Source organism: Lepidochelys kempii, chromosome 6 (assembly GCF_965140265.1).
Source record: "Lepidochelys kempii isolate rLepKem1 chromosome 6, rLepKem1.hap2, whole genome shotgun sequence".
NCBI lineage: Eukaryota > Metazoa > Chordata > Testudines > Cheloniidae > Lepidochelys > Lepidochelys kempii.
The window spans coordinates 59,079,517-59,204,677 of NC_133261.1; the positions used below are offsets into that span (position 1 = coordinate 59,079,517).

A 125,161-nucleotide genomic window follows, 5' to 3' on the forward strand; every position below is an offset into this window, starting at 1 on the left:
CAGTCCTTGCCTACAGACAGCCCCCCAACCTGAAGCAAATACTCACCAGCAACCACATACCACACAACAGAACCACTAACCCAGGAACCTATCCTTGCAACAAAACCCGTTGCCAACTGTGCCCACACATCTATTCAGGGGACACCATCATAGGGCCTAATAACGTCAGCCACACTATCAGAGGCTCGTTCACCTGCACATCTACCAATGTGATATATGCCATCATGTGCCAGCAATGGCCCTCTGCCATGTATATTGGTCAAACTGGACAGTCTCTACGTAAAAGAATAAATGGACACAAATCAGATGTCAAGAATTATAACATTCATAAACCAGTTGGAGAACACTTCAATCTCTCTGGTCACGCGATTACAGACATGAAAGTTGCTATATTACAACAAAAAAACTTGAAATCCAGACTCCAGCGAGAAACTGTTGAATTGGAATTCATTTGCAAATTGGATACAATTAACTTAGGCTTGAATAGAGACTGGGAGTGGCTAAATCATTATGCAAGGTAGCCTGTTTCCTCTTGTTTTTTCCTACCCCCCCCTCCCGATGATCTTGTTAAACCCTGGATTTGTGCTGGAAATGGCCCACCTTGATTATCATACACATTGTAAGGAGAGTGATCACTTTAGATAAGCTATTACCAGCAGGAGAGTGGGGTGGGGGGAGATATTTTTTCATGCTTTGTGTGTATAAAAAGATCTTCTACACTTTCCACAGTATGTATCCGATGAGGTGAGCTGTAGCTCACGAAAGCTTATGCTTAAATAAATTGGTTAGTCTCTAAGGTGCCACAAATACTCCTTTTCTTTTCACACCTTCCTGTCAACTGGGCCATCCTGAAATGGGCCATCCTGATTATCACTACAAAAGCTTTCTTCTCCTGCTGATAATAGCCCACCTTAATTGATTAGTCTCATTACAGTTGGTATGGCAACACCCATTGTTTCATGTTCTCTGTGTATATATATCTTCCTACTGTATTTTCCACTGCATGCATCTGATGAAGTGGGCTTTAGACAACAAAAGCTCATGCTCAAATAAATTGGTTAGGCTCTAAGGTGCCACAAGTACTCCTCGGTTTTTTTGTATTCGGTGTTGCTCAGGCCATGTTGGTCCCAGGATATTAGGGTATGTCTACACAGCAAAGACGACGCCCGAGCCCAGAAGCCTACACAGCAATGAAAGAGCCCCACAGCCCAAGCCCCACAAGCCTGAGTTGGCTGGCATGGGCCAGCCACAGGTATTTCTTTGCTGTGTAGACATACCCGTAGGGCTTGTCTACACTACACAGCTTTTAGCGACAAGGCTGTGTCAACACAGACTTGTCGCTAAAAGTCAGCATGTGTGAACGCTCTTTTGAGGTATTTTGTCAGAACTTTTGCTGACAAAATACTTCCAGCCCCACGAGTGGCATAAGCTTTGTCAGCAGGAGAGTGTTCCTGCCGACAAAGCCGCGTTCACCCAGCTGCTTGCGTTGGCAAAACTTTTGTCTTTCACGGATACTTAAAAAAGCCCTCCCACGAAAGACAAAAGTTTTGGTGATAACTGTGCAGTGTAGATATACCCTTAGAGGGACAAGGTGGGTGAGGTAATAGCTTTTAATGGACCAACTTCTGTTGGTGAGAGAAACAAGCTTTCAAGCTTACACAGAGCTCTTCTTCAGGTCTGGGGAAAGTACTCAGTGTCACAGCTAAATACAAGGTGGAACAGATTGTTTAGCATAAGTAGTTAACACATATTTTGAGGGATCATTCAAGGTGAAGTGCCCCTGCCCAGAGGGTATGATATGGAAATTAGATTTGCTAATCCCCACAGGTTTTGTTTATCCATAATCAGAGAGCCTGCTTAGCACTCATTCAGCTGGCAATTTAGAAAGTGCACATGCTCAGAACTACACCTTAAAGAGAAGTTGAAGGGGTTTTAGTAAGTGTGTCTCAGGATAGAAATTGTTTGTTCCATTTGGATTCTGTTAATTTTCTTTCAGACCCATTCTTGCTGATTTTATGTGTGGTAGATGAGGCTCTCTAATTATATTCTGTAATGAATGCATTTTTATAAATAGCATCAATTGTTCTACTGGGACACACTAATCTGAATCGGTTCTGGCTGAGTGTTTTGAAATCCCTGTCCCCTTCCCCTGACTTCCGTACACACCAAGACTATTTTCCAAAAATATAATTCCAGTTGGGTGCTTTTTGGTTTACAGACTAGGACACTGGGTGCTGCTCCTGGCTCTGCCCCTAACCTGCTGTATGACCTTCGACAATTCACTTCACATCTCAGTGTCTCTGTGTTCCCCTCCCCTGCTCCCTCACTCCCTCCTCACACCCTACCCCCTGGTTACTCTTTGTCTGTCTTGCCTATTTCATTCATAAGTTCTTTGGGTCTGGGACTGTCTTGTGTGTGTACAGTGCCCAGCACACTGAGCCCCAATCTTAGCTTGAACCTACACACATTGCTGTAATAAAAATAATAATCTGATGATTTAAAATACTCCATGATTTCAAGGACAAAATTTTGTACATGCCCAGCTAGTGGAGCTCTGATGCATATGTGTGTAAGCAGGGTCTGAATGAACTCTCCTCTGACAGCTAGTTGGAGAGGGGGAGAGACTTCAGTAGCAAACTGTATTTACATGAACACACCTACGCTACCAAGGTATCCTGCAGATAGAGCTGTGTTGCTCAAAGTGATCAACTTTGGCTGGTGTTGGGTTACAAATCACTTTAGTACTGAATGCAGGAGCAGTGAAATGTTGTTGTCTTTATTGTATGAATAAAGGGGAGCAGAACTGTGCTTAACCTGTCCCAAATGAGGGGGTCACCCTCAGCTGAAAGGACCTTGTTAAGCCAGGGGTCCCACTGTTCAAAGCTATACCTGAATAGATTTCATTAGGAGCCTTTTGTTATTTCAAGTACTCAATAAAAGCTGAAGTCACTTGTGGTGGGGCCATGTTTCTGCCCAGCCTGCTGAGAGTTTAAAAACCATTAAGGACTTGCCTACACTGGCAATTTACAGCACTTTGAAAAAACGCACCCGTGAGCGCAGCAAGTTTCAGCGCTGTAAAGCGCCAGTGTAGACAGTGCACCAGCGCTGGGAGCTACGCCCCTCGTGGAGGTGGGTTTTTTAGAGCACTGGGAGAGCTCTCTCCCAGCACTCTGCTAGGACCACACAAGCCACACTAACACACACATTAGCGTTGCTAGTGTAGACTAGCCCTAAGAGACTGGCCTACAGAGGTCACAGCAGAGAGGGAGATGGCAGCAGAAGGTAACTGACAGGTGGACGGCGAAAGTGGCAAGCAGTTGGCTGGTGGGAGTGACTGGCAGGGCAGCCAGGAACAGCAGCTGGCAGGGTGGGCAGGTGGCAAGGAACCACGGCTGGCGGGGTGGTTAGCCAGAGCAAGTGTTCAGATGGCAGAGCAAGCAAGATGCCTTCTTCCCTGGGTGGGAGGTCAACTCTGACAGATGCACCTCTGAACCCTGGGTCCTCACTGACCAAGGACAACCACTGTGAGTGGGGTATGGATGGAACAGAGGGGGGCACAGAAAAGGAACTTTTGGTTGTAGAACTCAAGAACATGAGGTGGAAGGCACTGCCCCATGCACTCTGGAGTGGGTGTCCTGTTCTCCATTTTATTATTATGAATCTTGCTTGTGGCATTTTCCCTAATTAATGTCTGTTGACTTCCCTCCTTTCATTAAAAGTTCTTTTCTACACTCAGACTCTGTGCTTGCGAGTTGGGAAGTATTGCCTCTTAGAGGCACCCAGGAGTGGTGTGTAATTTTTCCCAGACTACTGGGTGGGGCTCAAGCCAGTTCTGTGTTGCACTGTTGAAAAGGAACCCCTAGATATTGAACCTGTCCCTGATTGCTGCCGGCTCCACCTGGCAGAAGGGTTACATGTGCAAATTGAGGGTTGTGTACACCAGCCCTGATTGTTCCATTGTTAGCCTGAGATACTTGCTGCCCAAGTTGGGCATGTGTAAGCAGAGACAGGGTGGGCTCCACCCTGACATCTGGTGGTGAGGTGTGGCAAGTTGTGGAAAAGAACTTCAGGGGCTGATCTCATTTGCATAGGCACACCCACCCCGCCTAGAATGAGGCCATAACTGCCCAAATGGTCACTTTGGCTGTTGTGGGATCTCCAGTGTCTCTGTTATTGGGGCGGGAAGAATAAATTGTTATTACCCTGATTATGGGAACTGTACTTAGCCTTTTTGTTATGATGGAGGACTCACCATCAACTGAGTAGCACTCACTAGGCAAGGGACATGGGTTCCAAAACTCTGTGAATTGAGAGAGACTTGAGACAGGTATTAGTGCCTGGTGGTGTAGGCCCCTTTGTGAGGGCCTGAAGCACCAATTGCACGTGTGTCTCTCTCCACTGTGGAATGTCAGAGCTAATTTTGGGTCTATTAAGAGTTTTGTTACAGGTACTGTGCTGAATTCACTTCAGCCTTATGGTGCACCAGCACTAAGGCTCCCACTACTATGAGCTGAAATCACTGAGAGCTGAAATCACTGAGCACTGTGTCAAGTAGTGGGGAGCCAGACGATCTAGTGTGCAGCGGTGCTATTCGTGAGACGGCGGGGTGAGCAGAGCTGTTCGTGAGACAGCAGTTTGTTCGTGAGACAGCGGTGTGTTCGTGAGACGGCGAGCTGTGCAGAGCGGAGCCGGTCGTGAGACAGCGGTGTGTTCATGAGACAGCGAGCTGAGCAGAGCTGTTCGTGAGACGGCGAGCTGTGCAGAGCGGAGCCGGTCGTAGTGGAGCGGAGCCGTTCGTGAGACAGCGGAGCAGAGCCCTGTGGGGCAGTCAGCTTCAGGACACGTAAGGTGCCCCTTACCTCTTTCCCCCACACCCAGGCACATTTTAGCCAGACTGGGGAGTAACACTGCAGATGAACTTTTGAACTCTGGGGCTGGACTTTTGGGACTTTGGGTGATTTGTGGATTGCTGGACTCAAGAGATGTTTGGGTTCTGGGACTCAAGAACCTGAGGGAAAGGATGTGGCCCAATTTTTCTGGGGTGGGTCGTTGCTCATGGTTTGGTTAATGAACACTAGTTGTGGTGTTTCCCCAATTTAATGCTGATGTTGTTTACCTCATGTTATTAAAGATTCTCTATTACACCAAGACTCTGTGCTTGCGAGAGGGGAAGTATTGCCTCTTTGAGGCGCCCAGGGGGTGTGTAAGATTTTCCCAGGTCACTGGGTGGGGGCTCGAGCCAGTTTTGCATTTGCTTTGATGAGAGGGAACCCCTGTGTACTGAACCCGGCCCTTGCTGCTATCAACTTGGCCTGGCAGAAGGGTTACACATGTATTGGAGGTCACAACCTCGGCCAAAGGAGGAAATGGGAACTCCTTGTATTACTCAATAGCAGTCCTTCTGACAATTACTAAAGAGTTGGCAGGTTGAAAGGAAGTTCTGACCAGTCCTTCTGGTTGGGGAGGATGAGAGCGGGAAAGCAAAGCTTTAGAGTTGGACGTGAGGACAGGCGAGGAAGGGAAGATCTTGGTGGGGTAGTGAGCAGAGGCCAATCCAGGGGGACAGTTCAAGACAGAAGGCAGCCATGGTGCCCACACAGATGCTACATTAGGATCTCTTCAGTCTTTTGGTTGCTTCTAATTGCAACACTTGCACTATCAAGCATCCTTGCCCTCTTGTCTGCTTTGTGCATCAAAGCCTGGATGTGAGATCCAAAATCGCAGAGCTCAGCATAGGGAATAGAAGGCACCACACCAGGACCAGGCTTCCAACAGCTCATTAGCAAAGAGTTTAGTGTAAAAACCCTGGCAGATCCCCATGAGCAGTTGGCTTTATTGAGAGGCCCAGGCTGTATCCTGCTATTACATGGGGAGCAAACACAGTATTGCTGCAGAGATAAAGAGCTCCTTGGCACTGACAGAAAGACACATGTACAGTCGGGTTTCAGAGCTGAGCTGTTTCATCCAGCCAGAGAGCTGCAGTTCTCTTCGAGGGACCTGGTGACATGGGAGACAGCAAAGGGGCAGCAGGGCTTCTGAGTGTATAATTGCTTTGGGTTCTCTCTGATGCCGATCTCTGTCACATTTATAGATAAGGCTCAGAGGCAGGCAGACACTCAGGCTGCACAGTAGGCCTGAGGGCTCCACTGCTAGGAGTATTAACTACAGTATTGTCACTGTTCCTAGACCCATATGTAAGGAAGGAACCCCCACTTAGCTCTGGGGCTCACACCCAGCTCTGCAATACTTGCTCTATCCATCCCCTGAGTGTACCCTCTGTGTAGACTGAGGTTATGTCCCTACATGCCCCTGGTAGAAAACTGTGAAGGCCAAGGTTGCCTCCACAAAAGGCACAGTGTGAGATCCTGGCTGAAGAATATTTATAGGTCTGGATGCCTGGTATCTGACTGTTCATATCCCATGTATGGGACACCATATGGGCAGTTGGCAGGAGACTGCACCTGCAGGCTAGGGCTATGTCCCTACAACTGTGTGCAGGCTGAAGCCATCTGGCTCACGGACATAGCCCAGGCCCCTGGTGGGAAGAACATTCCTCCAGAACAGTTCAGCAGAATGACTGACCTTGCATGAAAACCAAGCAGCTCTCGATGCAGCAGAAGATACACACATTTTGGTGTCTGTCTTTATATGGCAGCAAGGAAGATGCAGAGATCAAATCTCAGGTTTGCTCCATCTCTGAGCTAGCATTTTCCAGAGTGACTGATTCATAAGCGCTCAATTTGTGCATGCAGCTCCACCTGGAGTGTATATTTAATGGTTCAATATACCATACCTCTCACTGGTTCCTGTGTTAGCTACTCATCCCGGTATTGAAGGCTGCCACCCTCCCCGAACAGTCATTTCATTAAAGGAATTTCCTTTCTCTGATTACCTCTTTATGCACTTAGTATTTTCTGCGCCGATCACAGATCAGTCTGCCACCACAATACCTAAAGCAATTAATAAGCCTCATCTGGCAGCGGCAGCAAACTGAGTCTGAAGAAAGGGATCTCATTGCTTCACACATTTCGCTGCTGTCACTGGCTATCTGATCCTTCAGGCTACAGGTACCGTCTCCTCGACTCCCATCACTGTACTACGTCCGCAGCCATTACCCTCCTGCGCACAAGGTTTGGTACACTCTGTATACCAGATGGGATTGGTTCCTCCTGGTCCCACCTCCTCCTGAGAAGGATAAGGATTTGAATCATAGGATCATGGAAGAGAAATATGGGAAAGATTGGTTGGACCAATGAGTCCGTTCTACAGCGAGTATGGGGAGAAATGTTGATGATTTTTCCCCTTCCTTTTTTTCTCCCCTCTCTGCCCCCACTATGGGGGAAAAGGAGAGTGAAACTCAGGCTGCATGGCAGCCCTGTCCCTGGTCTTGAAATGGAATGATTGTGCATTCTCACCAATGTGAGAGCTCTGTGGATAGGAGGGACCCACACTTTGGGGAAAATGCAAAAAAACAACAACAACATTTTTTGTTTGACTCTAAAAGAGCCAAGCATTTGCATTTCAATTCATTTAAATGAAAAAAAAATCTGTAACCCTTTCAGGCCCTGAACAGCTTAGCTCTCAGATCTCCAAACACACAGCTTATGCCCCAACATTGGCATTAGATCGCCACTCCATTTTTTCCCACCCTCTGCCATGCTTCATGCTTTCCTCCAGGCTGCCCCCTGTGCATAGAATGAGCTTCCCATCTCAGTGTGCCAGACCCCCACATTCTCATTCAGATCAGCCAACTGGCCTCTGCACCCTAACATTAGGGTAACATAGCAGAGAACATTGGGTCAGTCGGAGCTCAATGGACACTCCAACAAGAGTGAAATGCAAACGTCCAGTGCAAGCCTCGGGCTCTCTTGAAACCGGAGGGCTTGCAGACAGTCTCTTATCACAGAAGCTGTGTGGCTCATGTTGAAGGTATTGAACATGAGCTACACCTATGCCTTGACAGCTTTCAGACAATGCCTGTTCTGCATGTTCCTGGCTGTCCAGGGGCCTCTCTGCAAGTTTTGTCCTGAAACCAAAATTTCTGGTTTAAAAGTGATATTTTCAAGTGCTGTCAAATCCACGTGCACTGATTTGAGATTAGAAGTGTTGTCAAGGAAATTAGCATTAATTAAATAGAGGGAAGATTAAAGACACTAATCAGTGGTTAGGTTAATATAATTATGTTCCTCTACCATTTCCTGAACAGTAGGACTGAATGAGCAATGAAAGGGCTTCAGCTCTCTCTCCCCAAACTTCCCCACATCCATTCCCACATTTGTGTCCCTTTGTCTAAAAATGCCTCCACTGTGCTGAGGCCAGGATGGGGAGCTGGGAATGAATATGCTCAGTTCATGACACAGGCACATGGTGCTGAGAGGGAGCTCGCTCCCTGCCACAGGAATACAATGCAAAGGCCAGGGTGAGGAGCTGGAAAGGGGCATGTGTGGTGCATGGAATAGGAACCCCAGGAGTGGGGATAAGAAGATCCACTGAGGTGAATGGAGTAGTTCACCCCTCAGAGATAGGTTCAGGCTGTAGTCATCTTCAGGGGGTGTTCTTATTTACCAGAGAACACCTAATTCAGATGAATAGGCAACTTCACGCTTCCCTAAGCCTCCTCTGCTGCAGGTGGATGTTTAGAGCCCCTTCCCTATGCATAACATGGTTACACCTAAAACTTAGGTCAACCTATCTACATTGCTCAGGGTTGTGACATGTTCACACCCTGGGCACCATAGTTAGGTCAACCTAACCCCTGGTGTAGACCTGGCTAGGTCAAATGGGAAGATTCTTCCATCAACCTAGCTATCTTCTCTTGGAAAGGTGGAATACCTACATCCATGGAAAAACTCCATCCATCAATGTAGGAAACATCTACACTAGGCACTACAGTGGCAAAGCTGCAGCACAGTAGTTGTGCTGTTGTAGTGGCTGTAATATAGACATACCCCAAGCCCAGACACTCTCCAGTCCTTTCCTGCCTCCAGCTTGTACATGTACGCCTCACAGCATCGCCACCTTCCAACCTCCCCATGGCCTTCTCATGCTTACCAGAGCCACGGAGTGGCCAGGAGATGGGTGGAGTTGGTGGGAGGAGGTCTCAAAGCAGCAATGGTATGGGGCTGGGGCTGAGAGACAGCAGGGGCTGTGGGTGTGTTCAGAGCAATGGGCATGATGAGGAGAACATTGGATGTGTTGGAGCGGTGTCAGAGTAGTAGTGGAGAAATCTAAGCAGTGAGGAGGAACGTGGAGGTGTTGGAGCAGTGCAAGGAAGAGCGGGATACAGAGCTGTATAATGGGGGACTTCAGCTCTGTCCCCAAAATAGCCCCCATACCCATGACCCCATGTCTGTCTCTCATTTAAAATCTGTCCCCACTGAATCTATGCTAGTCCCTGCATTCTTCCTGCATCTTCTCCCCAGCCTTCAGATTCCATGCTGACACCTGCCTCTCTGTGAGGAGGTGGGCTGTAGAGGGAGAACCAGGCTGTTCTGGAAAAGGAGCGAGACATGAGATGAGGTGATGATGCAGGGGTAGCGAAGGGACTAATATGCAGCCAGTGCATTCTGTGGCTGGGGTAATCACTACTAAGAGACAGCAGCAGGAGGGAGCTTGACTGTGATGCATGGGGATACGGAGACATTATTTTTTGAATCAAGAAAATTAAATGTACAAAAGCTTCGTTAACACAGAGTTAAGCTTGCCTGGTACTGCCTTGTTCCCTTCCACAGTGCAGAGAGTGGTTAAACTCAAGCATCAGAAAACCAGGAAATACAAAGCTAAGGTACACACCTCTCCTGCAATACAAACTTGATGCTGGCCTCTTTGAGTGATGCCCCAGCTACCAGTAACATACTCACTAGTACTCTGTCCTTACAGATGCCATAGAATATTCTGAGAACAGAGCACATGAGCACTGGAGGACCAAGGCATTCTGCCCACAAGAACACCTGGGTTTCTCAGTTCTCTATATTGTGCCTGCTTGTGAACACTTCAGGACAGAGACTTCCTCTTGGTCTGAGCATGCTTTGCCTGCTGTAAAGTGTCAGGAATAGCTACAGTGCTTTATAAATAAACGTATCATGCTTAGAGCTCAGCAGTCCCAGTGTCTTTGCGCCAGCCCTTTGGCTTTGTGTGTTGAGGGAATCAGAAGTGTGTTTCCATCCAGATTCCTGCCCTTATCACTTGGGGATTGTGAACTTCTCCCAACAGCTGGGAAGTCAGGGGATGAGAAGGGAGCCTTCACCTTCTTGTCCTGTAACTGGCAGTCTCCAGATCTCCTGCTCAATACTTCTTGCCATGGTCTGCAATATTCCATTGATATAAAGCCCTGCTGAAAGTCTCAGTCAATAAGTTGTTTGCTGCATGTGCTTCAATGTGTTAGCAGTGATGCTGAGGGAAAAAAAAGCCATGAGTTCCTCTGGCAGGCTGCTTGAGTTTTTAAATTGGTAACAGCGGCCCCAGACTATGTTAAGGGATTATCTGCATCGCCCAGTGTGAGTTGCTGATAAAGAGGTAAGTGAAGCTGATGATACTGTAAATAGCCCAGATAGTGCAAGGGACAGGGAGTCTGTTCTCCCTGTGGAAGCATGCAAGAGGAATACTATCACAGGGCTATCTTATGGCTTTAAGTAGCTGGCCATATTGAAGGGGCTTAAAGTGGGCCATGCAACAGCCATAGTCCAAGAAGGAATTCTAGCTGAGTTCCTTTGGGGAAAGCACATTTTGGAGCTCTGATAACCTTTGACAAGTGCAGCCATGTGGTATGGTGGGTGGGGGTGGTCAGGGCACTCCCTTGCCCCCTTTGGGAGATCTAGCAATGGCTCTAGCCTAGTATAATACAGTCCCTACTCTGCTGGCTCCTACCCATAGGTGTAAGGAGTAGATTCCTTGCACAGTCTTTCTACTCAACTCACACACCCACAGGGCCATCCTCCTTCTGGCCCTGAGTCTCAGTGATGGCATGAGATGCCAGGGGATGTGCTCTGTGCATGTAGGGCTTTTACAGGTAGTGACAAATGAACTAGTTTGGGATAGGCTAAGATTTTTCATCTTTCCTGCTGAACTTAAATCAAACCTAAATCTGCAGCCGTTGAGGAGGGAAAATGTGGTCAATTCTGTTAATGTTTTGCCCGTCTCTGTATTTCCTGCTCCTGGCCAAGACCAGAAGCACCAGTGTGTTGGGAGAGGCTACTGTTGCAGTATTTATCACCTAATAGGAAGTACCAGAAGAGTCTCTTCTTGGAGAGACTTCTTGTGAGCCCAGTTTTGCAGACCCACTAGTCTGAGACAGTCCACTGAAGGTTCTGAGATGTCTCTCTGAATGAGAGTCTGGGCTATTCGAAGTTCAGCCCTTACTAATTATAGGACTGATTCTCTTCCCCCTATACCATCACACTCCATGCTTCCTGATTGAAAACCAGGTGCTTTAGTCTGGAGAGGTTGCCTTATTTGGCTATCACTGCCCCAGACAAGAGAGTCCTGCCTATGGTAGGGAGTACACTGTGGAAATTACCACAAGGCATCAGCCAATCTGCATTCTCAGTACTTGGATGTCATTCTCAGGCTCACTTTTGGGGAGCACTTCCCGGAGTGCTAAATAGTAATATGGCCCTACCCTGAACTGTCTGTGTTGATGGCAGGCAAAGTAACACACAAGTCACTCTGGCTCCCAGGCTTGAGGATGTGATTTCGCCTCCCAACTTCTAGAAGTTGGTCCAATAAAAGATATTAACTCATCCACCTTGTCTCTCAGTGTATGGCTTTGCATTCCTGAGGATTCAGATCTCTTGAATGGTGGAAAGGAGCTCCCCCACATTACTGATATTTACCTACCCCCATTTGCCTCCTCTACCCTTTTGTCAGCTTCTCACATAAACTTCTCTGCCTCATCTTTCACACTGAGCCTTATACATAGAGCACCATACCTCAACTGATCCAAAATGCCACAACCAACTCCACTATCCAATCCCTTCACAACACCATTCTCTGCCATGATGCCTATAAGAAATAACTGAATGAATCAAGGCTCAGTTGAGGAGCAGATTGGATAGCTAGCTCTTATTTTATTGGTTTACAATAATACATTGCAAATGTAGCTATGTATACAAATACTGTCAATATCTTCCTGTCTAGCCAACCTATCTTCATCTTGTATCCATCTTCCTCTCCAACCCCCTTCATGTCTCACTTGTCACCTTAGCTTGTAAACTCTTTAGGGCAGGGATTTGTTTCCTTCTCTGTTTGGACAGCAGCCAGCACAACAGGTTCTAATCCTGACTGGGAAATCAGGATACTATTGTAACATAGTAAATAATTGCCCTGTGTGTATGGGGGGGGGAATGGTGCTTACACCCAACTGTACAGCTCCCTGCACTTCTTGTAATGCCATTTTTCTCCAGAAAGTTTAGTCCCCAAAGCCCCTTTCTCACCCATCTGGGCAGAGGAAAATTCCAAAGCACCCAGAACAGGTCTATAGAGTAGCGGAGAGAATTATTCTTTCCAGCAAGTTATCATGCAAAGAATGTATGTTTGGTGTCCAAGGGAAGACAGAGAAGGGTTAACTTCTCTCTGGTGTGCCTCCTTCAGCTCTGATATCTGAACTACATCCAAATCTTCAGCAGCTCACTACAGACTCATTCCATGTCAGCATAACCTGCACACACATACCCCCAGGGCTCTGAAATACTTGATAAGTGCATCTCATGGAAGCATTGAGGTGCTGTGACTACCCCTTCCAAGAAGAGATCTAAGGCTGTTGTATTTTGGCTGATCACTTACAACTTACCGAAAAATCTTTCCTGGTTCAAAAAGTTACACAAACATTGAAAGAGATCTTATCAAATAGCAGCTCACCAGCAGTGACTTCTGCAGTCCCACTTTGTGTAGACAAACCCAGATTCCTCCTGCAGCCCACACCCCACAAAGCTGGGCTGCCAAAGTACAGGGTCTTTTTGATCAGTTGTATAAGGAAGTATCAAGATTTCTCTCTGTCCATGCTTCAGAGATGGCGGTCCCACCCAGATGGGGTCTGCTTTTATTGTGTAGTTCCATTCCTGACACTCATGCTGCAGGGGGTAAGATCCTTGAACACAGTGAATTGCAACATATTGACTTTGTGATGCAAGGTGAAGCTCATAATGTTACCCAAACTCTTTTCTCAAACACTCGCTCACATGCCATCCCACTTAAATGGTCATTAGAGGCACCACCCAATGGCTAGTCTTTGAAGAGGTAACATAGCAAATGATACAGAGACTGATCAGAATGCTCATTGTTGCTGCATGGATTGAAGGTAATTCTTGCACCTCTTACAATCCTGGTTTTGCAGATGGATTATCTGCCCAAATCAGAAACCACATGGAGGGATTGCTCACTGCGCACCCAATAGCTTTGTATGCACAAGGTTTCTGCCTGATCACACCCAGGAAGACCCCAGTCCCCACTGGTAAATTAAAGCAGATTCACAAACTAATTGTAAGCAATAAAGGACCTTGTTTGCTGAGAATAAAATGTATAAAATGGACATTGCTGAAAGGAGATTTCTCATTGCTGATCAGAGACCCGCACTTATTAAAGAATTACAGCTTTATTACAAAAAGGTAATGAGGCATTTTATAGTAGTGGGCACATGGTAAGCCTGATGTACTGGATAAGAAACCTCCACAGAGCGTTCAGGAACAAATCTTACTTCCGGGAATGTTACTGCTTTTCATAAGTATCTCGCTGAACAATTTTCAGCCCATCGTTTCTTTGCAACTGTTTGCTTCAGCTCTTCACTGTGATTGTTCATGTGCGATTGGCCAGCTAAATCAAAAGGTGGTGCTTCATCTCCCTGAATGGATGTCTGAACCTTCTAGAAGTACATAGTAATGACTAGCAGAGAGGTGAATATTTAATCTCGCACTGGATATACATTTTCAGACAAATAACGATTCGTGCTGAACAGTGTGAAGCTTTAGGTGTTTCTGAACATTTTCACCAAATTAAGCTCAAAGGTAGAGCTGCTTGCAATTTTTTGAAACTTCCAAATTTCAATTATTTTTTTTCCATGAAAAATGAAAAACTTTCAGCAATTTTCAACCAGCCCTACTCCAAAGGTTGGTTTGTTTAAAATCACCAAGTGAAAGTGTTTTCAAACTTAACTGTAGTAGAAGCTTCCCAGAATCCACTTCTTTCTATATAATGTGGGGAATGGGAAAGTGTGAGAGGAGGACTCCAATTAGCCAATAAGGGTTCTGGATCATGTGCAGAGATGCAGTATAACCACATAGCTCAGGATACATTCAGAATTTGGAGAAATATCTGCTTTCCTTAGAAGTCACTTGCTCTGACATTAGCCTCATGCCTCACAACACATCCCACAGTGGATGCAAGGTGAGCTCTGTAGAGACTGGGGCATGAAATCATGCACAAATGAGGCCCTTCAGAGGAGACCCCTATAGAAACAGGTCCCTGGAACAAAAGGCAGTTTCCTGTTACATGGAGCTAATTCCCTAATATGCCTCAGCAGCTTTGCCTGAGGGAAAGGCCACTGAGTTTCCCATGGCAACGTATTAGCATTTAATAACATGCAGCAAGAGCACCAGCTGCCCTTGATAACACCAATGAAAGGTGGGGCTGCGAGGAAAGATCATCTCATCATTGCTCTGCTTCTCCTCGGTCTCCTGTTTGCTTTTACATCAGACTTTGGTCTGACTCTGTCTCTCGGTTCAGCTCCTCACCCCCACCCTTCCCTCCCCAGGCTAGCAAGTCTTGGGGTTCAATGGAATCAACCTGCTCAGTCCTCTGGGGAGGGCCAGCAGTGCCTCTCAGTGCTCATCAGCAGCCCAGGCTGACAGGAGCTGGCCGAGCTGTTGAGCCGTGTCTTAGAGCAGGGGCTCCCAAACTGTGATACATGTACCTCTGATGGTCCAGGAGCTTGTTGGAAACGCTAAAAAAGTATCTCTGTTTCCAACAAGCCATTGTCACATGCACAGCAGCATGCCAGAAAATGCCTATGAAGCAAGATGTGCTCTCTTGGCCACTGTCAGTCCTTAATGGTGAAGGACATAACGGTGTTGTGCACTGTGGTGGTGCAGATGTATTCTCATCTGGTGCACAGCCAGCTGGCTTTCTGCAAGGCCTAGGCTTCAGTCTTCACTGAGCCATATAGCTTGAGCACTGAGGGAACTCACCAGGTTCCATATCGCTCCACCAGAGCTCCTCTTCTCTGAAAAGATGCATGTGTATGGGCTGGGTCTCAGTGACTTTAAAACCTGTAGCCTCAAGGAGTCTTGAGACCAACACCCACCCCCAACCGGCCTTCCACAAGAAGATGCTGCAGAGCAGAAGCTCCCCCTGCACTCCCTGTCCCACAGCAGCTACATCTTGGCCCCTGCAAGGCCGAGAGGCAGGAGGCACCTAGAGAATTCCCTCCTGTCTCTACATGGAAATTGGTTGTGGGGGGAGGGGGTCAGCTGGATCCAGTGGATAAAAGCCTGGCTACTGGCCTAAGGAGAACCACCTGGCCCTTCAGCAGCAGAGCAGTGACTGGCTGCAATCTGAGCCTCTTCCCAGCCAGGGGCAGGCTGTGCAGTTGGCCCAGCATCCAAGGACCCTGCTTGGTAGAGGGCCAGAGCTGCTGAGGAGCAAGAGGCCTCCTGTAGCTGAAGCTGCCCTGATGCCCAGGTAAACCCCCCCCACTTCCAGCCAAGGCTCCCTCACCTCTCTACCACCCCCCTCTGACCCTCTCCCCAGTCCTTTCACACAGAGTCCTACCCCAGAGCCCGCCAGCACTCGTTAGAACCCCTACCCTCCAGCCCCACATCCTCTAGTCCTCCCATCTATATTCTTCCAGCCAAGCTCCCTTCTAACTTTCCCCATACAAATCTCCACCAGCCAGGCCACCTTCAGCCAGGCAGGCATATTCCCTGGACATGGCTCAGGCCTTGGCTAACACAAGGAGTTTGTGTGTGCTCAGAAATCCTCATCCCCCTTCAGCCTGCTCATCTGAATACTTTGGTACCACTTGTTTCAGTTTGCACATGATTGTGAAAGTTCTGTATTTGTGAATATAACTGTGAATTCAGCTACAGATAAGTGGCTAACTAGGGGTAGCTTCAAAAGAAAACAGAGAGAAATGCAACAAAGACCTCTTGATGAAATATGCAGTACTGTGAATCAGACGTAAGTGGAAAAAAAACTGAAGCGATTTCAGGCACTGCTGGTTGTCTTCCAGCTACAAGTAATAAACAGCACAAAGTTGTTAGGTGGTGTGATCCCAGCTACTCATTGTTTGGATTTACTTTGCATAATGGAAAAAAAGTGAAGCCGTGCCTCCGTGGGTTATTTGCTAGGAACCGTTATCCAATCATGCAGTGAGACCTTCCCTACTTCAGCATCACCTTAATGCAAAGCACAGTTCTTTTAAAAGACGAACCACTATATTTTTAAGAAGAAAGCTAAGTGAATTGAAAGACAGCAAAAAAACCCCAAAATGCTCTCACTAGCATTAATGTGAAGGCCCTAGAAGTGTCACACCATGTACGCTTGACGGTTGCTCAAACTGGGAAACCTCAGACAATTGGTGAGGCTCATGGGTTACCTGCAGCAAAAGACATTGTGGTGTTGATTCTTCGGGGTAAAGATGCAAACCAGCTTGGTGTCATTTCTTTATCTAACAACAGGGTGTCGAGAAGAATTCTAGACATGGTTTCTCAAGGAAAGGAAAAGCTCATCGAAAATGCAGAGTAAGTTCTTTAATTGGATATATGAAAGTACTGATATCACAAATTTTGCTCAGCTTCATATATATATATATATATATATATATATATATATATATATATATAAAGGATTGAATCAGAAATGACAGTTAAAGAAAAGTTCTTGTTTTAGTTGGTTCTATCAAGGTGCACAGTGGCAGAGGAAATTTTGAACGAGCTTATCGCAGCAAATTGTGTGGAATGGCAAATCCGCATTGGTGTGTGCGCCGACAGATCATGCACAATGAATGGGAAATTTGGAGGTGTTTTGGCAAAAATTTAAGTGGTGGTGGTGCCTAATGCTACATTCTCTCTCTGCAATAATCATTTCAAGGCATTAATTTAAAAAAAAGAAAAAAAGCCTATCAATCTAAACATCATTCTGGATCAGACTATAGAGGTGGTCAGTTCTATGTAAGCACAAGCATTGAACTCAGGCTTGTTTTCTATTTTGTGCAATGAAATGGGAACTGATCATCAAGAACTACTTCTCCATGTAGAATTGAGATGGTGATCATGTGGGACAAGGAATCATTTGTTATGGGACAAAGGGCAGTTGCCCCCCTCAGACTTTGGTGCCCCCTCACTGACTTTTCATAGGTCTGCATGCTCCATTATGTATTCTGCATTTTCCCTTGCCCCACATCCCCTGCCTTTTCAGGGCATAATATAATCACATATAACATCCTATATACTGACACAAATTTGCCCCACCCCCATATTTTTCTGAGATGACACCCCTGATGTGGGAAGGTGTTGACTTGTCTCTTTGAACAGCTGTTCTGAGGTACAAGTTTTCCTTGGTGATTTTAGTTTTGACAGTGCTGATTGCTTTGCGGATGAGCTGTGGTTGTCAAGATCTAGCCTGTTTCGCTGATTTGTTCACACTTCTCAATGAACTGAATGCTGGTTTACAGGGACTGACAATGACACCTTTTAATGTTCTTGCCAAAACAAGGGAAACGATAAAGAAACTGCAGTTTTGTAGCTCAGAAAGAAGAAAAAGGGAATTGCCAATCACTCCCAACTTCAGAGTTTCCTCGCTGGAAATGAATTGAAAATTCATCTTGATCTCATTGCTGACATAAAAGAACATTGCCTGAATTTGGTTCCCAGGTTTAACAAATACTTTCCCAACAAACAAAATCTATTTCCAATAGAAGACACCTTGCCAATTGACTTCTTGGCAAAGGGAAAGGAAGAGGTGATGTCATGATGGTGAAATCAAGCTTGAATTCGACAAAATGCAACTCTGTGACTTTTGGTTAAGAAAAGAGGAGTTTAGCCTGATACTGGACAGAGCTTTGAAATTTTTTGTGCCCTTCAGCATTTAATACCTCAGCTAGACTGATTTTCCTGCCTCGATCACCATTAGAAACAAATGGAATCATAGAAATGTAGGGCTGGAAGGGACCTCAAGTGGTCATCTACTCTATCACCCCATTCTGAGAAAGGATTAAATATACCTAGACCATCCCTGGCACGTGTTTGTCTAACCTGTTCTTAAAAACCCCCAGTGATGAGGTTCCCACAACCTCTCTAGGTAACCTGTTCCGGTGCTTAACTATCCTTACGGATAGAAAGTTTTTCCTAATATCCAATACAAATCCCCCTTGATGCTGATTAAGACCATTACTTTTTGCCTTGCCATGGTGGACATGGAGAAAAATTGATCAGGGATGAACCTCAGTGCAGAACTGGACCTTCAGCTCAAGCTCACCCATAACTCCCCTGACATAAAGCTCACCCCAAACCCACCTGACATAAAGCAAACTTATTAATGGCACATTCTTGCTTTCTCTGAGAGCTACTCAAAATGTTTTGTATTGTTCTTGATTTAAATTTTGTAAAAAGGTAAGCATGGCAAACTTTGGCTCATATTCAACAATAATACAGTTAACAATTAGTAGGAGCTTCAAATTTAAAGTAGACGAGTTAAAAAAGTCATACCAGTGACTTAGTTCAGGGCATACTGAAATATATCAAGTCATCATTTGACATATAATTATTTCTTGTAATCTGAGTAATAGGAAAGACTTAATAATAATGGTTGCTTCATTTCGACAGGTTTCAGAGTAAGAGCCATGTTAGTCTGTATTCGCAAAAAGAAAAGGAGGACTTGTGGCACCTTAGAGACTAACCAATTTATTTGAGCATAAGCTTTTGTGAGCTACAGCTCACTTCATCGGATGCATCCGATGAAGTGAGCTGTAGCTCACGAAAGTTTATGCTCAAATAAATTGGTTAGTCTCTAAGGTGCCACAAGTACTCCTTTTCTGGTTGCTTCATTTTGTTTCTTTTTGTTCACGGTCCAAACACCTACTGTTTTAAAAACAATGTTATATTCAAGCATTGTAGGCATTTATTTTAGAGTTTAGAAATGCCCATTAAGACTTAAAATAAATGTGCATAGAAAGGAGAGATTTGCCTGGGGCACTTCAAACATCAATTTCTTAGCCCTGGTCTACACTAGGACTTTAGGTCGAATTTAGCAGCATTAAATCGATGTAAACCTGCACCCGTCCACACGATGAAGCCCTTTATTTCGACTTAAAGGGCTCTTAAAATCGATTTCCTTACTCCACCCCTGACAAGTGGATTAGCGCTTAAATCGGCCTTGCCGGCTCGAATTTGGGGTACTGTGGACACAATTCGATGGTATTGGCCTCCGGGAGCTATCCCAGAGTGCTCCATTGTGACCGCTCTGGACAGCACTCTCAACTCAGATGCACTGGCCAGGTAGACAGGAAAAGAACCGCGAACTTTTGAATCTCATTTCCTGTTTGGCCAGCGTGGCAAGCTGCAAGTGACCATGCAGAGCTCATCAGCACAGGTGACCATGATGGAGTCCCAGAATCGCAAAAGAGCTCCAGCATGGACCAAACGGGAGGTACGGGATCTGATCGCTGTTTGGGGAGAGGAATCCGTGCTATCAGAACTCCGTTCCAGTTTTCGAAATGCCAAAACCTTTGTCAAAATCTCCCAGGGCATGAAGGACAGAGGCCATAACAGGGACCCGAAGCAGTGCCGCGTGAAACTGAAGGAGCTGAGGCAAGCCTACCAGAAAACCAGAGAGGCAAACGGCCGCTCCGGGTCAGAGCCCCAAACATGCCGCTTCTATGATGAGCTGCATGCCATTTTAGGGGGTTCAGCCACCACTACCCCAGCCGTGTTGTTTGACTCCTTCAGTGGAGATGGAGGCAATACGGAAGCAGGTTTTGGAGACGAAGAAGAAGATGATGAGGTTGTAGATAGCTCAAAGCAAGCAAGCGGAGAAACCGGTTTTCCCGACAGCCAGGAACTGTTTCTCACCCTGGACCTGGAGACAGTACCCCCCGAACCCACCCAAGGCTGCCTCCTGGACCCAGCCGGCGGAGAAGGGACCTCTGGTGAGTGTACCTTTTAAAATACTATACATGGTTTAAAAGCAAACATGTGAAAGGATTACTTTGCCCTGGCATTTGCGGTTCTCCTAGATGTACTCCTAAAGCCTTTGCAAAAGGTTTCTGGGGAGGGCAGCCTTATTGCGTCCTTCATGGTAGGACACTTTACCACTCCAGGCCAGTAACACGTACTCGGGAATCATTGTACAACAAAGCATTGCAGTGTATGTTTGCTGGCATTCAAACAACATCCGTTCTTTATCTCTCTGTGTTATCCTCAGGAGAGTGAGATATAATTCATGGTCACCTGGTTGAAATAGAGTGCTTTTCTTCAGGGGACACTCAGAGGAGCCCATTCCTGTTGGGCTGTTTGCCTGTGGCTAAACAGAAATGTTCCCCACTGTTAGCCACAGGGAGGGGGAAAGATTGAGGGGGTAGCCACGCGGTGGGAGGAGGCAAAATGCGACCTTGTAACGAAAGCACATGTGCTATGTATGTAATGTTAACAGCAAGGTTTACCCTGAAAGAGTGTAGCCACTGTTTTATAAAATGTGTCTTTTTAAATACCGCTGTCCCTTTTTTTTCCTCCACCAGCTGCATATGTTTCAATGATCACAGGATCTTCTCCTTCCCAGAGGCTAGTGAAGCTTAGAAAGAAAAAAAAACGCACTCGCGATGAAATGTTCTCCGAGCTCATGCTGTCCTCCCACACTGACAGAGCACAGACGACTGCATGGAGGCAAATAATGTCAGAGTGCAGAAAAGCACAAAATGACCGGGAGGAGAGGTGGCGGGCTGAAGAGAGTAAGTGGCGGGCTGAAGAGAGGGCTGAAGCTCAAATGTGGCGGCAGCGTGATGAGAGGAGGCAGGATTCAATGCTGAGGCTGCTGGAGGACCAAACCAGAATGCTCCAGTGCATGGTTGAGCTGCAGCAAAGGCAGCTGGAGCACAGACTGCCACTACAGCTCCTGTGTAACCAACCGCCCTCCTCCCCAAGTTCCATAGCCTCCTCACCCAGACTCCCAAGAATGGCCGGAGGCCCCCCCACCGCAACCAGCCACTCCACCACAGAGGATTGCCCAAAAAAAAGAAGGCTGTCATTCAATAAATTTTAAAGTTGTAAACTTTTAAAGTGCTGTGTGGCATTTTCCTTCCCTCCTCCACCACCTCTCCTGGGCTACCTTAGTAGTCATCCCCCTATTTGTGTGATGAATGCATGAATGTGAAGCAACAATGACTTTATTGCCTCTGCAAGCGGTGATTGAAGGGAGGAGGGGCAGGTGGTTAGCTTACAGGGAAGTAGAGTGAACCAAGGGGCGGGGGGTTTCATCAAGGAGAAACAAACAGAACTTTCACACCGTAGCCTGGCCAGTCATGAAACTGGTTTTCAAAGCTTCTCTGATGCGTACCGCGCCCTCCTGTGCTCTTCTAACCGCCCTGGTGTCTGGCTGCGCGTAACCAGCAGCCAGGCGATTTGCCTCAACCTCCCACCCCGCCATAAACGTCTCCCCCTTACTCTCACAGATATTGTGGAGCACACAGCAAGCAGTAATAACAGTGGGAATATTGGTTTCGCTGAGGTCTAAGCGAGTCAGTAAACTGCACCAGCGCGCCTTTAAACGTCCAAATGCACATTCTACCACCATTCTGCCCTTGCTCAGCCTGTAGTTGAACAGCTCCTGACTACTGTCCAGGCTGCCTGTGTACGGCTTCATGAGCCATGGCATTAAGGGGTAGGCTGGGTCCCCAAGGATAACTATAGGCATTTCAACATCCCCAACAGTTATTTTCTGATCTGGGAATAAAGTCCCTTCCTGCAGCTTTTGAAACAGACCAGAGTTCCTGAAGATGCGAGCATCATGTACCTTTCCTGGCCATCCCACGTTGATGTTGGTGAAACGTCCCTTGTGATCCACCAGAGCTTGCAGCACTATTGAAAAGTACCCCTTGCGGTTTATGTACTCGGCGGCTTGGTGCTCCGGTGCCAAGATAGGGATATGGGTTCTGTCTATGGCCCCACCACAGTTAGGGAATCCCATTGCAGCAAAGCCATCCACTATGACCTGCACATTTCCCAGGGTCACTACCCTTGATATCAGCAGATCTTTGATTGCGTGGGCTACTTGCATCACAGTAGCCCCCACAGTAGATTTGCCCACTCCAAATTGATTCCCAACTGACCAGTAGCTGTCTGGCGTTGCAAGCTTCCACAGGGCTATCACCACTCGCTTCTCAGCTGTGAGGGCTGCTCTCATCTTGGTATTCATGCGCCTCAGGGCAGGGGAAAGCAAGTCACAAAGTTCCATGAAAGTGCCCTTACGCATGCGAAAGTTTCGCAGCCACTGGGAATTGTCCCAGACCCGCAACACTATGCGGTCCCACCACTCTGTGCTTGTTTCCCGAGCCCAGAATCGGCGTTCCACAGCATGAACCTGCCCCATTAGCACCATGATGCATGCATTGGCAGGGCCCATGCTTTCAGAGAAATCTGTGTCCATGCCTGATCACTCATGTGACCGCGCTGACGTCGCCTCCTCGCCTGGTATCGCTTTGCCAGGTTCTGGTGCTGCATATACTGCTGGATAATGCGTGTGGTGTTTAATGTGCTCCTAATTTCCAAAGTGAGCTGAGCGGCCTCCATGCTTGCCTTGGTATGGCGTCTGCACAGAAAAAAGGCGTGGAATGATTGTCTGCCGTTGCTCTGACGGAGGGAGGGGCTTCTGATGACACGGCTTACAGGGTTGGCTTCAGGGAGCTAAAATCAACAAAGGGGGTGTTTTTACATCAAGGAGTATTTCAGGCAGGACTTCACGGAGGGTTCCAATAAGAAATGGTGCACCTAAGTTATCGTTCTTATTGGAACAAGGAGGTTAGCCTGGCCTCTGATTGATGCATGGCTAGATTTACCTCGCTGCACCTTCTCTGTGAGTGACTGCAGTGTGACCTAGAGGAATGGGTCCCCTAGACAGGGGAGAAGGCAAATGAGTACAAAACAAATCTGGTCTATTTCTTGTTTTGATCCACTCCATCTATCTTTTACATCTTTGGCTGGCAGCAGACGGTGCAGAAGGACTGCATGCCATCCACATCTCATGGCTGCTTGGCAGAAGATGGTACAGTACGACTGCTAGCCATCCTCATCTCTTGCCTGCCTGGCAGAAGATGGTACAATACAACTGCTAGCAATCCTCATCTCTTGCCTGCCCGGCAGAAGATGGTACAGTACGACTGCTAGCAATCCGTATCGCCTGCCTGCTCACCATAAGACGGTTCAATAGGACTGACTGCAGGACTAAAGAGAATGACCTGGTCAAGTCACTCCAAATTTAGTCCCTGTGCCCATGTCTGCCCAGGCGCTCCCAGCCGACGTGGCCAGGAGCACCTCGGACACGACGAGGACGACTACCAGTCATACTGCACCATCTGCTGCCAGAAGGCAATGGGTTGCTGCTACTGTGTAGCAATGCTGTACCGTGTCTGCCAGCACCCAGGAGACATACGGTGACGGTTACCTGAGCGGGCTCCATGCTTGCCGTGGTATGGCATCTGCACAGGTAACTCAGGAAAAAAGGCGCGAAACGATTGTCTGCCCTTGCTTTCACGGAGGGAGGGAGGGAACGGGGGCCTGACGATATGTACCCAGAACCACCCGCGACAATGTTTTAGCCCCATCAGGCATTGGGATCTCAACCCAGAATTCCAATGGGCAGCGGAGACTGTGGGAACTGTGGGATAGCTCCCTACAGTGCAACACTCCGGAAGTCGACGCTTGCCTCGGTACTGTGGAAGCGCTCCGCTGAGTTAATGCACTTAGAGCATTTTCTGTGGGGACACACACACTCGAATATATAAAACCGATTTCTAAAAAAACAACTTCTATAACTTTGACCTTATTCCGTACTGTAGACATACCCTTAAGATGGTGGTACGTGAACGAATAAAGCTGGGGAATGGCTGTCTTAGTGCATACGGTACAGTGGGCCTCAGAGTGTGGAGGTCACTCTTTCTTGGCATGCCCTGCTCCTCAGTCCACTTTCTCCTATATCAGACTCCCCCAATTCATTTGAAACAAGAGATAGGCTCAAACCACAGCAATGAGAGCTGGATTTCCAACACCACAGTTCTGACAGGGTGTTTGGATATGGGGTTTCCTTTCAATCTCATTTCTAGTTTGGTGTCCGAGGGGGAATCCATAGCTGGGTCTGTTGATCAGAGTTCTCTGTTGTTTGGTATTCGCTGGACAGGGAGAAGGCTGTCAGATTAGCAGCATTCCCTTGGCAGGTAAAACTTTTAGATGATGTCATTACCTGACGCTACTCCTGCAGGAGTGTCACAGGGTGGCTGATCCCTTTAAATGAAGGAGGTCCAGCACCCCTGTGCCAGAACAGGTGCTCCCAATTTGGTCAATTAAGAAAGTGGGGCAGCCTGAGGCAATAAAGGAGGTTCTTGGTAGAAGGCTGAAGAGGGGTTTGCTGGCTGACCTTCCCAAGCTGGAGGTCTGAAGGCAGGAGAGCAGCAAAGCAGTAGAGGGAGTTTCCTGCTGACTTCCAAGCTGGAGAGTTGGAGCTGAGGGCTGGAAAGGGCTGAACGCTGGGGAACAGCAGAGGGGAGGTAACACTGATGTCTCCATGCTGGTGTGCTGGAGCCAGAGGGCTCGAGAGGGCTAAGGGCCAGGAGAACAGTGAAAGGGCCAGGAGAACAGGGACCTGTCTGAGATGAGAGCTGACAGAACAAGGGGAGTTAAGGATGCTTCCCTAGTAAGAATGCTTCCCGCAGAGGGACTGGGTGGGTTCAGGCTCAGAAGAGTGGGGTTAAATTCCAGGTGGAGGGGCTGGGGATGGCAGTCCTAGAAGAAGGACAAGAAGAGGCCCTAAGAAGAGCATGGATGTGGTAGAAGACACCAGAGTGTGGTATCTGCTATGTCAATGTATGAGATTTTAAGGGCTATATGCACGGGGGTGATCAATGGACTATATTTTGGAACTTTTGTTATGGATTATTTGCACTTTGTTTTTGTAATAAGCTGGCCACCAAGAGGGTGTTACTGAGGTGGCCACTGACGCATCCCCAGAATACTGGACATTCTGCTGCTCCCAGGAACAGCATAGGCCCACCCTCGCCTGCGTGACCCTGCCAGCCCGACCTCCCGTGCACCATGTGCAGGAGGTCACACTGGTGGAGTGGTACACTCTTCAAAATGGCATCTTCCCTGTGTGATACTAGACAAAACCATGTCCGTTTGTGTCACAATACTGGACAGGGGAAAAACCACAGAAAGAGAGGACTGTCGGGCTTAATACTGTGTATTAGTGAGGCAAGACAGCCTGTTGTGGCATCCTTAGGGGCCTGAGAAGGGCAGTGCGATGGTAACCTGGGTGGTAGGGCACCCAGCTGCAAGACAGTGCTCAGGGATGAAAAGAATCATTCACAGGGAGACATGGGGAGATTAAGGGATTGTGTACTGGTTGTGGGGCAGGAGGGCAGATTATGTATGGGTAGTAAAGGGGTGGCAGATTAATTGTGAGTACGGAGAGTGAAGCCAGGAAAGTATATAACTCCTCCTGTGTCATCCCTTGCTGCCCCCATACTTCCCATTTCTAATCAACACCTAATTATTATATTCATGTATTGTCTATTTTTCTGCTAAAACCAAAACCCTGAGCTAACACTCTGACAACCAAACAGCAACACAAGTTCCTGTGATTCTGTTCCCCTGATCCAGATCCCCAGCTAAGCACTGACTGTCCTAGCCATAGCTTGACCTGCCTGCCATTCCTTCTTGCTGCAGAGGCAAGTTTTATTTCCACACCACCTAACTGTGCTGGAACTTGTGCAGTGAGCCTCTTTTTTTAAGGACCGATGGATGCACACACATACACGTTCATTCCCTTTCCACTCTGTCCCAGGAAAACAGCAACTGCTCTATTTCTCAGTGAACCTTTGATGCAGACACCAAAGGTGGTAATGTGGATGCCAGTGCACACAGAGAAGAGAGGGAGAAAGTAGCAGAGAATTGCTAGATGTGGAGAAGCATCTTGTGATGGCTGTTAAAGGATACTAGAGAGATGTGTAATCACAGGCTCAGCAGGGTTCGATTTACCTTCATGAGCAGCTGGATTTTTTCCCCCCACATATCTTTCTGAAATTGCTAATCGATGCCCAGCCAGCACAGAATGAAATGCCACTGCTGCCACTGTCAGTCACACAAAAATGCTAATCAGATTTGAACATCCAAAATCAGGCATGTTAAGGAACATTTGTCAAAAGCTTTTTCCATTAACAGCCTCCTCTTCCTCTTTCCTGAGCTGGAGGGGGGTGCAGCCAGCCATGGCACACAGTCCAAAAGCCATGTTCCCAGCCAGTGGGACTGTGTGGTTGGCTCTTAAGGAAAGAGTACATCCTGTGGAACGTGCAAACACCACAGTGCATCCTGGGACCCTTGAGGGGATCTCAGCCTTTAGTTTCCGAAAGAAGGCTTTTCAAGGCAGTGGAAGTGTTATACTATGTAGAACTCAATTAAAGATTGATTTACATGAGAGTGGGCTAGGATTGGAAATGGCTCGTTCCAGCCCTTCCTCAGAGGAAGTCCGGCAGCTGCACCGCACTGTTTTCCTTGAATGACATGCTTAAGCTACAGCCATCCCTGGTTGAAAATCACAGATTCTAGCAATGGAAAAGCTCCCGTAGGTCCCTTCTGATCCATCTCGCTGGCCACACCAGGGAGAGGATTGTCTCCTCCTGCAGATTTTTCTAGTGCTTTGTCCAATCTAATTTGGAATAGCAACAGGGTTTCCATCCTTACCCCTGAAAGACTCTCACTGCCAAGAGGTTTTTCCTAAATTTCCCCCTTCTTAATTTCAAACCATCATCCCCTGCTATACATCCCCTCTACTTAGCTAAATGTTTCCACTCTCTCCCTGGTGTGTGCAGACTGTTGTTATATCCCTACTTAGACATCACTTAGACAACCTTTTCAGCTTTCTCTCTTTTCATCTAGCCTCTTAAGTCCATCTCTGAAATGTTTTTGTAGCTTTTCTCTGAACTCTCTCCAATTTGTCAATATCTTTCCGGTAATGAGGTGCCCAGCACTGAACAAAGTGGGTCTGCTTCTCCTTCCACCTACACCAGGGTAACTCTGACTTCAAGGAGTTACTCTTGATTTTCCCCAGTGCAAGTGAGAGGAGGATCTGTCCCAATATTTTATGTGTGGGGGCAACAAGGACATATAGAATAGAGAGGAACTGGTTAATTGTTCTGATGTTGGTGGGGATATTATTGAGCTACTGGCAGCTGCCTGGGTCAATACAGCATGTAACTAACAAACCCTGTGATTAAAAAGAAGAAAAGCAGAGGAGTTGAGATGGGAAAGAAATCCTTTCTAACACAGATGCAGTTCTGCTGCTTATGTGTGATCAGTACAAGAAGTTAGATGGGGGGTAGCATATGTTGCATGTATCCCTCTGTAGTGCCCTGATACACATACACACAGTTGCAGCTTTGGGCATGAGAGACAAAGGTTCTAGAAGCAGTCTGTGTACATGCATGTACATGCTTCCCATAGGGTGCTGCTTGTTAATTAGTTTTGTTAATTACTCAAATAAACCCCACAGCTGTGTATATTCAAGAGACTGATCAGGATCCTGGGATGAACAGCCTCAGTCGGTACGTGCTTAGAGGTTAATCCAGCTACTGCAAGAGAGAATATATTTCAGTCTCTAAAGGACAGAAGACAGCCAGGGGGTAAACCCATAATGAGGTGGGGATGGCCAGAGATGCTCAGACATCAGTGATGGGCTATCTTAGAAAAACAGAGAGAGAGGCTGATGTATTAAGAAAGAGAAAAGAAAAGGAGTACTTGTGGCACCTTGGAGACTAACAAATTTATTTGAGCATAAGCTTTCGTGAGCTACAGCTCACTTCATTGGATTGATTCAATGGAAAATACAGTGGGGAGATTCATATACACAGAGAACATGAAACAATGGGTGTTACCGTACACACTGTAAGGAAAGTGATCACTTAAGATGAGCTAGTACCAGCAGGAGAGCGGGGGGCAGAGGGCGGAGGAAGAAAACCTTTTGTAGTGATAATCAAGGTGGGCCATTTCCAGCAGTTGACAAGAACATCTGAGGAACGGCGGGGGGGAATAAACATGGGGAAATAGTTTTACTTTGTGTAATGACCCATCCACTCCCAGTCTCTATTGAAGCCTAAGTTTATTGTATCCAGTTTGCAAATTAATTCCAATTCAGCAGTCCTTCCTTGGAGTCTGTTTTTGAAGTTTTTTTGTTGAGAATTGCCACTTTTAGGTCCGTAATCGAGTGACCAAAGAGATTGAAGTGTTTTCCGACTGGTTTTTGAATGTTATAATTCTTGACGTCTGATTTGTGTCCATTTATTCTTTTACGTAGAGACTGTCCAGTTTGGCCAATGTACATGGCAGAGGGGCATTGCTGGCACATGATGGCATATATCACATTGGTAGATGTGCAGGTGAACAAGCCTCTGATAGTGTGGCTGATGTGATTAGGCCCTATGATGATGTCCCCTGAATAGATATGTGGACACAGTTCGCAACGGACTTTGTTGCAACTATAGGTTCCTGGGTTAGTGGTTCTGTTATGTGGTGTGTGGTTGCTGGTGAGTATTTGCTTCAGGTTGGGGGGCTGTCTGTAAGCAAGGACTGGCCTGTCTCCCAAGTTCTGTGAGAGTGATGGGTTGTCCTTCAGGATAGGTTGTAGATCCTTGATGATGCGTTGGAGAGGTTTTAGTTGGGGGCAGAAGGTGATGGCTAGTGGCGTTCTGTTATTTTCTTTGTTGGGCCTGTCCTGGAGTAGGTGACTTCTGGGTACTCTTCTGGCTCTGTCAATCTGTTTCTTCACTTCAGCAGGTGGGTACTGTAGTTGTAAGAATGCTTGATAGAGATTTTGTAGGTGTTTGTCTCTGTCTGAGGGGTTGGAGCAAATGCGGTTGTATCGTAGAGCTTGGCTGGAGACGATGGATCGTGTGGTGTGGTCAGGGTGAAAGCTGGAGGCATGTAGGTAGGAATAGCGGTCAGTAGGTTTCCGGTATAGGGTGGTGTTTATGTGACCATCGCTTATTAACACTGTAATGTCCAGGAGGTGAATCTCTTGTGTGGACTGGTCCAGGCTGAGGTTGATGGTGGGATGGAAATTGTTGAAATCATGGTGGAATTCCTCAAGGGCTTCTTTTCCATGGGTCCAGATGATGAAGATGTCATCAATGTAGCACAAGTAGAGTAGAGGATTAGGGGACGAGAGCTGAGGAAGCGTTGTTCTAAGTCAGCCATTAAAATGTTGGCATATTGTGGGGCAATGCGGGTACCCATAGCAGTGCCGCTGATTTGAAGGCATACATTGTCCCCAAATGTGAAATAGTTATGGGTGAGGACAAAGTCACAAAGTTCAGCCACCAGGTTTGCCGTGACATTATCGGAGATATTGTTCCTGACGGCTTGTAGTCCATCTTTGTGTGGAATGTTGGTGTAGAGGGCTTCTACATCCATAGTGGCCAGGATGGTGTTTTCAGGAAGATCACCGATGGATTGTAGTTTCCTCAGGAAGTCAGTGGTGTCTTGAAGATAGCTGGGAGTGCTGGTAGCGTAGGGCCTGAGTAGGGAGTCCACATAGCCAGACAATCCTGCTGTCATGGTGCCAATGCCTGAGATGATGGGGCATCCAGGATTTCCAGGTTTATGGATCTTGGGTAGCAGATAGAATTCCTCTGGTCGGGGTTCCAGGGGTGTGTCTGTGCGGATTTGTTCTTGTGCTTTTTCAGGGAGTTTCTTGAGCGGATGGTGTAGTTTCTTTCGGTAACCCTCAGTGGGATCAGAGGGTAATGGCTTGTAGAAAGTGGTGTTGTAGAGCTGCCGAGCAGCCTCTTGTTCATATTCCGACCTATTCATGATGACAACAGCACCTCCTTTGTCAGCCTTTGTGATTATGATGTCAGAGTTGTTTCTGAGGCTGTGGATGGCATTGTGTTCTGCACGGCTGAGGTTATGGGGCAAGTGATGCTGCTTTTCCACAATTTCAGCCCGTGCACGTCGGCGGAAGCACTCTATGTAGAAGTCCAGTCTGTTGTTTTGACCTTCAGGAGAAGTCCACCCAGAATCCTTCTTTTTGAGAAAGAACGTTGTGGATGTTGGGGGTATGGCTGAAATGGCAGGAAGTGGGCGCTCAGAGTGCCAAGGAAAGGGAGCTTAGAGGCTTAGCAGGTGGGACAGCTGAGAGGTGCAGTGAAAGGGGGCTCTGTGAGATGCAGAGGATTCAGAAATTTGCTGCGAGGGGTCTCCAGTTCCTACCGTGTTCAGGCACTAGCTTGTTGCCTCTGAAGCTGAGAGTTCCAAACCTGAAGTGAGTGAATTTTCAATTTTCATAGGGCAAGACCAGTGTGTGACTGAACCACGAATTGGACCCAGGTGGCAGTGTGTGAGAGGCTAAGTTATATTCCCTCACCAACCTCACCAAAGCACGGTATCACTGACTCGGGAAGTACAAAGGTAGCATCTGTGTAGTATGAGGGACTGAGGCCTCTCCTTGCACTGACAGGCCTGTGTTGTCAGTGGGACCCTGTGTCTCACTCAACCTCTCCCTAACATTAACATCTCAGGATGGCACATGTGTTGGTTGATTAACATGAAGGGTAACAATGTTCAGTGTTGCCATCTGGATTAATTTCCATTTCAACAGGAGCGGTTCCTCCCATCTGCCACTCCACTCTGAAACAATGCCCAGGCTGTTGAGAGGCTGTGTTGCCAGCTGCCTGCCTGACAAAGGAAAATGACAGGACCATTTCCATGTGTATGTGATTCTCATCCCCCAGACAGTGTCTGTCATTGGGCGGCATTGCAATGTTTCACTCCATTAACCCTAAAGGAACAAGAGTAAAGGGGTTGGGGGAAGAGATGGAGGCATTTATAGCGGCAGAGAAGGTTCCACTTTCTGCACCTCTCTGCCCCTGGCAATGGCTGTGCACATAATTAACCATAAGCATTTGCCACCTTCTATCACATCACTGTGAGCCATGAGCCTGTCAGGTCTCACAAGCTAGCAGTGTGGGACACAGACCACATTTGGAGGGGAGACTTCTAAAGTGTGATTAGATGATACAGAAAGGGCTGTAGTTGACTGAGTGAGTGTGTAGGCATCATTCCTCTGACTGATCCAATAACAGTGGGGTGATATGCTGGAGGTTTCATCTTTCAGGTTAATTGTAAAATCTAGGATTGAGATTTTCACAGGAGTCCAGGAAATTTAGCCACACTTCTTACAGTAGTTTTAATGGAAGATGTCATGGCGTACACATGTTACACAAAGTGTGTACCATTGGTAGGGACACCACATCCGGGTAAGGCTGCCCAGAAAGGGAGGCAAAAGGGGCAGTTTGCCCTCAGCCCCATGTTTGAGAGGGCCCCAAAACCTCTCAGCACCATTCAGGTTTGGCCTGGTGACCTTTGGAGCTTTGGCTGAGCCAAACCAGAGTGACACTGCAACCCCACACACCCACTTAGAATACCACTCACTGAAATTTGGCCTGGCGGCCCCTCTGTCACAATAGAGGGGTCACCAGGCCAAAACTGAGTGGTGCTGTGACCCCATGTGCCAGGTTGCAATGCCTGGAGCAGGGAGCTGAGCTCAGCCCCACAGGACAGGAGCTGAGCTGCTGCTGCAGGGTGAGTGTGGTTCAGTTGTGCGTACCATGGGGAAAATGTCTGGCGGTGCCCGTGGGAAGATATATAACTAAATCCCTGGACTCCTTTGAATATCTCAAGAAAGGTCTTGACCATGAGTCAAAGAGCTCATGGATTTATTTTCTGAAGCATTAGAATCCTGGCTGAATTCCAGCTCAAGGAATGGCATTCTACTTTCACTTATAGTTTCAACTGCATACTGGATTCTTACTCACTTTCTGTTCTCAGCTGTAGTTTATTGCTGTTGTGTACTGTTAAATTGCTGCTGCGTGCTACACCCAAGGGCTTGCATGTTAGTTGCAGCTGGTGAAATAAATTCCTATAAATCCTTCATCTCAGAGGGTCGAGACGTATTTAGTTAAGGCCCAATTGTGCAACCCTCAGTTCGTGTTGGTGAACACCTATTCACACATCTACTCCCATTGTTGAGTTGATGAGACTACTTGTGTGAGTAAGCTGAGCCCATAGTGAGTAAAGCACCCGGAGAGCCATTGGGATGAAAGGTGCTGAGAGGGCAAAGCACATGGATAGTCTCACTGCTATCATTTTCCTCAGTTGCTGTCTGCCTGCTTCCCAGCACCCCTGCTACTTTCAGCACCACAGGCAGCACTACATCTCTCCTCTTTCTCCCCCCCCCCCCCCACTTCTCACACAAGGACCCACCCAGCACATGAGCACCAACGCCAGAATTATACCAGAGCTAAACCCTAGTGATTCTCGGGAGAACAGGTAAAACCAACGATGAGCTCCCCATGCATTCCTGAAACTGGGCTGTATCACCGCAGCCAGGGTCCGTCCCTGCTGTGCTGTTTTGAACCTCCTTGGCCCTGGACAGGCCCCTCATACTATTTTTAAGGCTGGGCCTCTGTTAGTTCCTCTCCCCAGATGCATGTTATGTGACTACTCTTAGCCTAGGGCATAAGTACATGTATTGTTATTGGTCATAAAATACCAAGATCTTTTTAAAATCCAGCCACAGTGTTCGAGCTTCTAACTAAAGGCGTCATGTCAGAATTTGGGGGGGGGGGGTGGAGCAAAGTTGTGTCAGAATGTAGAACATTATATGCGATTATATTATATCTTGGAAAGTCAGGGGACAGGAGAGAGTGGAGCATATACACCTATGAAAAGTCGGGGGGGGGGGGGAGAAACAAGGTAACTTCCCCCCTTATCCCCTAGCAAATGACACCGCTCTTTATGACCCTCCTAGGAAGAGAATTGTACATGATAAGAGCATTTCTTTTTATTAGCTCCCATTTTAATCCGTTATAAATTTCGATGAACGACCAGAGGGCAGGAAGGAACTGCTCCCTTTTAGTTATACCCTTCCTAATTTTGAATGATTCAGCCAGATGTTTAGGGCTCTGTCTCCTTTTCATGCGAAACAATCCCACTTTTTACAACTGTAACAAATCCATGTCCACATCGGACTTCTCCAGTTTCATTATGCTTTATAGCAGCAGCAGCTCTGATCTTCCTGCTCCAAAAGCAAAGGCACTTGCCACTTGAGTAAAAGGAGAATCTCCTTTTACTGCCATCAGTAGAGTCTATGACATATAGGCGATCAGTTCTGATTCCATCCATTAGGTGGTAGCATATGCATGCGAGCATGCACACATAGCATATTAGAAAGGATGGTCATTTAGCACTGGACTAGGACTCTGTAGCTCTGGGAGCAATTACCAGTTTAATCACTTAATCGCTGTGCCTCCATTCCCCATCTGTACAGTGGGGATAATAGCACTTCCCACCTCCACAGGGAGTTGTATAAATAAATGCATTAAATGTTTGCAAGGAGATCAAATAATACAGAGATGGGGAGCCATAAGAGTAGATAGAAAGATAGCCAGTTCATTATACAACTTCTCATCAAATATATCTTCCATTCAAACTTGTAAGTACCTTCATTGCCATCCTCTGGCCATTCACCAGCATTGCTAACCATTTCACTGCACTCCATTTGAAATCAATATATAGGTGATACTGTGGCTGTCTTTGTTCTCCACCCTTCCTAACCCAGGCCTTGTCCAATGTCACTACCCAACCTGTACTGAGCATGTCTGTTATCTCTCATGTTTTTGGGCTGGCTCAGCTAGTACTAACTCTACTACACTGATTTTGAGTGCTGAGTGCTCAGAAGCAGTTGGAAGAGGATAGTACACTGAACAGCTCAGTTGCTCTTAGGAAAGATAGAATGGAGTCTTCTTTACAGCTGCAGCATAATAAAGGAACATTCCTATGAGGTCTGTGTGGGAATGCATATTGCTTTTTTAAAAAATCCATAACAGGAAGCAGGGCAGGAGAGGAGCAGGCAAAGGCTCTAGGACAGGTAGAAGTTCTGTTGTGAAACAGAGAGCACAGAGACAGAACAGTTTTAGCGATAATAGTGTTTTCTTTGTCCTAATGAAATTTTTTGTTCGGAATTAGAAAGTGCTTCTCTCTCTCTCTGTATTGTCACCTTTGTCACAGGGCAGTCCCCATTTCGTGTTTACATCAACTTGCCACACATACCACTGTAAAGCAAAAGGCTTCCTAGAGAATGGGGCAATTGTAAAACTCTTGGATTGAACTTGTCTTAGCCCTGATCTACACTGGGGCGGGCGGGGGGGGAAAGACGGATGGACGGGAATCAATCTAAGCCATGCAACTTCAGCTACGTGAATAACATAGCTGAAGTCGACATACTTAGGTTGACTTATCGTGGTGCCTTCACCGCAATGGAGTCGACTGCTGCCATTCCCCCATCGACTCTGCCTGCGTTGGAGTATAGGAGTTGATGGGAGAGCACTCGGGGAGGGGAGGGGGGTTGGGTCGATTTATCGTGTCTAGACTAGACACGATAAATCGATCCCTGCTGAATCGATCGCTGCCTGCCAATCAGGCGGGTAGTAAAGACATACCCATAGAGAGAAATTGATCTGCCTGCCTGTTCAGTGGAAGAACCACAAATATCAGAAAGTAAAACAGCATTAAACACTAAGCTGCAATGGGTATACCATTCCTACAGGGAAGCACAGAGCTGATGGGAGAAGGTCCAAGTCAATAGCCAACATTTCTGATCTCAAGATGTCATGGACATACCGCTACAGGATTTCTTTTGCTGATGCCTGTCCTGGCATTCTTATAGAAACACTAGGATGGAGAGCCAACCCCCACCACTGCACCACCTCTCTATAAAGTCTGCCTGCTCTCCTGTCCCTGTGGATGGTAGAATACAAAAGCATGCTAACAAGTGACCTTTTTACAAACCCTGAAGATATGAAATTAGACGGGGGTAGAGTGACAAACAGCTGCATAAGGAGGGGTTGCAGTAACATGCAATCACACATTTATAGGAATGTGTAGTGACATGTGGAGGTACAGTGATGTATGGAGATGAAGTGACACAGTGCCATGCAGTGACACACCAGTGCACAGTGGTGTGCAGTGAACATTTTAAAACATAAAACAACATTTTAGATATATTCTCACTATATACTAAATGAACCCCTAAAGTCGCTGGAGCTGCTACCCACAACCCAGCATCGCATTCTGTATTACCATAAAGCTACTGGGGCTGCTGCCACTTTCTCTATGTGCAGCAACGTCAGATGAGTTCTGGAGTCCCTGGCCTAGGATGATGGCACTTTTGATTCATCCACCAAAAACGCAAAATGACAGGTTCATTATTTCACTGTCTCTTCATTCCTCTTTGAGAGAGCAAACTGAGCAAAAATGGAAGAAAGCGGACAGGGTTAAGGAAAATACATTGAATTTTTTAAAATATATCAAGAACAAAAGGAAACCTAAACACATTATGGGTCCATTATTAGATGGAGATGGTAAAATTGTTGATAATGATGCAGAAAAGGCAAAAGTGTTCAATAAATATTTCTGTTCTATACAAATATCATGTGATGACGAAATACTTTCCATTAAAATATTAATTAAGGAGGATGTTAAGCAGCGTCTAATAAAATTAAATATTTTTAAAATCAGCAAGTCCAGATAATGCTCAAAAAGTTTTAAGAGTTGTTTGAGGAATTTTTTTAAATATATCTTGGACAACGTGGGAAATCCCAGAAGACTGAAAGTATAATACTGGCTAATACTTTCAAAGTATAAATGGGGTGACTTAGGCAATTATAGGCCGATTAGCCTGACATCAATCCTGAGCAAAATAAAAGGAACAGCTAATACAGGATGAAGTCAATAAAGAACTCAAGGATGGTAACATAATTCATACCAATCAGCATGCTTTCATAAAACATAGATGTCAAACAAAGCTGATAATGTTATTTGATGAGATTACAAATGTGGATCATAATGGTAACTGTTAACCTTTGAATTGTATGCTGCCTGGTTGGGCTTCAGTTTTTCATTATCTCGGAAAAAGCTAAACAGTGCAAGTTAAAATCCATAGTCCCTATTGGCTAGAAATTGATTGACCAAAAACCTATATCCAAATACCCTGGGAACTATGAAAAGTTTACTTTCATATCCACACTTCCAGGTTTGGGCTTATTCTGGCTTCTGAAATTGGCAGGTTGTCAAGGCACTCTCCCTTAGGCCTTGTCTACACTACAGAGTTTTGTTGACAAAAGGCAGCTTTTGTCAACAAAAACAGTGGATGCATACACCACTGCGATGCAACTTTTGGTGGCAAAAATGCCCAGTTTGGGTGACAAAATAAAACCACCGTGACGAGAGACATAAGGCTTTTTGCGCAAAATTTGTCAACAAAGTGCCAATGTAGACACCACGCTTGATTTTAATCACTTTAATTGGCCTCCAGGAGGTGTCCCACAATGCCCATCCTGACCACTCTGATCAGCAGTTTGAACTCCACTGCTCTGCAGCCAGGTAAACAACCATCCACCCCTCCCCCTTAGAAGCTCCAGGAATTTTTGAAATTCCATTTCCTGTTGGCTCGGCATGGAGAGGTCTCATTGCATCCTCCCATGGTGGCTTATCACAGCAAATGCTCTCCCACTTGGACCACTGCGGAGCTGCTGGATCTGCTCAGGATATGGGGAAAGGAGGCTGTGCAGTCCCAGCTGTGCTTGAGCTGTAGGAATTTTGATACCTACGGGCAGATTTCTCAAGGCTTGTGCAAAAAGGGCTATGATCGGGGCACACTGCAGTGCAGAGCGAAGATAAAGGAGCTGAGGCAGGCGTACCATAAGGCAAGGGAGGCAAACAGTCACTCTGGTGCTGCATCTAAGACCTGTCAGTTCTAGAAAGAGCTGGACACTATCCTTGGTGGCGACACTACTTCCACTGCCAAGAGCCCCATGGATACTTCGGCGGGCCTGGATGCGGTGGAAAGAGGACTTAATTCTGAGGATGAAGTCATTGATGAAAAGGTGGAGTTAGACTATGTGGAGCTCCCAGAGAGGTCACCCGGTGGGACAGGCAGCCAGGAACTGTTCGCTACTCCGGAGGTGTTTAGCCAGTCTCAGCAGTTGCTCTCTGGCAAGCAAGAAGCAGGAGGGGAAATGCCTGGTAAGTGGCTGTGGTTTGTGTAGTGCAGAGGTGGGTTCAGGGTATAGAAATTACAAGGCTGGCTGTGTTTCTGTGTGCTGGACATTTGCCTGTGCAGCTAATCAGTACGGCAGAACTGGGTGTGGATGCACAACAAGATCTCTCAGGAATCCTCCAGAGAGATCTCTGGAAAAAAGTTTCCTGCAGGTAATCGGTAATCCTCTGCCGAAGGTTCCTTGGCAGAGCAGCTTTGTTCCTTCCCCCATTGTAAGAAACTTTCCTGCGCCATTCAGCAATCATTTGTGCAGGATCCAAAGCAGCACACAGGTGAACAGCATAGGGACCATGGCAGAAGCCACAAGTAGTAGATGCAGATGTATCCTCGCTTCCCTACTTACCCTCAGCAGTGAGATATCTGCTACAATGACCCCCGTCTGTGGAAAAGTGTGGGAGAATTTTAGAATTTTTTCCCGAGTCAGCTGCACCGCAATCCTTGCTGAATGCTCTTTTCCCCATGTAGAGCACTCCTCCCCAGCCAACACTCACCATGTTTTGGGTGTTCACTGAGATGTGTGCTTGCCAAAGCTCAGTGAGAAAGTGATTGTTATATTACCATAGGTGTATTTTACGGAAATGTTTAAATGCTGTGTGTGTATTTAACAATCATGCTTCTGTGCATTGTTCCTTCTCCTTTGGCAGATGTGACCTTGAGGAACACCCCACACACACCGGCCAAGCATCTCCGCCAGATAAGAAAGTGCCCAAGATGGAGCAAAGATGACATGTTCTGGGAGGTACTGCACTTCTCCAATGCAGAGAAAAGGGCACACTAGGAGTGGAGGGAAGTCAAAAGGCAGGCAGAAAAGAAAATCAGGAGTTTGTTAAGGGCGCTACTGAGTGGATGATTAAAGTCATGGAGGAGCAAACGCAGATGGTAAAATCCTTAATAATGCTGCAGACGGAGCAGATGCATGCCCGCCCTCCCCTGCAGCACATTCAGAACTCTTTTTGGTGTCTCATCCCAAAAAACTCTGCCTGCACCATCCTTTCTGGGACTACTCCATCCCCTCGGACAACTTTCAAAATGACAGCTGGACCTACACACAGCTCTGAAAGTCTGCCCTTCCCTGGTACCTCCTTTCCCACCAAGCAGCTTTGTGGGTGTGGGAGGGGGTTCTTGTGCAATAAAAGCAAAGTTTTTGAACAGTAACTCATCTTTATTTGTTTCCTATAAATTGAAATAGCAGGCACTACCAATACATACACAGGCAGTTTAATCATTTTCTTACTGGAATGTAAGGCCCAAAATTTCGCCATTGCTTCCTAGGAAAACTATCTGTAATGTAACATCACAGCACCATTCACAGAGATATACGTTACTGGGTCTCATTTTCAAAGTATTGCCTCAAAGCCTCCCTGATTTGAATTGCCCACCTCAGAGCCCCTCTGATAGCCCTGGTATCTGGATGCTCAAAATCAGCAGCCAAGCAGTCTGCCTCAACTCTCCACCCCTGAGCAAACCTTTCACCCTTACCTTCACAAAGACTATGCAACGTACAACATGCGGCTGAGGTCTAACCTGCCATCAAGGCATTGCCAGCACGCTTTTAATCTGCCAAAGGCACATTCAACTGTCATCCAGCACCTACTCAGCCTGTTATTGAACCTCTCCTTACTGCTGTCCAGGTTTCCTGTGTAAGGTTTCATGAGCCATGGCTGTAAGGGATACACCGGGTCTCCCAGAAATGCCCATAGCAATCCAACACCCCCCACTGTAATCTTCTGGTCTGGAAAGAAAGTTCCTGCTTGTAGCTTTCTATACAGGCCAGTGTTCCTAAAGATGCGTGTGTCATGCATCTTCCCCGACCACCCCACGTTGATGTCAGTGAAATGCCCATGGTGATCCACAAGCACCTGCAACACCATGGAGAAGTAACCCTTCATATTGATGGTACTCCATCGCAAAGTGGTCTGATGCCAAAATTAGAATGTGTGTACCATCTATCGCCCCTCCACAGTTAAGGAAACCCATTTCTTCAAAGACATCCTCTGTTTCATGCACATTTCCCAGAGTTATGGTCCTTTGTAGCAGGATGCGATTAATTGCCCTGCACACTTGCATTAATGCAGCCCCAAAGGTCAACTTCCCAACTCCAAATTGATTCACGACCAACCAGTGGCAGTCTGGAGTCACGAGCTTCCACACAGCAATTGTCACACGATTCTCTACCAACAGGGCCGCTCTCATTCTGGTGTCCTTGTGTTGTAGTGCTGGGGCAGCTCTGCACACAGGCCCAGGAGGGTGGCTTTCTGCGTCTGAAAGTTCTGTAGCCACTGCTCATCATCCCAGACTTGCATGATTATATGATCAGTGCTTGTTTCCCGGGCCCAAAAGCGATGGTCCACCATCTGCAGCTGTTCTGTGAATGCCAAAGGCAATCTAAAGTTGCTCCTGTCTATATCACACATCATGTCAGGCAACTGGCAGTCTTCTTCAGTTAAGAACTTCATGATTAACTGCACTGCCATTCGCGAGGTCTTCATTACAGTTATCAGAACATAGGAGAACAGTGCAGGATCCATCCCTTCTCACAAAGATGCCGTGGTGCCCAGCAAGCAAGGGCCGTTGAAAAATACCGTGAAAGAAAGCTGGAAGCCCATGGAATGCTGGGACAGAAAGCAATGCATCATGGGACACTGAGCCTGGGCCCAAGATATGTTGTAATTCGCTCCGCCTTCCCACAAGGCTTAGCGACAGAAGGTGTCAAGCTGGACTGTGGGATAGGTACCCTCAATGCATTGCTCACACTGTTGATGATAGTGCCCCAACTGTGGATGTGCTCTGCCGACAGAGGGACCTAGTGTGAACATGCAATACTGATTTTTATTATAGCACTTTGAGTGTCGAACTAACTTTTGTTGACAAAAATCTGTAGTGTAGACAAGGCCTTAGTATTTCTACCTTTTCCCCATCACACTTACTTGTCTCAGGTCCTCCACTGACTCCAGCCTTTGTGTCCCATTTGTTCCCTTCTCCCCTGAACATCTGTCCTCAAGCTTTCTTCCATCCACATCTTCTGCCTGGAATACCTTCCTGGACCTGATCCACAACCCTCCCTCCCCTCTCTTCATTGAAGTTCCTCCACAAGACCCTCCACAAGAGCTGCAACAAATTAGCCAACTAGCGCATCTATTTAGTCATGAAAAAGAAAAGGGCCCTACTTTCATTATTCCACCATGCGGTGAAAAGCCCTTTCTGGGTAACCACATCAATTTGTTGAGAGCTCCTTGTCACTTGAAAAGGCTGCGTGTACTGTAGATGTACATAAATATGCTCACATACACATCAGTGACAAAAGTGGTGATCTTGATGAGATCACAGTATTTTTCAGACACCAGAGAGGGATGCAGGTTAAGTATTCCGTGTGAGTTACTATGAAAAGAGAATCTTTGCTCTCCTTGTTTAGATGCTTTTGATTCTTGCTCTTGTCAAGCTTTGTATGCAGCTTTTCCTTTGAATGAAGTTTTCCATCTCTCACCTGGCCATGGGTTATCTAAGCATTACATCAGCTCTCCAGGCAGAGACAAATGGTCTCAGGGAAAATCTTTGCCAGCTTTTGATGGAAAGATTACATGGAAGCAGTTACTGAGCCTTAGACAGCATAAATGCCCAGAATAACCAATTTCAGTGAGCAACAAAAATCCAGGTCCTTGAAAAAAAAACTCTGGCAAAGTTAGGAAGGTGTCTCACTTAAGTAACTGTGACAATCAGTTTGATATGTGGGGAGATGAAGTTCATTCAGATATGACCCCCACTCTGTCACCATAACCCCTCTGTGCACTGGATCTCATCACTCAGCAATTGCTTTGGTAAATCACACATGGGGCCACAGTTCAGTAGGCTTTTGATTAAAGCCATTTCAACAGTTGGATCAGTAGGCACCTGTATGTCAAGTTGTCTCATAATCCAGTGGCCAAGTGCTGGATGACTGAGGGAAGAGGACAGAATGTATTCAGTATCCCCACAGATGACTATGTCATTTAGCAGGAGGAGCCATTTCATTAAATTATTACAGCTGGATTGAGGACAGAATCAATAGTTTCTGATAGGACATCATAGTAAGAGATTGCCACACATGCATACACAAAAAATGGTGTTCATCCCAGAGTTCTTCACTTCAGTTTCATGTGATTCAGCAATGCTGATTTCAGTAATTAGAAAGAATTTTAACAGTACCCACAAAGTATGTTACTTCACTTGAGGACTCAATTCAGTTTATGGCAAATTTTTATGACCAGCTGCAAACCTGATGCCAACCCTCCTCCTTTTTCAACCAGACCCGTGACCAACTATGGCAGAGTGAGTGGATGAGTGTTGTAAACAAGAAAGACCACATGAGGCATACCTATGTTAAAGTGTAACACAGCGAGACTCATCATCGTGGTGCCTCCTGCTGGTCATTCTGGAATTAGCTCAAGTCCTTCCGCACGGCATCCTCCTCCAGTGGTGTCTCACTCAGCATTACTCTCGCTTTGCTGTCTCCACCATTCTGTGACCTGTGTCGCTCCCCGTACCGCAGCATCCTCTTCTGGGCACAGCCCTTCAGCGGTGCCCCGCTCCACTATCTCCCCCACTTTCGGAGGAACTGGCAGTCTACAGTCCAGCCACTCACCTCAGCGGTCTGCTACAGTCACCAGGGGAAAACTGCAGTCTGTGTTGGCCACTTCCCTCTGGGCATATGGGGGCAGCCCTAGCACCTTATCTGCCCTTCCTCCAGGGCTTCAGTCTGGTAGCGGTCAGCCAGAAGCTCCTTCTGCTCTACTATCCTGCCCTGCACTGGTCTGGCCATGGTGCTCCTAGCCAGCCAGCCAGTCCTTCTTCCTAGCAGGCCAGGGAGAGACTGCCCTCTGCTCTGTTGAGCAGCCCTTTAAATATGGCCTCTGCTGGCCCTGATCGGCCGCTGCAACGAGCCACCTCCCAATTGGCTTGCTTAGTGAGCCCTCCTCTAACTGGAGCGTTCTGTGCAGGCTCCCTCGGGCCTGCTTTAACCCTTCCTCCCTGGGTGGGGCAGCCACCCCATCACATGAAGACATGCTCAAAGTAACACCCATCAATGAAAAACCAAAGGTTTGCAGGTTAAGATGGTTTGGTCATGTAAAGCACAGTCATGATAACTATGTGAGTAAGAGAATCCAACAGATTAAGACTGAAGGAAAAGACAGAGAGGCTGACCCAAGAAGTAGTGGTGGGAATTCATAAAGAAAGACGTGCCAGCATGCCGAGTGAGGGGAGGGTATGGAATTGAACAGCGCTTTTTAGAGGGAGTAAGACTTGTATACCAGACCCATTTCATGGGACTAGCACAAGGAAGAAGAAGATACACCACAGGTTTCACAGCTACATATTGTATCTTTTTCTAAGAACTCTGCCTGAGTGCAGAGACAGCGCATATATTTAATCCTGAGAGGCACTCAGGGTTAAACACATAACTGAGGACCCAGACACATACACTGTGCTTTCTGTCCTGGAGACTTAGCATTTGTTCTTTCTTGCGTTCTTCAGCTAAAATAAGTCATTTTAGACTGAAAGTGCAGGTTTTACTTTTGTGGCTGGGAACATAGCAGTGGGATGGCAAGTTTGTGTGGGACAGAGAGAAGGGTGAAATGAGGAAACCCCTTCCTTGTCATGAGAAAGGGCAGATGAAGTTTATAGCAGGAGCCATTCATCAAGGCAGGCAGTGTGGTCTAGTCCAGAGGTCCCCCAAAGTCTGAGGCATGCTGAACGTCCGGCGGGGGGGTGGGGGGAAGAGCGCTTAGCAAGGTCCGAGGGAGCACCACCCAGCTCCTCCCTGCCCCCAGCTCTGCTCTGGTCCTGCCTCAAGCCGAGTGCCCAGCTCCTGGTCCTGTCTCCAGCCTTGCCACGGCTACGCTGACAGCCCCATGCCAGCCCCCAGCTGCACCGCTGGCCGCAGCTCCATTCCCAGCCCAGGGCTGAGGCTGGGGGCAAGGCAGGGAGAGGAGCCTCACCTGGTTGCAGGCCCAACTGTTGGCCCCCACCACAGCCCGGCTGTGGCTCTGCCCCCACCCCAGCCTCAGCCCCTGGCTGCGGCCCTGCTCCCAGCCATAGACCCAGACCCAGCCTCGGATCCCTTACCACTGGCTGCGGCCCTCCTGGAGCTGCGGCCCCGCTCCAAGCTTGGGGGGGGCGTGCAAACAGGGGCAAGGGGGAGTATGATCCTCAAAAGTTTGGGCACCACTGGTCTAATGGCCGGGGCACGAGATTTGGACTCAGGAAAAAGTCCCAACTCTGCCACTGGCCTGCTGTGTAACCATGGGCAAATCCCATCACCACTCTGTGCCTCTTTCCCCTCCACCCTTTGTCTGCCATGTCTGTTTAAGTGGTAAGCTCTTTGGAGCAGGGACTGTTTCTCACTAGGTGTTTGTATAGCTCCTGGCACAGTGGTGCTATGGTCATAGAAATAACCTTCAGGAACTCTTCCTCCTTTCTCAGAGTGTGTTTTGCTTCTGTTCTGGGAAGCAATATGTGGTACAGAGGAGCCAGTTAGGAAAAGGCCCAGTCATGCCAAGAGCAGGGCAGAATTCGCTCTGCCCCATTGAGCACTTAGCTAAATAGCTGTCATTCATGCCAAAACTTTGTTCTCTGCAGTTTGCAGGGAATAGTGCATCTTGTTTGAAAAATAAGCCAGACTACAGATGAAGTTTCCTAGGTTTTGTGCAATTCAACTGTTCCTTTCCCACAGTGTTCGCTGGTTCCCTTCCTTAGGGAGTACAAACTCTTAGACCCTATATTGGATCAGAATTTTCCCAGGGCCTTGTGTTCTTCTCCCTATTCCCCTGATGTGAAGCTCCCCCAGAGGACACAGTGATTCCTGCAGAGAGGCCCAAATTCCAGCAGTGATATAAATAGCCACCTACCAAGAAACCTGCAGCCAGCAGCACGAATGCTGAGAAGAAACTTTCTGGCCTAATTCTGTCTCCTGGAGAATCTCAAGGAGAGACCATTTTGCAGGTCCTCCACTACATACATCACAGAGGGGATCGTGCTGCTTTTCTAAGTGGTCAGCTGGTAGCTTGCACATGCATATAATTTTCTGGTAATGGCCCCTGTACCTCTTGGACTAAATTCATCCCTGATGTAACACCACTGAAAGATCTACCCCTTAGAGTACAGAAGAAGACTGCATATGGGACTGGTCTTGTCCAGAATATGGACACACCATATCATGGCTTTAGCAGCGGATCTACTTGCCTGTTTGAGAGGGACTGTGGCTGTTTCCAGGTGTCAAACAGAAATCAGCCCATGGTGTGTAAAGTGAAACGAGAATTGGGATAGAATCAGATGTTACTTTAGTGCTGGGGGTGTTTGTGAAATTACATTGCACGGTGCACAGTTGTAGAAATATAACATGTGAAACCATCACAAGCATCGATGAAGGCTAAGTTTGTATTAACAACAATGAAAATTGGACATTTATCTTTTTTCATCTACTCCAAATCTAAAAGCAATTTTTAGGCCAAATGGGGAGGAGGGGTTGTCTAGACAATAGTGGGTATTTATTTGATCCAAGCTGCTCACAGTCACCTAGAACTGGGTACTCCTTTGAACTCAAGAAACAGCCCTGCAAAGAATCAATGGAGCTATGAAAATGGTGTGGCATAGTTATTTTCAACGAAAGGCCTCCTATGCCCCTTGGTGGAGAAACAGTGCAATGACAATGTTCCAGATGCTACCAGGTCATAAATGTTCGTTCAAGACTGTGAGAAAGCAAAGTGTATCATGGGTCTATACTCCAGTGGACAGGGGTCCTTTACTCTTAATGCATCACAAAGGGCCATTTAAAATAGTATGGACAAGGGAAAGACATCATTGCCATGCTTTGCCCATAAGCATTTGATGAAATACAGTATGTATTCTTAGATTTTAAAGCTAGAACGGATCATTTATGATCATCTAGTCTGACCTCCTGCATAATGCAGGCTGTAGAGTTTCATCATGCAGTTCCTGCATAGAGCGCGGGAACTGGTAGAATGATAGCACATTTTTTAGAAAGACAAACGATCTTGTTTTATAGCCTCTATATGTCAAACATAACAATATCAAATCATTACAGATGTAGCCAATTTCAATTATATGGTTGCCACAACTGAAAACAGATGTAGGTTCCTGGTTCACATATTCATGGATTACTCAGAGTTTGTGTTGGTATCCATTAAAACTCAGTGAAAAGTGGCTAGTCAGGTTTTCTTCACCTGGTTTTGTGTTACTTTGTTCCCCAACAGCACCCAATGCCCTCTTCATTCCCCTCTATTGTGTCTTTTCATTCTACACCAGGGCTTTGGATCCAGCCCATTAGGGCTTTGGATCCAGCCCACAGGATTGCGACCCCTGTGAGGCCGCAAGCCCCACGCTGCTCCCAGAAGTGTCTGGCACCATGTCCCTGAGGCCCTTGGGGTTGGGAGGGGGCAGAGGGCTCTGTGCGCTGCCCTCGCCTGCAGGCACCGCCCCCCGTAGCTCCCACTGGCCGTGAATGGGGAACCACGGCCAATGGGAGCTTTGGGGGAGGTACCCGCAGGTTGAGTGCAGCACACGGAGCCCTCTGCCACCCCCCTACCCCAGAGACCACAGGGACGTGGTGCTGGCCACTTCTGGGAGCAGCGCAAAGCCAGGGCAGGCAGGGAGCCTGCCCTGGCCCCAGTGTGAGCCACTGCCACTCCAGAGCCACTCCAGGTAAGCGGCACCAGGCTGGAGCCCACACCCCAAACCAGTCCTGTACTCCACACCCCAACCCCCTGCCCAGAGCCCCCTCCTGCACCCTGCACCCCTCCTGCACCTGAGGTCCCTCCTGCACCCCAACCCCCTGCCCTGAGCCCTCTCTCACACTCCGCACCCCCTCCTGCACCCCAACCCCCTTCCCTGAGCCCCCTCGTACACTCTGCACCCCTCCTCTGCCCCAAACCCTTGCCCTGAGCCCCTTCCTGCACACCGGACCCCCTCCCATACCCCACACTCCCTCCCGCACCCCAACCTCCTGCCCCAGCGCTACATTCATGGCCCTACATGCAATTTCCCCACCCAGATGTGGCCCTCAGGCCAAAAAGTTTGTCCAACCCTGTGCTACACCCTGCCTTTCCCCCTCCCAGGCTTCTCTCCCTTCTGTAATCTGTCCTAGCCCTTCTACATTTCTCCAAACTCCTCTCTCTGATGGCTCCTCCCCTCCCATCCTCAACTTGATACCTTCCTTGACATACAGTAAACTGAATTTAGCCTGTTGAATAGAGCAGAGAGAGCTCCCTGCTCTGTCTGGCCACTTGGAAGGATTTATAATTAATCAGTGATCATATCTGCTGCTTAATCATCTGTAAAAAAGAAGGTGTAACTAGTTGTGGGAGGAGTATGCTCAGACACTACAGTGATGGAGCACCAACTAAGTGCAGAGGTAGATAAATCATAGAATCATAAAGATGTAGGGTTGGAAGGGACCTCAGGAGGTCATCTAGTCCAGGCCTCTGTGCTGAGGCAGGACAAATACATCTCCTAGACTATCCCTGGCATGTGTTGAGAGGGGTTCCGCAGCCTCTCTTAAAAGCCTAGTTCAGAGTCTAATTAGCCTTATCGTTAGAAAGTTTTTCCTAATGTCTAACCTAAATCTCCCTTGCTGCAGATTAAGTCCATTACTCCTTCTGCCTTCAGTGGACATGGAGAACAATTGATCACCATCCTTAACAGCCCTTCGCATACTGGAAGACTGCCATCAGGTTCCCTCTCAGTCTTTAATTCTCAGGACTAAACATGCCCAGTTTTTTTAACCTTTCCTCATAGCTCATGTTTTCTAAACCTTTGATCATTTTGTGGCTCTCCTCTGGACTCTCTCCAGTTTGTCCCCATCTTTCTTAGTTCATCTTTCCAGCTGAGGCTTCAGCAGGGTAAAGCAGGACAATTACTTCCTGTGTCTTACATATAGCACTCCTGTTAATAAACCGCAGAATGATATTGTTGATTCATATTCAATTTAAGATCCACTAGAACCCCCAGAAGCTTTTAGCAGCGTTACTGTCTACCTGTTTGTAGCTGTGCATATGATTTTTCCTTCCTAAGTATAGTATGTTACACTCGTCTTTACTGAATGTCATCTTCTTGATGCCATAGCCTGATTGTATTAGTGCTTTGATGTGTTTTGATGTGCTTTTTAAAGACTAGTCCTTTTCCATTTGGCAAACGTGACTCTGGTTGGTTGCAATTTAATCTGTGTTCTTAATGGTACATACAGTGAGTGAACTTGGCTTCTAAAATTTCACTTCTTCCTTTATGCTTTTCTATCTGTAGCGATGGAAACAAAGTAGTGCAAAGGGAATTGCTAACAAAGTTCTGCTCCCACTGCAACAGCACAAAACTAATTTCAATCTAGGTCTTGCATAAACAGTGGCTAACTAATTGTTCGATGTTGTTTTACTTATTCATGCTTTTTCAATGTTAAAAGCAGTTTTTGACACTGCAAAGACATCAAATTTTAAAGACCGAGAGCATTCTACAAGAAATCAGTAGATTTTCCCTCTTATCAGGTCCTTAAATAATCAAAACATATGTCCAGAAAATATACGTGAAACAAGATTGAGGATGAAGAGCATAGGAGAGAAAAAGTACATCTAAATATGATGATTCACAACCCTAGCTACAAACAAACAATAATCCAAACAGGAAATATTTAAAATCTGACAGAGATTCCTGTTCTATTAAATGTTTCAAGTCAGCAAATTTCTGAAGGTCGGGGGAGGGAGGTTGTGTCTAAGTTATTTGGTAGTATAATATGTTTCTTACATATCATAATAAGTATGTGCTAGAGATAAAGCGCCCTGCAGTACAGCAGAAGAGCCACACACCCAAAATGCTGCCAGAGAATCAGATTTTTTCTCTGCACAGTTCTGTCACCGACACACAAAGGCAGAAATTAAAGACAATTGTGTCCATATTTTGAACCAAAAAACCCAAACCATTCCTGTTATTTATTTAAACTCCAACACTGTGCTGAGCATGGGACAATACAGAAGACTGACGTGTTAGAGCAGCTTCTTTGGCACAGTTCTCTGTGCCAAATGCTTCCGTTTGTGAAAGGCTCCTGGGATTCCCATGTGTGTTAATGGCATGTGGAGGTGAGATGCTTGTCAGGTTAACCCATTGGCTCTCCAAATAAACAAAAGCATGCATTGGATTATGAATAGGTCTAGAAACTAGAGATAGTAAAAACTTGTTAGGTTGTCCCGACCTCTTCCCATCAATCAGTGCAGTGCTTCCTTCACAAACCGGGAGACATGCAAAAAGCCAGACAAATGAGAGGAGAATACATAAGCCTCAAACAGCGAGAATTATTATTCCTCATAAGAAAACATCCTGGAGACGGGCAAAGGGCCTTGCAACTGAGACTTTAAAAGTCAATGGATACTTGTCCAAGAATTGACCTCCCGCCCCCTTGGACTGATTTAGGCCTCCCTTTGCCCCCCATGCTTTTCTCTAAGCCCTACCCATACCCACAAAGCTGCTTTCTAGGAACACTCTTTGCGTGCCATTCCCCTCTGTTTTGCATGCTGGCACCTTCTTTGCATGCCATCAGTGTAAACTGTAATAACACAAATGTCCATGAGGAGAAGGAATCATTACATCCCATTGGAGTGCCTGGAATTCTGCCTATGTTCAGTTTGATTCCTGCAAACATTTTGAATTTAAACAGAGATGAACCTTCCCAAGAGACCTCATTTAAAATATGCCCCCTGCCCAGCATGGGCACATCTAAGGAAAGCTACAGTGAGATCCTTGGTGAAATGAGAAACGTACAACACTTGATCACAACATGCACAATAACCCAGTCATACACAGACACACCTGGAGAGGAAGTGGGAGCTTGATAACACAGAAACAAAAAACATGCTTATTAAAAATTGCAAGATAAAGAGAGGTCTCATGCCAGATGGTCAGATCTGAGGCAGAGATAGACCTAAATCAATCCCCCAGGACCAATCGTACCCCAGCTTTAGAGTGTTTCAAATCAGGTCTGAATGCTGAGGCTTGAGCCTCTCTTGCAGGGAAGAGGAATGACATGATCCATCCAAAACCCTGAGGAAGAACTATCTGTCCACTGGTGCCTTTTTCTCCTGGCAGCTTGAAGAACAATTGCTTCTAAGGGACATAGCCTTACATACCTGGAGTGATAAAGGGATTATCTATGCAAGAATTCACACTCTTAGGCCAGATCCTTATGTTAACATGGTTCTTGCTAGACCCATTCCTGGCCAGTGGACTAGGCAGGGATAAACTGTGCTATAGACCCAGGGTGTCCTAGAGTTGGCTTACGCAAGCCATGTTTAATCAAGGACAAAGTTCTGGTTACTTTGAGCCCTGAACTTGCAACTGGGTCTGAACAGATAGACTCTTATGTCTGCACTGATCCCCGTTGACTTGAATGGAGATTCACCCACTTGGATCTGTTTGCAAGATAGGGGCCACAGTTTGAACTCTAATGCGGATAGGGCCTCTGTAGTTCAACGAAATATGGGAAGTTTAAATGCTAGAGAACCTCATACAGTTAAAAGGGCACAGTCAGTTTGAAATCTACTCAGTTTTAAAAAGAGTCTAAAATAGTCCTGCACCTGCAAATCTCTGTGGTTTTGTGACCACATTTACTTACTTCTTGTCGCTATGATAAAAAACCTAGATGAACAGAGGAAATTGTCCGACAGACTATACAGAGGAAACAGCAAAACTAGGTATACATAATGTGCTATCAAATGCACAAAGTAAACTGAAAAAAACATTTTTGCTCTGATTCTAGGGGTTATTTGTAAAAACATCAGACAAAAAATGTTCAGACAAGTCTCGACTTCAACTGGTGTTGACACTTTAAAAAGAAACACAAAACATATGCAAGTATGGGGACCCTTTACTGAATCCACCACGCACTCTAAAGCAGTACCCCTTCTCCCTGGAACTGATTGGCAAATGAAAAACTATTTGTGTGAAATATGTCAAAAATGTTGACTTTTTTTTTTGTGCTCAAGTATTAAAAATGAACATATTTTTCTTTTTTTCAAAACTTTTCATGAGTTTTTCAATTATATTTTCAAAAAATGTTATTAAAATGGCTATTGAAAACATTATCAGAATTTGTCATTGACCAAACACCTAGCTTTTGGTAAACAAACATTTTCAATATTTCCAATAACAATTATTTTTATTCAATTTATTTTATTTTAACAGACACACCCCTGGAACCCCGACCTGGGATATTCTATCTACTACCCAAGATCCATAAACCTGGAAATCCTGGGCGCCCCATCATCTCAGGCATTGGCACCCTGACAGCAGGATTGTCTGGCTATGTAGACTCCCTCCTCAGGCCCTACGCTACCAGCACTCCCAGCTACCTTCGAGACACCACTGATTTCCTGAGGAAACTTCAATCCATCGGTGATCTTCCTGATAACACCATCCTGGCTACTATGGATGTAGAAGCCCTCTACACCAACATTCCACACAAAGATGGACTACAAGCCGTCAAGAACACTATCCCCGATAATGTCACGGCTAACCTGGTGGCTGAACTTTGTGACTTTGTCCTTACCCATAACTATTTCACATTTGGGGACAATGTATACCTTCAGATCAGCGGCACTGCTATGGGTACCCGCATGGCCCCACAGTATGCCAACATTTTTATGGCTGATTTAGAACAACGCTTCCTCAGCTCTCGTCCCCTAAAGCCCCTACTCTACTTGCGCTATATTGATGACATCTTCATCATCTGGACCCATGGAAAAGAAGCCCTTGAGGAATTCCACCATGATTTCAACAATTTCCATCCCACCACCAACCTCAGCCTGGTCCAGTCCACACAAGAGATCCACTTCCTGGACACTACAGTGCTAATAAACAATGGCCACATAAACACCACCCTATACCGTAAACCTACTGACCGCTATTCCTACCTGCATGCCTCCAGCTTTCACCCTGACCACACCACACGATCCATCGTCTACAGCCAAGCTCTGCGATACAACCGCATTTGCTCCAACCCCTCAGACAGAGACAAACACCTACAAGATCTCTGTCAAGCTTTCTTACAACTACAATACCCACCTGCAGAAGTAAAGAAACAGATTGATAGAGCCAGAAGAGTTCCCAGAAGTTACCTACTACAGGACAGGCCTAACAAAGAAAATAACAGAACGCCACTAGCCGTCACCTTCAGCCCCCAACTAAAACCCCTCCAACGCATTATTAAGGATCTACAACCTATCCTAAAGGATGACCCAACACTCTCACAAGTCTTGGGAGACAGGCCAGTCCTTGCCTACAGACAGCCCCGCAACCTGAAGCAAATACTCACCAACAACCACATACCACACAACAGAACCACTAACCCAGGAACTTATCCTTGCAACAAAGCCCGTTGCCAATTGTGCCCACATATCTATTCAGGGGACACCATCACAGGGCCTAATAACATCAGCCACACTATCAGAGGCTCGTTCACCTGCACATCCACCAATGTGATCTATGCCATCATGTGCCAGCAATGCCCCTCTGCCATGTACATTGGTCAAACTGGACAGTCTCTACGTAAAAGAATAAATGGACACAAATCAGATGTCAAGAATTATAACATTCATAAACCAGTCGGAGAACACTTCAATCTCTCTGGTCACGCAATCACAGACATGAAGGTCGCTATCTTAAAACAAAAAAACTTCAAATCCAGACTCCAGCGAGAAACTGCTGAATTGGAATTCATTTGCAAATTGGATACTATTAATTTAGGCTTAAATAGAGACTGGGAGTGGCTAAGTCATTATGCAAGGTAGCCTGTTTCCTCTTGCTTTTTCCTACCCCCCCCCCCCCCCCAGATGTTCTGGTTTAACTTGGATTTAAACCTGGAGAATGGTCAGTTTAGATGAGCTATTACCAGCAGGAGAGTGAGTTTGTGTGTGTATGGGGGTGGGGGGGATGTGAGAAAACCTTGATCTATGCAGGAAATAGCCCGACTTGATTATGTAAAGAGTTGTCACTTTGGATGGGCTAGCACCAGCAGGAGAGTGAATTTGTGTGGGGGGGTGGAGGGTGAGAAAACCTGGATTTGTGCTGGAAATGGCCCACCTGTTGATCACTTTAGATAAGCTATTACCAGCAGGACAGTGGGGTGGGAGGAGGTATTGTTTCATGATTTCTGTGTGTATATAAAGTCTGCTGCAGTTTCCACGGTAAACATCTGATGAAGTGAGCTGTAGCTCACGAAAGCTCATGCTCAAATAAATTGGTTAGTCTCTAAGGTGCCACAAGTACTCCTTTTCTTTTTGCGAATACAGACTAACACGGCTGTTCCTCTGAAACCTGTCAATTATTTTTAAAAGCACTTTTTTGTGTAAAATTAAATCGTTCAATTTAAAGGACCATTTTTCAACCACAATACCTTTCATTTGAAAAAAAAATTCAAATTGCTTTACCTCTTCCTCCTCTGAGCATGCTTTTTTGTTTTGTTTTGTTTTTGTTTTAAGATACAGGCAGAGAATGCAGTACTGGCTCTAGGTGGCAACAACACAAGAAACTTCAGGAGCTGTTTAATATTTAAGGCCCTGTGCAACTTTTACTCCCGGAGTTAGTCATATTATAAGCAGGTAAATGAATGGAACTATTTGTATAAATAGGTACATACCATCTTGAGTAAGGGATTATACAAGCAGGCTCCTAAGTGGTCATGCTTCTAAAGAAGTCAGTAGGCATGTTTAAAAATTCCCTCAATAAACAATATAATAATAATTAATAATAACAAGTCATTTGTATTACTATAGTGCCCAGGAGCCCACTGTCCTTGTGCTGTACACAGAACAAAATGACAGTCCCTGGCCCAAAGGGCTCCCAATCTAAGTATAAGACAAAGTACTGCCAACCACACGAGTTCAAAGATCAGGAGTCACACTCCAAAACATTATTAAACTGGCTTTAAAATCATCACTTTTTAAAAATTAATAGAATGTGAGTTCTTTTCATGCATCTTCTGGTTTCTGAGTCTTTAAGGTACACTTAGTTCATATTTTCAAGTTTTTCTCTGCAACCATCAGGACTAGAAACTTTTTTAAGACAGACAAAAAGCAATCAGAGGCGTTAAGGAAAATATCAAATCTCACAAGAGCTGACAACGCTGCATGATTTGTGTGCCCTTGTATTATTTTTAGGTCCTACTTTTTGACTAAAAACAAAAAGCTGCAACATCATAGTTATTTCTTGATACTGGAGTTGTAATTGTAGACTGCAAAAAAAGACACGATTGGGTTAAAAAAAACATACTTATGTCATTAACAACACCTGAGATTAATAAAAATTAAAGACTTTTAAATAACCAATTTTCTTTTCTCTACTTATTCTGGTTTACTTTTTATGTTTCTTTCAGTGTGGACAATGAGATTAGAATAGCCAGTTTCCTGGTTGTTTATAATTAGCTTCTAGTCAGTATCACTTCAGACTCTTATGCAGTAGTGCAATGTGGAGCTGTTTGGATTGCAAACATTACAGGAGAACATTTATTTACTTTCAAAAATCTATTTCTGCTCAGATTTTCAAAATGCATTAAAGCATATTTATTGGTTGTAGATTTGTTTGTTTTAAACAAAACCTAAATTTGGAGCTAAATTTGACCTACATGTCTCTAATTTAGAAGAGACAGTTCTGAGATTTTGATATCACGTGCTCATGATTTAATGCTTGTAATTTAATACCCTTTGTAGAGCACTGTATGATTAGAGTTGTCTGTGAAAACCTTCCAAAACCGGTTTCTTCTGCTTAGAGAACGTTCCAGCTCTCTAGCCTGATACATGCTGTTAAATTAATCTCTCTGCATAAAAGTATCTGTTGTTTTTAATCTGTGTCTGAACTGAGTGTGTATTGTATTAACATTTCTTGAGTACAAAACACACTCCAGAATAAAATGATATATTGAGAACTGGCTTGGCTTTGGCTATATGTCTCCACCTGACATATTACAGATTTCTAGAAACAAACTGCCTGAGGCATCTTAGTATTGAAGTAGTTGTGATTATAAGCATAACCACCTCAGAGCTTAGTGGCTAACTTTGAAGACCTTAAAAAGAAGTTCTGGTAATGAAACTTCTTATACAAGAACAGCTTGGATTCTCTACTCTTGGTATTTTAAGAAGAGTATGCACCTATTTTTATATGACAATCACATACCTCATCCAGTCCAGAAGTGAGTAAAAGCCAGGATTTAGATTTGACTATGAGCAGATCACTTTAGCCCAGATCCACAAAGCTATTTGACCTAAACCCCAGATTCAGACACCTAAATCCCAGTTTCAGGCTTCATTGCAATCTACAAAACCCGCAGTTGGCTGCCACTGAAACCGTAGGCGTCTAAACTCACTCCGAGACCAAATTTTTGCAATAAAAGTTCCCTAGGTGCCTACATTTCTGCCTCTGGCCATGGGTATTGCTTCCTCCCTCTAGCTGTCTGGATGCCTATCTCCTGGCATCTGTAAAACTCTTTAAGACCCTCACATAGAAGCTACTAATGTATAATTTTAAAGGGTTATAATTCATCTCTCATTTACAAAGAAAGACACTCAGTAATGGAGATAGACCAGAGTTACAGTATTACTGTATAGAAGGCCCTCACCAGTCCTATTATAAAATAAGAAGAAGACCTCCAGTCTCTAACACTTTGTTGCCCTTTTCTAAGAACTTTTTCCCAGAATGTCTTTTTGAATCTGGCCTTTTAAATATAGCAGAGTCAAGCAGCAACCTGCCCTTTTGTAGCCGGTTGAAACTAGTAGCTTCTGGATGTGTTTCTTTCTTTTTCAGCTAGTAAGTGCCTGTTATATTTTTCTTTCCTTTATGCTGAGATGGTCCATTCTTACAATTTCTTAGTGGGAATCCTATCAGATTGTCAAAGAGAAAACTGTACATTTTTGGTTCTTTCTTCCTCCTCCACAGATCTCCCAGGCAGAAAATAAATGCCTTAAATGAAGTTTTGGTGGACTTTCTTGTTGTTAGAAGAAAAGGAGTACTTGTGGCACCTTAGAGACTAACCAATTTATTTGAGCACAAGCTTTCGTGAGCTACAGCTCACTTCATCGGATACTTCACTATTTCTGGAAGTCAGAGTCACAGAGACGTAATTGTTAGTAAATTTCATGCTGGTGAATAGTGCCAATTTGATAGTGGTGAAGATTTTAATCTTCTCTTTGTACCCAGAATGGATATAGGCTGGGTAATAATGATACAATTTCTTCCCCATCCATAAGCTGAAGAGACCACTGTGAGAGAAAGGTGATTCAGCCTCCAGGAAGTCATTCTGTCTTTGCCTTGTTTGTGAATGCAGCAACCAATGGGGTTAATGTGTAAGCATGTGCTCTGGACGAATATCCACTTGGATCTACACTACACGGAAAAGTTATATCCGCATTGGTCAGGTGTGTGAAAGAACACACCCTGACTGATGTAGTTATGCTGAAATAACCCTCAACAGCTATATCCATGGAAGAGGGCTTCTGTCAACATAGCTATCCTCGTTCAGGGAGGTGGTGATCTTGCACTGACAGAAAAATCCCTTCTGTTGGACATTACACCAGCATAGTATCCATAGTGTGGACATATGCTGAGACCCCCCACTCCGCCTCTGACCCCAACTTATTTCACACAAGCCATCAAAATGGTAATGACTATCAGTAAATATCAGTCTAGTACCTGATTAACGCTGGTAACCTAGAAGTGAAAAACCTCTCAGCCATAACCAGCACCCTGAATTATTTCAGTTCTCCCAGGTAATGCTGTTAAAGGGAGAACAACCTCATTTACCCTCAATAGTGCATATAATTGGCATGCTAGCCAAGGATCAGTGCAGGTTAACTTTATATCTGAACCTGGTTTCATTCAAGTCAATGGAAATTCTACTATTGATTTCAGTGGGAGCAAGACTAGTCTCTTTATATACACAGAGATCACACTGACTTCAGTGAAAATACAATCTATTCCTTTGTGTTCTGAAAGTTTGGGCCTTCAAGGTGCTGCATAGCTTTTGGGAGGTACTGAGTGCCCTTAACCCAGACTTCATTCAGAGCTGAGGGTACTTGCCATCTCCCACTGTTGGGCCCTGAAAGCTGTTCAAACATAATTGTTATTAGGTTCTTCTTTGTTTACTTCAGTGTGCAAACTGTTTTCTCCTGCAGCCCCAAAGCTAAGTTCCAGTAAAATATTTAATATTTCAGTAAAATATTTAATGTATTTAATATCTAATACATCCTCTGTTGGGAGACTGTCCTGCTCCCGTAGGGCAATGCAGTTGATAATCTAATACTGCAAGGTCTTTGCCAACTCTAGCTACCTGGACCTGAATGAGGGCTGTTTGCAAAGCTTTTCTGAGAGCACAGGAGAAACAATGACACTTAGAGGTATAGTGCAGCACTTCAGAACACTAGGGAACCCATGGAGATGGTCAGGAAGACTGCCTAGGGAATCATTTTAAACAAATTACCATGGTTTAGTAATAAGTGAGGGGGAAATGGATTGGAAGAGGGGACTTTCTCTTCAGCAGGGAGGGGAGGCTTTTTGCAGGTGTTGCTCAAATTTCCACTGGATTCCTCCTATAATGATTATTATTATGATTATTTTCTAGACAGGAAAGATCTCTGTCACAAGGATTTTACAATCTGAACAGGGAACACAGAGGGAAAGGGCAAGTGGCAATGAGACAAGAAGCACAAAAATGGGCAGTGCCATTTAGCAGCTGTCTTTATGAATTCCATATCTTAGGGGAAGTTTTTCATTATTACTTTTTCCTTTCAGCTTATGTAATAAATCATAGAAATGTAGGGCTGGAAGGAACCTCAAGAAGTCATCAAGTGCAGCTCCCTGTGCTGTTTGTTAATCATCTTTACAAGCCCAATATTGCATATGATGCAAATTGTATTCACACATACACCCCTCAACACATAAACAGAAATTGCAAACCAGAGGCAGCCTACACTGGGATCTGATATATTTCTGAAGAGTCTGAAGGTGCTGATAGCTCGTGGTATTTCTTTCCCATGCTTATTTATTCAACTGCCTTAAAGTTATTTAATTGTCATCAGAAGTTAGGGATAAAACTATAGAGCAGAATTATCCTCTATGTAGGAGCATATTCTTGAATGGCTGGAAATGGGGAGCACAAAGCATACCCACAATCGGAGAGACCACCAAGTGATCTACATTTGGACTTCAGTGTAGCAATTTGATCCACAGGGGCCTCATTTTGTAAATTAAGCTCCTTTTGGGCCTCAATTGATCACCTCCAGATTATATTGCCAGACAGCTGATTTTTTTTTACATTTGAGCAACATATTGGGGCCTGATTCTACCAACCATGCACACCGTAAATTCCCACTGAAATCAGTGAGGTGCAGAGGGTACAGATTGGGTTGTTATTTTTGTCAGAGTGCACTTCTTTATTCCCTTTTTTCCCCATACACTTTCTTTGTTTCTCAACTCAGCTCATCCTTTTTCCAACACACATCTGGGGATATTCCATAACGGAAAAGAATCTCATTTATCAGGACAGCAAAAAGGGAGGTACGCCAGTGTTTATATTGTCATCATAGCCCTGTTCACATACAAGCCTGTGGTCAAACCAGGAATTGGAAAACTAGTCATCTATCCTTCCCTTCATCCTCACTATGTCCCACTTGGCATAGCAGCCAGGCAGTCTACATTGTTTAAAATTTAATGTCTACAGATGGCTTTAGCGGGAATGTTTATTTTATTGACAAAATATGCTTCATGTGATTATTAAATTATGCCTAGTTCTCTTTCCTTTGTCATATTGTCCTTAATTTGTACACAGAGCTCCTGGCCATATAACACTTCAAATCTTTTTTTTTTTTTTATCAGCTTTGAATAGCAGCTATGCATTGCAATTTCACTGCAAAGTTATTTTTTTCCAAGCTGAAGAAGATTCCAAAGAATCATGGGAATTAGTGAGGGAATATATGTACATGTCCCCGACTTGCTGAGTTTTGCTACTTGGAGGAAGATTCCTCACTTTTGGATTCACCTTGAGGCCATTAAAAAAAAGTACTTCCTTTGGGTGACAAAGGATTTTCATGTTTCAATTAGACACTTAAAATCACCTTCTTCCAAATGGCTGGCTTGATACCTCCCCTGCCAGTCAGCATATGCTGCCCTAAGGGATATTTCCTAGTGTTTTGTCCGTTTTTCTTTAAGAATGTCCAGAGTGATGGAATTTCCACCAACTTTCCTTCAATAGCACTAAACAGGACCCAACTATGCAAATGCCTTTGCATGTAAATAACTTTACACATGTAAAGAGATCCAGTTTTAAAATCAATGGCCTCAGTCCTCCGAGAACACAAGCTTAATTGTATGCACTCAAATAGTCCCAATAACTTCAATAAGCACTCACAGTGCAGAAAGTTACAGGCATCTCTTATACGGTTTTGCAGGATCAGCACGTAAAACAATAAAGTGTAATGAATGGGGGAGAGAATGTTTATCTTTTTCTGCAAACTTTATTTCAAATAGTCATTGATCTAAGACGCCTCCTCCCCAAAAGTCACATGTGACTGTGAATATTTTTTAGAAGTCAAAAGTGGGATGAGTTTGCAAGGCAGCAGGCGACAGCAGAGACCCAGGGAGCAAATGAAATGTGGAGCCCGAGGGGCACAGAAAGAAGCCAGAGAAAAGCCCAGCAACTTGGCTTTGCAATTTTTTTTTCTTTCCCCAAAGTTGCTTTTAACCCTTTTCAAGTCCTCCTCCTTTTTCCAGTTTTCGTGCCCATTCCTGCTGCTTTTCTGCTGAAAGTGCCGGATCAGGAGGGGGTGGCAATGAGGTTCTGGGCTCCCGGCTGGGCGGCTATTCGGAGGGAAGGGGGGAGCGCAGGGGCACTGGGAGATCCCCGGGCCCGGGCGGCTGCGCCTCCCTCCCCCGGTTCGGGGGGTCCCCGGGCTCGGCCCCCGAACGCCCCTCTCTTCCGTTCTCCATGTCATTTCCTGTGCTAATAAGATGGTGGTCACGGCCGGGAGGGAGGGAGCCGCCGCCGCCGAGCCCGGCCCGGCCACGGGACCCGTCCTCGCCTGGGACTAGCGAGCCGGGCTGGCCGGGCCGGCGGGGAGGGAGGGGGCAGCGAGCCGGGGGCCCCCGGGCAGAGCGGGCCCCCCTACGCCGAGGCGGGGCCCCCGAGCCCGCAGCGCCGAGGTGAGTCAGCCCCTTTGGTAGCCAAGGTGGCCACGAAAATGGCTGCGGAGCGCGGGGGCGGAGGGGGGCGGAGCGCGGGGACGGAGCCGCGCTGGGCGGGGGGCCGCGGCTCCCTGCGGAGGGGGCGCTGGGGGGAAAGGGGCCTCCCCCCACCCACCGGCCTGCCCCGGGGTCCGCGAGCGGGCAGGTAGGTGCCTCCCCCTCCCCTGGGCGGGCGCTGGGCTCGGCCCCCTCCTCTCCCGCCCGCTCCGATGTTGCCTTTTTTCTTGCCCGCCCCTTCCTCCCCTAGTTGTTACATTGTATCCGGTGAGTGACGCGGCCGCGGGCCTATGGGCGGTGGGGGAGGGTAGCGAGCGTTCGAGGTTGGAACGCGGGGGCGGGTCCGCTAAAGGATAGGGGGGCGGTGAGAGGAGGTGAGGTGCTGGTTTGGTGGGGATTGGAGTGGGAGGCTGTGGGGTAGTAACTATGTGTTATGGGGGTAATTGGTTATGGGCGGGATGCTGAACATAGTTAAATGTTGTGGGAGAGGGGGCTGAGGCTATGTGTCGGATGAGGGAGTGTGTTACAGTCTCCCCCGCTGTCGCCGGTTAATTTCTGGTTAATTTCTGTTCAGGTTCTTATACCATGCCCATCAGTGTCTTCCCCTAGTCCCCTTGAGCTAACGGTGTAACTCAGAATGATACTGCTGGGTTAGCTTTGCATTTTCTTTGCTTGATAAGGACCTTTCTGTGCTGACTCTGCCCATCCCCGAGATTCTGGGATGCACCACTGGGTAGTGTCATGCCTTGCCAGCATTTTGCAGCTGGCCTCCTCAGCTACTGCAGAATTTAAGATTTCATTAAGTAATTATAGCTTTCACTGCGAAGCAAACCTCTGAACCTGAGCAAATCGTATCTTATGTAAGTGCAGCTAGACTGACATAGCAAATTCTGAGAGGTGTGAGATGGCCCCGTTTGTGTAAAGGTGTCATTGACTCTGAAGCCTAAGGATGTCAGTTTAAATGTCAGCAGTAATTACTCTATTGCTTACTGTTTTAACAAAAACTTCAGGCTGGTTTGAGGTTATAGGTAGGGTGTGAGTAGTGTACTATCACTTCTTTGTTCCCAAAATAACCACTGTTAAATAGGTATGGCACAGAGAAATTCTCAAATAAAAAGTTAAGGTTTTTTTGTTTTTGTGGAGTTAGATGTAGTGTTCCTGAGTATTGAGACAGCCATTGCAAATCCCAAACTTTTTACAAATGATCATCCAGCAATTGGCTATTCTATTTGCTGTTGATTATTCATTTATATTTCTGCGTAAACCATTTGTTGCCACTCAGGAAACAGACACAATATCATATGGTTTGTGTGATGAACCACACATCATGCATATCCCAAGTTAGCTGCTCACAAATACCCCAGAGGCTGAAACTTGTTCTCATAAGTCACTGGTCAGATACTTCCAAATAACAGATTTTCAGAAATCACAGTTTGGTTGTGAATGATTTGAAGCCAGAAAAAGTGTGAAATCTTCAACAATAAAATAGTTGCCGGGAATAATTCAAGAAGGCCTAGCTATATGCTTTTATAGTGCCTGGTAAATCCAGGCAGCACACTAACACTTAGAAATAATTTACATTTTCAAACCATTTTACAAAGTAAGCCTCACCACCCCATACCCTCAGTAATTAAGCTCTATCCCCTACTAAGAGAAACAAGTTTCAGAAGTGAAGTCACTAACTCAAGATCTCACAGCAAGTAAGCACCAGAGCAGCCAGAATTTGAATTTGTGAAATCCCGGCTCCAGGTTCAGTCTATTGGATTCTGATCCATCCATATAGGGTGACCAGATAACAAATGTGAAAAATCAGGGTTGGGGGCAATAGGTGCCTATACACGAAAAAAGCCCCAAATATTGTGACTGTCCCTATAAAATCGGGACATCTAGTCACTCTGGATCCATGTATGTATTAAAAAAATTAGAAGTTATTTAAACAAGGATGGTGGGCCAAAATACAAGGTTAAAAACTTTGAACTTGGTCATCCTGTGTTGCATACTGGAAAAAGAAGAGTGGCTTGAAGTCAGAATTGGAAGGTGTGAAATATTGTTTAGGATTAAGAAGGTTTTTGGTACTAAAAATAAGAGTGGAGAGAGAAGACAAAGAGCTATGTAGTGCAACATATAAAAAACAATGTTATCAGCTATATTTTGAAATCATTTAAACACCATAAATAAATTAACAAATAACTGACTCTTGCTACAAGAATTAGAAGTTATGCTGTTGTCTGGACAGATGAGCCCTCAAGGTATGTGATATGTTTGCTAAAAGCTAAGTCCATGTGGAGTACATTTCCTTGGGAGGAACTAAAACTTGTATTATCCAGGGATCTACTTACGTAAAAGAATAAGATCTGCATTTTCCATTTTGAGTCAAAGCTGGTTTCTGCATATTCATTTACCCAGTATTAATGTTAGTAAGGTTCACGTTGTCTGGTTTTAAAATTAAAACTGAGAAACACTCTTTCCCCTGCCCTAGATCCCCCACAGAGTGGAAATGGAAATTGTTGCAGTGCTTTGCTGAAGTAGTTATTTACCATATAGAAAACTTTCACCTTGTTTGTTTGAGCTGAATGCATATTGTTGATAGGAGCAGTGAAATTCCTTTTATTGTTATTAAATCCTTGGGGCTTCCTTCTGAACCCCCCCAAGAAGTGAGGACTACGGCTTCTCAGGTTGGGAGGAAATCAATACCTTTGATTCTCCAGGCATTCTGGTTGGGGAAGTGAGATAACGTACCAAACCAGGATAGAACCCTGGTTTGTTGAATTAGGAAAGCTATAGTTCAGCCTCTACGCAAAACTCTTGGGCCCCTGTGTTCCCTTCCCTTTTCAATGACTAGTATCTTATATAAATTGAAGAGAAAAAAGGACTGACTTAAATAAAACAACCCAAAACCTATCACAGCAAATCATTGTTCCTCTAGCACTGTGAGTGCATAAAGTGTTTTACATTAGGTGCAGCGTACTTAAAAAATATTGATCCCTGCCCCAAAAAGCGGACAGTCCAAGGATCCAACCTGCTAAGCAGTTCCTGGGAAGTAAAGAAGAACTTCAACTCCCACTTGACTCAGTAGAAGTTAAGGGTACTTGGCATCTGACAGAAATGGACCCTAAATGCCATCTTGGTATGGAGTGAAATGTTACAAGGCAATGAAAGCAGGGAGGAAAGTGGCTCTATTTTTTTAAGCTCTCTAATGACATAAAAATTAGGACAGAGCATTTTTGCTTCAAATTGAAGATTATGATCTGAAACAAAACACAATATTAGGACGTATATTTATTTTCAGTCAAAGGACACTTGTATCTAAGACACTCTTCTCTGCTGGCCTACAAACAACAGTCTAGCATTTCCCTGAAATATAGTTCACACACGTATATCAAGCACAATATCGTCTTAACATTTCATGGATTGCTCTTTATCTTTCTGGTTCTGAGTCACATTAGCTGCTCTAAGGCTGGCAACAATCACTCGCTTTTTGGATAGTTTAGTCGGAAGGATTTTGGTGACAGTGACTTTTGCACTGAAAACTAGTTTTAAGAAAACTTGATTTCTGCAGTTAATTATTTTATTGCTTGCCATTTAATGTAGTAATGCAAGGTTTTTTTGTTGAGATTTTTTACTTTTATTTGTTTTTTATCCCCAGCAATAAAATGAAGGAGCTTCTTAAAATCTTCTCCAGAAGATTTGCCTGGAGAAGCTAAACATAGCCCCATATGCACCACATGAGGGGGTGCATGTACCTAACATTCAGAACAATCTATTGCTTTCACAAGAGAAGCCAAAATAAAGAAAAAGACACTTTGCTGAATATGTTGTGCAGCTCTTTGGAATCTTAAGAAGGTGGTAGTCCCTTAGATTCTGTTTGCCATTTGTCTAGATGTAATTCACATGCTTTCCCAGTGCAGAGTTCTCTCGTCTCTAATACTTGCCCTTTGGTTAATGTCAAGCTCACTGAGTAGAGGTTCTTCTGACTCCAGGTATGTGCCTCCCGAAGACACCTTGTCTGTTATAAAGGTAGTCTGTGCATTCAGCAACTGCCATTATTAGGCAAACCACAGAAACATTACCACATGGTAATATTGATTAGACTAGTGCCCACTCATTTTGCTAAGGTCTGTACAGGCACAAAATAAGCGATGTGTGTGTCCCAAAGTGCTTACAAGCTAAATCAACCTGACAGACAAGGGTTTGGAGGAGAAACAGAGTAATAGAAAGGTGAAGTAAATTGCCTCGATCACACAGTGGATCTGTGTTAGATCTGGGAATAGAAGCCAGCTCATCTGACTCCCAGTCCACTGCCCTATCTAGACTGTGCTGGCTTTGGTTGGGCTGCTTAGCTTTTCTGCATCTAATCACAGTCTACCCTCCTTCTCGTTATATTTACATTTGCAACACATTCCACCAAAAAGGGCACTAACTAGTTTTTGCTTGAAAAATGAGGTCACCTCTGCAGCCCTGGCTTTTGGAATGAGAAGCGTAAGGCTTCATGGACCAAGGACTCCTGCACAATTATAGGAGGTTGAAGTGTCTCCCTTAGCACTGGCCTTTTCCCTAGTAATGGGGCAAGTGGATGCTCATTTTACAGGCTTTGGCTCTTTTCCCCCATTTTCTCTCTGCTGCTGAAAGCTTTCCCCCTCCCCGCCCCGAGTGGAAAGGTTCCTTCTATACCGATGGTCCCTTTTAAAACTGCCCAGTGCAATGTTGTGTTTTAAGGATTCCCTCTTGGTTGAGCTCATGGAGGGAAGATTGGGAGCTGATCACCTGATTCCACAGCCTAGAAGAAACGTTAGAGAGGAGAACATGCTGGGAGAATCTTCAGAATAGAGGGGATCCCCAAGAGAGCAATCATACTGCATACTGAAAAGGCCAAATAGAGAACTCAGAAAAGCTCTGCATGTGGCCTCTCGAGGGACAGGGTGAGAACAGAGAAGTGGGTGAAAGAAAAACAGAGAAAAGCACTTCAAGGGAAGGGAGCTTATGTTTTATTTGTTCTCCAAAGTGCCTATTTCATGTCAAGCACTGTATTAATAATAGGAAAGACTGGGTAGGTGAGAGAATAGGAAAGGAAAAGGTGGCAATTCTGAGGTGCTGCATGTGAAAATATTTACCATTTAGAAATACTTTGTATATAATATAGACTAATGGAAACTGGTCTGTGAACAGTTTTCACACTTTAGACTGCTCATTAAGTAAGATTCAGGCTACAGCAAGGGGCAGTGTGGTGGGGTAAGAGAAGGTATTTGAGCTCCCAAAATCTCAAGTTCTTTTGGCTGAAAGAGTGAGGCTGTTCAGAATGCTGATGCTTAAACAGTTACCCTTAGGCTTCAGAGTCAACACCTCATTGAGAGGAATGGGATTCATAGACATTAAGGCCAAAAGGGCCCATCATGATCATCTAGTCTGACCTCCTACACATGCAAGCCATAGAACCTCATCAACCCACTCCTGTAATAGGCCCATAACCTCTGGCTGAGTTACTGAAGTCCTGAAATCATAATTTAAAGAGGTCAAGTTACAGAGAATCCAGCACTTACTCTAGTTTAAACCGGCAAATGACCTGCGCCCTATGCTGCAGAGGAAGGCAAAAAACCCTGTCGGTCTCTGCCAGTCTCACACTTCACATTTCTCAGAACTATTGCTTAAAAGCTTTGTGTCTTCAGCCTCCAGAAGACAACATTCCAAGTGTTTCACATTCAAAACATTTTCTTTGCATTCAGAAGGTGAAAACATATATATATATATATATATATATATATATATGTTTTTAAATGAAAGTTAAAATCTTCAGGTTTCAGAGTAGCAGCTGTGTTAAAAACTGATGGTCTCCAAAGAAATGTCAATGAAATATACTACAGGCTACCATCTCAGTGCAATCCATAGGTCACAAATAGCTTTTTATAATGTGCCCATCGTCAGGGTATCTAGGTGTATACATCTAATCTAACTTCACACAAAAGGCATGCCTACACAGCAGCTGGGAGGTATGCTTCACAGCTCGTGTAGACATATGTTAGCTCTGCTTGAGCTAGCCTGAGCCTCCACCCTTGTTGGTGCAGCCATGCCACTATTTTTAGCACAATAGCTTGAGCTAAACTAGAGTGTATGGGTCTGTGTGAGCTGGGAACCAAACTTCTTAGCTGTTGTGTGGGCATAAGCAAAAGGACTAGTTTCTCCCCCCCTCTCTCATTATGCTGCTGTTTCTTAGATTACAGTTTTACTTCAGTTGTCTGCCTGCGTCAGCAACATAGCCCAGCCATTCTACAGCTGCTATTAGGCAAACCACAGCATGCCCCGTATGATGGTATTTATTTGTAATGTCAGCTTATACAGTGTGCCTGACAAAAATATTGTAGGCTTTTGAACTCTTAATAAAAACATATCAGTAAAGAAATTAAAGTTGACGTAGTGTTTACCTACAGAGCTAAGATCTTCCCTGTTTCATTAAAAGCCTTGGTAAAAGGCTGGCAATAGAGGCCTAGCAATAGATTACTTTGGAGGCCAATGGGTTGAATTTGTGTTGGACCAAGTTGGGAAGCAAATTACAGAATCAAGGTTCTCTGCCAAGTACATCATGTCCCCATCCCCTCTCTTCTCCAGTACCTCAGCTGGAGGTATAACATGCCATTGTATAACATGGAGAGAGGCAGATTTCTAGGGTATGTCTACACTAGGGATGTAAATATGGTTTGAAAAAGTACCCATTTAAACTATTAAAATTATATCAATTAACCATTTAATTGTTAACATGACGGGGTCGGGGGCCATCGCCTGCTCCCACGTGGTGAGGTCTAGGGTCCAGGCTGCTGCCAATCTGTTTTAAACATTAACTGCAATATATTAACAGTAAGCTAATACTTCTTCGTTAACTGTATAACCATTTGATATTTTGCATCCCTAGTCTATACAGCAAAGAAAATCCCGCAGCTGGCCTGAGCCAGTGGACTCGAGCTCATGGCTGCGGGGCTGTAGACTTCCAGGCCCTGGCTGGAGCCTGAGTTCTGGGACCGTCCCACCTCACAGGGTCATAGAGCCCACGCGCCAGCCCAAGCCCAGATGTTTACACAGTAGTGAAACAGCCCCACAGCCCAAGCCCTGCTCGCCTGAGTTGGCTGGCACAGGCCAGCCACGGGTGTCTAGTTGCTGTGCAGAATACCCTTTGACACACAGGACCCAAAGCATAACAGGCTTTATCAGTTAAAGCAGCAGTTTGAATTACACCTCACATTTAACAGAAAGTCGGTGTAGATCATAGATCACATGGCAGCCCCCGGGCAAGATGCCCAGCTGAGCAAGTGGAGAACCGTATTGTGCATTAATTAAAGCTTCAGAGTGGTCTTGACAGTTGGATTAGCCCTTGTAGCCACAACGTTGTGACCACTTGGGTGCTAACTAATGTGCCAGGTATGTCACATATGAAGTTCTGATGTCCCAAATGGATTGGAGAGCAGAACTAAAATAGAAAGGCATGCTGTCTGTCGTTACTTAGGGGCTTCATCAGAGGTGTGTGAAGGGAACCCAAGACTGGTATAGCAGGGGGTACTGTGGGTCAGAAATAATCTGTACTGGCAAAGCTCAGTGCCTGTAGTTTTGTGGATCCTGATTTTGGGCAAGCTCCTGTGGTTGGCTTAGCTCTCAAATTAATTGCCAAAGTCAGTGGAGGCTCATATGGGTGTATCTGGGGTGATACAGGAGTACAAACTGGTGACAATGCATGAGCTGATGGTATGAAACACTATCTTATATTTAGGCATTTTTTCTTACCTTCCACTGAAAGCCACACACATTTCTGTATGTATTACACTAGCATAAAGCTACGTGAACGTATTTGTTTTCACTCCTATCTGAATTCATGAGCCAGGACACAGATATATGTTTGGGAATCCCACACTTGTGAACAATAAACAGGAGTGTTACAGACCTGAAACTTTTACAAATTCCTGATGAGTCCTATTTCTAAGTTCACCCACTCAAGGTCAGTAATTGGAGCTATTATTGCTAAGGGACACCAAATGTTTCCATGCTGACAATTAAAGGCAACAGCTGAAACACTGTATAGCACATTCGCTTTCAGTACAATGAAGCTTTATTTTGATCACCTTTCATACAAACTGTATCCTAAACTGTTGTATTAAGTTAAATAAATATAGTTGCAGAATCAAATAATAACTAATAAAACAAGAATAAATAACTAAGAAGAAGAAACTAATAAGAGAGGAATATGCAAGGGAGAAAATATGTTTTCAGTTGCAATTGTTTTAAGGATGAAATTCTAAAATCATTTGTACCTTTCACTCTGGGTTCCCAAAATGCTCCTTTGATTGCTGGCTTCTCTTTTACACCTAGTCTGTGCAGCCTGTCTCCTTATTGTAGTCTGCCATTTTCTTTGGAAGAGGAGACATTTTGCTTGGAAGGTACCAGGACAGATGTTAGATATGGCTACAGTTAGTGATTGGCCTTTTAACCCACCTTAAGAAGCAATTACTGAACTCTGCCAATAAACTTGGAAAACTGACCTCAACAGAAATCAATACTGGTGATTGTTTCTACTCATTCATCATAGTACATTCTCATTATATAAATATATATTAGAGACTGCACATGTACTTGTTTCATGAGGGCTTGAAAAATCCACCTGCCTAGGCAAGTAGGAAGTGTCCCTGAATAGGTACCATCAACTTTGGCAGAATCTAAGCTTTCACTTTTTTAACTACTGAGTTTCTGTCACTTATGGTTATGAAGAAGATTTACAAATGTGAATAGCATGTAACCAAATGCATTGACATCTGCCTGAATTTTGATGGTACCCTGGCTTCTGCTTCTTATAGGTTTTGTAGGGAAGGAGGTATGGCAGTGCAAAAATAACTTTCATAATCCTGGCTAGTAGGCAAAGTCCTTGGGCCATTGGGAACTTTATGAATTCTTCAAGCCTTGTGCATTGTTTAGCCCTCCAGAACCATCATTCATATATGGTTAAATATCCCTACGTGCATGGTGTGTTGCTTTGTTCCTTGAGAAATCTGTTCTGAAATCTGTGGAAATGTATCAGAAGAGAAACTGATAGGATTCCAGTGCTATAGGGTCTGCTCAATAGAGAGCAATTGCAGGGGTTGTGCTCTCTTTATCTTGTGTATCCAGAGGTTGTAACTACTTATTGGATTGCTTTCTTTGTGGCATTAGCGCCAAGTAAATCAATGCTATTTCTTTCATGATTCTGTGGATTTTGCTGGTATTTGTTGAGTAGGATTATTCTGTGGTCATGTGTTTGAAAGGCTTTTCTGGGAGTTACTGGATATTCTGGGCTAGCTTGTGGGTTTCTGTGGTCAATGAGATAGTTTGTTCTTCTGAAGTATTGTGAGGTTTTTCATTAACTTTGCTATGAATTGGATTAAGCCCTTCAAATCTTTTTTTTGTTTCCACTAGTGTGTGTTCTTAAAATTTGTCCCTGTCATAAAGGAGCTGCAGCTATTCTTGCATAAACTGCTTGCTTTGGGAATAGAATGCACCCTCAGAACAGAGGTATGAGGGAATATAACTTCAAAAGTTCCCTGCCTCTGTGAGAGGCTCTGGGTTAGGGAATGCAGTGCCCAAACTTCCCCTTCTCTATATAGAAGGGAATGTGCAGATAGAATTATAGCGTTGATGAATTCAGCACACGGATATCTGATTTCTTGGCAGATTTGATCCCAGGCATAGCTGGCCTGCAGCCTACGCTGAGGAAAAGGCGATCAAAATGACCACACTCAGGCAACATGGATGCAAGCTGTGTAACATGAACCCCTAACCTACAGGCAGCTTTACCAGCTCTGTTGTACTGTGAGATCTTATCTTCCTAATGGCCTACAAGAAGGTACAAATGAGGAAGAACAAATATGATTCTTGCTTTGGTTTCCGTTTTATAGAAGAGTTTATTTGCTCTTGTTATAACTGGTGCTATTGTTATGCTTTTAAAGAGCTGAGTGAGTTTGTTAGAATTTTAGAAATTCATGTCAGTTATGTCAGGAGTTTTGGTTACTTTTGCCCTCTTCCTTTCTAAAGCTACACCTCCCCCATTCATTTGGAGAATGAAGCTAGAGCCTGGTCAACACTGGAAAATTAGGTCGGTTTAACTATGTAGGTCGGGGTGTGAATAATCCACACCCTCTGAGCAGCATAATTAAACTGACCAAAGTCCCCTTGTAGAAGGCACTGTTTGTCAGAAAAATTCTTCTGTCAATCTAGCTACCACCTCTCTGGGAGATGGATTACCTACTCTGACGGGAGAATCCCTCCCATCAACATAGGTAGTGTTTACACTGAAGCTACACAGCTGTGGTGCTGTAGCATTTTAAGTGTAGACAAGCCTTAAATCTCTGGAAAGGAGGCAGCTGCATGATATGTAACATCCTGTAATATTGATAGTGGTTTTTCTTTATAATAACTGTAAAGAGCCTATCAAATATCATCATCCTAGAAGTCATAGATGAAAAAGCTCTGTTGAGTCCTACCCAGTCAATCTCTCTGGAGCCAGGAGTGTTATTCAATATTTATATTACAGTAGTGCCCAGAAGCCTGACTTGGATTGGGAGCCTGCTGCATGAACAGAAGTAGAAATGGTCCCTGCTGCAAAAAATTTTAAATCTGAGAATTTTTTCCAACAGTACACTTTTGATTTGGGTGTTTGATAACCGCCCTTCTCTATATCTGTGTGTCTATTGCTATGACTAACTCTACAACTGTAGATGGTTGTGTAAGTGACCTGAGATCTCTTCCTACTCCTCCACCTTTTTAAGATGAAGGACTTGAGGTTGCAATAGGTAAATTTATATAGTTTACCTCTAGAGACCTCATTTCACATGATCATGAATGGAAGTTAGTTTTGTACTTAGTCTCTACTTAGTCCCTAGTGGGCATTTGTCTAGACAGTATGACAATATCATCAATCTACTTAGGAGAAGCCAAAGACTGAAAAAATAGGGCACACTCAGGGCTATGTACATTGTCAGAATTGGGTGGAATCCCAGCAGCGGTACATCTGTGGAGGCTGCACTGAAGTACATTGTCAGAGCAGCAAGATGGATAGAGGTGAATTGATCAAGCTCCATGTGGGAAGTTTTCACAGAATCTGCCAATGCTTCACCTGTCTCTCAGCTGTGCTCTGTCCATCCCTTTCATCAGCACTCAACATTCACCTGAATAAGGGAAAAGAAAATATTATTGATAAAGTAATGAATGGCTTGAACTTCTAGAAACAGAAAGAGTGAAAGGCTAACTCTTTGTAATTGCTCTTCAGAGGGACTAATACATATAAAACCTTGATCATTGCCTGGGTGTCCTTCTGATGGGCACTGGAGGGTGAGATGCCAGGCAGTGCTGGTACTACGGGCAGTTCTGCCCATGACAGTTGGGCCATATGAATTATCTCTGTGCCTTTCAGCTAATTCTTTTCTATTGATTTTCATGAATCACTTCCCATATCTGTGGGTAAGAAATTAAAATGGCAGTTTACCAGCTGGGATAGCCACATCTGCTATTTAAAATGGTATCTCTGGGGTCTGCTTCCTGCCCACACTCTTTCTTTTGGGGTAGATGTTGAAATACATCAAGAACCGGTGTCACTTATCTAGGTCATTTCGTGGGCTAGCCAGAAGAAGTGCACACTGAGTGAGTGTTTAGAACCTGCATGAAAATACCTTTGAAATGCATTGGAGATTTCATTTGAGAGGCAGAGAAGCACTTTGATCCTTGTCTATAACATGTTGGGTGTTATGTGTCAGGGTTTCAGGTTCACAGCTGGGTTGGTTGATGGAACCTCTTGGACTTGACGTGTGTGTTATAAAATGCTAAAGGCACTTGGGTGCCCTCCCTTTTCCCCCCCAACACCCAGCGTAAGAATCTAGACAAGAGAAATCCATTACTCTAGCCCAGGTTACGGGTACCAGTCATTCCCCGATTCTGCCCCACCTTCCCAAAGCAAACAAACACAAACCCCACAGGTGAGAATGCTGTTGATGCTAAGGAACTTTGAGCCTTGACAATGGTTCATAGGGGAGGTGGTCAGGAGAAAACTTTTAGCTTAGGACCAAAATCTAAAACCCATATTGAAGACATTAATTTTTATGAATGAGAACTGCCTGGACTCACCAAGATTAAAATTGGCAAGTGTTGCAGGAGGTATGTGGAGCAGTATAAAGACTAGTAAAACCAGATTTTCAAACAAGCTGAGCCTATTGGATGCCAGCTCTTTTGAAAATCTGGCCCTTACAGACCCCAAACATAACTTCCCTTTGGCTAATTGTGTGTATATTGCCATCTACAGGGGCTGTAATGTGTGTGGTAGCAAGAGCAAGCGGGACATGTATTGTGTTTCAGGAATTGGTAAAACTAAAAGTGACACTGTAGTAGTATGGCTCCTACAGATAAGCAAAGCTGTGTGCAGCTATGCTCAGGACAGGGCATGCTCATCCGCAGGAGCATCAGAAGCTCCCTAGAATTTGGGGGGCCATCGGTACCCGAACTATGGCCCCGCCCCGCCTCTTCCCCCTTAGTTTCCACCCTCGCTCCACCTCTTCCCCTGAGTCCTGCCCCCTGCTCGCTTCTCTCCACCTCTTGCTTGCCGTTGAGGCAGGTAAAAAGTGGGGAGGGCTCCTTTGAGATAAGGTGACTCATAGCTTAATAAAGTAATGAGACGAGATCAGTGTGTATGGGGCAGGATGGCATACACAAAGTGCTAAGGTTTTCAGTTTGTGAGTTTGGGGTTTAAATTTAATACTGGAAGGGCAAAACATTTTAAATCTCAGTCCTATCACCTGCAACGAGGAGCTCTTTTCCATCTAGAGAATATGGTACCACCTTAAAGGGCTGTTCAGCTGGAGCTCTATCTTGTCTGCATCCCTGTGTTCTGTTTCAGTAGCTCAGGTCTATTGAAGACCTATCGTAACTGTGAGCCTAACCAGTGGAAAATAGGTAAAGGTCCATGAACTGTCACAATAACCTGTTATATAAATCCAAAGAGGAAACAAAAAACTAAACTAATTGAAACAAAGAGGATTTTCTAATATTATCCGGCTAGGACTGTATTAAAATTATGACTGGTAAACAAAAGAAATAAGGGATTGAAAATTAATAAACCAAAATTGGTGCTTTGAAAACTAGGCCTAAGTGGTAGACAGAATAATAAGAGGATGGGCCATTCCACCCATTATCCCTTTTCAGGGTGCTTTTTAAAAAAAAAAAAAAAAAGCATGGTTGGGGGGGCGGGAAAAAACTTTTACCATCACTACAGCTGTGGAGGAAGGATTTTTGCTGTGACCTCAAACATCAATTCACTAGTAGGAATGGTTGCTGGTGCAACGATGATTGTCAATGACCCTAGCCTAATACACATGAGATCATAGAATATCAGGGTTGGAAGGGACCTCAGGAGGTCATCTAGTCCAACCCCCTGCTCAAAGCAGGACCAATCCCCAACTAAATCATCCCAGCCAGGGCTTTGTCCAGCCTGACCTTAAAAACCTCTAAGGAAGGAGATTCCACCACCTCCCTCGGTAACCCATTCCAGTGTTTCACCACCCTCCTAGTGAAAAAGTTTTTCCTAATATCCAACCTAAACCTCCCCCACTGCAACTTGAGACCATTACTCCTTGTTCTATTATCTGCTACCACTGAGGACAGTCTAAATCCATCCTCTTTGGAATCCCCTTTCAGGTAGTTGAAAGCAGCTATCAAATCCCCCCCTCATTCTTCTCTTCTGCAGAGTAAATAATCCCAGTTCCCTCAGCCTCTCGTCATAAATCATGTGCTCCAGCCCCCTAATCATTTTTGTTGCCCTCCACTGGACTCTCTCTAATTTGTCCACATCCTTTCTGTAATGGGGGGCCCAAAACTGGATACAGTACTCCAGATGAGGCCTCACCAGTGCTGAATAGAGGGGAATGATCATGTCCCTCGATCTGCTGGCAATGCCCCTACTTATACAGCCCAAACTACCATTAGCCTTTTTGGCAACAAGGGCACACTGTTGACTCATATCCAGCTTCTTGTCCACTGTAACCCCTAGGTTCTTTTCTGCAGAACTGCTGCCTAGCTGCTCAGTTCCTAGTCTGTAGCAGTGCATGGGATTCTTCCATCCTAAGTGCAGGATTCTGCACTTGTCCTTGCTGAACCTCATCAGATTTCTTTTGGCCCAATCCTCTAATTTTTCTAGGTCCTTCTGTATCCTCTCCCTACCCTCCAGCGTATCTACCACTCCTCCCAGTTTAATGTCATATGCAAACTTGCTGAGGGTGCAATCCACACCATCCTCCAGATCGTTAATGAAGATATTGAACAAAACCAGCCCCAGGACTGACCCTTGGGGCACTCCGCTTGATACCAGCTGCCAACTAGACATGGAGCTATTGATCACTACCCGTTGAGCCCAACAATCTAGCCAACTTTCTATCCACTTTATAGTCCGTTCATCCAGCCATTCTACTTTAACTTGCTGGCAAGAATACTGTGGGAGACCGTATCAAAAGCTTTGCTAAAGTCAAGGAATAACATGTCCACTGCTTTCCCCTCATCCACAGAGCCAGTTATCTCATCATGGAAGGCAATTAAGTTAGTTAGGTATGACTTGCTCTTGGTGAATCCATGTTGACTGTTCCTGGTCACTTTCCTCTCCTCTAAGTTGCTTCAGAACTGATTCCTTGAGGACTTGCTCCATGATTTTTCCAGGGACTGAAGTGAGGCTGACTGGCCTGTAGTTCCCTGAATCCTCCTCCTTCCCTTTTTTTAAGGAGTTGGCTGATGTGATTGCAGAGCCATTGGCCATTATCTTTGAAAACTCGTGGCGAACGGGGGAAGTCCCGGATGACTGGAAAAAGGCTAAAGTAGTGCCAATCTTTAAAAAAGGGAAGAAGGAGGATCCTGGGAACTACAGGCCAGTCAGCCTCACCTCACTCCCCGGAAAAATCATGGAGCAGGTCCTCAAAGAATCAATCCTGAAGCACTTACATGAGAGGAAAGTGATCAGGAACAGTCAGCATGGATTCACCAAGGGAAGGTCATGCCTGACTAATCTAATCGCCTTTTATGATGAGATTACTGGTTCTGTGGATGAAGGGAAAGCAGTGGATGTATTGTTTCTTGACTTTAGCAAAGCTTTTGACACGGTCTCCCATAGTATTCTTGTCAGCAAGTTAAGGAAGTATGGGCTGGATGAATGCACTATAAGGTGGGTAGAAAGTTGGCTAGATTGTCGGGCTCAACGGGTAGTGATCAATGGCTCCATGTCTAGTTGGCAGCCGGTATCAAGTGGAGTGCCCCAAGGGTCGGTCCTGGGGCCGGTTTTATTCAATATCTTCATAAATGATCTGGAGGATGGTGTGGATTGCACTCTCAGCAAATTTGCGGATGATACTAAACTAGGAGGAGTGGTAGATACGCTGGAGGGCAGGGATAGGATACAGAGGGACCTAGACAAATTGGAGGATTGGGCCAAAAGAAATCTGATGAGGTTCAACAAGGATAAGTGCAGGGTCCTGCACTTAGGACAGAAGAATCCAATCCACCGCTACAGACTAGGGACCGAATGGCTAGGCAGCAGTTCTGCGGAAAAGGACCTAGGGGTGACAGTGGACGAGAAGCTGGATATGAGTCAGCAGTGTGCCCTTGTTGCCAAGAAGGCCAATGGCATTTTGGGATGTAGAAGTAGGGGCATAGCAAGCAGATCGAGGGACGTGATCGTCCCCCTCTATTCGACATTGGTGAGGCCTCATCTGGAGTACTGTGTCCAGTTTTGAGCCCCCCATTACAGAAAGGATGTGGACAAATTAGAGAGAGTCCAGCGAAGGGCAACAAAAATGATTAGGGGTCTGAAACACATGACTTATGAGGAGAGGCTGAGGGAACTGGGATTGTTTAGTCTGCAGAAGAGAAGAATGAGGGGGGATTTGATAGCTGCTTTCAACTACCTGAGAGGTGGTTCCAGAGAGGATGGTTCTAGACTATTCTGAGTGGTAGAAGAGGACAGGACAAGGAGTAACGGTCTCAAGTTGCAGTAGGGGAGGTTTAGGTTGGATATTAGGAAAAACGTTTTCACTAGGAGGGTGGTGAAACACTGGAATGCGTTACCTAGGGAGGTGGTAGAATCTCCTTCCTTAGAAGTTTTTAAGGTCAGGCTTGACAAAGCCCTGGCTGGGATGATTTAATTGGGGATTGGTCCTGATTTGAGCAGGGGGTTGGACTAGATGACCTCCTGAGGTCCCTTCCAACCCTGATATTCTATGATTCTATGACTTGTACTCGTCCAGCTTTTCTAAATAGTCCTGAACCACTTCTTTCTCCACACAGGGTTCGTCACCTCCTCCCCATACTGTGCTGCCCAGTGCAGTAGTCTGGGAACTGACTTAGTTCATGAAGACAGAGGCAAAAAAAGTATTGAGTACATTAGCTTTTTCCACATCCTCTGTCACTAGGTTGCCTCTCTCATTCAGTAAGGGGCCCATGCTTTCCTTGACTACCTTCTTGTTGCTAACATACCTGAAGAAACCCTCCTTGTTACTCTTAACATCCCTTGCTAGCTGCAACTCCCAAGTGTGGTTTGGCCATCCTGATTTCGCTCCGGCATGCCTGAGCAATATTTTTACTGGTCATTTGTCCAGTCTTCTTCTTCTTGTAAGCTTCTTTTTTGTGTTTAAGATCAGCAAGGATTTCACTGTTAAGCCAAGCTGGTCGACTGCCATATTTACTCTTCTTTCTACACATTGGGATGGTTTGTTCCTGCAACCTCAATAAGGATTCTTTAAAATACAGTCAGCTATCCTGGACTCCTTTCCCCCTCATGTTATTCTCCCAGGGGATCCTGCCCATCAGTTCCCCGAGGGAGTCAAAGTCTGCTTTTCTGAAGTCCGGGGTGCATATTCTGCTGCTCTCCTTTCTTCCTTGTGTCAGGATCCTGAACTTGACCATCTCATGCTCACTGTCTCCCAGGTTCCCATCCACTTTTGCTTCCCCTACTAATTCTTCCCGGTTTGTGAGCAGCAAGTCAAGAAGAGCTCTGCCCCTAGTTGGTTCCTCCAGCACTTGCACCCGGAAATTGTCCCTACACTTTCCAAAAACTTCTTGGATTGTCTGTGCACCGCTGTATTGCTCTCCCAGGAGATAATGGGGTGATTGAAGTCCCCCATGAGAACCAGGGCCTGCAATCTAGTAATTTCTGTTAGTTGCCAGAAGAAAGCCTTGTCCACCTCATCCCCCTGGTCTGGTAGTCTCTAGCAGACTCCCACCACGACATCACCCTTGCTGCTCACACTTCTAAACTTAATCCAGAGACTCTCTGGTTTCTCTGCAGTTTCATACTGGAGCTCTGAGCCGTCCTACTGCTCTCTTACATACAGTGCAAATCCCCCATCTTTTCTGCCCTGCCTGTCCTTCCTGAACAGTTTATATCCATCCATGGCAGTACTCCAGTCATGTGAGTTATCCCACCAAGTCTCTGTCATGGATGGTTATAAACTGTTCAGGAAGGACAGGCAGGGCAGAAAAGGTGGGGGAGTAGCACTGTATGTAAGGGAGCAGTATGACTGCTCAGAGCTCCGGTACGAAACTGCAGAAAAACCTGAGTGTCTCTGGATTAAGTTTAGAAGTGTGTGCAACAAGAGTGATGTAGTGGTGGGAGTCTGCTATAGACCACCGGACCAGGGGGATGAGGTGGATGAGGCTTTCTTCCGGCAGCTCACGGAAGCTACTAGATCGCATGCCCTGATTCTCATGGGTGACTTTAATTTTCCTGATATCTGCTGGGAGAGCAATACAGCAGTGCATAGACAATCCAGGAAGTTTTTGGAAAGCGTAGGGGACAATTTCCTGGCGCAAGTGCTAGAGGAGCCAACTAGGGGGGGCGCTTTTCTTGACCTGCTGCTCACAAACCGGGTAGAATTAGTGGGGGAAGCAAAAGTGGATGGGAATCTGGGAGGCAGTGACCATGAGTTGGTTGAGTTCAGGATCCTGACGCAGGGAAGAAAGGTAAGCAGCAGGATACGGACCCTGGACTTCAGGAAAGCAGACTTTGACCCCTTCAGGGAACGGATGGCCAGGATCCCCTGGGGGACTAACTTGAAGGGGAAAGGAGTCCAGGAGAGCTGGCTGTATTTCAAGGAATCCCTGTTGAGGTTACAGGGACAAACCATCCCGATGAGTCGAAAGAATAGTAAATATGGCAGGCGACCAGCTTGGCTTAATGGTGAAATCCTAGCGGATCTTAAACATAAAAAAGAAGCTTACAAGAAGTGGAAGGTTGGACATATGACCAGGGAAGAGTATAAAAATATTGCTCGGGCATGTAGGAATGTTATCAGGAGGGCCAAATCGCACCTGGAGCTGCAGCTAGCCAGAGATGTCAAGAGTAACAAGAAGGGTTTCTTCAGGTATGTTGGCAACAAGAAGAAAGCCAAGGAATGTGTGGGCCCCTTACTGAATGAGGGAGGCAACCTAGTGACAGAGGATGTGGAAAAAGCTAATGTACTCAATGCTTTTTTTGCCTCTGTTTTCACTAACAAGGTCAGCTCCCAGACTGCTGCGCTGGGCATCACAAAATGCGGAAGAGATGGCCAGCCCTCTGTGGAGATAGAGGCGGTTAGGGACTATTTAGAAAAGCTGGACGTGCACAAGTCCATGGGGCCGGACGAGTTGCATCCGAGAGTGCTGAAGGAATTGGCGGCTGTGATTGCAGAGCCACTGGCCATTATCTTTGAAAACTCGTGGCGAACCGGGGAAGTCCCGGATGACTGGAAAAAGGCTAATGTAGTGCCAATCTTTAAAAAAGGGAAGAAGGAAGATCCTGGGAACTACAGGCCAGTCAGCCTCACCTCAGTCCCTGGAAAAATCATGGAGCAGGTCCTCAAAGAATCAATCCTGAAGCACTTACATGAGAGGAAAGTGATCAGGAACAGCCAGCATGGATTCACCAAGGGAAGGTCATGCCTGACTAATCTAATCGCCTTTTATGATGAGATTACTGGTTCTGTGGATGAAGGGAAAGCAGTGGATGTATTGTTTCTTGACTTTAGCAAAGCTTTTGACACGGTCTCCCATAGTATTCTTGTCAGCAAGTTAAGGAAGTATGGGCTGGATGAATGCACTATAAGGTGGGTAGAAAGCTGGCTAAATTGTCGGGCTCAACGGGTAGTGATCAATGGCTCCATGTCTAGTTGGCAGCCGGTATCAAGTGGAGTGCCCCAAGGGTCGGTCCTGGGGCCGGTTTTATTCAATATCTTCATAAATGATCTGGAGGATGGTGTGGATTGCACTCTCAGCAAATTTGCGGATGATACTAAACTGGGAGGAGTGGTAGATACCCTGGAGGGGAGGGATAGGATACAGAAGGACCTAGACCAATTGGAAGATTGGGCCAAAAGGAATCTGATGAGGTTCAATAAGGATAAGTGCAGGGTCCTGCACTTAGGACGGAAGAACCCAATGCACAGCTACAGACTAGGGACCGAATGGCTAGGCAGCAGTTCTGCGGAAAAGGACCTAGGGTTGACAGTGGACGAGAAGCTGGATATGAGTCAGCAGTGTGCCCTTGTTGCCAAGAAGGCCAATGGCATTTTGGGATGTATAAGTAGGGGCATAGCGAGCAGATCGAGGGACGTGATCGTTCCCCTCTATTCGACATTGGTGAGGCCTCATCTGGAGTACTGTGTCCAGTTTTGGGCCCCACACTTCAAGAAGGATGTGGATAAATTGGAGAGAGTCCAGCGAAGGGCAACAAAAATGATTAGGGGACTGGAACACATGAGTTATGAGGAGAGGCTGAGGGAGCTGGGATTGTTTAGCCTGCAGAAGAGAAGAATGAGGGGGGATTTGATAGCTGCTTTCAACTACCTGAAAGGGGGTTCCAAAGAGGATGGCTCTAGACTGTTCTCAATGGTAGCAGATGACAGAACGAGGAGTAATGGTCTCAAGTTGCAGTGGGGGAGGTTTAGATTGGATATTAGGAAAAACTTTTTCACTAAGAGGGTGGTGAAACACTGGAATGCGTTACCTAGGGAGGTGGTAGAATCTCCTTCCTTAGAGGTTTTTAAGGTCAGGCTTGACAAAGCCCTGGCTGGGATGATTTAACTGGGAATTGGTCCTGCTTTGAGCAGGGGGTTGGACTAGATGACCTTCTGGGGTCCCTTCCAACCCTGATATTCTATGATTCTATGATTCTGTTATTCCAATCACATCATAATTATTTGACTGTGCCGGGACATCCAGTTCTCCCTGCTTGTTTCCCAGGCTTCTTGCATTTGTGTATGGGCACTTAAGATAACCCGCTGATCATCCTGCTTTCTCAGTATGAGGCAGGAGTCTTCCCTTCTTGCGCTGTCCTGCACGTGCTTCCTCCTGGTATCCCACTTACCTCAGGGCTTTGGTCTCCTTCCCTCGGTGAACCTAGTTTAAAGCCCTCCTCACTAGGTTAGCCAGCCTGCTTGCAAAGATGCTCTTCCCTCTCTTCGTTAGGTGGAGCCCGTCTATGCCTAGCAATCTTCTTCTTGGAACACCATCCCATGGGCAAAAAATCCAAAGTCTTCTCTCCGGCATCACCTGCATACCATTCATTGACTTCCACGATTCAACGGTCTCTACCTGGGCCTTTTCCTTCCACAGGGAGGATGGACGAGAACACCACTTGCACGAGAAACTCCTTTATCCTTCTTCCTAGAGCCACGTAGTCTGCAGTCATCCGCTCAAGGACATTCTTGGCAGTAACATTGGTGCCCACAGGGAGAAGCAGGAAGGGGTAGTGATCCGAGGGCTTGATGAGTCTCGGCAGTCTCTCCGTCTCATTGTGAATCCTAGCTCCTGGCAAGCAGCATACGTCTCAGCTTTCCCAGTCAGGATGGCAGTTAGATGACTCAGTCCCCCTTAGGAGGGAGTCCCCGACCACCACCACCCGTCTCCTTTTCTGGAGAGCGGTGGTCATGGAACCCCCATCCCTATGACAGTGCATCTCATGCAATCCAATCGGTGGAGTCTCCTTCAGCTCCCTTCCCTCAGATGTATCATCTAATCCACTCTCCACATTAGTACCTGTGGAGAGAACGTAAAACCGGTTGCTCACCTGTATCTGCATTGCTGGTACATGGATGCGTCTCTTTCTTCTTCTGGAGGTCACATGCTGCCAATTTTCTTCACCGTCCTTATGTCCCCGCTGTGCAGCCTGCTCTGAATCTTCAGAACGTTGTGCCCGTAGAAGCATATCCTGATGTCTGTCCAGAAAATCTTCATTTTCTCTTATGCAACGCAGGGTTGATATTTGTTTCTCCAGACCTTGAACCTTCTCTTCCAATATGGAGACCAGCTTGCACTTTGTACAGTCATACTCTGTCTTCACCGTTGGGCACAAGGCAGATGTGCAGTCTGATCACAAGCCATTGGAAAGCGGCACAAAGAAGGTGCTGCTAAGTGCATCCAAGTGACTGCAGCACGGTGCTGAGGGCTGATATACAGCAGTTAATTGAAAGCTGGCTTCCTCTGTCTTCATATCGTTATCCTGGATCTGAGAAGGAACTTTAAATCCCTCCTTGAAAGGGAAAAAGAGACAAGACAATGTCTGTTCACGCAGCCACGTGTCTGCTCCGTGCATGAGAGCAGGCAGTCTGACGTTTTTCCCGCTAAGGGGCTTTGGAGTTGTGGGTGTTGACCTGTCCTCAGGGCTTCCTCTTGCCTGCAATCACTGGAAAGTTAAGTTGAATGTCTGCCCCAGTGCCAGCAACATCACATGCCTCCCCTCAGGGAGGCTTTGTGGGAAAGAGCTCCTCACAGCCCTCTGCTTCCTCCCCATTAGTTCTGCTTTTTCTTTTTGCTCTGATGCATTTTTAAAGCACACTCTTCAGGCAAAATAGTTTCTGTTTCTCTGGAGAAGGCTGGTAGCCTCTGTCTTCAGCCCAGGTACCTAGAATTGGTTATTTAGAATTCTTTCCCTTCTCTGTGTGTGGATGTGCGGACAGAGCTCTGAGCCCCAAGAAATACCCAAGCCCATTGAGGGCAGTGACTTGCAATGTCTTGCTTTCCCTGGAATTAGCTGGGTCTTGAAGGAAGTTCTCTGTTTTGTTGGTTTGGGATTGGCAGTGTTTTATAAAGAAACAAAAGTGTCTGTGCCTAAAGATGCACTTACATTGTGGCTTCACCTCCAAAATCCACGGAGTATTAACTGGTGAATTCTCAATATGAATCAATGATTCCTCCAGTTTAGATTGACAGGTGGGAAATTGAAGCTGAAAAATTGTGACTTCCTCAAAATTACAAAGAATATCTGTTAAAACTAGGAATACTATTATTTATTTTTATTGCAGTGCCACACACACACCCCGGTGTTAGACCAGAATTCCATTGTGCTGTGTTATGGACAAGAGTTTACATTCTAAGAATCCAGAACCTAATCTTGAATAGGATCCAGAAGTATTGTTTCTGATTCTGTGCTCAGACCACTGTTCCTAGGTGGGCACTTCGGAAAGAAGGGTTCTGATTGACTATTGAATGTTGTTTGTGCAGAGATCAAGTGTACTGAGCCCTGGTTTATGCTACACAGTTAGGTTGACATAAGGCAGCTTATGTTCACCTAACTACATCAGTGTACACACTACAACCTTTTCCTGTTGATGTAAGTGCCCTACTATATTGACATAACTCCACTTCCTGGAGAGGCATAGGGCTTATGTTGGTGTAGGTAGGGTGACACAGTGGCAATGTAGACACTGCATTACTTACATCAGCTGTTGGCTGTCTTGTCAATTTCATGACTCTGCTGAAGCTCTGCTCCCCAGCTGCTGCCAGGTGGCTTGCGCTGCCCCCCCGGGTCCGAGCTCCCCTTCTCCCGGGGCTCTCAGTTCCCTGCCGGAAGCATGGCTGCCGACCAGACTCTGAGCGTGGATCTCCCCACTGGAGGCAAGAAGCTCAGGGGGCAGCTGGGCTCCTGGCGGGGAGCTGCATAGAGCTGAGAATTCTGCCTCTCAATCCTCTACACTGCCTCTCTTCAGTCGGGTGGAAGGGCTCCCAGTGAGGATGCGCGTCACCGACAGAAGGAGAGTCGTGTGGACGTCAGCCACCACAGTAATTATTGCGGTGGCTGTGAGTTGACCTAACTTAGGTTGATTTAAGATTGTAGTGTAGATATGCCCTGAATGTGGCATGAGTGTGATGATTTCAATCTGTGATGTAAAAGAATTGCCATGTTGGATCAGAACTGAGTTCTGTCTAGTCCAGTCTCCTTTCTCTGATAGTGGCCAGCACCAGATGTATTAGAGGAGGGTGTAAGAACTCCACAGTAGGCGTATGTGGGGTAATCCTGATCCCTATCCTGATCCCTAATAGTTACAAATTGGCTGAAGCCCTGAAGCATGAAGTTTAATCCCCCTTCCAAAATTTTTCTTAGCATTAATTATAACAACTCTGAATATTCTTGACATCAATATGTATGTCCAGTGTCTTTGTGAATCTTCCTCAGTGGGATCCTGTGACAATGGGCTGTGTGAAAAAGCATTTGAATTAGCCACCTTTTAATTGAATTGAATATTCCCTTATTCTTGTGCTGAGACAGGGGAGCAGCATTTTAATTAAAACAATATGCCTCTAAGAGGGTGGTGGTAACCGATCCCCATTAATCACAAAGGGTGGAGAGAGAAGTGCCTGCTAGGCATAATGCCGTTCTGTTGGATTCCTGCATGCCTTTGGCACTGAGGACACGTGACTTTGTATCATAAGTGCCCAAAGCATAGGAGGACTTCAGTGAGCCCATATCCTCACTCCACCCTCTGTGGCACACTGATACATGGTGCAGCCATACAGCTAGACAAGTCATGGCTCATTGCCCACCTATAGACTTCTGTTTCTAAGCATTATTTAAAAACAAGTCTTTGGTTATATAATCATACTCTGCACTACTATAGTGTCTTTTCATCTGATGACAAAGCATGTAGCCCTATATTAGCTTTTTTTTCTGCAGATTTTGTGTAGCATAGTCCTCCTGCCTTGAATCCTTATTCTCAGTGCCCCATGTTACTCTCTGTATCTTGCACCTAGGCCGGACCTGTGATAGAATTACTAGTGCCTCTTTGTCCAAGAAGGGATTTTTGTTTGTGCCCCAGATAGGTGTTTCTAGTGGCTGGATATACAATTCAGGGGGAGTGTTGTGATTTCTCCATCATTCACTTCTCTCCCTGTCCCTATTTTTTCATTCTCTTTCAGAACATGAGTGAAAACCTGAAGGACTGTTTGATCCAGACCCACACTTCGTTAGGGGAGATGGTGACAATAAAGACTGAGGCCTGCTCTCCGTGCCGGGACCAGGAATATGGGCAACCCTGGTAAGAGACTATACCTCTGCCTAATATGTTCCTTCATCTTGTCTCCATTTCAGCCATAGGTTGAGATGGGTTGGATTGATGGTGCTCCCCTTGAGTCTCCCTGACCCGCAGCAGACATGGCGGATTTCTGCCAGACATGGTGGTTCTCCACCAAAAGCTCCCAGGCGATGTAAGCATTAGCCACTTGATGCCATTGGAGCACCTTGTTCTGGCAGGATAGCCTGGGGCACTATGTATCAGCAATTTAGATGGCAAAATCAAGTTTGACACTTTAGGCTTGGGAAGCAGGGTATGACTGTTCACACAGCTTTTGTCTCATTGTCTGTTCTTTTCTATTCTTTCTCCAGCATATCACAGTCGTAAGTTCTTTATTCTCTTGCTTTCTCTCCCCAGCTCTGGGAGGGCTGACTCTCAATCCATGGAAGTGGAGCCTAAGAAACTGAAAGGGAAACGGGATTTGATCATGACCAAGAGCTTTCAGCAAGTGGATTTCTGGTGTAAGTGTCTTATCAATGGAGGGAGAATTCTCCTCCTCTCTCAGTCCATCTGCTTCCCCCTGGATAGGAAAGGAGCGTCTGGGACAGAATTTACTTGTAAACCTGTCACTTTAGTTAAACTCCCGAGGACCCTGAAATACTTGGTGATGAAGCCGTCAGGCAGGGATTCGTGACATCCAAAGTTCTGGGTTTGTAGTGGGGCTGTGTGGAGAAATAGATAGAAAATGTGCTAGGGCCTCTGAAGCATAAGGATTGGGTAACTGTGGAGTTGGCCTGGCAGCCTAATAGAGAGCCTACAAAGTCCAGATTTATGAGTTTTGGAACCATCATTCTCAAGCAAGGGAGCATTGCATGCGTAACTCCTTTTTTCGTTCTCCACATCCTGGGAGGGAAAAGTGTCCTGGCATACACTTGCACACCCTGAGTGTTGTTGGCCTCCTAAGGAAGCCACAGCCCCTTCCTGTCACAGGAGAAGTATATGATGCTGTCTGTCGCTGAGGCATATGACAAAGGTAGTGGGATTATGTGGGCAAGGGTATTTACTGGGTGTATACAATGGGTCATATACCCAACAAGCAAATGAGAGTGCTGCCTCCAAGAGCTAGTAGTTTTAAGGTGTAAGACAGCACAGAATATGTGGGCCTCTATGGCTGACATGTTCTCGGGAACAGGTAGGCTTTCAAGAGGAACTTGCAGAATAAAATGCTTGGCAAACTGCTCTGGGTGTAAGCTGTGACATGGGAGGAGCCACAAAAAGAGCTGTTGGCAGGGAGCTTGGGAAGAGAAAGGGTATAGGAGGGGATATGGGAAGAGACATAGGTGGGAGTAGAATTGTATACATCCTGGACTGGAAGGAGGATTAACTTGATACAAAAAGTGAGTGGAAGCTAGTGAAGAGCTTGAAGCGGTGGGGAGATGTGGTCAGAGCAGCAGGAGAAGAAGGCAGTCTTGTTCCTCTTTTAATGAACTGGCTTTTTGTGTGTACATGCATCCATATGAACACATTTCTGCCCCCTGCTGAATGGAGGCAGGACTGCTAGACTGTGTCATAGGCCCTGTATTGCTGAAAGATTCTCCCTTTCCTCAGTGGCAGGGTTCTTTGCTTTTGGAGTAGAAAAATGTGAGTTCTGTCCTTATTGTTGAAGGTTGTATAAGCTAATAATTGCTTTCAGATGTTGGCATTTCTGCCAATGGAAGTTTCAGCTCACAAGTTAATTCCTGTTTCCTCCAGTTTGTGAGTCCTGCCAGGAGTATTTTGTGGATGAATGCCCAAACCATGGTCCCCCCGTATTTGTGTCAGACACTCCGGTACCTGTTGGTATCCCTGACCGGGCAGCACTGACCATCCCGCCTGGCATGGAGGTGGTGAAAGAACCCAGCGGGGAGAATGACATACGCTGTGTGAACGAGGTTATCCCCAAAGGTCATGTCTTCGGGCCGTATGAGGGGCAGATCTCCAGCCAGGACAAGTCAGCAGGATTCTTCTCTTGGCTGGTGAGTGTCCTAACTGCCTCCCTAATTGTGACAATCCAACCACACAGCCTAGAGCAGCGAGTTATGGGGTGATGGTACTAGCTCTGCTAAAAGAGTAAGTGCCTTTCTTTTGATATTCATTTGCAGCAGCTCCAGGTCCACCTATTGTAATTATTATTTTTTTAGGGATACAGATTAGAGAAGGGGGCTGGGAGTCAAGATTCCTGAATTGTATTTCCAGATCTGGGTGGGAATGTGGTCTAGTGCAGGACTTCTCAACTGATGGGGCAAAACCCACAAATGGTCCACAAACAGGTGCCTTCTGGGTCACAGCCAAGGGGCTGAGAAAGCATCGAAGTCCAACCATCACTGGAACTTAGAAGAAATGAATGAATAGCTTACTCCCTCTCCTCTGCCTCTTGCTGTTCTCTCTGGCATGCCCTCCAGCCAATCCTGAGGAAGCTCCTCAGTGTATCTTCCTCGACTCTAAGGGTTGGGGAGGATCACTTCTGGAGATTACAGAACTGTTTCCATGACCTCTTGAAACAGCACTTCCCCCTCCCCTGAACCAGAGCACTGTGAAGAGCGAAGGAGGGAGAAGCCCGCCAACCAAGATTCAAGAGTCCCAGCACTCCCTAAATCTGTCATCCACCAGGAGCAGCTCCACTACCACACACAGTCTTCAGCATTAAAAACCATCCTGCTATTATCCCAATCCCACAACACTTTTCAGCCATAAAGAAACCACAAGGTGGATTTGAGGTTGTGGGTATGAAACACTGAGAACTGCTTGTGAGTGATTAAACCTACAACCAGGACCCCCAAGTTCAGCTCACAGCTCTGCTATTGATATGCTTTGTGACCTTGATGCAAGGTCCTTATCTCTGTGCCTCAGTCTAGCCAGCTGCAAAGTGGGGATATGCCTCAGTTCTGAGGGAGAAGAGGAAGAGGGGCATTCAGTCTCTGGCATCTTAGCTGAGACTGTCAACAATTGTACAAAATAGTACCAGCTGCAGTGGTAGTTTTGTGCTGTGGATATTTATACACTGGACAATGGACTGATACCACCAAGCTCATTTCACAGAGGGGACCACAAACACATATCCAGTGGGAGCAAGCTAGATGCTCTACTGGTCAGGGCTAGATGTGAAACCATGACCCAGAGGTAAAATGCTTTATATCCCAGAACCCCCTGACCAGGAGCTAGAATGGAAATTTGATCTAGATGTGAATAGTTCTGTATTCCCTGATTCTCTCTGAGCCAGCCAGTTTTCCTGTTACTTTTATTTTATTATTCTACAGATTGTTGATAAGAATAACCGCTACAAATCTATAGATGGGACAGATGAAACCAAAGCAAATTGGATGAGGTGAGTCTGGCTCTCTTCTGACTTCCCTGAAAAGGACTTATGATCCAGAGAAAAGGCAGGATGCGCTTCTCATCCTTCTGTGTGACAGTTACAAAAGAGGCCCTTTCTTACAGGGTTCAACTCTTGTGTTCTTCTATTAAGTGCTCTTGTGAGAGTCCTCTGCTGTCAGATTGAATGGTCGGATCTAACGGAGGGAGGTGTGTGCAGAGAATGGCTGTTCTTTGTGATGAGCAAGCACAGTAAAAATAGTGAACAGATATACGCTTCCCCCTTCTTACAAACATTAACAAGTCTCACTCCAGTTTTCTTTAATTTTTTCCCCCCATTTTACTTTCCAGTGTTTGCAAATAATCTTGCAGAAAGTATTCCATATTAATTTTATCCTTTCCCATTTCCCAGACATTGAGAGAGAGAGAGAGAGACTTTTTCCTTAGGTTTCTAATGGAGCAAATTCTGCTATGGCGCTCTTCTGTTTGTTTTTCTTGTTTGTGTCACTAGTATGATTGATTATATAGGTACAGCTCATGTTATTGAACTCTACTGGCTGAGTGGCTTCATAGCATCAGAACACAGAGCAGTGTAGGTACTGGACAAAAAGTGGATCTGGTTCTTGAATGGAACAGTGAGAAATGAAGATGTTTAGCATTTATACAGCACTGTTTAGTTTCAGAGTTCTTTACAAGTATTGATGTACTCTTTGCAGCCCCCTATGATGTTATAAGCAGGTAGCACTTACTTTGTATAAATTGGGAAGCTACTCCAAAGAGGTGAAGTGGCCCAAGGCCACGGATATATCAGTAGCAGAGTTAACAGAGGGCATGAGAACTTGTGGATTTCTTGCTACTTCTATGTTCTTACCAATCAATAACACTGCCTTCAGTGGTGGATTTTTGAAGAGCTAGATAGTTGGTGTCAGGAAAGCATTCCAGACAAGATCAAAATAACTTTGGGGTTAATTGGATTGTTGACCCAAATGAATAGTTCCCTTATTAGCTTCACCAAGAAAAGAGGCGTAGTGTGGAACACATATGGAGACACTACAAAGGCAACCAATCCAGCCTATATTCTGGCACTGCTCTTCCTTTTTGTCTGCTTGCATGAATGGAGGGTGTCCTGACACTTGTATCCAGGATGCCAATGAGACAAGAAAGGCTGGAGTTCTTAATACTGTCATGTGGTCTTCTGCGTGTCTTTACTCCAGTAGGACTGATCTCTAGTCTGGAGTTATGTAATTCGTGGAAAAGAGAAGGGGTGGGAGAAGGAATGGATGGATATTTGGATGTAGCTCTTACAGCAAAGATTTCAAAGATCAGAAACCATAGTAGAGATTTCCATGGTCAGAAGCCACGGAGAGATTTTTCTGCTATTGTTACCATTTCTCATAACCCAATCAGGGGCAAAAGTGGGAGTAGAGAGAATATGGTCCCATGAAACAAGAACCTTATAACAATATCTTCCTCCTGGATTTGACTTGCATGGCCCTACCACTACCAATTTTCATGTTGGCCCTATCCAGGAACAGTTACCAGCACGGTGCCATCCGACAGAATGACCTCACAGGAATCTTTTCACAAACCAGCATTTGCCTTGGTTATGTCCTGATGGAATGGCCAAACCATTCTGCTCAGCCTGGTAGAGTGAGTAGACTATAAAAGGTTGGATGGAGAGAATCGGAACAACAATGGAGATAAGGTGCAAGTAGGGTGACCAGACAGCAAGTGTGAAAAATCGGGACAGGGGATGGGGAGTAATAGGCACCTATAGAAGAAAATGCCCCAAATATCAGGACTGTCCCTACAAAATAGGGACATCTGGTCGTCTAGGTGCAAGAGGGTCACCAGACTCCTTTAGGGGTTGTTTATTGGGGGACCCCAGACAGGTCACACACAAACTGAGCTCCATGGAGTGAAATCTTTCTGATCCTTCCACATAGAGCCTGGAAAAAGTGCTTCCCACAGTAGTAGTGTGGGGACTATGACTGTATTCATGCTAACAAACATGATGTTACTAGGAAGGATTGATGGGGAAAAGTTTTTGTGTATTCAGAAACTTTCAGATTGGGTAGGCATTCAGGATCCTGCCTTAGCATCTTGCCCCTCGTGGATATTATCCCCAAAAGCCATACTTCTCGGGATGCTGTAGCAGCATCTGGAAAAAGAGTAGCGCTGTCCTTGCCATTGCAAAGCGTTCTCTCTCTGTGAACGGAGTGGGTCTGCTCACCAGGACGGGGTCGTAGGTGAACAGCAGCCTGAGCTGATTCATCATTGTATTGTGTTGTGTGTCATTTTACTTGTCTTTGACCCACCCAATCTGATCATGTTTATATTCCTAATGAAATTTGGCACCTTCCAGTTCTTACTCTTTGGGGAATCCAGATCCTCTTTAAATAGGGCAGTGGCTAGAAGGAAAGGAAGAACACAAGACAGGGCAAGTGACGAGCAGCAGTTAGGTGACATGTACAACGTTGCATTTTTCCTTCTTCTCATGCTTAATCTCTGAGAAGCTCTTGGAGCTGGGCTGCATGTTGAGATGGCCACTGATCCAAGAACCAGTCACTGTAACAGTCTCCTCTTTGCGTAAAGGGTTGTTGTCTCTAATACTGTGTGGAACGTAGTGGTTTTGTTTGTAGGGGTTTGTGTGAACCGTTTCCTCGGTCTCACTTCACATAGGGACTGGCTTTGAACAAATGCCTGGACTCAAACCAAACCTCAGTCAAAATTGCTATGTTGCCTCCAGCTTTAATAAGAACCCAGGAATCTACCCTGATCCCGAATCTTACAAGGGCTCTCACAAAACCCAGAACCAGCCCCATTGTATTGGGTTACTTTTGGGATGTGGCAGAGACACTTCATACAGCTCTTGGTGACCTTTGTCATAAGGGATGAAGCAGGGGACACGTCTGGAAAATGGAACTGCCTTTGAAATAGGGCAGGAAGCCCTTAGGGCACCCTTCTGGGTGACTCACCATTGTCCTCACTGGAAGATGGTGAAGGGAAGCATCTGGAGTTGTGGCAATATCTAAGGGGATTATCACAGTGTGGTGTCTCATATGTGAGAGTCCTAGAATTTCTGTGGCAGGTTACAGTCTCCAAGCTGTTGCTAGAAAAGAGCACTCGAATTCTCAAAAACTTATTACCTGGTCCAAATCCCCACTCTGGGGATAGGAAAGTCTTAATTTACCTCACCACGTGCATATATGTGCATGGAACTGTCTGTGTATTTGCTTTTTTAAGTTTAGCATTGTTGGTGCAACTCCTTGGGAACATTTTCCTACCACGTTTATGATGGCCGCATATGCACACAGTTGGGATGGGTTTGTAATAGCACTATCTTACTTTCTTCAGCCCTTTGGGCATGGCTGGGGATGGATGCCTGGTTTCAGTGTCCATGCTCGTTTAAGTTGGGTTGCATACATCCATTTCTGTTAGCTCTCAGCATGTGGGACCTGAGGGCTCTTATGGGTCCTCCTGTTTCAGTGAATTGCTGTGAAGAAGTAAGAAGTCATATAAAGCAGTATCACTCTGAAACTCTGACGGAGCCACAAGCTCCCTGCAAACAGCAATCTAAAGTCACTGTGCATTTGCTCCTCAGAAGCAGTGTAGAGTGTAGGTGGCTTTGTATTCAGAACGGTTCTGTATATCACACATTAGCAATTCTCAAATACTCCTTTGCAACTGAAAGTGAAACTTGTACAGCTTTAAGCTGTCTCTGGGGCCCTGCTCCTTCTGAGCTAAGGAGTGAATTCAAAATGATGGATGGGCTGTTATGACTCCTGTGGGCAGGGTCTGGCAACACCCCACATTACATTCTGCGTGGGCCACAATGCTTGAAAGTTAAAGCCTTCTTCCATTCACACAATAGGTGCCAAAACTAGAGGCCTGAAGAAGCTCTAAAAGGCAAAACACTAGGTTTTAATACCGACCCAAAACTCCTCCCAGGCTCCTGGTAACTATCACAACACTGCGCGAGCCTCTCACAACCCTGTGGAAACCAGGTCTGCTGGGAACCTGACACTTTCTGGCTTCATGTTTTGACTTAGTATCAGGCCAGGCTTCCCAGTTTTTGTAGAGTTTTTTGGTTTTTTGGTGTTTGGATTCTCTTAAACTGCAAACTGAAAGGAAAATTCGACTTTGATGCACAGACTCAGAAGGAAAAATTGGTATGAGCCCCTAGGACCTGAAACTGCCACATCTCACTCTAGCTTGTGACTAATTCACTGTGCAATTCCCTGTATGGCATTAGCCGCAATGGCAAACTTGGGACCCATAATTCACCACTGGTGCAGCTCCAGCAATGACAGAAGTCGTGAAAGCAGTAATGTAGACAGGGCTCAGTCTTGTTAATACTGTCAGCTTACCTTGCTCAGAGCAGCTCCCAAGTGAGTTCTCTGTTAAAATCCCGCCAGCTTTCCCTTTGTAGAGAGATTATCATACTGTTACCCCTTTTGACCAGAACAGTTAGCCAGTATTGGAAATCTTACTGGTTGTTTCAGTTAGAAGAAGAAATTGATGATGTCGTGAGATACTTGTTTGATACAATTCTGCTTATTTACAAAGAATGTGCATAAAGTCCCAGTTTCCCTGAACACAGTAGGAATCATACAGGAGACAGTTCCCTTGCAAATATTCCAGTCCTCTTTTCCCAGCCAGCATTCTGCCCCAAAGCTCTCTCTTAGCTTTCTCTCAGGGTCACGCTACATGTTCTGCTCTGGCTGTCGGCTTTCTGCTGCCTTCTCTGAGTGCTTCTGAGGTGTTTCTGGAATCATCTGTGCACAGGCAGATGTGTACACACACACACAACTCCACCAGAACAATACCCCACCCTCAGTATTTGCATTCAGCCTCCAGTAAAACCCCTCAGCCCACATAGCCCACCTCCTGACCAGCCTTTTATGTGGCCTGTGTTTTGGGCAGTGGCTCCTGTTGTTTCCTGTTCCATAAAGGAGCTTAACTGCTTCTTTCCTTGATCCTGAACAAGGGCGGCTGTTGTGCCTTCAGTGAAGTTTCACCCCTCCCTCAACATAACAGTACTAAGGAAAACAAACAAATACACCTGAAAGGGGTCCACTTATTTTTCCATATGTTTTTGTCATAGTTTGCATTTGTCTAGTGCCTTTCATGCCAATGTATCCCAAACTTCTCCACACTGGGAGGCAGCACCTCCTGATAACTAGTGCAGATTACAAAAATGGGACATATTACCTACCCCTTAAAATGTATCTTGGGATCTTTAGTGTCCATGCCGCGCAGACAGGACCTTTTGTTTCAGATCTCCTTCAATTAACACTCCCTCCCTCCTCCCCCCCCCCCCCAAACTGCATGACATTACCTATAACTTCTGATCGAACATATAGTGACACCGTTCAGTAACAATATAATTAAAATTAGGCTTTTTAATGTGTGGTCCCAGATTAGATTAAACTTATTTTTAAGGACACTTTAGATTTTTTTTCATTTTCCCCCTGCCGCCACAGTGCTACTATAGCACAGAGTTAAGGTGGTTTGAATGCTCTAACTGGGCATTTCCATACTTAATATGTTTTGATTTCTTTTAATTTTTAGCATATGTCTGAATTTCCTGGGTTTTAATTGTTTGATTTGGGGTTAGTTACATCATCATTGATTGTTTTTACCTTAAATTACAGATATATATTTCCAAACATTACTCCATCTTGATGTAGATTTTTGTGAGAATTTCCTTTTTTAAATGATCAGAAACTTCATACATAGATGCTGAACAGGAAATCTAAAGAGAACATTATCATATATTTTTAATTATTGGAAGATGTGTAGTGTCAACCTTAAATCATGTTTATTTGAAATTTTGAGGCCAGAGTCACCTGTGTTCTGACTGCTTTACTCTGCTCTGGAATAACACAAAGCACCCTGAACATACTGGTTAGGTAAGCTGGGTTTACAGGTCCTTTGTATTCTCAGTGCACACCTGTTTCCCCTGCCCCTCCAGTCTTCCATTCTCCTGCACCCACCAGGGCCAGATTAACCCATCACTGGGCCCTATGTAAACATACACTTCTGTGCCCCTCTCTGCACATGAATAATAAATAGCCATAAAGTACACTTGCCATGGCTGGGCTGGCTATGCTGTGGATCCACCAGGACCAGTTCTCATAGTGTTGCTGCTCACTTTGGCAGAGGGACAGCTGGGCCAAACTTGGATGAGTGGCATAGTGACCGGGCACTACTCAGTGAGTGTACTGTACGGCTGTTTGTTGGAATTCTCTGAAGTATAGTATTAGTTAACTACACTGAAGGAGAAACTTTCACTTAAGAAGATAATAAGTAAAAAAATTACTATTAATCAGTTCTTAAATTTAAAAAAAGTATTCATATGGTAGCCTGTAGATAAGATTTCAATGAGTTTTAACCGTAAGGGAAATTGAGTCTGCATTGTGTTCCCTTATTAAAATCATTTAGAACACACAAGTAAGGTCAAGACACAGCATACTAAGGTTTTTTTTAAAGGTCCCATTTTTTAATTGTTACTTCATAAGCTAATTAATGGACTTCGCAAATTCTCACAAAATTCATTCACTATTCCGTGTATTGGTGAGGATATGCTGAAATGTTCATACATAACAAAAGGCTTTGAATCCCTGCTTTGAACTCAACTCAATCTTAATTGTGGCGCTCAACCTAGCACCTCCATAATAGTCCGAGTTTCAAGCTTGAAAGTTACCTTTTAAAAAACAAAATGGCCGCCCTTTTCTATCTCGACTGAGGAATATTGAAAGCTTGTTGTGGGTGTGGGTGGAATTGGTCCCACCAACTCCGTCTTGCTGGAAATCAGCCCCAGTGCAGCACTGGTCACGTGGTTGGATGTGGGGGGTGTGGTACTTGGCGTTGATTTCTTTTTACCCAATTGTGCTTTGTGGGATGTTCAACCCAAGGAATATGACTGAACGAAAGAGGAAGCCCAAGTTTTCCAAGGAAGAGCTGGACATTCTGGTCACTGAGGTGACCCGGAACGAAGCCATGCTGTTTGGGAGGGAGACAATGCGTCTATCCCATGCTGACAGGGACAAGATCTGGGAAGGCATAGCCAGGAAAATCACATCAGTCAGCCAGGTCCCCAGGTCTGTAAAAGACATTAAGCACAGATGGGACGACATGAAGAGAAGGACCAAGGACAAACTGGCATTCATGCAGAGGTCCCTCTCCAGCCCTGGCAGCACGGGGCGGCCCTCGGCCATCGTCCTGACCGCCCACGAGAGAGCCATCGAGTCGACGCTGCATTCGTCACACCAGATGCACGGCTTCCGGAGAGCGGATCTGGACGTGGTTGACAGCCCATCAACGAGCTGTAAGTATCTCTACATTAACCTCTGTTTTATGTTCACATATCTCAGTTTTGACGCAAAGGTGTCATTTGTGTATGATATGAGGTGTTGTACCTTCCTGCTCACTGTGGTGTTGGTCGCTAGTAGGTCTCTATTGATCATGGTGAAGTGAGATGGAAGCAAGTTTCCCCCATCCCATATTAAATTTTTTTTTTGCGTCAACTTCTCCCAGCCTTTTGCCCTATTGTGTCTCCCCCCTCTTATGATTGTACAGTGATAAGGTTCTGCCTTTTTAAGGGGTGGACAGCAGCTATCGAAGCCTTACCCAAGCCAACCAGGTATGGGGAGCTGGATGCAACTACTTCCAGTGGGTAGAAAGACCATTATGAAGGACTAGGGAGGGTTCCCAAACATGCATCCCAGTAGGGAGGAGATTCTCAACAAATCCCATTACTAATGGATCCGCTGCACTATAATCAGCTTCAACAAGGTCCTCTTTTTATGGTGACTATTGACACTTGTGCTCAGGCCATTGTGGGCTTCTTATCTAGTGGTTTGAGCGTTCAGTGCAAGTAATATCAATAGAAAGGGCATCTTAATGATTTGTTTTCTTTCCTGAAACAGAAGATTGACTCTGCTTTTTAGTTACGCTTCTTATAGTGAAATTCACTAACTCCTTCCAGCTCTGTAGGCCTAAATTGCTTTCTACTCTGTGTTGGTTTGGTTTGTTTTTTTGCCTTTACTTATGAATTTTTCTGTGTGGATGTGGCACTTGCTTTGCTGTAAGCCTATGGAGATATGAAGTAGGGAAGGAGGGATATCTGTTATTCTGGAAAGTAGACTAAGTATAGTTTCACTCTTGGTGTTCTCCCACCATGTTCTGTCTCTTCCCTTAGTGCTCTACCAGTTAACGTTGTTAATAGAAATGCAAGGACAGAATACTAGCACTGGCAAAGTGAGGCTCAGTCAGGGTGTGTCTATACTGCAAAGAAAAACCCATGATGCTGAGTCTCAGAACCTGGGTTTAGTGACTCAGGCTCACAAGCCTCAGGCTGTGGGGCTAAAAATAGCCGTGTAGACATTCCTGCTCGGGCTGGAACTTGGGCTCTGAAACCCTGTGGGGGGGATGATCTCTGTTTTTCTGTGCAAGATAGACATGCCCTTAGATAACTCCTTGTGCCTACCTTTGGAAATCAGTAATCTGTCTTTCAGAATCAGAAGGGTAATGTGCACATTTATATGGGGTTTCTAGCCTTTATCATCCAGAGGTTCACGTCTTAACTGATAGCCTTTTTCAAAATAGTTCATATGTCTGTGTGAGAATATCAGTCGGTAGCTAGAAGTATAAGGCATTATCATTATATTTGTTGTACATATGCCCATGAACAGGGTTATCACGAGATTTTTATTGCAATCAGTATCATTACAGTGAAGTGGGGTTTTCTTTGTGTGGCTATTTTTCCCCCTGCAACAGTCTAACATACCTAATTAACTTGGGGTCTTGTTGTTTTAAAGCAGCATTACCAAATTACATCCCTTGGCACCAAACCAAAAATATTGCAATGCAAGTCAAATTTGGCAAGGACCAGGTGCCATTATATAAAATATAATATAAGCAATAGTACATGACTAGGTGTTTGTCATCAGATATCTACACATCTCTGGTGAGTTTTGACACTAGCCTGAAGGCCAGCTGTCTTAATTTAACCAGAACATGCAATTTTTCTTATTTAGCTGTGCTTTTGGAGAAGGTAGGTCATCACTATTGTTTAAAATTATTTTAGTTTCTGGTAACAAATCCTGACCCATGTGGTTATACTGGATAACCTCTCAGGTTGGATCCCTCCTCAACTGATTGGGTTCCTTCACATTTGTTGCTCAGGTGCTAATATTTGCTTTACATGGGCAAGCACATTTAAGTTATGCACCAAAAACTGTATCTGGAGGCTTGTCTCTAATGCTAGGATAGTGAAGAGAGAGCTTTCCAGCTGCTCTAAGATCTCTTGAAACAAGTCATGGGAGAGAAAGTTTTGCCATAATAATTTGCACTTCTTGTTCTGTTTAAAGCTGATGAAGATGAGGAAATGCCAGGCCCCTCACAGGAGCACCACTTCTCATCACTGCAGAGGGATGGTGAAGAAGCCAGCCAGCTCTCTGGGCCTTCTCTCCTCCGCACGTCTTCTTCATCTGATCAATCTGAAGCTACCAACCAAAGGCAGGAAGTGCAGCACTTGTCCCCACATGCCCAGTCATCCTACCAACCCCCTCACCCACGCACCAGGAGTCCGCCCCTTTCTAGCTTCGATCGGCAACTACTCCATTCCCACACCCAGCAGACAGACCTGTTCAGGCAGTTCTGCCAGGAGCTGGTGGCTATCCACAGAGACATGGCGGACAGCATGCATGTGATTGGTCAGAGGATGACTGACCTGACTGGGCAAGTCAGCCAGATGTGCCAGACCCTGACAGAAATCCGTGATGGGGTCCAGGCTTTTCATAGGGTGCAGGACCCTAATGCCACCCCAAGGACTGTCCTGCAGGCACCCTGCTCAAGGAACCCATCTGAGCCCCATGCAGAGTCCAACCAAAGCCCCCCAAAGCAGCCTGCTCCTGCACGGACTACCAGGTCACAAAAGAGAAAACACCATTTTTAATCTGCTTCATGTTAAATAAAAGAAGGGAGGTCCATCCTGAGCTGTTGCGAATTCACAGGGCCTCCACCCAAGGATCAGTATTACATGGTGAGGAGCAGCAGGCCCCCCCTTACCTGTAAAGCAGAGTTATGGCAGCTGAGTAGTAGGCCTGGCCCGATGGACTGACAAACAGGTGTCTCAAGCCTTTTAGAACCTGGATTGTAGGGAAGTTAAACCTCAATTCTTTTGTCTTGTAGCTATTTCGAGCCATCAGGGCCCCCTGTGCTTAAGTGCTCTAGAGGCTGAGAGATGCAATTAGACTGATTTCTTTGATCTTGGAGGATGCCTGTGAAACATTATTAGGGCAACATATTTGCAAACTTCCTTTAAAAACCAAACCACAAAATATCCCAGCCTCTTTCCTCCCACTATTATCCTGCAAATTGGCATATGTGCTATGCAGATTCTTAACTAAGTGATGCATCATTATAGCTTTAAAGGCTGTAATTGCTCATTAGTTTATCTTGTGCTCTGCAATAATGGGAGATCAGGGCTTACTGTAATAATTATATGCAGCTTTGGGAATGGGGATATAAAAGTGCAAATGCTGAGATGGGAAGAAAGTAGATGCAGAGAGAACCTCCCACCCACTGCAACTTGGGAGAGACTGTCCAAGCATTGTTTGACACGGAGGATGGTTCTCAATGTCCACTGAGAGTAGGATAAGAAGTAATCCAGTTTAGTTTGCAGCAGAGGAAAATTTAGCTTAGATATTAGGAAAAATGTCTTAACAATAAGGATAGCTAAGCACTTGAACAGGCTTCTAAGGGAGATAGTGGAATTCCCAGCACTGGAGGCTTTTAAGAAAAGGTTGGATGATCACCTATCTGGGATGGCCTAGGTATAATTAATCCTTCCTTAGCATGGGAGGATGGACTAGATGACCACTCCGTCCTCCCATGATTCCATAAAACCCTCAAAGATGTGGTGTTGCACTTGCCCAGAACCCTGCAGTATTGCACGCACTTGCACAGCAGGGTTTAATCCATCTATTTCCTTGAGTGTATCTGAGGCTCTGTCTGCACGTCACAGTCAGGGTTAAACATGGCTAGTATTTGTAGTGTGATTGTGGCCAAACAGGGTTGTACCATGTTCCTTTCTGACGTGTTATAACCTCTATTGTTTTTGTGCACCAAAAAATGTGCTAGATATTCTACAGAAACAAGTAAAGACATAGTGCCTGATTCCGATCTCATGTACACTAGTTTTACATCAGTGTAATTCTATTGACTTCAGTGGAATTATTTACAATGGGGTATCTTAGGGCAGAATTTGAGGCATAGTCTCTGCCCTGAAGAGCTTACAATCTAAATTTCCTGATAGATATCTAAGCTAAAACCTCAAACACTTTGTTTCTGTCCAGACAAGCGAGAACGATGTTTCAGCATTTTAAACTTTGTTGTTGTCCTAGGCTCCCTCTGCCTTTACATGTATAATCTTGGTTTTGAAACTGCGTTTTAGCACCCTCATCCGACCCGGCTACAACACACCTTGTTGAGTTGAATCCGCACAGCAGTTTTTTCACAACACAATTGGGTGTTACCCTGGTTTCCACATCCTCATCTGTCATGCCACCTCAGACCCCAGAAACATCTGGCCAGTTATCCCTGTGTGCCAAGAGGACATTCACGCAGAGCAGCACCAGCAGCTTGTGAGCCTGTGCTCTCTGGGATGTCCTACTGTTCATAGAGCTGGGTAACAGGAGAATTTTCCAAACTGGAGACACGAACAGACTTGGGGGGTTCACATCTACACACAAGTGTTACTACCTGGTTGCACAGAGACAGCACATGTTCTCCTAGATCTCTTGAAATGGTGACACAAGGTTAGCTGCCACAGTTACTAACTAAGTACTAACCATGTTGAGTATGTGAACACAAATCTGGTTTAGAGCCAGCCTTGTCACAAGCCAATTGCAAATTCAGCTAAAGATTGTGTAGGCAAAGCCTTAGTGGACAGGGAACTCGGACAGCACAATATGTGAGACCTACTTTACTGTTCTGAAACTGTTAAGAGTGTTTTCTTCTTTCAGCTGTTTGCCATTTCTCTTCTAAAATATACTGTGAGAATTGTCTAAAATACTTCAGTTCAGTGTTACTGCAGTGGTTGAGCCATTCCTGGTGTGTGTATTTTTATTTTACTGTCCTAATACAAATAGGTTAAATTTTAATTGCTTGAGAAAGCGCTCTAGTTCAAGAAAGCCAAGGTCTGGTGAGGAGAAAACCACCTTTCTTCTAAGAATTAATCAACTTTGGATCTCATAGAGGAATTTCCCCAGAGCATCAAGGCCAGAGCAGGGCAATGCTTGCTTTCCTTTCTATTAGTCTGCCATTTTGCTTCAGTTGCAATATTTGTATTCTGTAGAAAACTACTCTTTTTGGTTTTTATGGTGGGGGAATGTATTTGGTCTCGGCTGAGGTTGGAGAAACTTTTCTAATGTGGCTTAAGGAGAAACTGAGAAATGGCAAATGTTTTAAAAAGCTTGTATGAGTAAATATGGTGCTACTGCTGAATATTATTAGTAACATTCTTAGTTTATATTTATTATAATATTTGGTCCATGCCAATGTCTTGTTGATATAACTGCAAGATTAGCCCCACTGGTTATGTTGTCCTTGGGGAGCTGCCATGGGAACTCTTAGAGCTAGACAATGGAGGCCTCAGCTCTGCAGCTGGTAGGCATCCACAGTTCCCAGTGACATTTATGGTGGTTATGGGTACTCAGAATGTTTTAGAATAAAGCCCTTAATCTATAGAAGCACTTAAAGAGCGATGACCGTCAGAGGTGGTTCTAGTCCTTTGGGGGCCCTAAGCAAGAATAATTTAGGGGCACTCCATTACCTCTTACTGACTCCCTAAAAATACTAACTGCATTATTTCTGCAAACCAAAAAATGTACCAACACAACACATACTAATATGCTTGTTAAAATCTCCACATTAAATAAGATGAATAGTATTTTGGGGGTAATACTAAATGGGGGGCCCCCGTTGAGCTGCTTGGGGCCCTAGGCATTTGCTTAGTCTCTTTATGTCTGGAGCCACCACTGATGACCCTGTTTTCTGTTCTGCTAATGGGACAGCCTAAAGCGCAAACCCCTGAAACATCAGGGCTCAGGGGATTGCTGACGAGAAAGGGCCACATATTATAAAATCCAATGACTAGATTAAGTTATATCCCTGAATTTCCTCTGTGGGGTATTACTAATGGGCCCAGTTCCCGGTGGGAATTGTCTGCCCTTGTAGACCCTCAGTGAAATGGTTGCTTTGTACTGTCTTGCAAAGGGCACTTCCTCCTGTGCACATCACACTGACTGGTGGTGGAAGCCTGAGAAACAAAGTGCCCGTGTTGAAGCATATTACTGTGCTTACGCCAGTATTTCCATTTCTTGTATATGCTGGAAAAATATTTCTTTAAAAGTATTTTGTTAAATAAATTACAATAAATATATAACACTTTTAACACACATGCTTGTTGGGTCATTTGTCCTTCCCACTCCATCTCTGCCTGGATTTGTGCCAGGGAGCTAAAGTTAAAGATCTGGTGTTTGCAGCCATCTCAGAAGCCACATCCATTTGCTGTCTGACATTCCCAGACATCCCAGGGCTGCCAAATGTCACAAACCTGGAGTGACACACGAGCCTTTGGCAGCCCTGTCGCTTGTGGCTGGGCTGCAGGTAGGCACCTCCTGTGGCCACTGAAATGGAGGCAGCAAGCTGCTGCTGTTCCTCCTGGGTCAGCTGTGGCGCCTGCCTTCAGGCAGCCAGGTGGGCTTCTCTCTTCCCTCCCCTCGGCTTCTCCTGGCACCAGACCAGCACAGAGCCCCCAGGGAGGAGATAGTGCAGGTAAATGGGGGGAGACAAAGAGAACAGGATTAGGGAGGCTGAGGGGAGAGGGGCAGAATGACTGAGGTTCCCCCACAACAAACCTTTTCCAGGGCTTCCCAACTGTCCCACAACACACACACCCTGCCCTCCAGTGGCCTGTGGCTCTCTCCAATACTTGAATCTCCACTGGGTCCCCTTGTTCCATCCAAATCCCCCTTACTTCTGAAGTGTGTGAGAAATAGCTACACAAACCACCCCTGAGCAGGGAGACCTGAGAGCTTCTTGGCCTCTGGGAGTCCAGAGTCAGCTGTAAGAAGCGGTGTAAAGGGAATACAGAATAGCGTTTAGCCACTAAATGGAAAGCACATACTGCAGGGCCAGCTTCTGTGTAGCTAGGATCACTGCTGCTGCCCGCTTGCCTCTCCAACAGCTAAGGAATCAATTCCAGTTAATACACACCAGCAAGAGCGGCAGGCTCCCATGTCTCTGGGCAGTGCAATATCTGAACAGTGCTGTCGATCTGAGACCTGGCATTTTGCTGGGTCGGAATAGACTGGGCAGAGTCCTTGTCAGCATTTGAAGAGGAGTTTACTATGACTTTACACTTTGGCTTCTCTGTCCCAGGGCATAGGACAGCTGGGAGACTTTATGACCCCTGTGAGAGCTAAAATTCATTATTTTCACTTTACCCCGTAATCTGCAGGTACCTCTTCAAAACCCAAAGCAATTGCAGATGGATGGGTTTGACTGAGTCACATGTCTATGGTCACCAGTATCCCTCTCCTTTTGGAACCTCACCTCACTAATATTGCTGGGAAACAGCCTTAAGGTCTTGTCAGAAATTGTACCAGTGTCTATGTCTTCACGAGAAATGCTGCAGTGCTACAGCTGCATTGCCCTAGCACTTCAGTGTAGATGCTCACTCCCATGCCAGGAGGAGCTCTCCCATCACTGTAGTTACTCCATCTCCCTAAGAGATGCTAGCTAGATAACACCGGTGGTTAGGTTGGCTCAACTATGTAACACAGGAGGGGGGATTTTTCACACCCCCTGAGCATTGTAGCAGGGTCAACCTAACTTTTGAGTGTAGATATCGTTAAATTGCTTCAACCCCGTCATGTAGACAGTCTTAAATTGGTTTGAGCACCTTAGGCAGTGTCTACGCCTAAAACGTAGGTTGACCTAGCTACATCACCCGGGGATGTGAAAAAATTTGCCCCCATGAGAAATGTGGTTGAGCTAACATAAGCCTTAGTGTAGACACCACTAGATTGGTGGAAGAATTCTGTCGACCTAGCTACCACCTCGCTACAGTGATGGAAAAACCCCTCCTGCTGCTGTAGCAAATGTCTACAGTATGATGCTACAGCTGCAGCACCGTAGCTATGCCACTGCAGTGTAGATGTAGCCTTACCTCAGTTTTAAGATGATTCAATACTGTTCAAAGGCACTCTTAAACAAATTCAGAAATCCCTACACAATGGGGTTGTACTGATCTTAACTACACCAGTTCCTAAACAGGTTGAATTAAAACAGTGTAATTTGTATGTGTAGACCAGGCCAAAGACACTGGTTAATTGCTAGGTGGTTAACAGCTGGGAACTAACCATTTTCCAAAGTAGGTATGGGCCACTAGAGAGCTGTCTGCACAGGAGCAGGGAAGGCTGGGAGATTGGCTTCAGTAAGGTCTTCTGGGAAAATGCAGAATCACCTAGCCTTTCTTCCCAGCCAGGAATTCTCTGATCACAGAATGTAGGAATGGAAGAGAGCTCAAGAGGTTATCTTAATTCAGTCCCCTGCATTGAGGAAGAACAAAATATTATCTATTCTAGACCATCCCTGACAGGTGTTCGTCTAACTTGTTCTCAAAAACCTCCAATGATGGAGATTCCACAACCTCCCTACATAATTGGTTACAGTGCTTAACTACCCTGACAGGAAGTTTTTCCTAATGTCTAACGTAAATCTCCCTTTCTACAATGTAAGCCCATTGCTTCTTGTCCTGTCCTCAGGGGATAAGGAGAAAAATTTGTCACCTTCCTCTTTATAGTAACCTTTTACATACTTGACTGTTACCATGTCTCTTCTCCAGACAAACCCAATTTTTTCAATCTTTCCTCATAGGTCATGTTTTCTAGACCTGTATTCATTTTTGTTGCTCTCCTCCGGACTTTTTCCAATTTTTCCACATCTTTCCCAAAGTATGGTGCCCAGAACTCCAGTTGAGGCCTTATCAGTGCTGAATAGAGTGGAAGAATTGCTTCTCGTGTCTTGCTTTCAACACTCCTGCTAATACATCCCAGAATTATGTTCGCTTTTTTTTGCAACAGTATTACATTGTTGAGTCTCATTTAGTTTGTGATCACCTATGACCCCCAGATCCTTTTCTAAAGTACTCCTTCCTAGGCAGTCATTTCACATTTTGTATTTATGTAGTTGATTATTCCATCCTAAGTGTAGTACTTTGCATTTGTTCTTATTTAATTTCATCCTATTTATTTCAGACTGTTTCTCCCAGTAGATCATTTTGAATTCTAATCCTATCCTCCAAAGCACTTGTAATCTCTCCCAGCTTAGTATCATCTGCAGACTTTATAACAGTACTCTTTATGGCATTATCCAAATCATTGATGAAGATATTGAATAGAACCAGGCCCAGGACAGATCCCTGCAGGACCCCACTGGATATGCCATTCCAGCTTGACTGTGAACCATTGATAAATGCTGAGTATGGTTTTCCAAATAATTGTGCACCCACCTTGTAGCAGATTCGTCAAGGCTACATTTCCATAGTTTGCTTATGAGAAGATCCTATGAGACCGTATCAAAAGCCTTACTAAAGTCAGGATATATCACATCTTCCGCTTTTCCCCCATCCACAAGACTTGTTACCCTGTCAAAGAAGATACTAGGTTGGTTTCATATGATTTATTTTTGACAAATCCATGTTGACTATTACTTGCTAGGTACTTACAAATTGATTCTTTGATTATTTTTCCAGGAATCTCCCTTGCCATTTAACCATGCTGCCAGTTCCAGTGTTTTCCCCCCCTCCTCTCATGGTTCCCACCTCAAGGGGACATTCAGTGACGATATAATTTTAAACTTGTGAAAGGAAATACTTCTTTACAAAATGCATAATGAATCTGTGGAACTAATTGCCACAGGATATTATTGGCTAAAAGCTTGGTAGGATTTTAAAAGTTTAGTTATATGGATGAGAACATCCACATTTACATTAGATTGGAAAAATATAAGGGATACAAAGCCTCCTGCTTTAGGGTTTAAACCAACCACTAATTGCCCAAGGCTAAGAAGAAATTTACCTATGGGCAGATTATCCCAGAACTGTCCATTATGGGGTTTCTTGCTCCTTCCTCTGAAGAATTCAGTACTGGCCACTGTCAGGCAGCCTGAACTAGATCCACCACTGGTTGGATCCACAATAGCATTTGCTGTATTTCTCTGTATTTCACACATACACACCACTAGTTCCCGGTGTGATGGAAGGTCAGGAAATGGCAGTCAAGGTAGGTTATATTGGAAGCTGGGCTGGGAAGAAACAGTGTGCAGCCAGCACTGTACCTGGGAGGGGAAGCCAGGCTGGCAAAAGAAAAGTGGGTGGGAATTGTGGGTCCTTACTGTACCTAAGGATCAGGCAGAAAATTTGAGAAGTTTGGGGGGTTGGCAGGCATAGTAAGCCATGTAACAGGAAAACGTGGCTTTAACATTATCTTGTTCTTGTGTGACCTAATAGAAAATGTTACCAGTTCACTCTCACACAAAGCTGAACCTTACTGAATTCTCAAAATCTCTATGAGAAATCTAGTTATTGGGCACATACAACATTATCCTGCCCTACAAGATACTATCCTATAAATATCAGTGTTGTTGGCTACTGGGTTGAACCGTGCACATTCTGTAAAGTATGAATGCCTTTGTGGAAGTTGTTAAATATCTAAAAGTAATTGTGCTTGTGTAGAGGAGCAGACTCATCTCATCAACGTTCTCACTCAACTGGGAGGCTGGGGATGAAGAGTAGCTGGAGAATCAGGCCTTAACTGTCACTGGAACATTTCCGTACTTTTGCTTGTGCTGGGGCAAACGTTCCCTGCACTCACTTATGCTGCTCAGGTGGACTAACCACGGAACAGATCATAGCGAAGCAGCATATCTCCTGGGTGCTCTATGCATTGTTTTTTGAATGCCTGAATAGGTCAACACAGACATGACATCTGATGCACAAGCACAATCCCTAGTAGCCTCCTTCCCAGTGCTACGTTGCTGTGAATGAGGGCTCACTTTTTCTGACATATTTATAAAAGGCTAATTAAAAAGTCTCGTAGGCTGTTCGTATTATTTTGCTGGTGGGAGTGATAAAGGCTGTTGTTTGCATAATTACTGATGACTATAGACCATTGTGGGTACTGTATGTAGCACAATAGTATATAAAACATAGCTGATTCCAGTCAAACGGGCAGTTGGTTAACACTAAAACCAGAGCTGATTGAAACTCATGCTGTCGGAGGCTTTGCAAACCTGTTTCTTGTATTTACAAAACTTGATCAAGTTTGTGAACTTTTCCCCCTGTAATTTTGTGTGTGTGTGAGAGAGAGAGAGAATGTGAATTCAAGGAAAAATATACACATTTCTCTATCCAAAAAGAAGTTGTGCTTTGAATTAACAATGATTCATACAAGGCACAACGGAAGGAGATTGTAGAAGGAGGCATAATGGCTGCTCTCCCATACTGACATTGGGGTGATTGTGACATGGAGCCTTCAAAGCTGAAGAGAAGAGGAGTAAGAAGGGGAGAAGATGTTGTAAATTATAATAAATATATAGTTTTCAAATAGGATCAACCAGTTTTATATGCACAGTATTCGGGTTCTGCTTCTAGTCCTATATGCCTACAAAAAGTACTTAAGCAGCAATGGATAGGACGCTTATGGCTTACAGGATGCCTTTCTTTCCTCCTCCAAGATGAAGAAAAGGAGGCGCTAGCCTGACTATTCTATTCTAGACTATTCTGACTATTCTATACTCTAAATCTGTATATTATCGAGATGCATGTAGAGGATGGGTTGACTAGCAAGATTAATTTCCATGTTCCCACTGCGCTGAAATTGGGCTTCTGGAGAACAGGAAAAAAAAATCTCATTGTTGAACTTCGATCTTTCAATCAAAAGTCATTAGCAGGTCGTTAGCCTGTGTTATTGGATTTCAAGCATTTTGAGTTTCTCTACACTGTATTCTTTTGTACTGGATACCAATGAAACTGCACACGTGCAAAAGCCACCAGTGTAGATGATCTCTCAGTTTCCTAGACTGCAATTCAAAATGTTTGGCTCATGCACTCATCATCAGCCACCATGATCTTCCCCCTTTTGAGTACCCAGGTACTGCTTAACCAGCAAGGGAGAAGCTAAGAAATATGGCTTATCTTGAAGGGTCAAATGGTGTTTGAGCAGCTGTTGGTGGGAGGCCAGGATTGGTGGGAGGCCAGAAGGTTCTGTCATTTCCAAGACTCCTGGGGTGGAACAGGGGGTCGCAGAGTCCAGGAAGACCAGAGTCCAGGAAGTCACCAATTCTGTTTAACACATTTTAGGCAAGAAAAATGTCAAAGGTGAGTGTGTGCGTCACAAGCACTAGCACTGATAGTCCTTCATACGGCATGTATATTGTTACAGTAATAGAAGTAGTAACAATTGTTACAGTAATAGAAGTAGTAACCTCTCTTCCCAGGCTGAAACAGCTGCCACAGACTCAAGAACCTGTTTAATAGTCCTTAGGTATCCCTGTTCATATTCTTGTATCTATACACTGACATATCATTGTCCATAATTCAATGTTATCTAATCTTGCTGGTTCTGTGGCTGTCTTTGAAGATCGTTCTGGCATGACTGTGGATGTGTCTCAGTTGACTTTGATAAGAAAGGGAGGGGGCACACCTCCACTGAAGTTTATGATTCAAGCCTACTTTATCCTCTCCCTCAGGTATGTGGTCATATCCCGAGAGGAGAGGGAGCAGAATCTGATGGCCTTTCAGCATAGTGAGAGGATTTACTTCCGAGCCTGTCGGGACATCCGGCCTGGGGAGAGGCTGAGAGTCTGGTACAGTGAGGATTACATGAAGCGGTTGCATAGTATGTCCCAGGAGACAATCAACAGAAACCTCACAAGAGGTGAGTTCCTTCCTTCACATCATCCCTTTTTTCCCTGTCTGTGATCAAGCTTTGTGCACCAAGTGCTTTCGATCGAAGGCATAATATAAATAAATAATACTCAACCTCTATACGGAGTTCTGAACTTCTATAACCAAAGTCCACTGAGTGCAGAGTCCCTCCTGCCTGGTTCCCTGGGATAGATACGAGTTTAAAAAAACCCACACGTTTTGGAGTGAAGGATCACAGAAGGGCATTTTCACTTCATGTACTGTAAGAAACTGAAACAAAGCACTGGGATCTCAGAGCTTTCCCTCTACAAGGCTCTCTTTTCTGAAGGCTGCTGAGCTGGTGGCTCTCTGAAGACCATAGATTCCAAGATCAGAAGGGACCATTGTGATCATCTAGTATTTGGATGGCTCTGTGTGCATGTGAAAGGGATGTTTCCTTGGTGTGTTTTGTATATGTCTGCTTTCCTGACATAATTTCTCTCTTTCTTCAGTGAGTCAATTTGGGAATATCACTGCATTGGCTAGAGGCTCATCAGACATACAGCTTTACATGTCTTGTAATGCATATGGCAGACTTTGTAATTGGCAGTGGAATCAGATTATTTTTTCGTTGGATTAGTATTGTTGTCTTATTGCAGGAATAGCCACACTGGAACAAATGAACTGGTCCTGCATTCAGTTGCCAGAGCATTCAGAGATTTAGAGGAAGACAAAAACAAAACAAATCACAAAACCTCTCATGCACCTGATTGTCTGTACAATGCAATGACACAAAGGGGACCAAGGGAATTTATTTGCAAGCCCAGCCACAGAATGGCAGGGCCTCTGAGAGGCAGCCAAACTAAATACAATTTTATAATTAAAAAGCCTATGTGTATTATTGCACAGCTGCTGCCTTGACTTGGTAAAAGGTGTCTTCTGTTAAAACATGGGTAGGGCAGAACCTCCTGGAAGATCTGTTTAGTCTGTCACCCTGGTTTTTACGCATGGGAAATATGGTATATCAATGATAATATTTGGTGAATATGCACTTATTCCATGAACAATTATATTAATAATTGTACTGTATACAAGCTTATGGGGAGTTGCTTTATCCCACACATGTCGCCAGTTGCTCAAACATTTTGAAACTTTCAGAAGATACTAAAGGGAAAGACTATGTCCTGGGTTTCCCACATGTCAGCTGGCAGTTAAGTGGTATGCCCCAATGCTTGTCTGAGCCTGAATGCCCATAACACAGGTTCTGGAAATCAATAGCCCTGCCACACAAACACCACACTTGCATTTAGACCTTGGATTTGTATGAATTCAGAGATTAAGTCACAGTGCACATTGGACCAGAGTGAAACTATGTGTGTAGTGGAGAACTGGGTCTGCGTCTCACCATCCTGCTGCATGATCTTGTTTTAGAAGAAATTGAGATGGTTGAAAAGGCCTACCGAGAAACCTGCAGGTATCTCTGGCAGCCAGTCGCTCTCTGCAATGGGCTCGGTATTGCAGAACAGAAATGGAGACATTGCAAATACTGAGGCCTTGTCTACACTACAGGGGAAATTCGATCTAAGCTACGCAATTTGAGTTACGTGAATAGCTCAAAACCGCATAGCTTAGATCTACTTACCGCAGGGTCTACACTACGCAATGTCAATGGGAGATGCTCTCCCGTCGATTCCCCCTATTCTTTTCGATCCAGTAGAGTACAGGGGTCGACGGGAGAGCGATCTGTGGTCAATCTAGCGGCTCTTCACTAGACCCGCTAAATTGACCGCTGATACATCAATCGCTGCTCATCAATCCCCCGGTAAGTGTAGACAAACCCTGAGCATCACTTGCAGACTTTCTTTAGAATTCCCAGATTTTACAGCATCTGCTCTGAGGGCGGCTCTGGAAGGTGCTTCACCTTGCTGATCAGTAGAAAATAGAAATCTTTTAAATAATATTATATTTAGAAGCATACCCAAAGCATGCACAGTCCTCTACAGCCTGCCAAGTAAAAAGACAGACTTTGTAAAGTCCCAATAAGTAACAAAGCTGCTATTATTTTTCATTTTGTTTTTATCATCAGAGTTTCTGCCTTAAGACCTATTATATAAGGGTTTTTCTTGTGGTTTAATATCTTTATAGGGGGCTGAACCATTTATTTAATTATAAAAGAAGTAGGATCAGTCTTAAGTCACTTCCTTTATTTCTGGCTGCAATCCTCCACTAAAGGGGAAAAAATAAGGTAAAATATTCAAGCCCTTAGAAACGCCCTGGTGAAATGCATTGAAACATAGGCTGTTGTTTTGGTTCATACAAGACGGCAGGTGGGGATACAACCCTAACCTAACAACCTGGCATGAAATTGGTTGTCCAGTCCAGCCCTCCATATAGTGGAATACCCTGAGTGTTTTGAGTCTTGCATCGTTTCTGCATTCTTAGCATTGCTTTCCTCAGAAAGACCCTAGTAACTCCTACACTGTAACTTATGAAAGCATGAATATGGTTTAAAAACAAAAAATCAGCATAAAGCAACCTCTTGTTTGGGAAGTCACCAGTGCTTGAAGTTATTTACAAGATAGAAGAAAGATGGAAATTGAACCAAACCTATCATCCTTTGAATATCCAGGTAAGGAAATCTGGCTATTCCCTTTGTTTTAAGCAATTAATTATTTGTATAATGTTGCTTTTATTTTTTAATTTTGAATAGCGGCCACATTGTTTGAATCCATTGGGACAAGATAGCTGTCCCAACTTTGGAGGGCATTCACCAGTTTTAGCTGAGTTGGCAACATGTACCACAGGGATTAAGACTGCAAGTCTTTGATCTCTTTGCGCTCTCGTCTCTGAAAGAGCCTCAAACTGAAACAGAATGAAAAGGCCTTCCAAGCTTTCTGTTGTGAAATGGGCAGACTCTGGGGTTCTGATGGAAAACTCTGAATCTCAAGCTTCATGTGTTGTTCACCTGATACCTTTTACCAAGTCAAAGTAGTCACTGTACTTCCAGAAAGGCAATAGGTATTTGGGCCAGAGCCCTGGATTCCACTGTGATCAGTGATTAATTCTGTAGTCTCATTCCAGCACAGGTTGGTTATACCTGTTATGTTCGGCAACATGCCTATAGTTTTTCTTCTCTTAAAAATGTATGGGTCCTAATGTCTTTTTCCACAGTATGCATCCGATGAAGGGAGCTGTAGCTCACGAAAGCTTATGCTCAAATAAATTGGTTAGTCTCTAAGGTGCCACAAGTACTCCTTTTCTTTTTGCGAATACAGACTAACACGTCTGTTACTTTGAAACCTGCCTAGATACTGTCTCTCCATTTTGAAGGCTTGCCCGTTAGTAGAGCTCCTCTTCTTCTGAGTCCTGATTTCCACTGAATTCTTTTAGTTCCCTTATTTGTAATGCAATCAACAAATATGCAGGGATTTGGCCTGCTTTTTACTTTTCTTTTTAGTTTTGGATTGAGGAATATTTCATAGTTCTCTTTGATGATCCCCACCCCTCACTTTCCTTTCTAGGAGATAAAAAATTACAGAGGGAAAAGTCAGAAAAAAATGTGGAAAATCAAGAGGATATGAGAGGCCCCCTCCAGCTCACCACGTTAAAGCAAGGGAAGAGCCCCTACAAGCGCAGCTGTGATGAGGGGGAATCCCACACCCAGATGAAGAAAAAGAAGATAGATCTCATCTTCAAAGATGTCCTGGAGGCTTCCCTAGAGTCAGCAAAGCGGCAAGAGCACCAGCTAACAACAAGCACACCCCTTTCCATTAGAAAGGCATCCAAATACCAGGCCGAAGACATCTTTGAAAGGTGTGGAGCTGCCGTTCGACATAGCTCCCCAAACTTTAGCAGAAACCAAAATGAAGGTGAATGGAAGGTCCCCCATGGTTCCTCTTACAGTGCGGCCAAAGAGATGGGCCTCCTTGAAGATGAAGATGAAGAGCCTCTGTCACTCAAGGCAGAAAGCCCAACTGAGCTATCGCTAGCATCGACTCAAGGCAACTCACATGAAATCCCCACAACTTCCTTCTGTCCCAATTGCATACGATTGAAGAAGAAGATCCGTGAGCTGCAGGCTGAGCTAGACATGTTGAGATCTAGCAAGTTACCTGAGCCGCCTCTTGTACCATCTCAGGTACCCGAGCTCCAAGAGTTGTCTGACCCCACAGGTAAGTCATGCAGAATTAGAATGTTCTTCAAACCCTGCTTAAGGAGAGTAATGGAGTTACTATCTGCTGTGTATGTCTAAAATGTTTTACTCTGAATATTATGAGGAAAGCCTTGTTTTATGGAAGCCAGCTGAATAGGTTTTGTAGGGGGAAGAAGCAGTTGCTGTGTGTAGAATAGGAAGACATGGTTTGGGGAAGATTCTGTAATGATGACATGCTCTATTTGTTTCTATTGTAATCAATATGCTGTCAATAAAAAAACGGAATTCCATTGCAGCTGGTTTGTTTGCTGTATTCTTGACGCATTCTTTTTTTTCCAGCAGAAGCACCAGGAAGCTCTGCTTGAAAGTCTGAATGACTTGAAATGCTGAGTCTGAAATATACTAGCTCACTGCATGTGTATAAAGCATAATGAATTCTTTGCCTCCTTTGGAAGCATTCATTGTTCACTCTATGGCCTTAATGCAAGCGTGTGTCCCTTTCTGAAGATGTTTCATTTCCTCCAGGAACTTAGTGACTTTCTCTCCCAAAGCAGTATGTGGTTTACTTTATACATTGCGCTAGTGGCCAAAATGTCATACCATTTCTTTTTGTCCAAGGTGGCCTGATGTGTAAGATTTATACGAGAACTATGTTGATTTTTCTTTCAAAAATTGTATTCAGAGGACCAAATTCTACTACCGGTGTGCAACCAATGAAGGGTAGAATTTGGGCCAGTTGTTCAGACAATATTCTGTGTTATCTTTTGAATGTTTGCTGCACCTCTGAACTTTGTAAATATCTTTTCTTTTTCTTTTAAGCTTCTGAAAGCATCATCTCTGTTCCCACAATCATGGAGGATGATGACCAGGAGGTGGACTCTGCTGATGAATCAGTGTCCAATGACATGATAGCTGCAACAGATGAGCCTTCAAAGATGTCTTCTGCAACTGGTAGGAGGATTCGACGCTTCAAGCAAGAGTGGCTTAAAAAGTTTTGGTTTCTGCGGTACTCCCCTACGTTGAATGAAATGTGGTGCCACGTCTGCAGGCAGTACACGGTGCAATCCTCTCGGACTTCAGCCTTCATCATTGGCTCTAAGCAGTTCAAGATACACACTATAAAGCTTCACAGCCAGAGCAACCTTCACAAGAAGTGCCTGCAGCTCTACAAGCTCAGGATGCATCCAGAGAAGACGGAAGAGATGTGCCGAAATATGACCCTGCTCTTCAACACAGCCTATCACTTGGCTCTGGAAGGCAGGCCCTACTTTGACTTTAGGCCTCTTGCGGAATTACTGAGAAAGTGTGAACTCAAAGTGGTGGATCAGTACATGAACGAGGGAGACTGCCAAATCTTAATCCATCATATCGCCCGGGCTCTACGAGAGGATCTGGTAGAACGTATCAGGCAGTCTCCCTTTCTCAGCATCATTCTGGATGGGCAGAGTGACGACTTGCTTGCTGACACAGTAGCAGTTTACGTTCAGTACACGAGCAGCGATGGACCTCCAGCAACTGAATTCCTGTCTCTTCAAGAGCTGGGCTTTTGTACAACAGATAGTTACCTCCAAGCATTAGACAGGGCTTTTTCCAGTTTGGGAATAAGATTGCAGGATGAGAAACCAACTATCGGTTTGGGAGTAGATGGTGCTAACGTTACTGCCAGCCTGAGAGCCAACTTGTTCATGACCATCAGAAAGACTCTGCCTTGGTTGCTTTGTTTGCCCTTTATGGTACACAGGCCCCACTTGGAAATTTTGGATGCCATCAGTGGGAAAGAACTTCCATGTCTGGAGGAGCTAGAAAACAATTTGAAGCAATTGCTCAGCTTTTATCGTTACTCTCCCAGACTGATGTGTGAGCTGAGAGTCACTGCTGCCACTCTTTGTGAAGAGACAGAGTTCTTGGGAGACATCCGAGCAGTGAAGTGGATCATAGGGGAGCAGAATGTCCTCAATGCGCTGATCAAGGATTACCTTGAAGTCGTGGCCCATCTCAAAGATGTCAGTGGTCAGACACAACGGGCGGATGCTTCTGCCATTGCCTTGGCTCTCTTGCAGTTCCTTATGGACTACCAGTCAATTAAACTGATCTACTTCTTGCTGGATGTGATTGCTGTGCTTTCGCGCCTCGCCTACATCTTCCAAGGTGAATACCTCCTTGTGTCACAAGTGGATGACAAAATAGAGGAGGCTATACAGGAGATCAGTAGGCTGGCAGACTCACCTGGAGAGTACTTGCAGGAATTTGAAGAGAACTTCCGTGAAAGCTTTAACGGCGTTGCTGTGAAAAACCTGCGAGTGGCTGAAGCCAAATTCCAGTCAATCAGAGAAAAGATCTGCCAAAAGACCCAGGTAATCCTGGCCCAAAGGTTCGATTCCCGTAGCCGAACATTTGTGAAAGCGTGTCAGGTGTTTGATCTTGCAACTTGGCCCAGAAACACAGAGGAGCTCATGAACTATGGAAAGGAGGATATGGTACAAATATTTGAGCACCTGGAAGCTGTTCCATCATTTTCAAGAGAAGTTTGCAGAGAGGGGATGGACACCAGAGGGAGTTTGCTGATGGAATGGAGAGAACTCAAGGTGGATTATTATACCAAAAATGGTTTTAAAGACTTAATCTGTCACATTTGTAAATACAAACAGAGATTTCCACTCTTAAATAAAATAGTTCAGATCCTCAAAGTCCTTCCCACCTCAACAGCCTGCTGCGAGAAGGGGCGCAATGCCCTGCAGAGAGTGCGCAAAAACAACCGCTCTCGGCTCACTCTGGAACAGCTCAGTGATCTTTTGACGATTGCCGTTAATGGGCCACCCATTGCCAACTTCGATGCCAAGCGAGCACTAGATAGTTGGTTTGAGGAGAAATCAGGCAATAGTTATGCACTGTCAGCAGAAATGCTGAGCAGGATGTCCTCCCTTGATCAGAAGCCGATGCTGCAGAGCATGGACCACGGCTCTGAATTTTACCCTGATATTTAGGAAGGAATGCCTCAAATTCTGAAAGCTGTTGAATAATTTTTTAGTCTATACTCTAAACTTTGATATATTATATAAAATATATATATATATATATAAATATATATATATATATATATATAAAACTCACACTGAAAATTAAAAGTTAAGGCAATGTGCATCTGATAGAAGCTAAGTGGAATTTTAAGAAAGAGACAATATTTGAAATTTACTGATGTCTCCAAACATGGCAGCTGCAGCGTAGGTGGCAACATTTCATTTGTCAGAAGCATGTGTTGGGGCCATACTCTACATGTTCAAACCTAACAATCAATCTATAAGCTAGATGACGGGTCTCTGTCAACCTCCTCCTCACAGTTGTTTTCCTTGTGTGTTTGTGTGCGTGTGGGGTGGCGGGGGGGGTACCCCACCCCTTTCTTTTCATTGTTTAGTCTAGTTATTGAGCCATTTGAGCCATTCACTGATGGCTGTCTGATTTCCAACTGAGCGACTTGTGCATGTGTGTTGGGATCCCTCCCCTGCTCCCCAACTTCACCTTGTTTTCTCGTTTAGAAGTGGAAGCTTTATTCACTTATGCAGGGTGTTGGATATTTTTTTCCCCCTATTTTAAGAACAAATGTATCAGCTAAACTGTGATGCCTGTTTCTCAGTCCTCCCCACTGGTGGGCTGTAGAGTAAGGCAAAGCTTTCAGGTCCCCTTGTGATAACCCCATTACCAGTCAGACATATTATAACAATGTCATGTGCAGACTGTAAGATAGCATAATGGAGAAAGCATGGGGAGTTTTTTGCATTTATATTTTTACATTGTAGGAGATTAAAAAAAATTATACAACTGTTCATTCAGAACCAGGGCTGCTGTGGAAGTGAGATGGCCAATGAGTCAAGACCCATCAGAGGGTGGAGATTTCAGGGCTTAAAAATTATATTCTGATTTACATTATTTATACTCTGTCTTTATAATCATAGATTGTTGTGGTTTTGGTTTTATTTTCTTGAATGAGTGAAAAAACACCTGCGCTAATTCCGTGGCAGGGAATATCAATGCAAGATCTATCTTGGGTTATAATGGTGTGATGATGTCTTTTTAAAGGTTCATGTATTCTCTTGTGACCAAGGTGACATGTTTCACAGCATGGCAGAATGGCGACAAAAGGAAGAAAAATGCTGTACTTCTTCCTGTGAAATAGTTTGTCCTTCCTTGAAAGGGCACGAAGTCCAGCAGAAAGGTGGAAGTAGCACTTTCACCTTGAACTGCAAATGAGTTGTTGTTGTTTTTTTTTTAACAGAATCACACGCTCACACAATTATCGCTTCAGGTTAGAAAAGAAAAAAAAGAGGTGCAAAAACTCCCCAGATGCTAGTGCCTTGCCTTGCTAATGTGATATGGGCAGCACCAATCTGACCAGAGCATCACGGGAGTTGAGACCGTGTTGTCCAGAAGAATCAGGCTGGCATGTTCCCAATTCCCAGAGGGAAACGTCTTGTGCCAAGCTGTGTTGTTTGGAAACATGATGGTGGTGTCAGCAACACTGAACCTTTCCTTTCAACCGCTACCCTTGGTCTTGGTGCTAAGATATCTCTAGAACTGTTGCTGCTAGTTGATAGTTTTTCATTTATATAAATATATATAAATATATATATATATATAATTATTTTATTTTTAAACTTTTTTTGTTTTTAATGGTGATGTAGCATGTTTTAAATCAGTCTCTCTTGGAGTCACTTCTACTGCCAAGGTTCGCTCACTGTCTTCCCCAACAAAACACACACCACTGCCTGGATCCCGCCACACCGTTCAAACTAATCTGTGCTGAACAGCAGCACACAGGTCAGGTGGAGACATTCTGGCTCAGCTCCTAAGCCCAAGGGAAACGGCAGAACCTGTATGTCTGATGGGTTTAAAAGTGCATCCCGTCTATCCGTACATTACCCCTTATGGGGTGCGTTGAGAAGTGGAGTTGGATACTGTTCGAAGCATTAATTGTGATGACTTACTATGTTCCTTACCCTAATCCTGCCACACATACTATATAGCAAGGATGTTTAGCTGGTCACTTTTGAAAGGGTTAAAATAGACCAAGGAGCCTCTGAATTCAAATAGTGATATGTGGGAGGGAAGCAATCCAGTTTGCAGCACTTAACTCCTTCCTTTCTGCCCCTCCCATTCCCCATACAGTATATGGAATGAGTGTGCTAGTGCGGATGTGCCAGAGTGAGCTTGATAGGTAATGTCTAGTGTATGTCAAAATCACCATTAAGAATCAGGAACTGGAATGTTTCCCCCTGGAATCCCCTTAGAAATCAATAAGTGAGTCAGGTCATGACACTGTTCCATATCAGCACAGGGGAAGGCAATGTAATACCTGGCAAGTGAATAATGGTAATAAACGGCTGAGGTACCTTTCACTCCCAACAAAGCCTTGCATCAGGACGACTCGTCCTCCCAAATGAGGAGAGCTCTAGACCAGAGGCCCAGTGGAATTCTGCAGACTCAAATAGCTCATTGCTTAGCCATCAGAGGGGAAGCTCTTGCTAGAGGCCCAAGGTGTTCACAGCCCCTACTGGCCTGGGAATTAAAAAACTGCTCGTTGCACTGTCATAATACCATCAGATCAATTTCCTTTTGGGGGCTGTTCTGCCACTTTTTTAAATTAAAATGTGAGAAGATAAAAATTGAAATCCCCAAAAGAACCACTGTGCCACTCCTGAACTCTGAGCGGTAGCCGGACAATGTGAACTGGGATGCTGCAGGGAATTTCTCTTTCTTATGGCACACAGGTATCCAGGAAATCTGCAGCAAAGTGAATGGTAACAGTAGAAAAAGTGCATGATATAGACGGCTCTGAGCATGAGGGAGACTTTAAAGACAGCTTACGCTCTTCCCTTTTTGTGCTCAGCACAAGAACTTGGAAGATCCAAGTGTTCCACACTCCTCACCATGAAAAATCTGTGTATTCTATTTGCAATAGAAATAAGTCATTTGGCATATGGCCCTTTTTCAAACTGGAGCTGCAAACTCTGTGGCTGTCTTTCTGGAAAGGTCCATCCCCAAAACAGTTTTTAAATAGTAGAGCTGACCTGGTCCTTGTTCAAACCAGTGTTAAAGCCACAAAAAAGCCTGTTTACAACCTCTACACTGAGTGTCCTTACTTTCTAATGTTGCAAAAAGGCAGTAAGGTGGGTATCACCAGAGACTGGCTCAAAAGTGACTCTTGTGACCATCACGTTTTTGTTTTCAAATACAATTCATCATTGGTGACATCTCTCATAACAAATTCTCAACAGTAGATTGAAATGTGTATAGGGTTGCTTTCTCTCCATTCTGTCTGCAAAGCAGCGAGGGCTTCTCTTGCAAAAAATATGCCCCACTTGTGTGTCAGTGATATGAGTGACTCCCAGTGGCTGGATCTGCTGTTTCTGTCAACTGGAAAGGCAAGAGATGCCTAGTATTTAGCTGTGAAAAGCAAAAAGTGTTCAGTCCAATAACTAGCTGAACCACACTTACGGAGATTTATTTCATTATAATCTTTTTAACTGTTGATTGGACAGTTTCTCTCACAGACGAAAGAGGCTGAAATGTGCTGGGTTGTAGTGATGACTGAGGGACAGCAGAGGGTGCCAGTTCACAACATTGGTTGGGTTCCAGTGTAACTGTAGCGGCATCACATGGTGTACTACAGTTCAGAAATCTGATGTTAGATGTAGACATCTTGGACAGATTCCTCCTGAGGTGAGGAGAAGAATGGGATCCGGTTTAAATTATTCCCCTCCTGCTCCATTTTAACTAAGAGGTGATTGTTTTGAATGTGTTGCTCATGGTATCTTGAACGTCTTCAAGAGCAAAGAAAAAATGGGTTTGTTATTCATTGACTGAGCTTTGCCTTTTTTCTTTTCTGTCTTCTTTAAGACAGCTGACCGTGAATGACATGCACTTCTCCAGACCCTTGGTTTTGTAGCCCTTGGGTTTTTTGGTTCCTGAAATCCTACCCTCTTTTTTCTCAGGCTCCTCTACTCCTTTATCCTGCTTGTTGGCAGACGTCCACTAAGCACACAGATGTTTTCTTCTACAGAGCTTGCCAGTGGCTGCATGAAGTCTAGGCCTCCTGGCCACTAGGCTGAACGCAACAGGGACAATCCTAAAGGCACAGGAAACCAAAGCTCTTCCTGTACTAGCAAGAGTGCAAGGATTACTTATGCATGCTACAAGTATCATGCACCAAATATGCAAGAGTGTCCCTAAGAAGGTATTGTCCTGGAATGTTCTTTGCATTAAACCTTGAATTGATCTCTGTGGTATGCAGGTGTACTCCTTGCACGTTTGGTGGTATGGGTTATCAGATGCTGTTCAGGTTCTAAATACATTTCTATCCCACAATGCAAACTCAGCCAGTTCGCCACTGGGATTCTTTGAAATTACATATCTTTCATAACTTATTAATATTGCTATTTGCTCGACCAATGGACAGTTTGCTTGGCAAACATTCAGTAACATCTGCTTTAGCCAGATTCCTCTCCCAACCCCATAAATAGAGGTGGTAAAAGTGAAGAAATGGTACGTTGATCCCCCAACCATTGTACTGTCAATCCAGTAATGCCTATGCAATTCCTGTCTCCCTTGGAGACATGTATAATGTGTGTGCATGTAAGCTAGTGTATGTATACAGTACTTATGCATACAGTCTATATATTGTATATACGCACATCCCAGTACATTTTCACACAGCGTAAGAAATAAAAATCACATGCCTATATATCTATAAATAAAATCCTATATATTTATATATTTCTATGTTTTGAATAGATATAAACCTATAATATAGATATAGAATCAATTGCCCTTGTATAACCCTGGCCCTGTGTTCTAGCGAGAGGTATGTAATACGGAAGACTGAGGACTTCAATACAGCTTTAATCTTATGCTGTGGAGGTCTACATTTGTGTGTATAGGGACTTTGCTGTGGTTAGGACAAGGAGGTTCGTTCCTTGTATGTTAAATAAGGTGCTAAATAAGGCTTGTGGAGCTGTAGTATTGGGACTGTGTCTTGGTGTCTGAGAAAGGTGAACGCCTTTGTCTTCTTTTGGATAAGCATACCATAGCTCCTGTGTACTCACACTTGGGCTGATACATATCTCACCCCTTTATGCACTTTTCTCTGTCTTCATGGAGAGGTTAGATGACCAAGGATCTGAATGCAGTGAAGATGTGGCTTTCTGCTTCACCTGGTTGGCATTCCTTGGTGGCCACCGACATGCAGTAAGCTAGTCCAGCACAATACAGTGGAATTTGTTTATATGTAGTGTATGTCGCACACAGCATCAGCCAATGTTTTAGAGATGAGGTTAGACTAAAACGAGAGCAAGAGAAAATGCAGAGTTGGTGCAGTCCCTCTTGTATAGTCAGAGATGGGAGGAATGATGTATGGAGCGGGAGTAGAACAAAAGAAAATGGACCGTGAGTTAGGAGTGATAAAGATGTGTGTGTTCATACTGAACTGGGAATCACACCTGTAGCTCCACCAAATTGAGCCATTAGGCCACTTCCCTTACAGTGGACCCAATGAGTGCAACTGCACTGTTGCTTCTCGGCGAGTGCTGTGTTTCACCAAGGGCAGCTATTTCTCAGTTGTTAACTCGCCTGACTGATTATCTAGATGGCATTCTTGGTGGAGAAGGGAATTATTTGGTTAAGTGAAGGACACTGTAAATGACACATGATGGACACTTAAGCCAACAGACAAGGTGCATTGACATTGCTGAGTTGAGCCATTCAGGGGGCTCAACCCCGCACCCACTCTCTTGAAAAAACAAAACAAAGATAAATATTTTTCTATGACTGGCAGTTCCAGCTTGAGGACTTCTTGGTGGATCCAGGACACAGCTTCCATGGATTGACATTTATAGAGTGTGTGCTGATGTCTGCGCCCCTTTCCCTTCTTCCTCTCTCCACACGAAATTGCTGCTGTGGACAGAGCTGTGCGTATTACACTGGCTTGCCACTTTTCATGTGAGGCAAGGCAGGATGACTAGAGCAGCTTTCCTCTCAAAGGTAATGGATTCATTGCTGCTCCTCCCCGAGAGAGAGAGCTGTTGTAACTTCAACGGAGGAGAATGGAGATTTGGCTTTCCAGCTCCAGAGTCAGCCTAGCAACCACTTAACTTCATATGTTTGTTTTAATTTTTCATCTCTTTTGGGAGGAGGGAGAGTTCAGTGCATTTTAGCTCTGACCATTGAGTGACTAGTTACACTGGTATTGCATTAGCAGATGCTTTGCAGACTTTCCTCATGCAACCTCAATCCCCTGCTATCCTGGGCCTCTCTCTTCAAACAACTCTGCTAATCCGCCTCAGTCACAAACCTGCCTTTCCTGAGTCTCTCTGAACTATGACTGCCAGTTGTGCTGAATGGCACCCAGTAAACACATACAGCAGAGAGAAACGAGTACCAGTTCCTCATGGACCTCATGGATGGTTTCCCCACCCCCCATCTTCTCCTGAAAATGCCACTGACATTAAACTCAGTTAGCAAACCAATCCCCAGTCCACATGCTGCCAATAGAGTATTTCCTGCCTGGCATTGGAATCCTTTATGCACTGCACCTCATGTACAGAATGCTCACTGGACTGTGCGGGGGAACCACGTCCCATATGCTGTACTATGTTGTGATTGGAGGGCTATTAGGGTTCCTGTCATTCAGGCATCCTCAGAGACTCATCAACCGTTGTACACAATACATTTTTTGTTTAATTTCCTACAGAAAACAAAGTCTCTACCTTCCCCCACCCAAAGCACAGCCCTGCTGAACTGTTTGTTTCAAACACACACACACACACACAGAAAAAATATCTAGAAGTCTATTATTACATATGTATTAATATGTTAATATCACACTTTCGGAGAACGTTAAAATGTTATTACTTTGCAGACTATGCTTTATAGTACCTGTGTGAAAGGACCTAGGACACTGGATACGAATAGAGCTATGTTGATATATCATAGTATGTACACGAGAACTTTCCTTTTGTCATATTATCCTTCTAATGTAAGATGATTGTTAATAAAAAACATTTAAATTTATCAGGTTGGGTTACTTTCTCTTTATTTTATTATTTAAGGCTAATAGAACTTAATTTCCTAAAGGGAGGGACACCTAAACTGCCCCCAAAAGGCCTATTTTGGCAACTTGCTAGGAAGGCACCAATAATTTGCATCCAGTCTATTGCTTCTTGAGGATGGTCAGCAAAATTGCTCCCTTCTGCTGCTGCATCACTTCAGCTATCACAGTCTCTCTGTATTTCTTATATGGAGTGCCCCAGCCTTCCAGTGTTTCTGCTACAGTTGCCTTAATTGTGAGACCTTTATTTCAGTCACACTGGTGCTTTTCCTGTGTGTTACACAGTACCCAGCTCAGCTGTCTCCACATATTCACAAAACGTTGGTTGGATTTGGCTTGCAGAACAGAATCCCATTTCAGACTCTCCATGCTTCCAACATAGGGGAGACCAGACTCTCCCACCCTCAAAAGAAGTTTTGTTTTATTTCAGGATGCTCCTTCTTTTAAATTGGTGTAGTTTTTGCATGAAGTTTTTGTTAAGGCTTAATCTACACACAGAGCTGCATAGGGTAAACTAAAGTTGCGATTTTAAACCAGTTCAGTTAAACCAGAGCAACTTTGTGTGTGGACAGTCATATCAGTTAAAACAATTGCTCAAGTTTTTAAATCCATATAAGTGCTTTCACACAGGGGTTTGTAAAGGTTTAACTTAAACCACTTTTTAAACTAAGTGCAAAGTAATGCACTTTGAAGGAAATAATTGCAACTACTCATGCATGTTTCTGAGTTCTAAATAGCTGTAACAACTCAGGGCAAGTCTACATAACAAAATTAAGATAACCTAACCTAAGTGACATCAATCTACAGCCACTGCAGTAATTGAATCAGTTTTACAAGTCCACACTACGCTCCTTGTGTTGGTGGTGCACCTCCACACCAGAAGCGCTAGCACTGATTTAACTGGGGCATTGAGGGACAGTTTCTGAAAGGCAGCAACAGTTGCTGTAAGCAACACAATGCCTACACTAATACTACATCGACCTAACTACATTGACTTAAGTGCTACGCCGCTCATGGAGGTGGAGTTATTAACTCAGTGTAGTGGGCGAGTTATATCGGTGGGAACTACATTTTAGTGTAGGCGCTTACAGAGTTAGGTGGACGTAAGCTGCCTTACGTCGACCTAACTCTGTAGGGTAGACCAGAGACAAGTAATTGGGCACTAGGCATCGTTGTGAAGAGTTTAAAAAAAAGGCAGCAAAAAGGATGTATGAAGAACAGTTTAGAAATGATAATGTCATTATATAAATCAGTGATACAACCTCACCCACAATGCTACATTCTGTTTTGGTCACCCTGTCCTAGGATATATCTGCAAGAGTCCACAGATTGACCATATCAGTGGTGTGCACAGACTTCTTTACAGATTGAAAAGATTGAAACTATTTATTTTGGTGAGTAAACAAATAAGGATCATATAAAAAGTAATTGTATGGAGCAGGTAATTCATGCACTTGTATTTACCCCTTCTTATAATGCAACACAAAAAGGGGCACTCAAATGGAGACAAAGGGGCAGCAACTGTAAAAAGGGGACACTTTCTTATACACCTGCCAGATCCTAGATTAAATTGGCTGCTTCCCTGATTGGTCTGGACCTGTTCTCTTTCTGAATATCTGTCTAAGGCTGTGCCTACACGACAGAGACTATCCTGGCATTTCTATGCTGGTGTAGCCATGCTGACATAGCCCTGTAGTATTGGTGCAGCCTACAGCGACAGAAGTGATTTTTCCATTGATATAGGAACACCACTTCCCTGAACAAAGTTAGCTACATCGATGGAAACAGTCTTCTGTCAACATAGGCACTGGAGGTGAGGTCAGCATAACTATGTCAGTCAGGGGGTAGTTTCTTCATACCCCTGACTGTGACATAGTTTTGTTAACCTCACTTTTAAGTGTAGAACAAGCCTAATTTCTTACTCCCTATGAGTCAGCATCCTGGTGGATGGTGTCTCTTGAGAAAGGAAAGTTACTTATCTGTAATGCTGCCTCAATAAAGATACTGTTCCAAGTGGATACCCACCTCCTCTTGGAGTTTGGGGATTATCTTCTTTTAAAGTATATCAATGCTTGCATCTTGCTTTTTGGGGGGAGAAGGCGTTGTTCTTTTTGTTTCTTGTTTTAGTCCTAGTTAATCATTTTGAATTGTCCTGTCATCCTGGGAGCTTCATGTCTTGCACAGCAGAAGGAACTGACTAGAAAGCCCAAAGAGCAGCATTTATGCCCAGAGTGGGCCTGGATCACACTCTGCCCCATAACTGCTGCCATTAGGGGGCCAAAATTCTTTGAGGAAATTCCACCTATTTCAGATGAAGGAGCAAGAATTGCGTGATACTGCTTCCCTCGTGATCGTATTCAGACAGGTCAGTAGCTTTTCCATTGTACTTACCTAGCATTTATAAAGCTCTACCCACATAAATAAATAAATGCCAAAATTTTCAGAAGTGGCTGCTGATTGTGGGTGCATCAATTTTGGGGTGTGCAACATGAGACACTTTGGAGCCTGATTTTCAGAGGTCATCGGCCCCCCACAGTTCTAATTGAAGTCAATGGGAGTTGCAGCTGCTGAACGCCTGTGGAAATCAGGGCCAACAGTGTCTCAAGCTTGGCACTCAGAATTGTAAACATCCAAAATCAGTGGACACTTTAGAATATTTTGGCATAAGCGACTTGTTCAAGGCCACCAAGCGAACCAAGTTTTACATTAATTTGCCCTTCTTTGGAAGCTTTCATCCTAGGCAACTCAAAGGATTTTTTAAAACATTAATGAGCCACCCAGCACCTCTTTGAGGTAAGTAAGTATTCATCTTCATTTTACAAATGGGAAAACAAAGACACAGGCTAAGTGACTTGTCCAAGGTCTCATTGGAAGTGGTCAGTGGAAGGGGCAGTGATAGAACTCTGATCGCCTGAGTTCTCTTCACCCTGTGGAAGCGGTGGCAGCAAATCAGAGCAATGCCCCATCTCAAACCAAGCTGATTAAACCAATTTGTGAAATACAAGTACAGGATGTGAAATGAACTGGTGAGTCTCAGTTTAGTTCCTAGCAGCCAGGTGTCCATGGCACAAAAAATCACCGCCACAATCAGCTGTAATTGGATTCCATCTTGGGAGCTCAGGCCAAGGTCTAAATGGGCCATGGAAGCGGAGCATAGGGGATGCGACAGTATGTAGAAGGGAAGCTTGCACTGCTGGTTACCTACTTTGTGACTAAAGGTAACTTCAGTCTCAAGGGCTGCTGATTTTAATGCCTTTAATAAACACCAGCTGTACATGAAAATAGTGAAAGGCGCAAAAGAGAAAACAACTGTTTGTGATAGTTCTGTTAGCATTGAAGCCACCGGCAAACTCTCTCTTATCTCTGCTGGTGTCATTATCACTGTCCATCAAGATGGCTGATGCTGGCAAGAGGCTCTGAAATGCTGGTATATAGCATCAGAAAAACAAACCTGCAGCTTCTTCCTGGTGAGGAATATTACATATGCCCCTGAGGCCTGTTGCAATGCCACACTGAGGGAAAGGGTCAGCTTGCTTTTAAATTGACCCAGACACACAAGGGAGGCTGTCAGCACTTCTTTGGGTCTATTGTTAACTGTCTCTTTTAATATAGTAGGTGAAATGAAGGGAGCAGTGTGTGCCTATGTGGGAGAGAGGCAGTTAATGGGTTAACAGTTT

At 44.9% G+C, this 125,161-nt stretch overlaps 1 protein-coding gene across 6 annotated transcripts; it reads left to right on the top strand.

The window, feature by feature from the left end:
- The first annotated feature begins 59,007 nt into the window (after positions 1-59,007).
- Positions 59,008-121,447, top strand: PRDM11 (PR/SET domain 11). 6 transcript variants are annotated; one of them, XM_073348086.1, is made up of 9 exons: positions 59,008-59,571; positions 69,289-69,460; positions 83,806-83,924; positions 84,318-84,421; positions 85,653-85,915; positions 87,197-87,264; positions 107,079-107,266; positions 110,757-111,407; positions 112,208-121,447. In XM_073348086.1, exons 2-9 carry the CDS (start codon positions 69,446-69,448, stop codon positions 114,370-114,372), a joined length of 3,573 nt encoding a protein of 1,190 aa, XP_073204187.1. In that variant the 5' UTR covers positions 59,008-59,571; positions 69,289-69,445; the 3' UTR covers positions 114,373-121,447. The 6 variants fall into 6 exon arrangements, with proteins under 6 accessions (XP_073204187.1, XP_073204191.1, XP_073204188.1 ...); XM_073348090.1 differs by lacking the exon at positions 110,757-111,407; XM_073348087.1 differs by lacking the exon at positions 69,289-69,460.
- Positions 121,448-125,161: the final 3,714 nt, after the last annotated feature.

Coding starts and splice junctions, on each gene's coding strand:
- PRDM11 (XM_073348086.1), top strand. Junction 83,925..84,317: donor CAGGAATATGGGCAACCCTG/GTAAGAGACTAT, acceptor TTCTCTCCCCAG/CTCTGGGAGGGCTGACTCTC. Junction 107,267..110,756: donor CAACAGAAACCTCACAAGAG/GTGAGTTCCTTC, acceptor TTTCCTTTCTAG/GAGATAAAAAATTACAGAGG.